The sequence below is a fragment of the Ixodes scapularis genome, unplaced genomic scaffold (assembly GCF_016920785.2).
Source record: "Ixodes scapularis isolate PalLabHiFi unplaced genomic scaffold, ASM1692078v2 PGA_scaffold7__128_contigs__length_106722199, whole genome shotgun sequence".
Classification (NCBI taxonomy): Eukaryota; Metazoa; Arthropoda; class Arachnida; order Ixodida; family Ixodidae; genus Ixodes; species Ixodes scapularis.
The window spans coordinates 38,249,486-38,379,521 of NW_024609882.1; the positions used below are offsets into that span (position 1 = coordinate 38,249,486).

The window sequence follows — 130,036 nt, forward strand, 5'->3', positions numbered from 1 at the left end:
AGGAGTGTGAGTGAGTGAAACATGTCTTTAATATGAAGAGGATGAGGCTCTGGCTCGAGGCTTAAAACCATGAGCTCGCAGCCTCGGGACACTTGCGGGCCGCGTCCCAGAGAGTCGCGGGCCGCATGCGGCCCGCGGTCCGTGTGTTTGAGACCCCTGATCTAGTGGCACAGAATAACCCATTGCACTGCGCAGCAACATCCCTGGTAACCTATATATTGACATAGATTAAATTGTTTTAATAATTTCACTTACTATTAGTCCTTCAGGACTCTTATTATAGGAGTGGGAAAACACTTCAGTTATAAATGCAGTGGTGCAAACAATTGAAGTACACACATCAAAATCTATGCAGATCATAGCAACATTCAATTGAAGAAAAAGAAAAAAAAAGTGCGCGCTCTTTGGTTTCGTCTGAGATAACACTTTCAACAGTCTCAAGCGACATGTTTCACTCACGTATGACACGTGAAAAAAAGTTTTCATTGAATGTGTATTCTTGTAGATGCCGATCTCATGTTATGCTTCTTTCTTGTAATTTTTGATTGGTGAGGTGTTGCATAAGATAATTTGTGAATACAGGGATGACGGGCTCTTATCTGGGCACATGACGAAAAGGTCAGCGAGAAATTCGGCGGCTATGATTGGCCAGCGCCAAGGTCAAGTGCGGCGTTGGCCAATCTCGGCCGGCGGACTGCTCGCCGACTTTTTCGCCAAGTGTCTATATTAGGGTCCCAGAAAGCACCACGTAAAGAAGTTTGAAACGCAGAGTTGTTTGCCCACTTATAGTCGACTGAACGTGTGATTGGGAACAAGGCTCTGTAGATGACTCATGCCATGCCATCGCGAAGTATTTGTACATTTGTGCTTGACTTTCTGATGCAGTTCTCACGTGACGCGGCCTTCACTTAATGTCATGGTATGATGCTAACGGTCATATCGTACTCGTTCTTTCCGAGAAATAACTTTTTTTCGGGTGGAAACGCTTTCTGCAGGAGGTGCACGCTCAACAGCAAGGCCTCCGCAATGCTGCTGATATGACGTCCATACAAGCCAAGTACACACAAGGGCAAAGGCCAAGTACTCGGAGTCGGACCACACGCGCGCAGGGCTTGCGTTCCATAGTTTTGCTTTGATCAGGGAGAAGCGCGAAGAAAAGATACGAAAACCTGCCAGCTTTGAACAACGGCGCAGTCAAGCGCTGATTCCAAACCTCTTGACAAAAGGTCCGCTGCTCGGGCATAAGAGCCAACCGATCGTCCGACCCGGAGTTTGCGCGCACAGCGAGCAGCGTGCAACAAGCGGCATCAGCCATGAAGACCAACATCGTGGTCTGCCTCGTCGCAGTGGCCTTCGGTAAGCAAAGCTGTAAAAAGTTACTCTTAAGAAAGTTATTAAAACAGTGTGACGTTTGCTCGAGATCAAAAAGTAAATGCATCATATGGTTACGCTGTTCTTAAAAATGTTTTGGCCAAATTTAGTCGCCAAAAAGTAACAGAGTCACGTGTAAATTGGTTTCGAGAATATCAATTGACATCAATGTATACGCTACGATTTCCGAAGGCCCTGTCTCGGAAATTAACAAGATAATGGCACAGTTTTGTTTTTATTTCACCCCCTGCTCACCCGTCGCAGGCCTTCAGGTAGTGAGAACACGTGGCGCTGATCTTCAGACTAAACGAATATAAAGTTGTATAATTGTTGACATCATTTAGGGAAGTCGCTGTTGTTAAAGTAAGGGACATATTTCCCCGAAACCTAAACTGGTTTCATAAAAACATAAAAACAGCTAAAGTGTCACTGCTAAGCAGGGAGCGTCTATAGTTACTTCGTTTGTACGTAACCATTACAACTCGAAATGTTTTATTGAGTTACTTTACAATACTGTTGGTAAATAATGATAATAATAATAATAATAAAAGTTCCCATGAGTAATAAAATTTGCGATGCGATGTCGAACATGATAAAGAAGCAGTGAAAAACATGAAGCATTTTTTCACATAGAAGATTTTAAGCAGTCCTCCATGAAAATGAATTTTACGATTGGTCCAGTTCCCAGCGTAATCTAAGGCCACCTTGTTGGCTCCGCTGTACAGTAACGGCCAAACGTTACATTGAAACTTTGAACATTCCTCTATCTAGTGGTCTGTTCCGGTCTTCTTTAAAAATTATAAGTTTTTTTTACAACTTTTAAGCAGCCTTGAGCAGTCCATGCAGTTTTATGCCGCGTTCGCACAGCTAATATATTACACAAAAGACAGTCTGCAAGCACTGCCTGAGGCAGGTGTTTTTCTTGTATGAGAATCTTGTCACATTTGTCATAAAAAAGCATGTCAGCCGACATGATTAAAGTGTACATATCTATGAAACAAAAATGGTTCAAAGACGCTTGAGGTGGGTGCGCAGATAAGTACTCTTATCGTGTGTGCAACAAGTGAAACCAACACCATGTTTTTTTTGTATGGTCAATGAGCGAAGTGACTGGGGTTTTAATGACATCAAAGACGTTCCCCCTCCCCTTATGCCACCCCAACTGGATTACAAATTGGGGCACGGCGCCGGTTACCCTATCCCCGCTAATTGATAGAGCGAGACGGACTTCTAGGGGAGTACAAAAGTGCCACCGCGAACGCAGGCCTGGCCTTTGTCCGGGGTCAAGAGGACGTCTGCCACCTTCCGGTCGTGAGAGGTCCCTGCCGCGCCGTGATTCTGCGATGGTTCTTCAACAGCACGACGGGAAACTGCGAGAGGTTCATGTACGGTGGATGCCGGGGCAACGCCAACAACTTCGAGAGCCAAGAAGAGTGCCGGCTCTCCTGCAAAAATGGTATAGTATATACGCTATGTGTGACTTGCCTCGTCCATCCATATGTCACCATACCCCGACAAAAAAAAGTAAACATTCTTGAGCAGATTCCCGATTGCTACAAGACAGTGGCCGTTCGGAACAATATCCCCACGTTTTTCTTCCCTTTCTTACTGTCGGGCTTTTCCTTTCAATACGCCAGAGGGATATCGCTCGATCCTTATGGCTTTTCCTGAATTGGAGAAGTTCCCCTCAGCCTCAGGTCATGTCGGCACCGTTAGCATCAAGTTTACAAGTGAAAAGAGCTGACGTCGGTACAAAGGAAGCAACGGGCCTGCTATGCAGGCCCGTTGCTCCCCTTGGCCGCGGCAAACGCGGCATTTTGGCTGCAAACAGTGACTGTATACGTAAGGTAATTAATCTACTGGGCAGGAGATCGAACTAAAGGGGGCGCTTTATTGAGCTTGTTGTCCCCACAGCCCGGTGTTTCCCAACACAGCATAATAAGAAATTAAACCTCGCCTATAACGGTCTGGGCACGAGCGCTTCGCTCTGACCAGTGCTTTGGTCGCACGAGGAGCGGCTGTCGAATCGTCGTCTTCGATATTTGTGATCAAAAACAAACAAGAGAATTCGGTTTTTTGTCCCCACAGCTGAAGCGTAGCGCTAGCTAGAGGCGTGACTGTTCGATCTCCTCCCCATCTTATGTTGAGACTGCAGCCAATGCCACAAGCACGACAGCTCGAGGTCGCTGCTTTGAAGTGTCCTTCCACAGAACGAGTACTCGCGCTAGAAATTGGCGCCTTAAGGCTAAGTGCGCGGGCTAGCTCGTGCCTGTTGCTTTGGCCACAGTTTTAGCTTAAAGGGGTACGGAAACAAAATGTTTGCACTTATTTATTTGCTTCGATGGGGTCTATATTGTGCCGGTAGCCCAGAAACACGAGCCCGTAGACTGGTGTTTCTGGTCTGCCGGCAGAAAAGTCAAAAGAGCTAATATTAAAACTAATTATTAGATTCCAAAATTTCGTCTGGTGGCGTTCTGTGAAGCCCTGTTGAAATGCCGCCACCATGAGTTCCTTAGAAGAAGCGCCAGTTCGCGGCAGTATGGCTCTCTCGTGGACTTACTTGGTCCTTAATGTGACTTACCAGAGAACCCTAACGCGTTTACTGCGGTGCAGGGATGGGCAAAATACATGCAAATATGTATCAAAATACAAGTACAAAATACTTCGTCAAAAATGTATTTAATTACAAATCTAATTACATTTCCCAAAAAGGCATTTAAATACAAGATACAAATACAACCAATTGTATTTGGTCTCCTCCAAATACTTTTCCGAATACATTCCTCAAAATTTGCGTCAGCGACTTTAGGGCTCCTGCAACGGGTTTCTAGGTATCTCATTTTAATTTTGCATCGCACACTCGGTATTTAGTGTGCGGGGCTCTAGTAAAGTAATAGAAATATAATCGCAAAAAAAAATGTAATCAGCTTGGACGTAATAGGTGAAAAAAGTACAGAGCTTCAAGCAGCTTTTTTGTCGATTACATTTTGGCATTAGATCAACAAAGAACCGAGACGACCAAGACGCGCAGCGCTAGCTAGAGAATTTTTTATTGTTGCAACTCGCGCCAGTTACGAAAATCTGGACGATCCGCACTTTTAGAATGTTCCAGGCAAAAATATGGATGGAAATCAGGCTTGAAAGCATCACAAGTTGTCACAGCCACTTATTTAGCCAGTCTGCCTGTGAACGTCGATTTCGTCACAATTCTTGCCCTGGACTAGCACCGTAATCACAAAGTCACTAAACGCCTGTGCTTGATTAAGAGACACTTCATTCGGTGCATTACGTAGTTTTCTTCCTGCTCTGAACAGTGACACTAAACTTGAGGGATGTATTTTCGCCCACAAAATTGTATTTAATTAAAATTGTATTTGAAATACACACATTTTAGTATTTAAATACACACGTCAAATACATTACCCAATTTGTAATTAAATACAAATGCAAAATACACAAAGTATTTGAAATACTGCCCATCCCTGGTGCGGTGTATATGTTAAAGCTTTCACATTGCTTCCGCAACGCGCGTTCCACATCATCAAGATCGCTGTTCTTTGCAGGCGTTAGGTGGGGGCTTGATCTGAGGATGCGAATACCTCTGCCAAACCAAAGCTATCGTTCTTTCAGCTCACAGCACGCAGCAGATGGTCGAAACCAGCTTTGACGAGAGCTGCAAGCCCGCGGCGGAGCCCGGTGTGTGCGATGCCTACATGCCACGCTGGTTCTTCAACGTGGACACGGGAGCCTGCGAGCGCTTTATCTATGGCGGCTGCGGAGGCAACCTCAACAACTACCTGAGCTCCGCGGAGTGCGAGAGAACCTGCCTGCGGCGCGCCGAAACGCGTACGTATAAAAGCACTACATTTGAGTTTTTGGGATTTAGTCTATTCAAAAATAGAGTGTTAAGAAAGAAAAAAAAAAAAAGCGAGGTTTTTCCCACCGTAAAAATAAACAACGCATCGTCGAACGCTTATTGCCCGCCCAAATGTGCCGCTAACTGTCCGAACCTTATGCTAAAGTTTCAGGACTAGACGTTAGCTTATTCAAACATTATGGGATTATCTGAACATGGGAATGGAAAAATCCGACCCGTTTTCGGTAACCAGCACCATTTAATTCCGTCGGCCACGATTTTCCCATTACATTTGAAAAAAAGAAAAAAGATTGATAATTCTTGAATAAAATAACGTCTTGTTCTGGCATCTGGTTGTAACCGCTATCGCTACATTTGGGCGGAATAGATAGAGCGCTCGGCAATGCGTAGTTCAATAGTGAAAAGAACGAACAGAAAAAATAATCGATGCAATACTTTCATTTATTTTTTTTTTGGGTTGGGGGGGGGGGGGGAGGGGGGCGCATAGGCATATTGCTAAGCGACTGCTCCTTTGTGACCTCCTGAATCCTCTCAATGCTCTTTCAAAAATAGAGGGTTTCTTTTCTTTTTTTGTGACGACAGTCTGATATGTCCCATATTACGCGAAAAGCGGTCGACGTTGTCCCCCAAAAGATGGCCGAAAAACTGCGCGCTAGAGCACGCGACGCTCAAGGTTCAAGCGGACGCGCCTCAGAAATAAAACACAAAGAAAAGCACAGCAACGCAGGTGCTTCGTCACGGAAGCTGTGAAACCGGCGGGAGCACCGCGCCTGCGCAGTGGGCGAGCGTAGTGTCACCACCGAACTGAAGTACTTTCGCATTCTTACACGTAATAACGCTTCCTCTAGCTTTGTTACCGAGCTTTGTGATGCCATACTCATCGTCATAACACGGTACCCATCATCCCCTGTATTCTTGCTGGGTGATTTCAATTATCCAGCAATTCAATGGTCAACGTCTTCACCTTCCCTAGTCTCTTCCTCATCTGTTTCTTAAGCATTTGTTGAGTTGTGCTCATATTTTAACTTTAAACAGATTGTTTCCGAACAAATCAGAATTACACCAACAAGTGCGAGCCTGTGGGATTTGGTATTAACTACCTGCCCTGAAGTATGCTCAGAAGTAAAGTACATGCCGAAAATAAGTGACCACTCTCTGCTAAAGTTTGCTGTGACTATTCCTGTGCTGAAGTTTTCTAATAAAACCAAAATGCTACGTAATTATCGCAAGGCTACTTTAAACAAATCAAGGATGAACTGTTTTTATTTTTAGAAACATTTCTAAGCGGAGTCGAAAAACGCTCAGTTGAATATAACTGGATGCTATGGAAAACGAAGATAACAGAGCTCGCTAACCGTTTTATTCTAGTTCGTGTAATCGGTTACGATCCACAAACACCTTAGTCTAACTCGTTTACTAGGCGCCTCTCCAATCGAAAACAACGCCTGTATCGAAGTGCAAAAACATCTCGAAACCAATACATCACACCGCGGCTGATGAATACGATTCTGTTGTCAAATCAGCGAAGGCAAATTTTCTGACCAATACGCTCCCGAATATGTTGCTTATTAATCCAAGAAAATTATTGAATGTAGTAAATGCAACTGATAGTTCGCGAATTGTACTAACGAATTTGGAAAGTGAACCAAATGATGACGGAGAGTGTCCCAGTATGCTTAACAATGTGTTTTCTAGTGCTTTCTTGGGTGTTTCTTTCGCTGTTTTGCCGTTATTTAGTAATTGTGAGTATTTACCCATGGACTTCGTGTTGATTAATGATAATGATATTGCTAAAGTTATTGACTCTCTCAAACCTTTCTCTTCCGCTGGTGTTGACTGTATTACTCATATGCTATTAAAAAATAACACCAAATGGTATTCCTCTGTCGCCCTCGCTAAATTTTTCAGCAATCGCTCGACCCCGGTGAGCTTGCGGGAGATTGGAAGATAGGAAGGGTGGTTCCCGTACATAAAAATGGCAAAAACATTCACCCTACAACTACAGACCCTTATCAATCACTAGCGTCCCATGCAAGATTCCTGAACACGTGCTTTTATTCCATGTCGCAAATCATATTTATGCGAGACGCAATTGGTTTTATTCACCCACACCGATAAGGTCTCTCACCAGCTCCTGCTACTAAAACAGCAACAACAACAAAAAAATGTATTTCACGCGGGCGACAAGAGATGGCGCAATGAACGCCGCCAACGAACCAGCATACGGCGCCGAGAGCCGGCGCCTTTAGCAGACGACTTTTTAGACTCAAAAGCGGCGCGCGTTCCGCAGGCGGCGACAGTCACAGAAACAAAAACAGGCGTGGTAGCAACAAGGAACTGCAGTTGCTTGTCTGCTAAAGACGCCGGCTCTCGGCGTCGTAGGCTCGTTCGTTGGCGGAAGTTGGCGTCGCGACCGCTTGCGCCATCTCTTGTCTCCCGTGCGGAACGGTGCCGTGTTGTTTGAAGACCGGTGGCTTCGCTGCGTTTCCATAGGAGCTAAGCCTTTGTCTTTGAAACTTTTTCCTCAGGCAAGTTCACTCTTTGCAAATTTTACAAAAAAATAAAAAAAATAAAACCATCTGTGGGCAACGCTGCACAAAGTCGTAGCGCGACAGGTTAAGAAACCGAATTTTGCGGTCGATTTAAAGAGCCTGGCCTCTCCTTGATTCACCCTGTAGAATATGCTTCATCAATTTGAAACCCTGGCGTCGGAATTCTTGTTAACCAGTTAAAAATGATTAAAAAAAACTCAGCCCGATTTATATACTCGAACTACCAACAGCTGCTAGTGTGTCCTCAATGAAATTAAAACCTAGGTCTTTCATCCCTAGCATCACGACGCAAAAATGCGACCTTGCTTATTTCCTAAGATTTTTCATCGTACCACTTTGCGTAATGAACTATTAACACCACCATCTTATAGATCGTCACGGGTGGGTCACCTTCAGATAGTAGGGGTAATTTTATGCAATATTAATCCCTTTTTTTATTCTTTCATCTCACGCACCTCTAATGATTGGAACCGCCTTCCCTCCCTAATAGCCACTATTAGTAATTTATATTTGTTTAAACTTACTTTGCAGAATCTACCTGAATGATTTCATGTAATAGTACTAGTATAAGTCAGATATCTTTTATCGAGTTTATTATATATATGTGTGTGTGTAGGCTGGATATTTTTGACGTGCTTGAATCGTCTGTATCCATTGTTTTTTTGTAAATTCCTTTTGAATTGCTTCCCCAATTTTCCTCCCATGCTTACTTCTTGTTATTGGCTCTACCACTCCCCTCTATACTGCTTATGCATTGAGGGTATATATAAATAAATAAAATAAAACCTTCTGGGTATTAAATTTTCTTCCTTCGAGTTACCTTTTGTGTTTTTACAGACTATGAGCGTTTGAAAAATTACTTACATTTGGCGTGATGTTTGTGTCTTGTGCCCACAGTTGATTCAGCGTACCGCTCTGGGTGCTCAACTTGTGGATGGACCCCTCATTGGTATCCTTTTCCAGGTTTGGTTTGAATTTTGCTGATTCTTATTGTAACCAGTCATGTCTTCTCTGTTTCGGTTCACGCATGACACGAGAAGATATCGGCGCACTAGTGTGTCTCGACATGATTATTGACACCTAGATACACCAGTGATCGCCGCCAGAATGCTTATTTAAATCAAAATAGGCAGGGACAGGGTTCAGTATGAAACACCCGAATTCCGCTGACATTCCCCCACATTTCCGACATTTCCTTGGGAAAGAGCGAGGGTTTATATGACAAGCCTTTGCGAACAGGGCCCAATAATGCTATCGCGTTATTCTCTCTCTCCACTTAAAAAAACAAAACAATTGTCACGCTGGTTCCACAAAAATATTTTCATTGGTTCACGCCACCACTGCGCTTCGGTTATCTTTATTATACACAAATGTAGACACAATACTCATACTACAAGCATCAGCTGAACATGCATTGAGCGCATACACATACATGGCACATACAACTATCAATACAACCGCACACTAACCCGATCACTACTTCCGAGCTCTGCGTTTCCGTCTTTTATACTGGTCGTTTTGAACGTACGGAATTTCTTGATGACCGCCTAAACAATAAAAAATATTCCCAGCATGTTGATTTTTTTCCAGCAATCTCATACCTCTGAGAGTATTTATCCCCTGAGCCGATGATTCGGCTCAGGGGATAAGTCTCTTCGTAAAAAGTAAACGCTCGATCACGCCGTAATTAGTTGAAAGCCAATAAATCAAAGTGAGAAAGCCAATAAATAAAGTGAGAAAGAGGGGTCAAACTGGTAACCAGTTGGACCAGTTAGGCCAATCATGCGACCAGTTTGGTAATCTGGTAACCAGTTGGACCAGTTCGGCCAGTCTGGTGACCAGTTCGGCGTCTGGTGACCAGTTCGGTTAATCTGCTGACCAGTTAGGCCAATATGGTGACCACACAGGCCAATCTGGTGACCAGTTAGAAGGTAACCTGATGACCAGTTAGATCAATTTGGTTACCAGTGAGACCAGTCTGGCTACCAGTTGCACCAGTTTGATTTCCTGTTAGACCAGCCTGACCAGTCCAAATACCAGTCTGACCAGTTAGATTTTCAAACTGATCTTTCCAATAAGGTGACACGGCAAAAAAAATATTTTTAATGCTAGGCGTTAAAATAATGAATCAGTAGGACATCACCAAACATTTTCTCACTTCAGAGTTGTGCAGCGTTTTTTTTTTTTTTTTTTTTTTATTAAAGATAGAAATACGAAGCCTAATTCCAAGTGCCCGCCAGTGCCCTGTGACGTAACAATGTACCGCAAGATGTCGGAGCGGTCAGAAGGGAAGCATCGCCGAAGGTCACGTGAGCTGTACCACTCCTCGCGCTTACCGCGACTGCGTGTAATATTTTTTTAAAAATATTTTTGTTATTCTCCGCACCTCCGCGAGCAATCCAAGCAGACAAGGTTTCTTTTATTTGCTTTTCATCGCCTAATGTTGCTATAGACCCGTTGCTCTCGGGCAGGGGGCGCGAGCGCGTCCGCAAGACGCGACCATGTTATGCTGGCAGCACTATACAGGCGGCGCTGTAGCGTTCGATTTTGCACGTGCCACGTTCGAATGCAAGCATTTGTCAGCATCTGCAGACGCGCGATAACAAAACGTCTAAAAAAAGAAAACCCAAAAATAAAAAAAAAAAGAATTATGCAGCTCGTGGCCTCAGCGTCCCATTCAGCTTTATTATTTTATTGCGTTCTTTCATAGCTTCCGTGAGCCCGTATATTTCACTTCACGTGATAGCGCAGCTGAAGCTACTCGCAAAAACATGTTCTTCCGAAAAATGTTCGCACTGCACGAGCGCGCGTGCTTCGAAGGGACGGAGCTCGGTCTTGTAGCCTCTGCTACGCTGGTACTTCAAATGGAACGGAGTATAAAGAACTATAGTGGGGAAGCGTGATGACGCACGTTCGAAACGCGAGCCAAATATTTTATTTTGCTCGTCTGGAGTGCTGCTCAAAACTTGAGAGCTACGGGCCTATAACGGTAGAAGAAGAGGAGTCAGTGAACCTAGTAAGCAAGTTCTACTCATGTTCTAGACAAACACGTACTTTATGCTCGGCGTCTACTTGTACTTGGTACACACACCAGTTCGTATAGGGAGTATTCACTGGACGCCATATTTGCGGGTGCTGTTTAGAGCGCATGCTCAGAACGAGCTCACATCAATAGGCTGCTAAGACCGACACTCTTGATGGTGCGGAATGCACGTTGCAAAAGAACTGTGGAAGCTCGCCATCAGCACGCGCTCAGCATTCGCGCACACAGCTATGGCCGCCAGTGAATACCCCCTATTCTCTAGACGGCAGGCATCTTGAGCCTGGAGAGTATCCGATGATTCGACGACCTCGGTGTCTGAACCTTCAGCAATGCGATCGGGCGTGTCGTATGCCAGTAACCCTAATTTCTGTGAGCGTTCTAAAAATGTTTTTTTTTTTCAAAACTCGATAGCTTGTTTTGCGCCCAGTATGGCTTTGTACCATCGGACTGATCGCATGCACTCGTACACTGGCTTGTATTCGCAACGTTTTCATCATTGACCTCCATCACGTCGATCCACTGACTCTTTGTCCTCAACTTTTACAGCACGCAAACTAACCAACGATGCAGCGATAAAAAAGCTAGTGGAACTGAAAATTCGTTTTCTACGATCGCTCGTAGAAAAAAAAAACAGAATAAAAAGAAGTCTTAGGCACGGTCGTGGGGAGAGTGAAACTCACGTGACTTCCGGCGAACCCACTTTTAGTGACGCAGGTCGGCGCCTCCCTTCTGACCGCCCCTACACCTTGCGGTACATTGTTACGTCACAGGGCACTGGCGGGCACTTTGAATTTTTTTGCGCGTCAGAGGCCTTTTAACCGTCGATCCTCCAAGTTTTTGACCCATAGATGCGTCCAATGACCCTGTTTCGTTTACTGTCCTAAAAAGAATTTCGAGCCGTATACGCGTAGTGGGCATCAGGGGCAGCGGCGGGCTAGCGAACCATGCATTCATTTTCGTTTAGCGTGTGAAGAAACGTTCAGCTTCCAGGTGTTAGTTGTTGTAATCGACAATTATACCTGTCCCCTTTGGAAGGACTGTTCCCTCCATATTGACCTCCCCCACCCCCCTCCCGCCCTTTTCTTCTTACGCCTCTCTGAAGTCTTCTAGTTTCGTCTGCGGCTCTCAACCCCATGTCACCTGGCCAAGCCTGGGTGTAGCGGCCCCAATGTAACTAGTATTAGCGTCAGTATTAGCGTGATGGACATCCCGCCTTTTTTGAGTATCCGCCATATTGTGTTTATCGAGACCATAGAGGCAGCCGGATGGGCATCCGGCTAGCACCCAAGTTTCCGAGTTTGTACCAATGTACGTTTTAATACGCTCCGGGCGCTGGTGTTTTGAAAAAACCCGTGGCGCCATCTGTCCGACGAAATAAAAACTATTGGTATGTTACCGCCCTTCCCGACTGCTTTCGCGTTAGGCTTGCCAGGCGTAAAGTGCAGGCGTACCCGGCTGCTTTCGTTATGTCGTCCGCAACAACGCAGTCGAAAAAGCGCACTTCTGTTTATTGCTGTGTTTACGATTGCCACAACAGCTACGGAAACACAGCTGGGAAGCTCCCAGTGGTAGAGCTTTACCGCTTTCCAGCAAAGCCGTACGAGGCAGAGCGTCGACGGAAATGGGTTGCAGCGGTGCGGCGCGCAACGTAAAGAAACCTTTTTTTTTTTTTTGTCGCTTCTCGGTTTTTGTTTGCTCTCCATGATACAGAATTGTTTCTCGCTGGCACAGTTAGACACTGCATTTTTGTGTACAGCGGAGACGGAGACCCCTGGGAACCCGCGAATGGGCAGGCCAGGATTTGCAGCTGCCACTTCCTAGGAAACAAAAAAAGCTCCATCGCTCAGCACCCCGCTTACATCCCCACGATCTTCCCTTCGTCGTACAAGGCGAGATGCAATGTGACGACAGAGACACAACTGCAAAGATATGCAATGTGACGACAGAGACACACTGCTCCATGTTTGCACCACCCACGCACGCCAGCCTTGCAGGTGCAGCTCGCGCCCACGATGAGTCTCGGGTGCGCTAAAAGCTGCCGTAGCAAAAAAAAAAAAAAAAAAATGTGTGTTATGCACGGTTGAACCGAGAAATCAGAACAACAACAAATGAGGAGTGGAGGGGGGGTACGCGAAACCGAACCGGGTGGCACGCTCACCTGAAGCCGGACGTTGTAAACAGCAGACTTCATCTGCGCGAGGCATTTCCCTACAACTTCGCTGGGAGCTGTAGTATGAAGGACTTCTTCTTTCACGCCAAACACGTGACGGCCCGCATAAAGTTGCTCCCCTAACTTCAGTGACTTTTCTTTGAAATATTCTGCGATCTCGTCAATCCTTCTGAAGCCGCAAAAGAGCACCGTCGGATCGCACGTGCGAGCCGCCATTTTCAGATGGGAACATACCAATCGTTCTTAGGTCGACCACGGGCGGCGCTGGGGAGCGCAAGCGACGGTGGCGCCGGAGTGGCCGCCCGGTGGCCATACCAAATAAACCATCCAGTTTTTCTATTACACTAGGTCAAGGTCATCCAAGTAGTGCTATTCTCCTTCGGGTGGGTTTTGCCTCCGGGAAAATGTCTCCCTTTAGGAGGGATAAAGTTACAGGAGCACGATCGAGCTTCGACTCAAAAAGTGGAACGCGAAAGCTGAACGTATATACTCCCGCTCATTTCCAATCCCTGCAAGCGTATCTGCGTGGCCTAGTCGATATGGTGTGTCCGGCTCGCAACCGGCGGGTCGTGAATTCAAATCCTGCCTCCGCTTGAAAGTCTTTAAATATATTTGGAAGGCAAATTAATTACTTTATAAAGTGAAACAATATGAAAGATGCGTCGACTTTTAATTCGTATTACGTACCACGTTTTAATCGCTTTCATTGCACGCGTGACGTCGCGTTTCACGCGAGTGTTACAGGTTGTTTGAAATTCCCGCGCGAGGTCATGTGGATGTGCCGTCTGACCCCATCGACCAATCAGGATTTTTCTGTCCCATCCGACGCCGACCGGACGCCAACCCGACTCTTTTTTTGCCTAATTTCACTACATCGCCTACAACAACATCTCTGCGTCAAGAGGTCCTAAGTGGTATCGTGTTAAAATCGTTTTACTTTTTTCTTAAGCAGTGACTATACACCATTTTAATGTTTACGAATCCTCAGTCCGGCACGCGCATGACTTTAACACGCGGCGTAGGGATGTAGGGACACTCTGGCGCGACGTCATCAGTGCAGCCAGGGCGCGCTTTAGCTACTACTTGCGGCTAGCTTCCTCGCGCCGCACGCGCCGAGCGAGCAAAGATGGCGCAGATAGCTTTCAGCGCACTAATGGCGCATTCACATTGGAAGCGGATCCGCGTTCGGGGAAGCGGTCGCGGATGCGGTTCGTGAGCGACCCCGTTCAGACACACCGAGAGGCGGTTGGCGGTTTCTCGGCGATCACGCGTGATCTTTTGAGACTTGCGTTTGGCAACCCTGTTTTACAATCCAAAATCCACTTTAATTCAAGATCCAAAGCCAAAGTTTTGCTATTTGGCACGCGGAATATTTTTCTCCGGGATGTTCGCACGCATCACGAGTTGAGGCAGCAAAAAAAAAAAAAAAAAAGAAGCATGGACCCGCCGAACTCGCCTGTGATTCCCTCGAACTCGCCCACAAGCAAAGCCCAGCTAGGCGCGCCTTGCTGACTCAGAACAGGATGCCCCCGACCTTTTCTTCGAAGTGGACCCTTCCCGCATGAAAAGCTGACCTTGTTTTCGGGATAGAGGGCCAGTTTTTCCCCCTCGTTGTTGTTCACTCTTATCATTTTCGAAGTTGTGGGCGGTGGGGTGGACCGTGGTGCGGGAATGTGTTCGACGCTAACCGGTCGTGGCTTCGTTGGTGGCGGACTCTCGTCACTCGCTCGTCGATCGCGTCTACTGTTTGTTTGACATTAAGCTCAAATAAACGCCGTATGGATTACCTCTGCATTGTCTGGTACGTACACTTTATTTCTTGAGTAGGTTCCCTTTATTTATTTTATTAGTAGTAAACGTTACAGGTCGAGCTAGCGCAGGTACCCTGCGCCTTCCGTGGTGGTGCGTGGGCTACGCTATCAAGCTCACGACGTCTCTATCGGGCTTCGTGGCGGTCATGCACGGTGTCGAAAGCTTTCAATAGTTCACGCGACTATCCTAGTGGGTAGAAAAGCTGACATTTCGGTCGATCAGGGGTAGGTTACGACGTTCTACAGGCAGATATTAACAAGGCAGCGAGCTTAGGCTGTGGCAATCGGAATAATAAACAAACTCTTACCCGAACCAAATCACCGGTGCGAGGCCCGTTAAAATTACGAGTCAATTATTTTCGCGGAGGATTCAAGTAACGGACGTGAACATCAACTTTCTCCGTTGATTTGTCGAAAGCTAAGATTACAGCGCTAGGACTACAGCGCCTTGGACGCCTCACCAGCGACAGGTGCCATCTTGTTTCGAAAGTCACTGACGTCACGTCAGCGTCGCGTTGTGATTGGTTGCCGCTTTGCGGTTCGTGAAAGCGGTTGGGAGAAATCGGTCCCGAAGCGGTTGGCAAAAACGCGCTCCAACCGCTCGATCCGAGCCGCTTTGCGGTTGAGAACGCGCGGATCCGCTTCGCGAACGCGGATCCGCTTCCAGTGTGAACGCGCCATAAGAGGCGCACTGCCGAAGCTTGGGGAGCGCCGAGCGAAGTCGTAAACGCGTCGGAGTAGGCCACGCACCCTCGCCCCTAGGCTCACTTCCAGGCGGCGAAGCCTGTGCCACGGGCTCCACTGCTCGCATCTCGTTTTCTCCCCGATAGTACCTTCGCCTGCATGCAGCACGTGCTTGAGTCTCGTAGGTGTTAGTTTTGTTCGTTTGTCGCTGTAGTAGAACTCAGGCACCTTAAAGACTAAAAGCTCCGCCTTCATCGCGAGCTCGCTGGCTTCCGCAGTGCTTTGGTTGCGCGTGCCTGCGCGTTCACACTTGTGTTAAGCGCGATCCAAACCAACGCTTCTTTTTGCGCCTGTAGGTCATGCGGCTGCGGATGTGACGCATTTCGTGGCGTTTTTGCTGTTTCCGGGCGCGCTTTCTGAGTCAGAACCGTGCGCTTTGGTTTGGACGGGCAAAACTTTGGCACGAGCGCACAAGCAAAGTGCAACTGCGATAGACTGGCCGGCCAGACGGCGAGAGAAAGAGAGAGAGAGAGAGATCGCGTTGTCATGTTGGAAGAAAATAAAAGGGGGGGAGGAGAGGGCAGCCAGACGGCGAGAAACGCGGAGCCGGAACTAGCTTGCCCTCCACCGATTGGACGGGACACAGGAGCGCCCTACTACGTCACCGCGCGTTTTTGTGCGCGTTGAGAAGAAGTTGAAATTATCCAACTTTCTTGTGCGCGCCCGGAAGGAGCGAAGAAGTGGCGCGACGTCACGAAAATACGTCACATCCGCAGCCGCACGACCTACAGGCGCAAAAAGAAGCGTTGGTTTGGATCGCGCTTTAGCAAGGGCAGAACGCTCGCGCTGAAGACGCAGCTTCTAGTGTCAGCTTAAAAGGGCTGTGCAACGGCATTGGGTAGGAATATTTCTTACTTTACACCAGCTTCCTGGCACTAGTGGGACCCAAGAATACTCAAACGCAACACCACTGACCAAGAAACGTCTTCGTCGCGGCGGAATTCAAAGGATGAAAGCGGAGCTTTTCTTTCAGCCTCTCCTTCCAAAGCCGCCTTTTGCTCCTTCGCGAAATTTGATGACGGAGCTGTGGGGACAATGGCAACAGTACGATCCCCGGGAATGCGTCATCGAGCTTTGCGGTGACGATATTCAAATGCTGCTCACACAGTGGACGCGAGGACTGCGTACGCATTCGATCTGGGCTCGTGACAATCGATGCCTCGACATGCTTTCGAGTACTGGCCCGTGTCCCATCGCTGCAACGACGACAATAGCCGAGCCATAACAATGTCTGGAACTCAGCGCGTGTCCTGTGCTTTGCCAACCCCAGCGCGTGGCTATGATCAACATTGGCGGCATATAATCGGCTCCACATCACGTGGTCGCTTGTTCTGGCTGCGAGGTAAAAGGGTAAACAATGCTCGTTTTTTTTTTTTAAACTTTTATTGGGAGTTTTATAGGGAGCTGAAAAAGAACTGTGGAAGCTCGCCGTCAGCACGCGCTCAACAGTCGCGCACACAGCTCTGGCCGCCAGTGAATACTCCCTATACGCTCCGGGCGCTGGTGTTTTGAAAAAACCCGTGGCGCCATCTGTCCGTCGAAATAAAAACTATTGGTATGTTACCGCGGTTACCGCCCTTCCCGACTGCTTTCGCGTTAGGCTTGCCAGGCGTAAAGTGCAGGCGTACCCGGCTGCTTTCGTTATGTCGTCCGCAACAACGCTGTCGAAAAAGCGCACTTCTGTTTATTGCTGTGTTTACGACTGCCACAACAGCTACGGAAACACAGCTGGGAAGCTCCCAGTGGTAGAGTTTTACCGCTTTCCAGCAAAGCCGTACGAGGCAGAGCGTCGACGGAAATGGGTTGCAGCGGTGCGGCGCGCAACGTAAGGAAACTGAATAACAGGCTGAAGTTGAGCTAGTTGGTACATAATTTAGGTAAATGGTCAGCTAGAACGAGAGGGACAAACACAGACAGGGAGAAACAGAGACATACACACCGCTGACTATCAACTAAGACTTTATATTTCTTCTTGTTCATTGTGACCCACAAATTCACACCTAAAGTAATGCCAATGAATGACCCTAAATCCTTACAGTACACTAATAAATGAAAATACTGATTAAATAATATTAAATTAAAATTGAAACTAATTAATTACATTAAATTATTAATTATTAATTTTGGTCCAACCCACAGACCACCGCCGAAACATGTCCCTCCTAGTCCCTTTCACGGCGCCGTGCCACACTGCAAAAACTGCCTTTCTTTCTTGCTGACTGTGATGGAGGGCATGCTCACGCAGTCGTCGCCGGTTTGCTCAATGGCCAGGGCCTCGAGGATCTCGCGCGCGAAAGCATTTTTGTGTCTGTTAATAATGGAGACGCTACTAAACTGTGGCCTGCACCCGCACGTGCGGCAATGGGCAGCAAGGTGCCCTGCTCCCGTGCCTTGCACCGACGCCGCGTGCTCCCTGACTCTGTCGTTGACGCAGCGTCCCGTCTGCCCAATGTAGCAGCTCCCACATGACATAGGAATCATGTATACCACACCGGTCTGGCACATGGTGTACTTATTCCTGTGTGCAGTATTGCAGGTTGGCTGGCGGTTCGTGGCCCGATTTACTTGGCGGCACATAGAGTTCCCTCTGTTCGGTGCCGAGCACACCACGCTGACGTTTTGTCGTGCAGCGATCTTTTTGAGCCGGTGGGTGACACCGTGGATGTAGGGGACTACTGCGAAGTTCGCTCGTGAAGTCTGTCTGTCTTGCTCGGTACTAGGTGATCCTCTTGAAAATTTCCTGCAAATTGCCTCACATACGGCTCCAAGGAGGACACCTGGGTACCCGGAGTCACGAAGCCGGGCCATCTGCTTCTGAAAGCTGCCGTCAGCTTGATGGTGGCATGACTTGCGCAGCGCAGACACGAGTGCCGTGTTGGCAACACTCCGCTTTACGGTTTTCGAATGGCAGGATGCAAACGGAAGAAAACCTTTACTGGAACGAGGTTCGTACCTCCAGCATACATGTCCATCCTTAAACTCAAGTGCGAGGTCCAGGAACTTAATAGACTTGCCCACGGGTAGTTCATGAGTGAAGAGCAGGTCGGGGCAACATTCGTGGAATGTTTTCATGATCGTGCTCCTGCATCCGTTTTCTTCACTTTCGATGTCTGTGCTGCACAGGATCAAGAAGTCGTCCACGTACCTGAAGATGGCTTTTACTCTAGCATCGTTCAGTGTGGATTGTATGTGCCTACCACACGCCGCCAAGAACAGATCGCATAGATGTGGTGCCACTCTAGACCCAAGTTCTGTTGCAGTCATGGGAGGTTTCGTGAGCGCTTCCAACATCAAGACATCGCCTGGAGGATGTTGCTCGTCGTCAGTTTCCGGCAATGGCAGTCTGCTTAAGGCATCGGCGTTTTGATTCTGTTTTCCTGCCCTGTAAGGAAACCTTTTTTTTTTGTCGCTTCTCAGTTTTTGTTTGCTCTCCATGATACAGAATTGTTTCTCGCTGGCACAGTTAGACACTGCATTTTTGTGTACAGCGGAGACGGAGACTCCTGGGAACCCGCGAATGGGCAGGCCAGGATTTGCAGCTGCCACTTCCTAGGAAACAAAAAAAGCTCTATCGCTCAGCACCCCGCTTACATCCCCACGATCCTCCCTTCGTCGTACAAGGCGAGATGCAATGTGACGACAGAGACACAACTGCAAAGATATGCAATGTGACGACAGAGACACACTGCTCCATGTTTGCACCACCCACGCACGCCAGCCTTGCAGGTGCAGCTCGCGCCCACGATGAGTCTCGGGTGCGCTAAAAACTGCCGTGGCAAAAAAAAAAAAAAAAAAAAAGTGTGTTATGCACGGTTGAACCGAGAAATCAGAACAACAACAAATGAGGAATGGAGGGGGGGTACGCGAAACCGAACCGGGTGGCACGCTCACCTGAAGCCGGACGTTGTAAACAGCAGACTTCATCTGCGCGAGGCATTTCCCTACAACTTCGCTGGGAGCTGTGGAATGAAGGACTTCTTCTTTCACGCCAAACACGTGACGGCCCGCATAAAGTTGCTCCCCTAACTTCAGTGACTTTTCTTTGAAATATTCTGCGATCTCGTCAATCCTTCTGAAGCCGCAAAAGAGCACCGTCGGATCGCACGTGCGAGCCGCCATTTTCAGATGGGAACATACCAATCGTTCTTAGGTCGACCACGGGCGGCGCTGGGGAGCGCAAGCGACGGTGGCGCCGGAGTGGCCGCCCGGAGGGTATTGCGTGGGGTGAAAAACGAACGCGTGTTTCATATAGGTCATTAACGTACCAGGGATCTGTTTTAAGCGGTATTTGCGCAAAGTAAAAGAATTGTTGCATCGCCCCTTTAAAGGGGCACTGAAATCATTTTTAAAAAAGGTTGTTTTTGATCCTATATTGTTTAAAATATGTTAGTTCCCACATATACCAAGTCTCTTTTTTCTCGCGGACTACATTGTGTGGACCAATGAGAGCCCTACAATACGCGCAGATTCCGCATGATTTTATTATAATTTGTTTCGAAGAGAGTCTGATAGGTACACATTCAGATAGGACTCCTCTTTTTCTCTGCGAGCAATGCCATTGCTTGCACCTCGCCGACAAGCGCCCTTCGTCAACCACTTCACTCGGAAGAAAATTATTCCCAAATAAAGCATGTCGCGATTTTTGACCACGCTTTTAACGAGGAAATAAACTATGCAAGGTTGCGGTTTCGGGTTTGTCGGGATGCTTAGGGCGTCTAGATTGAGTTGTCACCACAAAAGAACGATCTCAAAATCGACTTCAGTGCTCTTTTGGGGTGAACGGAGTATAGCAGGAAGCAATCGTCTTTTCAGCACGCAGCATGCAGCAGGTGGTCGAAGCCAGCTTCGAGGAGAGCTGCAAGCCCGCAGCGGAGCCCGGTGTGTGCGATGCCTACATGCCACGCTGGTTCTTCAACGTGCACACGGGAGCCTGCGAGCGCTTCATCTATGGGGGCTGTGGAGGCAACGCAAACAACTACCACAGCTTCGCGGAGTGCGAAAGAACCTGCCTGCGCCGTGTGGTAACGCGTACGTATACAATCACTTCATTTGAGCTTGTGTGATTTAGTCGAATAAAAAATAGAAAGTGTAAACAATGGGACCCGTTTTAGGTAACTGGCACCTTTGAGCTCCATGTGTTCGTAAGATGCGTCGCCCACAATTTTACCATTAAACCTAAAAGAATGAACAATGAAGTAATGGCCGGCCGCAAGTCGGCAAGCCAGGATGGAAAGGCTGGAGTGGTTGCCGCCATCTATGAACGACGGCGGCTACCAGACAACCGACTTGCCGATTATCTGGTGGCCACTCGCGCTCACAGATGGCGGAAGCTTTCCAGAGCTTGGTGTCATCATTTGTTTGCTGACGGACACCATACTGGAGAGACTAGCCCTTAACAGCTACGCTGTTAAGAAAAACATATATTTTGAATAAAATAGCGTTTAGTTCTAATACAATGCCATAGATTTGGAACGCTGCGCTACTTCATTGGGGAAATAGAGCGTTCGGCAATGCGTAGTTTTTCTTGTGAAGAAAACAACAACATAAAACCATATCTTTATTTTTTTTTTCACGGGGAAAGGGGGGGGGGGGGCTTTGAAGTTTGATGCAATAGCAACAACTATGACGAAAGTAATCCCTGGAGAAGGGGAACAAGAGGGACAAAGGACAAACATAAATCTCCAAACACAGCTAGGTGACTGGTGAGCGACCGAAAAAATCCGCCTGGTCCGGGTATTGAACCCGGGACCTCTCCATTACAAGTGGAGCGCTCTACCAACTGAGCTAACCAGGGGTTAGACGTCAGTAGAGCAAACGGGTTTTATCAGCTGCCACCAGTCGAACACCAACAAGGGTGAAGCAACAAAAAGCAACAACTATTTTGTGGCTTCCTGAAGACTCTCGGCTAAGCGCGTTAGGCTGAAGGGACACTGACAGGATATTTTGACTACCAAGGTTTTTATTTCTACATGTCACATGAGAGCCCAACAACCCAGAACACAATTGGCGGCTCGAAATTTGTTTTTTTTTCCGCCCGAAAACCGCCGATCGCGATCTGGCCGGTTTGAGTCGTGCTCACTTTCTTTTCAGTGGTCCCGTGCCATTTGCTATGGTCTAGACCACGGTGGAAGACATACATTTAGGTGATGACTTTGGCCCGTGCTCTGGTCGCTCTTCCCGCGGGGAGCGAGCAACCAGATCGTGTTCGGAGCTAGCCTCGAACCAGGAGTAGTCAGTTCCGCGCCGCTGCGGAGGGCGCTGAGGTATGAGCATTGTGGGTATGAGGTTCCTCCTCGGTGGCCACGGTGTCGGCGGCGTAACGTGCTCGTCTTTCTCGCGGTGTGGTGGTGGAGTGCGACCGGTGGCCGGCCTCGTGTTTTGCTTTGGTGCTGTGTCGATCACAGGTGCCACCATCGGGCACGAAGGTGAGCCTTAACCAGAAGAAGAAGAAGAAAAAGATGAAGAATAAGATGAAAAAGATGAAGAAGAAGACGACGAAGAAGAATAATTATGGACTCTGGTGACTTGGTGGCGGCGTGGCGGCGGTGAGGTACAACAAGAAGCGGTGAGCGAGAGAATGTGTGACCGCTGCTGGGAGAAACAACCGGAGTGGTCGGTTTGGGAGGGACCCGGCACTTGGGCGCCATCTATCCCCGTGCGAGTGAAGCGCGCTCGGTGCGCCGAACATAGTGTTGCCGCCGCGTCGGACATCACCTAAAAAGCACGAGCGGACATTCCTTCGTCCGCGAGAAGTGTGTTTCGGCACCTCGCCGCAGCGGGGCACCCGTTACATGACTCTTGTCTGCCGCTCAGCCTTTTCACTTTCGGCGGCCGCGTATCGTGGCCATCTGCCGGGCTTTGTCAGTATAGAGGAGGCTATGCTCCAACGCATTGTGAAGTGGTTTGATTATACGGGCATTAGAGCTTTGGCACAGAGTAAGTTTTTGCATACCGGACGAGCACGCTCGGTTGGACGAGCACAACGGACCGCCATGCGTTAGCCGGCAGTGGTTCTCGCTCGTGGAGATTTAAAACTCTTTATTATGTGCGGAGAAACTAAGGAAAAGGAGAAGACGAGTGTTAGCCGCCTTTGTCTCCGCTGCACTAGTCGAATGCGTTAAAACGCGAGAGCCAAATGCCGGTCGCCGGCGTTCTTATGTTCTTATCTGTCTTGATGAAAAAAATGTCACACTACCACCTCCATAACCGTAAAATATCACTTGAGAATGCGTAAGCTTTCTCCTCCTCCTGCATGCAGGTACTTGTAGTTACACAACATGCCGCTTGACTGCCTGTACATGATTTTGCCTCCGACGAACTATTTTTCGATCACTTATTGTAGCCAATATTTCCAGGGCTGGGTTCTAACAAAGAAATGTGAAAGGGTTACTTCAAAGCAGGGGCGGTCAGCATTTTAAATACAAGTATTTGAAATACGTATTTCAAATACTTTGTGTATTTTGCATTTGTATTTAATTACAAATCGAGTAATGTATTTGACGTGTGTATTTAAATACTGAAATGTGGGTATTTCAATTCCATTTGGAATTAAATACAATTTTGCGGGCGAAAATACATCCCTCAAATTTATTGTCACGACAATTCTTGTTTTTATGCATGTAGTTGTAAGATATAGTCTCCATCCTTTATTCGGCCATGGGGCTATTTCTTTTTCTCCTCCGGCTTTATCTTAAAGGCACTGTCCAGACCAGGAAGAAAACTACGTTCTGCACCGAATGCAGTGTCTCAATCAAGCACAAGCGTTTAGTGACTTTGTGATTATGGTGCTAGTCCAGGGCAAGAATAGTGACGAAATCGACGTTCACAGGCAGACTGGCTAAATAAGTGCCTGTGACAACTTGTGATGCTTTCCAGCCTGATTTCTATCCATATTTTTGCCTGGAACATTCTAAATGCGCGGATCGTCCAGATTTTCGTAAATGGTGCGAGTTGCATCAATAAAAAATTGTCTAGCTAGTGCTGCGTGTCTTGGTGGTCTCGGTTCTTTGTTGGTCTATACCAAAATGTAATCGACAAAAAAAGCTGCTTGAAGCTCTGTACTTTTTTCACCTATTACGTCCAAGCTGGTTACATTGTTTTGTGATTATATTTATATTACCTTACTAGAGCCTGGCACACTAACTCCCGAGTGTGCGATGCAAAATTGAAACGAGATACCCAGAAACCCGTTGCAGGTGCCCTGAAGTCGTTGATGCAAATTTTGAGGAATGTATTTGGAAAAATATTTGGAGGAGATTAGATACATTTGGTTGTATTTGTATCTTGTACTTAAATGCTTTTTTGGAAATGCAATTAGATTTGTAATCAAATGCACTTCTGACGAAGTATTTTGTATTTGTATTTTGATACATATTTGCATGTATTTTGCCCATCCCTCCTTCAAAGTAACTGGAAATTAAACGAGTGAGTATCTAAAAATATACAAGGAAAACTCTCAAGGGAAGCCAAGCAAAAGCTGAAAATGCGGAACCGAAATTAACGATGACCAAAACCGAAACTGAAGTACGCCTCTGTCGACCGCTAGGTGTCATCCGTGTCCTTTCAATAACTGGGCCACTGGGGCCTATGGTAGTCTCCACTCTTTACGTTTACTATATTACTCTGTATGGAAAGCAGAAATGCACAGAGCTACAGCGGTCGGTCAGTAGGCCTTCTTACAGGGCTAATTTACCTTTATTTCAAAAGAAAAGAAAATTATGAGCCATTCCACTCTCTGAAAGTAGATCACCAGCGAAGCTGTTTAGCACACGACAGAGGAAACTAGACACAGAGCCGTTTATGTAGAGAGTTTGACAGGCGCCATTGGCCGAAAGCGGGCTGGGCGTGGTCCAGGGCGTCTTTACAAGTTTGAATGTGGCCAACCAAAAGCCGGAATTAATACCCTGGCGGTGGTCGCGAGAAATAAACTTGATAAGTGCGTCGGAGTAACTCTCGGTGACTGAAAAAATGGTGCAAGTGATGTTCTAATCATGGTCATCCAAAATCATGGTGGAAGAGTGTATAACTAGCGAAACGATCTACATAATCACGCCAAGCGCCGAGGGCCGGGAACCTGCCGCCAAGGGAGCATGTCAAGCTCACTTTCTTCGTCTGGTGCACGCCCTGGCTCACCCCCGCCTCCCATTGACCAAACTATACACCAACTCATGTTTACAAACAAACCGGAGCGCCCCTAGCGGACGCCACCGGCGCCGCGCATGCGCGATGGGGGTGTGGGCAAAAAGCTCGCCGTCGCCCATAAACAAACCTCTGAAATGCGATGTTGTCGGCGTCGGTGTGAGTCCCCCTGGTCTTTTTCGCGTTCGAATTGTTGATTCTACGTCTTCCTGGCGATGTCTGACTACTTGAGAGGCATCAGCGAAATTACCGATGCTCGTTACACCACGAAACTTCGCGTGAATAATGTGACATGTGGCGATTCATTCCGCGTGGACGCCGCAGTATGTACGCTAAAACATAATTCGCATGATGAGATTTCGCTCGCAATTTTCAGTCGCGACGCCGCTCGGGCTGCAAAAGTGTGAACCGTAGCTGAGATTGTCGACGGCGATACTGAAAATCGCAAGCAGAATCGGACCAAGTCAATTAGGCATAGCAAGTCAGCGATGGTCACTCGTAACAATGATCAACATCTCCTTGTATTTACTGTTTACATTGAGCCTGCTTACCAACCTGGCCAACCTTCAAACCTATGTCTTTTGAGGCCTACACTTACTTCGTATAGCAAGTACCGGGCCAACATTTAATCTACTGGCCGGCGTCGTCTAAGAGAGCAGACGACAAGCAGAAACGTTTGAAAGAGCAGACGACAGTTCAAACGATCAGGCGGCCGTTTGAACTTGAAGACGCACTGAACGTAGTCCGCAGGGGGTCCGCACAACTTGATGGTTTTCTGGCGTTCATGTTGGACTAAAACAAATAAATCTGATGACCACAAGTATCCGTGAATTCAACTCAAAGTACTTCCCGCCCAAGCCATCGTTGTCCGACGGCGTCTGCTTTTCCCTTTTCACGGCACATATCCAGATTCTCGGACGAACCGAGCACGTGAAAACTGACCGTCAAACCTTTCTCGACTCTTTTCGTACGGCCCCAGTCCCGGCGTTTTGACGAGAAGGCGGGTTTTTGTCTGGTTCCCTTCAAAACAACGCAGGAATACACGTCTGGCATGGGGACTTCTGCCCACAGCCCCAGACCGGAAGTGCGACCGACGCGCCACCACCGCGCCGTGACGTCACAGAGATGAGTTGGTGTATAGGGTGGCTCAAGTCACCAGGCTCGATCTAAAATGGACCGTACAAATCGACGCCTGCACGTAGCAATCTAAAAATTTTCGTCAAAGGTGTATTTCACAGGTCGGTTTTTTCTTGTAAAATTACAAAGCGTAGTTCTCTTTCTGTAAAAAATAAGGCCAAGAAACTTGCCTGGGTCAACGGTGGGCGGCGACGCAGACGCCCAAGTCGAGGTGCGGGGTGTGTTTGACGCTCTTATTGATAGATGGCGCTACCTCCTTGTTTCAGTCAGAGCTCTGGTTTCGCTTTGCTTTTAAAGAAATATCGAAAGTGCCCGCGTCGACTATGGTTTATTGACAAGAACCTAATCTTTTTTGTAATTTACCTTTGGCTTGAAATAAATGCAGACAGAGATAGCAAAACTTCAAGTAACAAAAATAAAAGAAAACGCGGTTGCATAACGACAACGCTGACGGCGCTCTTGCTGCCGGCGGATTTCGTCTGCGTGTCGTCTGCTTTCTTTCGCTGGTCAGTTGCATCCTCGGACGCCGCTTCCGAGACCTTTTCTGTCGTGGTTCGAAAGCAAAAGCCCAGAACAAATGGCATCTTTTACGCGCGTTCGTCAACGCTTTATTTTGGTTACTTACTTCGAATCTTTTATACGGGGAAGCAGTGCGCGTGCGGCGCTTGCGGCTGCGCGAGCGTAGACTTTTTATATTCTGTTTCACCTTATGATGTATCGCAGGAAAGGCTACAGGCGCGAGCTCCTTGCTCTAGGGTACATCTCGGCGGCACAAGGTCTCGTGTATTAAGGGCAGCTGCCGACGCTATACTTCGTTTCAGCTTCGGTCCAGACGCAGCCGATGCTACAAGCGCGAGCATGTGGCCCGGAACAGTGCTTGCACTGCACGAACGCGCGTGCTTGGCAGGGATGCTGAAAGCCCGGAGCTCGCGCTTGTAGCTTTGGCTGCGTCTGGACCGAAGCTGAAACGAAGTATAGGAGCTCGCGCTTCTAGCCTTCGCTGCGGTACAACATAAGGTAAAACGGAGTATAGTCACTGTACACGAAAAACACACCGGACCCTAGCCATAAACAGCTTCGCTGTAAAAGAGATTAAAAAATGGACAAGCACTTGAATTGAGCGTATAAGACTGCACCTATCGTTTTCCAGCCCGCCGCTCGCCCCAGATGGCCGGAGTCGACTTTGAGGTAGGCTGCAAGCCCGAGGCGGACAGCGGCGTGTGCGACGCCCACATCAGGCGCTGGTTCTTCAACGTGAAGACAGGTCAATGTGAGACGTTCGTCTACGGCGGTTGCGGAGGCAACGAGAACAACTACAAAAGCCGGAAGAATTGCGAGATCGCCTGCCTACGCGGTACGGGTCTTTCGGATGGCGCGGTGGAAACCAGCTCCTTTAGTCGCCGGCAGGATCAGAGGGAGTGAGACGACCCACCGTTCTGATCCTGTCTGTGACTATACAGGGAACAAGGCCGTATTCTGCTCGATTTCCCCTACAGGGGGTCAGCATGCAGGGGCACAAATCGGAAACGAATGCTGCGTCGGGGTTTGGGCCGGGACTCGTTTCCAATCAGCGAGGAGACGAGTTCTAGTCGTACGCTCACGCGGCGATCGTTTCGTATCAGCGCCCCGCGTTAGCCTCCTGCACGTGACGTAGAACATAATGCGCTACTACGGCTCTGTTATCGAGGAGGTGTAGCCGCAGTGGTCAGTCAGCGTCAAAATAAAGTGATTCTAGAGCGCAGCTCTTAGCCGCCCGTTTCCGGCTTGACATCAGGGGCTCGTGTGACCTCCTGAGGTCACGTGACCCCCCCCCCCCCCCCCTGAGGTCCCATGACCCATTGAGGTTACGTGACCCCCCTCCCCCCCCCGTGAGGTCACGTAACCCCCGTGGTGAAGTAGCACGCCGAATAGCGAGGTGAGGAGGAGGGAGGAGGGGTATACCTTCCCCAGTACCCTTCCATCCTCTCCTCAAGAGCGGCGCTCTGATTCGACGTTACAGGGAGTCGTAAACGGCTTCCATTTATTTTCTTTAATTATTATTCTACTGCTGACGTTTGTAGCCACTCCGTGTTCAAACTCTGGCAGCAGCGTGGGCCCAAGCGCAATATTTCTTAAAGATTACCTGAAGGGGCCGTGAAATGATTTTTCAACTTCCTTTTTAAAAGTGCGGATTTCAATTTGGGACTCTTACTTTGGAACTCTTGATCCTCTGGTTCGTTTGTCAGCAAAAACAAAACAAATGCACTTGAAAAAATAAAAATAAACACGGAAATAATTGGTAGTTTAAATGTAGTTTCCCTTTATTTCCTTAGAAAATAAACCACAGAAGGGTATATGCGGCATCGAAATCGCGACTAAATCTCTCACAATACCATTTGCGGTATGGTATGCGTGCAGTGAATACGTTCGATTCTCGAAAACCGTCATGAAACAAATTTCGCGTGTTCCGATTTTTGACTGTTCTTTCCCACATGTGTTTCAGCTTTACTTTCCAATTACACACACACAAAAAAAAAAAAAGAGAAAAACATTAATGCGTACGTGTAACTTTTGCGGTCGCGGGTTAAGTTTTTGTGTGTCTCTCTTTTGCGGTTAAAGAAAACGGACGAACCAATCCTCATGAGATAATAATAATAAAATAGGCATTTAAAAATAATAAGGTGGCAGGTGTACCAGCGTTGTTTCGTAGATCGTAGAGAGGTCACGGGTTCGATTCTTCACAACTACTTTCGTACTCCATTTGTTCAGTGATATCTTTAAATACGTCGTCGCTTCCCTCTGTATCGAAGGTTTACAGAATTACTGCGGAGTATATGCAAAATATATAAGAGCAAGCAGTAGGCCAAAACTGATTGCACTCGTTTGAATGAGATTGAAAAGATTGTACAACTGTAAAATACAACACATACTTTGCCAATAAAAACAAATAATTTTTTTTAGTGCCGTGGGAGTAATAAACTGCGGGACGCAGTAACCTGAAATTTGCCTAGAATGGGACTCTAGTGATTGGAATAGCACGCGAGTGTTTGAGAACGTGACGTTACCTAGAGAGTGAATCGAAGGGATTGGCGGCTGTTCGAAAGGATGGCATCAATCGGGCTGTGAACATATCGAGATAAAATTTTACTAACAGACATGACTGAGAAACCTTCATTACGGGTATAAACATTTCACTCGACAAACTTACCCGACGCTTCTGAGCCAGAAGCGAAACGGTAATTTTTTTTTCTGCGCGAATTAAAAAAAAAAAAAAAAAGAAAAGTCGGAAGACATTTAAGGACTTCTTACGGGTGGTGAATGCGAAAGCATGAATGTCCAATGGAACGCCGCGGAGTGATCCGAGGAGTTTTGTGGCGCGAGTAATGTTTTCGAGTTGTGGGAGAACATCTCCCGACAATGTGGATGACGGAGGCGACGGCACGTTGGTCGGCGGCGAGACGAGCAGAAGCCTCCGAGCGCGCGCCAACGTGTCCGTTTTAACTGGCGCGGGACCCCGGTAGTGGCATGGGGTTGCGGCGGGTAGTTTTATCGGCGCGCTGGTGGCACGGACACGCAACGCCATCTGGCTGTGGTCGTTGAAACTGACGCGTGCAGCGGCCGATGGAAGCCTCGTCGCCGCGCGCCAGCCAATGGGACCTTTGGGATCAGGGAAACTGGGTGCCGTTTTCGCGCTTCAAACTGATGACGTCGGCTCGATCCATGGGACAGTTAATGTTTTCGCATTAAAAACGACAACGTAACCTATTGATGTAGTTGAGGGTTTCGGTGTCGTGGCTGGGGCACCAAATAACCCCCGTGGAAGCTTGTCTTTGTTGCAATATAGGAAATTATTTTTATTTATTTATTTATTCTGTACCGCCAGCCATTGACACGCCAAGGCAGGGGGGGTACAAATTGAAATAACGAAAAGTGATGTTACACACTCAGACATTAAAACAACAAAATCGAGGCAAGATATTTTAGAAATAAAGATGCGCTTGGACTATTGACTACCCTTTCAAGCAGACTATCCTCAAAGTAACGATAATTTAAACAGATCGAAAGAGTACGAGTAAAAATCAAAATGCCTGCTGCATTTTTTCTTCTAGTACCATGGGGGAAGGAAATTCATATATATATATTTTTCTTGCTTAACATTTGGACATCATTATTAATTATCTGCATTGTGGTTAACTGCCGTCTTGCTCTTCCTTCTAGGTTGAGGGACCCTTCCCGGCCTCCGACGACAACCCGCTGGAGTCATTATGTGCAAATAAACCTTGTCACACCAACAAAACCTTCGTGTTTTTGTGAAGCGCCAAGTGGCTTCCACGCTAAGTAGCTTTGACGTGGTTTCTGAGATGGCCGGTGCGCGAAGCTTCTGGTGGCCGTTCCATTCGTGGGGGGAGGCCGCAATGGAAGATGGTTCGTGATGTACTCCGTTTCAAGTTTCAAGGTACGATGGACCCCAGCGAATGCTACGAGCTATCCAGGCTAATCCAGAACTGCGAACATGTAACGTGACTACACACCCTATGTGTCACTGTCGGCGTCACGTGGTGCAGATGTCACGTGACACTTACAGAGCATAAGATTGGCTTTGAAGGCTCGTAGCGTCCGCGGCGGTTTATTAAAAGGTAAGATGGAGTACATGCGCAGGATGATAGTCCAGTCCTAGCCTCACGCGATATCAGCTGTTCGACGCCTCTGGAATAACAATTCCTGAAGCATCGCTGTATTAAAAAAGAAGGCGGCTATTGACTAGTGTCGCCACGTGGTGGTGCACGTTGTCTAAGAGGGAGAATAATGAGCTTATCTGATGCAGGAGAAGTCAGGTTAAAGGAAGACTCCGGCGATTTTTTTAACTACCCCAACTAACTACATTTTTGGAATCACCGGCCTACTCTTTTTGGTATGCTATTTAGTATCGGGAAATTAAGAATAGTTACTGTGACAGCGGCCAGCGAAAATGATGCCAAAAGCAACATTCAAATAGACCCGAGCTTTTCATTGGCCTGACGTCAGGGGAAGGGAGGCTTGCAGGTCCAGCGGGCAGTCTAGAAATGGACTATGCCGAGCATTTGTTTCATGCTGCAGAGGCTGCTGAGCGGGTGCTGGAGCGAGCTTCCGTAGCATTCGTTTGACACCTTGTAATCAGTCGGAAACAAAGTCTACAGTTCAAAGTGTGAACCCCTGACTTCCCCTGATGCTACTTTTTCATTGTTGCCAACAGAAATTTTCACTTTGAAAAAACATGGTGAGGATCAAAATTGTAAATGAAATAACTTTGGAAAAAAAATGTATATATTTAGGCCCAATAGTTGGATTTCTATTTCAACGATGTTTGTTTGTGTGGTTTGAAAATTTTCAGAAAATTTCCTTTCGTAACACGACCGCCAGCAAGCAAGCCGCGCCCGCGACCATTACGAGCATTCGAGGAACCGGAACTGTGGGAACACTGAGTGGCCGGCGCCAAGGGCTTTTTTGAAGGTCGAGCGGTGGAGCGAACCACGGGAGGAACGGGAGGAACGGGAGGAAGGGTAGAAGGTTGGTAAGAGTGTCAAGACAAGGCACAAGCGGGCGAGGAGGATAAGTCAATTGCCTCCAAGATGTGTTCCTCGGTGGGACTGATTAGGGTGCCTTCATGTGCGCTTTGTTTGGGTGGAGACATCTGGCCATTTTGTTCCGCACGTTTATTTTTCTTTTTTGTTCAGAAGCGCGTGATAGGGCGTGTCCCTGCACGCGTCTGTGGCGCTGACTGTCCTATGGCGACATTTTGTTTTCGTCGATTTCTTTGTATTTTCCCCGTGAGCGCGTGCTGTCGGCATCGGGTACCACAAAGGGCGGCATCACCCTAAACAGAAGGACATCGAGGCACCCTAGGACTGATTGCTGCGCTTCAATTAAAACGTCAAATAAGAACTCGTCCGTCGTCGATCATTTGCCGTCGCTTGTCGACGTTTGTCGCGGGTGTTGGTCGTTACAATGGGACAGCATCCGCGACACGGAACTTCGTCGTGTCGACGGACAAAAATCGGTGTTTGCCGCTCTAGTGGGACGAGGCTATAAGACGCACCGTGTAGAACACCGAAGACAGCGTCGCGCGCTTCTGAGGGACTTCCGCCAGGATGAACGAACCTTCCCTGTCCCGCCTCCTTCCTTCTCTCGTCATGTCTTTCCCTCACCAGACAAGCCCAAACACTCATCCTACCCAATGACGTCATTAAACACCTTGTCGAACAACGTCGTGGCTACCCATCCTTTCCGGTGTGCGGGGGTTAACCCAATTGCAATCCACACCTACTGGACATGCCCCCGTGCGCAGTCATATATCCATTCCACCAGACATGTACAAGTTACTAAAAAAAGTAATTAAGTTAAGTTACTGAGTATCGACGTCAAAAGTTATTTGAGCAGAGTAGAAATTACTCAAATGAAAAGTAATTTAGAAAATTATTAGTTACCGTAAAAAGTAGCGAATTACTTTTGAAGTTACTTTTATATATTTTATAGTAAAAAGAAAGTACAGAGGTTTTAATCTGTTAGCGAAATTGTGCTAGTCAAATATGAATCGGCTTGCTTGTTTTTTTCACAGAAATGCTTTAATAGCTGGTTCTGCTTCTGCGTGCCTAATTGTTTTGTACTTTCTTCTTTGTTTGGTCAATGATGTACTGCGAATGTGTCATTTCTACTTTGAGGTTTAGCACTGTCTGAGCCTCATTTTTCAGACAGCGTTTGCTTGTTTACAGTGTTGCGAAAAGTACATCTAAAAAGTACTTGAAGTAAAGTACAAAGTAAATGAAAGGCTACGTACTTCAAGTAAAGTAGTAAGCACACCGGGTGCAATGTACTTGAAGTAACGTATATAAATGCAATATATTTCAAGGTAAAGTACAAGCACTTTTAACACAATCTTTCATGATGCCCTTTCATTCCCTATACAGTGTTTTCTTTACTGGTATCAATGCTCCAGGGGTAATCGGAGGTGGATCAGTTTTTTTACGGAAACGGAAGCAAATATTGTATAAGGTCATATCACCGCAGAGTAGTTGTTTTACTTGCGCTGACGAGCTATTTGATACAATCCACTTATAAGGCACTTATTTCCATCGGTTTTAGAGCCGCCATTACTTCACTCAGAAACATGACCAGAGACGTCTCAAAAGAGCGCGTTTTCACACGACGATACTGCCATTTTTTGTTTTCAAATTTAAGGAATGTACATTGAAGTCGAGAGTTTTACTTTCCTCGGAAAATACAAGTACATGTTCAGAAAATTTACGTCAAGTAAAGTATAATTTTTCTAAAGAGTAGTATTTTAGGTACCATGTACATAAAGTACTTCCCAACACTGCTTGTTCATAATTTTTTTATATAAAAAAGTTGGGAGAATTACTACTGGTTTCTCGAACAATCTTTGAATCTTTGAAGATCTGCATATTTTGAGTTTTGGAAGGAAAGACAACGCAAAAAGGTAATCTTTGTGTTGCCCTTTAGCACGCTATTGTTCAAGTACAGCACAAACTACGGAAGCACCAGATGAGTTTCAGAGCGGGTGCTGCATTTTTTTTCCTCCCTTGAGTAAGGATGCAGCGTCTGCATTTCCTGTAATGGGAGAGAGTTTCTACGTTGGGGAGGAGCGGGGACCAGCCCTTTCTTCAAATGAGTCAAGTCTCCTTGAGCTTTGGTACAAAGAGAAACGCCAGTCTTCGGCGCTAATCCTCAGTTACTCGGCCTCTTTTGCGTTGTGTCCGTTCGCTCCCCGCTCATCGTAGCAGTGTTGTTCCAGGGGGGGGGGGGGGGGGGGGGGGGGGGGAGCTCTTCTAACATCGTATCTCCTTTGTGCAGGAATGTTTGTATAGGCAAAACAACCACTAAAATCCGAAAGTAATTTTTAATTTGAGTAGAAGTTACTCAAAAAAAGTAATTAAAGTAAACTAATAGTTACCGAAATAAAAATGTAATTGAAAGTTACTAAACCACTCAGAAAAGTAGTTAAACTACAGTAACTTGAGTAGAGTAGTTGAACTACGTACAAGTCTGGTTCCACCTAACCTCTTCTCCCCTAGCCCTTTCCACGCACGTTAACTGGGAAAGCTAAACTCCCCCCCCCCACCCCCCCCCCCCCCCCCCCCGGTCAAGCACAATTTACTCTTTGGCCCCATCTAGTTACCCACATCCTTTAAATCAATGCACCAAACCGCCGACCCCGTTACTGGCATTTTCCTGATACCGGCAACATACGACGATGACGCGGATCAAGTGTCATTTTAAGGCCCGACCCACAAAAGTTTTCCCGCAAGGTAGAAAAATACTCCTCGCTATCTTTTATCTTCCCCCCCCCCTCCTCCTAGATGGTGAGGGGACCCGTTCTGTTGCTGCATCTTGGGGCTGGATAAGGCGGGATAAGCACCTGGTTTATCCAACCCTATGATACCGCAACTAAGAGACCCCCTTCGTCCAGATAATTTGAGGAGGTAAAAAAACGGAAAGGATGGGGAGGAGGATGCGGTAAATTATTTCAAATTATTTGGTAGGTCGGTCTTTAAATAAAGTTATCGCGCTCCCTCTCTATATCACCTTCTTAAACCACATTTAGAACTTCAATAGCTTCGCGGAAAAAACAATTTCTTGTGACTCGCGATTTCGCTTGCTGGTTCAAATGAGGTTATTATAATGCTGATCCAATTTTGAAGCACAACCGTGACTATATCAACATTTCAGCGGAGCTTCCCTTTAAGAAAACGCTTGAAATTTGAAACTCGTATTTACCAAATCGCGGTATGGACAGTGCAAGGCGATAACCGACCACCGCTCACGAGGATTTCTGTTCTGAAAGAAGGTTATCAAAATAAATTGTGCCGTAAATTCTTTTCTTTACTACTAATGCAAGTGAATACGCAAAAGAAAAAGCTTCGTTTTTTATTATTATTTCTCTGCAGCGTTTTAGCAACTGCCTATTGAACGCAAGTAAAACAAGCGAAAGAGAAGGGGCGAGATAGAAAGATAAAGAGTGTGAGATAGAAAGAGAGGGTACAAAATGCAACGCTGTGGCGCAATTTCATCTCTCCACGAGAGTTCTGAACTTGTAGATTGTTTAGCGCAAGCCCCATGATGGTCTCGTTACTATGGTCAAGCACACATATACAGACACAATTTTCGTTAACGAATTGGGTGAATGCATGCATTTTTTTTCTTTGCTATGGAGAACTCAAATTATGAACGAATTTTGTGGGGGAACGGAGGGGCTTATATTGTTAATAGCGGCGAGATGTTTTGGTGGCGCCCTCCTGTGGTTTCCTCTCGTGACGTCATTACTTCACGAACAACAAGTTCGACTGTGTTTATAATTAGCATGGTGGAAGCTTGAGGTCATTTCGCTCTGAAACCAACGCTGCCAACAGCGCCAAGATTTAAGTTCTTACATTACTCTTATCTCTGTCGATGAAGAAACCTTTGCTGACGTCATAGTCAGCATTCGACCAATCGTGGAGCGTGAGAAGCGCAGTAGTGCGCTACAGTTATTAATAGTGCAACAGGAGCAAGGCTGCCGGCGCGATAAGGCGCCCGCGCGACCTTTCTGTTCCTTATTATAGCCCCAGCCTTGTGCCTGTTGCTCGAGTGGTTTTTACTACGCTACGCTTCCCACACGCTCCAAGTATTTCTAAGAATTATTGACTGAGTGGTTTTTGATGACGCTCATGAAGTTTCTAATTGAAACCATACATGTCTACTTTCACTAATTAAAAAGGTTAATTAACAACTTTTGCTTAATTAGCCAACTGATCGGTATACGACTGGCCCCGTATAATATGTCCCTCTGGCCGTATGTAACTCACCTGAACAAACCGCATAAGTGTAGCTCTCACGACATTTTTTTTAAACAAGGATGTTAAACACATAAAAGAAAAAAAAACTTGTACACACTCACACACACACCAATAAATATATATACAGGTGAAGTAGGGTAAATATAAAGCAATGGACAAGGAAAAGTTTATGAGTCAAAGATCCGTACTGTCGGAGTTACTAACACGAAGTTTATTGCAACGTTTGGAGCGGGGGCCGCTCGGAACGTCACAACGTCACAATAAACTTCTTATTAGTATTGTGTGTATGCTTTGTCAGAGAGATGTTAGTCAGCCCCGACGGACTTCTGGCGTTTCCGCTGTAGAAGAAAAATTTAGCCAGTGCAGTACCAGCTTTGGCACGAGGTCTTCAACGTGCATCATACGCGACCCTACGCCAGTACGATGCGCATCCAGATCAAAACGGGAGGGGAGGGATTGAACCGTTCACTGAACCCAGGATCCCCTCTTTTGCAGCTCAAGCTCTCGCTCCGCGCGCTGCTCCGAGCTGTGTGGAGTGTTGTTAATACACTCAGGACACAGCCACTAGAATGCTTCAGTGAGTTTTCTTTTTATACTTTAATGTTTCTACAAATGTTGAAAGTTGAGGATGTCAGCCCCAAAAGCTTTTTTTTTTTATATTAGAGCAAAAATACGTTTTGCGTTACCGAACGCTTATTATCCGGTCAAATGCCTTACCGCTGATTCACACTGGAAGCGGATCCGCGTTCGCAAAGCGGTTGCGAACGCGGTTGTATAAGGGTCCAGTACAATTGCACGCGCACTTGATGTCATCGAGTGCGCGTGCAATAGATGACTTGCAATTTTCCCAAGCGCCCCGGCCCGCGCGCTAGGAATTGCGGGAGAGACTGTCCCTCGCCTGGCCGCTCTGCCTTGAGATCGCATTGCCTTTTTGCTTGCCTCCTCTTAATCCTCTGCTTTTTGATTCCATTACCTATTTTGGTCTATTCCAGTGTATTTTTTATTGCTTCTCAGTGTTTTTTTCTCTTCTGCGCGCGATACTTCTTTTATATATAGTATTTCCGTCTTTATTTTGCCTTTTTCGACGGGAGTGCTGACAGACAACACGCCGCTTCGCGCGTCTTTTCCGGGGTGAGTACTACCATTGCTACGGATTCCTATCGCGCTGTTAGGTGTTCATTTTGGTTCATTTGACCCGCGTGCAGTCGAGAGGAGCCGTTTATGAACACCGGCGCAGATGTCATAGGGGTAGGCAGAGCTCTGAATCAACAATCGCGGCGCAAGAGCCCAGTGCGCAATGATTTGGCCGCCCGCTCTCGCTCCGTCGACTCGCACTGTAGCGCATGCCTTCGAGTGCCACTTACTTGACCAAGATACAGCACGCCGCTTTGCCGTCGCGAATCATTTGTGCGAATGCCTGCGAAACCGTAACACCATTCGGCATATGCAACGCTGCGGCGCCTGACAACTGCACGCAGCGGCTCGAGCCCTTAGCAAGCGCCGGCGGTTCAACGTCGCGGCTTGTATGCGCCTTTGGCATGCATTCATGATCAGTCTCCTCGGCGATTGTCAGTTGCTGACATCTATAACTCGAGCATCAGCTGACATCTTGACTCGAGAAATAAAACTATCGAAGGAACTACGAGTTTCAAGATGACTGCCTGGGCGACAGCACATCTCTGCACTTTAAAATGGCTGTTTGCAACTCACAACCGCTTAGCAGATAGATTAAGAAAGCTTACCATAAGCGCATACAAGCCGCGACATTGGCCACCGGCGCTTGCGAAGGGCTCGCGCCGCTGCGCGCAGTTTGTCACGCACACCGCACGTTGGATATGACGAACGGTGTTACGGCTTCGCAGGCATTCGGACAAATGATTGGCGGCAACACATCTCTGCACTTGAAAAAGAGCGTTGGCAACTGACAACCGCTTAGCAAATAGATTACGAAGGCGTGCCATAGGCGCATTCAAGCCACGACATTGAGCCGTCGGCGTTTGCGAAGGGATCGCGCCGCAGCGCGCAGTTGTCAGGCGCTGCAGCGTTGCATATGCCTCAGCCTCGCAAACATTCGGACAAATAATTCGCGGCGACAAAGTGGCGTGCTGTATCTTGGCCAAGTAAGCGGCACTCAAAGGCACACGCTACAGTGCGAGTCAACGGAGCGAGAGCGGGCGGCCAAATCACTCGCGGCTCTCGCATCGCGATTGTTGATTCAGAGCTCTGCCTACCCCTATGACATGTGGCGGGTGTTCATAAACGGCTCCTCTCGACTGCACGCGGGTCAAATGAACCAAAATGAACAGCTAACAGCGCGATAGGAATCGGTAGCAACGGTAGTACTCACCCGGGGAACGACGCGTGAAGCGGCGTGTTGTCCGTCGGCACTCCCGTCGAAAAAGGCAAAATAAAGACACAAACATACAAGCAATATCGCGCGCAGAAGAGAAAGGAAACACTTAGAAGCAATAAAAAATACACTGGAATAGATAAAGATAGGTAATGGAATCGAAAGACAGAGGATTAAGAGGAGGCAAGCAACAAGGCAATGCGATCTGAAGGCAGAGTGGCCAGGCGGGGACAGTCTCTCCCACAATTCCTCGCGCGCGGGCCGGGGCGCTTGGGGGATTTCTCAAAAGGTCTATTGTACTGGACCGATATACAACCGCGTTCGCAACCGCTTTGCGAACGCGGATCCGCCTTTAGTGTGAATGAACGGTTATAGCGGTCCGAACCAGAAGCCAAAGTTCCAGAACTAACCGTCATTTTATTTAAAAAGTTAAAACAATTTCCTGAAATTCTCGACGGTCAAATGGCGGCCGAAAGAGCACTCGAATACTTGGTGCTAAAATGGCGCCAGGTAAAGAAAACCGGCAAAAACGAGTCTCCTATTCCCATTGACATTTCCAGAAAATCATCTATAACGTTTGACTCACCAAGCGGTTAGCTCTGACGCCTTATCATCTGTTGTAAACCGCTAGAGTTTCCTTTTTTTTTTTGCGAATATTGAGCGTTTGCCGATGAGTAGTTAATTTTTAATGTAAAATAATACTGGTCATTTCTTGTTACACGCTGTAAACGTCACTTTTTTGAAGGGCGCTAAAGGAAAACTAACAGGACGTGAAATATTTACATTTCGCTCTCGACATAACAAACAACACTTTTGAAGCTCCTACCTTATCGCATACACGAGGAAAATCCAAAGCGGCACGCATCCACGAGTCGAAGCAAACAAGCGCGAACAGAGGGAAGCTCACAAACGGCCTTGGTTGGACTAGTGCCGTTGACTTTCCATTTCCAGTTTGTTCCGTCAAGACCGGTGCCAACGCTTCAAAACGACGCGATTGGTGCGGTTTTCGTTTGGTTACTTTTGGGTGAGGTTAGGTGTTTATTTCGCCAAGAAGCCAACGGCAGGGGCATAAACCTCGCCGTGTTAGTGCGCAGTGCAAAACCGGCTCAGAACTTGGTCGGCTTCGAAGATAGGTAGGTCGTTCTTTCTTCCCTCCGAGTTAAGCAGGGTTTGTTTTTGAAGCAGAGCTTTATTTCAATGACCAAGTTATACTGGCTGTAAAAACACTAATTTTTGTACAGCAACAAATTTTAAAAGAAAAAAATACTTTTTTTTTACCCGTTAGAAACTTTCGGCAATATATGTTGTGTTTAAAGTCCGCGACCACGTACGCTTACAGACGAAAGTTGTATACAGGGTGTGAGCAAGCGCTATTTCAGGCATAAAATAAAATTTAAAAAAAACAACAAAAAAAAAACATAAAGAAGCCAATGAACGGAGCGCAATAGAATTAGTAACAAATTGCTGTGTTTAGGTGATACATTTGTCATATATTCAAGTTTCGTTAATGTGGGCTTCACGTAAGAAATTTGAGACAACTGAAAGAAAAAGAAAGGAAACATAATATATATCTAATTTAGCATTCTACGGGAATATTTTATTTCAAACCTTATTATCAAAAATGATCGCTGATTCTGTTGAGCTTAGTTTGAATGCACTCTATGTCTTAGGGGTGTGTGTGTTGCTGCAATGTGTTATTGCTTTATAAAGCGCTGCTTCTTTTGTGATGATTTTTTCACTCATGTTATGAATTTGTAAAGTTTCATTGCATAATTCGTTTGGTGCTTGCTTTGCGACTGATTTTTGTGGGGTGTCTATGGGCCAGTCAATGTGTTTTTACAGCTTTTCAGCTTTACAGTTTTTACAGCTTTACAGTTGAAAGGTATAGTCAACTTTCAACTTTTTGTTGGAAAAATAAAGGAATTATTATTATGCGAAGAGCGACAGAGAAAGAGAGAGAGAGACGGAGAGAGAGATGGTCTGGCTCTTGTTGGTGTTCACAGATGGCACGACATGAAACAAAATCTTCAAAACTTCTTTGAGATGAACATCCGAATACAGATCCCGCACATCCTAAGTACAGGAGTTTAAGCAGACGAGAGTGTGCGTGAATAGCAATATAAACCAGACAATAAGCTTGTGTAAGAAAATAAAACAAATAAATTCACAATTTTTAAAAATAAATCGAGCAAATTATTTTTATTTAAATAAGATTAATTTGATTTAATGCAGATCAACTTGATTTAAATCGTGTTGATTTGATTTAAATCGGATTAAGTTGTTTGAAGTTAGGATAATTGGACCTATATCACTGTATCTATAAGATAATCATGGCTTTTTTTATCACTATAGATTGATCGTTGATTGATCAATCCGTCCGATCACCGAAAACAGGTGGGCAAGACACAATTACTGTGAATTTAATGTGCAGTTTAATAAGATAAGCTTTTTTTATTGAGTAAACCCTGGAATAGTGGAACATAAACAGCCTGATATTTCTCAGTAAATGAAAACCTCTAGTTTATTTTCCTCTTGCGTTCTTATTTTTTTTTTTTTTTTTACATAGGGATATTATTTTGCAGACGAACGGAGTGGATAGTGGAAAGAATGTTCAACGTTCTGATGTGCTCAGAAGACCCCTGCTTTATGCCTGTGTTCAGCCTGCTATAATTATTTCCTGCTTGATGATTCCTTGATTTAAACACAGAACAAAGTCACATAAAAAGTATCAACTGATAGACAAGCAGTAAATTAAAAAAAAAAAAACAATATTTTAGGGAACAGTTTTGCGAAGGAAGGTTTCATTTTTACCTCATAGTAAAACCGGTCAGATGTAAAGCACGATTTAAATCCTGTTAAATTGTATTGTCAACCCTCGTTTGATTCCATTTCTGTGTCTCTGCATAGGAATAAGTTTTTTTTTCTTCCTGTGTTTTTTCCCCTAAAAACCCATATCAGCGAAATATAATTATGACAAATGCAACACCTGAAGATACCTTTGTGAGAAGTTTTATTGCGCTCTATTTATTGGCCTATTGGAAACGTCTTTATTTATTTTTTACGCCAGAATAGCGTTTGAGAACAACACTGTATTTCGAGCGAAACTAACACCAATTTACTAATAGAGGAGACCTCACGATCGCGGGGGTCGTTGAACGTATAATAGCGAAACACCAGAAACTCGAGTCTATTTCTCACAGAAAGGCCCTCACACCTTGCTTCAGCAACAGCAGGCGACAGAATGTCGGAAGACTCCCATCCTAACACAGCAACGCGAGGTGATCCTGAAGAGGACATCCTTCCATCCGATCTTCGAGAACGCGCCCAGCGAAAGCTCCACGAAACCCCCGAACGTCGAACAGAGGCACTCCGTGAGCTCAAGGAACTACTTCGAGGTAAGCGCAAATCCCTGCGTGTCGTGTGGAATCGTATCGGAAATTCAGTCGCGATATTGAGCAACATTAGGGAGTTTTAGCGAGTCGTTTTTCGGTCCCACGGTTCCGAAATCACGAACGGTGCAGCCTGGTCCGTTCCGTGAAACGATACGTGAAATTTGACATGTTCTAGCGAATCGTGATGCTGGCGCAACCATGTAAACGATGATGATGATTTTGTTTGACCGGTGGTGCCATCTTCTAGTAAACATGTGAAATTTTCTGCAACGTGTACATTCGTGGCGGCTCGTGTTTCCGGCGTACGACTGATATAAACAAGACGGCCGACGTAACATAAAATTTAGCCTTAAGGCTCTGATCTGGACGCCGTTTCGCCACATGCCCGAGCGCAGTCGAATGCTAGAAGAGATACAAACGCGAACACACAGATACTTAAACGCAGGGTGACGCCGCGTTCACTGCACTCGTATAATTTAAACAATAGTTGCACAAAAAACAATAGAAATAAACAAGACGCACGCAGAGATGTTGCGTTTTGGGGATGCTGGATTGGTCCCATTGGCTCATAGTGTCGGCTGAACCCTGACTTAAAATGAAGCAGAGTAGAGGGTGTCCCTACCTCCCCCTACCTCCCCCCACCCTCCCCGTTCCCCCCCAAAAAAGAAAAAAAAACAGTTTTTTTTTAATCAGAAAAAATAAACTACGCATCACTGAACGCTCATTCTCCGCCAAAAATCGCCTTAGCTGTCTAAACCAGATGTCGCACATTCAGAAAACAAACCGTTATATTATTCAAAAGTTACAGTCGATTTTCTGAAATTTTCAATGGGAAAATGGTAACCGATGAATTAATACATGAAGCTCAATGGCGCCGGTTACCGAGAACATGCGAAAAGGGGCCCCATTTTTCTGTTAAAATTTTCAGAAGATCACGGATATCTTTTGACTGAGATAACGGTTAGTTCTGAAACTTTGTCATCTGGTTGAAACCGCTAGGGCTACATCTGGGCAAAGAAACAGCGTTTGGTAACGCGCAACATACCTCCGCGTTAAAAAAAAAAGGGGGAGGGGGAATGGGCCTCTCTCTATCTCTCTAACTAAACTTTCCGATGGTACGTATGGCACTACTGTGGCGCTGCTCTCAGCACTGCGCACGCAAAGACGCTTTATATCACGCGAGTCTGGTTTCTGCGCACGTGAAGTGAGGGAAAACGCGGGCTCGCTTGTGAGCAGCGTGTTGGCGCGTACGTGGTGTTAGTTGAGTGGGTAAACAGGGTTTTTCTGCACGCGAAGCGTTGGCCCTATGCACCTATCCACTGCTTACGAAAATCACAGTCTACGCGTGCTACATCACAGTCCAGCCAGCGCTCGCTCGCAATAGTGGCCAGCCAGAAAGTGCGCGTGTATAACACACAAACACAGCCATGAACGCGCCCTGGTACGCTTTTATGAAAAAGCATATACTCTGTTTCATACTTAGTGTACGACGCTGTTGAAGGGGTACTGCACCATACATTTCATTGTCTATAATAAGTGGCGCACGTTCTTTCCACGAGCCAGCAGCCGCCGGTGTGCAAGAGAACACGCAACGAAATTGACGTCATAGCCCTCCATTCGAGGTTAAGGTGAAAGTGAAGTGTATGGGCTTCGGGCGAAAGGAGAATAAAGACAGGCTTTTCATCTCCACGAGTGCGAGCTACGGGTGCTTGTTAGACCACTTAATCGCTTACTTTTATACCAGACCCCACTGTGTCAAGATAATACGCTTGTCTGTATGCTCCTTTTCTCTCCTTTTCCTTTATTCTCCTTTTCCCTTTCATCTTGGCGCGAATGGGGGACTAAAATGTCAAATTCATGGCGTGTGCTCAGGCACACCGGCGGCCGCCGGCTCGTGGAAAGATCGTGCGCCACTTATTATAGACACTGAAATGGTTGGTTCAGCATCCCGTTAAAGCTGCTAGCCCGAACAACTCGCAGATTATTTGCAGCGTTCTCGCGCAAACGAAACCACATAGATAAAGCCGGCGCGCTCGCGCCAGTAGCTTTGACGGCGTTGTTTACTTAGTAAGAAACAGAGTTGGCCAGAATTAAAGGGCCAGTGCAACGAGTTTTGTACGTTGAGCTAATACCGCTTAGAATCAATTCCTAGCGTTCATAGCCCATGAAACACGCATTAGTTTTTCTTCTACGCGGTAGTTGCAAACAAAATAATAATAATAAAAAAAACAAAAAGAACTAGCGGCGTTCATTTCCTCAACTTGCGGTCAGAACATAGGCCACGTGATCTGGAGCCGATTAAATGCCGCCAATGTTTATTATGGAGTCACGCGCTGGGGGTTTTGAAAGCACACTTTTGCCCGTTCACATCGGAATGAGCGTCGTACCTGCGTGCAGCCGTGCATCACCACTACGTGATGCTCGTTAAAGACTCCAGACGAGTAGTCGTACTGCACTGGCTAAAGTTCATCTCTACAGCTTAAACCAGTGCCGTCACACGACAAGGCAAACCGACCTTAATCATGGAACACATGAGCGGTGAAATGGGGCTCCGCGCAGGGCCCGCCGCTCGCCGCTAGGCGTGTATACCACAGGCGCATCGCGCGACCTTTTCCGAACCGGCCAGATCCGAGCTATACGCGGCGCCGCGAAAAAAATGACGTATACGGACGCCAGCACTGGTTGCATTGATATTACCATGCGGCATCCGTTTTCATCGCTCATGTGTCCCCCCTGCTTTATGCTGTCTAAACACGAACAACTAATGGGTGTACGAGACAACAGATTCTGTCAAACCGGTTATAAAGTGTGAGACTCGTCTGCAGACACGCATGTACACATCGCGACACTGTTAGCGCGAACGCGACATCGGCGCAATTTCGCATTTTACTTCTAAATAGTATTAGCGAGCGCGAAATTTTATCGCTTACATTATATAACTAATTGAGCTCTTTCCGTAAGAGTAATAACTTGGATGAGATCCCTTGGTTTTAAAGAGAAAAACTGAAAAAACCGGCAATCGCTTGTTCGCGCTAACAGTGTCGCGCTCTGTACGAGCAGTGTGACATTGGCTATTGTCGTCATTGCAGCGATTGAACACGAGCCACTACCCAAGTGCTTGTCAAGCTATTGATTATCTCGAGCCCAAATCGAATGCTCACAAATGCTCGGCCGCATTCAAATATCGTGACTCGGGTACTGTGCCAACACTGCTACCTCTGAGCTACTCCATTAAGTTTTGCAAAGGAGAGATACGAAGAAAACGCTCTCTCTTATCCTTGGCATTACACTGCAACAGAGAAGTTTCTTTGTCAGTGGCGTTGCGTGCGAGTGAACTTAGGTTCCAATGGGTGCCAGCAAGCTCGTGTAAAGTGAAACACATTCCAAGCGAATATCGCTGCACCACCCTATTAAGCAATTATTGGATAGTGCGTGCATTGCAGTAGGGCTAATCATACTACTGAAGTTTGTCCTCTTCGCCTTTTGAAGGTCAAGATGAGACGCTGACCACCAGGACGGACACACTGTTCCTGCTGCGCTTCCTGAGAGCCAGGAAATTCGACGTTCCCAGGGCGTTCCAGATGATCGAGCGTTACTACCGCGTCCGTCTCCAAGACCAGAGTCTGTATCGGGACCTGCACCCGTTGTCTCGAAGGCATCTTTTCGAGCTCCAGACGCACGGTTTCCTGCCAGACACCGATCCCAAGGGGAGGAAGATATTCGTGATGCGAATGGGTATGATCCGAATGGCGGTCATCTTGAACGGCTACCAAACACTAAAGTTGGCGGGTTATGATGAAGAAGTGGACGAGAGCTTTCCTGAAAAGCTCGTTACAATTAAGTGTGCCCGATATCGTTGGAGTGTCTGGCAACGCACAATATTCATAAAACATTTCGCGAAGGAGAGAAGGGGGCAGGACTGTACTCTAATGTTAGAAATTTCCTATTGAAAAAAACATTTTCTGGTTCCTTTCCTTCAACTGCTAGCCTCCCAGTGTCCCCCCAGAGACCTATATAGCGTTCAAACGCAATTTCGTTTTGTTTTACCGGACTATAGGAGACATCTAGAATATAGGGCATCAACAAATTGAGTTCCCGATTCTTGGACTTTCTATAGTCACCGACAAAATGGAGAACGGCGGGCGTCTCTTTCGGATGCCCGACCTCTGGCAAGCGGTCGCTGCTCTCCACCGTGCTTTGAATGCGTGTGTGCGCTCGAGGTTCGCGGGACGACAAACCGCTATCAAAAATATTTAGGGAGCTCGCGCTAGAGGCCGTACAACTGAAAGACCTTCTTGCCGTTCTCATTCTATCAGTGACTAGAGAAGTGCATAAAACGCTGCCTCCTTCTTCGCTTATTTTTCCCAGGCAACTGGAAGCCCAGCATCTGCAGTATAGACGAAATGTCGGCGCTCGCTGTTCTAGCCTGGGAACACGTCCTCGAAGACCCGAGAACGCAGGTGATGGGAATCGTGGTCCTTCTGGACCTGGGAGGTGGTTCGCTCAGGCACATGAAATCCGTGACGCCGAGTCACGTCTTCGCAGTCGCCTACAGCATTCAGGTGTGCGCTCAGTTTTTTTTCCCCCCTCTTACACGTACATAAAAACGCGACACTGATCTCACGGTTCCGCTACTGTCGCTCCGGCGCATGCGCGGATACATTGCTTTACGTGAATCTGGGTTTCTGCGCACGTGGAGTGCCCACATCTGATATGGGCAAAGGCCGACTTCTTTGTAGGCATGCAGTGTATCGCGGCCTCGTAGTAGCACACTTAGTCCTGGGAATGTCTTTTAGGATGTGTACAAACGTTCCAGGGCTGTCCGCATTTGGACGTTCATAGGACATTTGTGCTGCTCGGGGGGTCTATAGACGCTTTGCAGCAGCTGTGTATGGGCGCCGCCATAACCGACCTTCAGTTTTTGCTTCCTCTTATTTCGTTTTCTTCACACCATCGTTACCATATTGCAGGCAAAGTCATTGCATTTTAGATTCTACCGTGTCCTTGTCCGCAGCATTGGCCTTCGTGAAGTCTCGTCAACAACCGTTTCAGTTGCTCGGTATCTCGGTAAGACGATAGAAGGTCAGCAATGGCTGTCGTGATCTGGCGCGTGTGTAAAGCGTCTTTACACTACACTCACATCACTTATTTTACGGTCACTTAAAAGGCCTTCGGAACGAACTCTCGACGTGCTGAACCAATTCCGAGGGGCCTCAGAATTGGTTCAGCACATCGAGAGAAACTACTGAACTATATTCTGTTTCAGGTTAATAAATGCAAGGAAAGCTACTCCCACAAAGCGCTCTACTCTCCCTGCTTCGGAGCTAAAGCGCGAAAAGGCGAGAGCTTTTGTCCAGCGTTCGCTCTGCTAAAATAGAACTAATGGGGACTGTGTGACTTGTTATGTCTTTCTTAACCTACGGCGGGGTATAGTAACCTACATTATGGGTCAAAATAATATTTGTTCGCGAAGGTATTGATTTTTCGAATTCGGTCCTCGCCGTTCTTTTGTGAACTGAACGTGCTCTGCTGAGAATACTGAGAATGTAACGATAGATGCAATATGGACAGTAGAACCCTTTCCCGACAGGCCGCAAGAGGTTCGATGGTGTGAAAGGAATGCCAGTGAAGCTCGTTCTAGTAGAGGATGAAAAAGTGAAAGCCGTTTACAACTCCCTGTAACGGCGAATTGGAGCGGAGCTCTTGAGGAGGAGAAGGGAAGGGTAGTAAGGGTCTCGTGGGTCACGTGACCTGGGGGGGTCACGTGACCTTGGGGATCACGTGACCTTGGGGTGACCTTGGTTACGCCGACGGCGACGCCGCTCAAGCCGGAAATGGGCGCCTAAGAGCTGCGCTCTAAACGAAAATCGCGGCATTCTGCGATTTTTTAGACCTCCTGCTCGACCTGCAAGTGCAGTGTACTAGAATAGGAGTAGTGGAAAAATAGCCGGCCTCCAGGTGAGGCGCTTCGTGTAGAACCTACCAGGGGGGCTATGTTGCACGTTTTGGACTCCCAGGAGACTAGGGAGAAGGAAGTGACGTCAACAACGCAGCAAATGCAGATTGGATGTTGATTTTGTTTTCTTCTGTCAACATCCAATCTGCGTTTGCTCTAGTCGTTGACGTCACTTCCTTCTCCCAAGTCTCCTGGGAGTCTAAAACGTGCAACATAGCCCCCCAGGTAGCGCTGGTGTTCGATTCCGGAGCACTCCTGCCAGCGAAGTTCGCGCCAAGCGTAGTTGTTTTTGATCTTAGCGGTTCATTAGTGTGGCCAATGTATACTTTATGGGTGTTTCAACGTCTATGAATTAATGTTTAAAGCTTACTTGGGCAATGTAGTGAAAACTGGGGTAACCAGTCTCGCATGCTGGCGCGTAGAGGTGCGTATCTGTCTTCTTTCCCTTCGTTTTCATTGCTTAGCGGCAAGACTCGAACCTGTGTTATCACAATGCCAAGCACATGGCATTCACGAAAACAAATTGCGAAAACGACCATTGACGCCACAGAAACCAACTGAGAACGTACGCGACGCCATATACCATGTTACAGTAGCCATGTCCTCCGGATTTCGAAAACAGCGCCACTCGCGGCAGTCTACACTTCTGGCCTCACACGGCCGATGGGGCACCGCCGACGCTTTTTCCACTGCCCCTATATTCTAGTTCACTGTATTACAAGTGACATCACCCCTTAAAAAGCGCGGGAAAGTTTGAATGTTGCTTTTGGCCTCGCCTTCATTTGAAATTTTGTCAGTAAATATTTTAGCCTTTGAAATAATAAAAAAAAAATATTTTGAGAAGATTATAACCCGAGTATTTCAAAAATAAAAGTTTCGCAAATAACTAAAACAAGAAATTGTCGTAAATTTTTTTAAAGAATTGGCGAACCAGAGCACGCCATTGTGCACGCGACGAACTAAGATCTCTAGCTGATTCGCCGATTCTTTAAATGAATTAATTCTAAAAGCCTTATAAGTTCTCGTAAAACCAGGGTATAGGATGTATTCGCTGGACGCCGTGTTTAAGGCGATATTAAGGGCGCATGCTCAGAACGAGCTCACGTTGATCATGCTGCAAAGACCGGGTATCTTGGTGGTGTGGAATGCATGTCGCAAAAGAACTGTCAGAGCTCGGCGCCAGCACGCGCTCAGCGCTCCCGCAGACAGCTATGACTATAGTATCAATGAATACTCCCTATTGGGGAGAAGATCGAACAGTAACCCCCCATTCACACTGGAAGCGGATCCGCGTTCGCGAAGCGGTTGCGAACGCGGTTGTATAAAGATCCAGTACAAATGCACGCGCATTTGATGTCATCAAATGCGCGTGCAATTGTACTGAATCCTTATACAACCGCGTTCGCAACCGCTTTGCGAACGCGGATCCGCTTCCAGTGTGAATGAGCCCTAACGCCTCTACACTCCATTTCACGAGTTGCGTGCAGCAAAGGCAAAAGCACAGGCGCGAGCACTTGCTTTTCAGATTTGCCTTCCTTTCACGAGCACTCGCGGAAGGAAAGCAAATCTAAAAGCCAAGTGCCCGCGCCTATGCCTTTGCCTTTGCTGCACACAACTCCTGAGAGAGAGTATAGCGGCATCCTTCAGCTGTGGGGCAACAAAGCGAATTTTTTTTTTGTTGTTGTTGTTGATCACAGAAATCGAAGATGACGATTCGAAGGCCGCTCCTCGTGCGACCAAAGCACTGGTCAAAGTGAAACGCTCGTGTCCAGTCCGTGCTATAGGCGAGGTTCAATTTCTTTGTTTTTCAGTGTTAGTAAATTCACCGGGCTGCGTGGACAACAAGCTCTGTAAAGCGCTCCCTATAGTTCGACCTCCTGCTCGGGACGCCATGTTGTTGGGCATCGTTCGCAGCGCATGTTCAAAACTAGCTCTCATTTATCGTTTTCCAAAAAGAACGACTCTGACTGTGTGGAATAGGCGTTGAACGGGGGGATCGGTGGCCGAGTGGTCTAGCGCACACCAGCTCGGAGCACGTGGAGCGAAAGCTCGCGCTGCAGAACCCAGGGATCCTGGGTTCGAGCCCCACCCCTGCCCGTCTCGATCTGGATGAGCATCGTACCGGCGTGCGGTCGTGTATCACTACTGCGTGGTGCACGTTAAAGACCCCAGGCTAGCGGCTGTACCGCACTGGCTAAATTTCTCATCTACAGCTGGGAGACTCGTCGCCCCTGTGAGGCAGACCAAGTTCTAGGCTGTATAAACCCACACTCAACCCAATTTTATTTTAGGCGTTGAACGTGCGTTCCTGCGCATTCCTCCTTGTCCAAATGCTTGTTCCTGGTAGTGGATAAGTTCGCGCTATGCTTGGGGACATTTGCTGGCAGTGAGGCCAAAGCTATGAGTACCCGTGCGCTCGCGCGCCTTGAGCTTCGATCAAAGCTGTGCACGCGCGTTCTTCACTTACGGTGTTTTCCAGAGAAGGTCGTCACCGAGTGTAGGTCTGAGCATGTGCTCCGAACAATGTCCAGCAATGTGGAGTTCCCCTATAAGAGCGCTTCAGATAAGCAAGTTGGGCAAAGTCCTCTGATAAAGGATGCGTCTTCAAGCATTCTAACCGCGCAGATTTCTTAGTTTAGATGGTTTATTTTACCGCGGTGTCCTCAAAAATATTCTCCTGGATGAAAAAAAAAAAAAAAATATATACATATATATTTGAGCGAAAGGAAGGCTGTCACTTTGACGTTTTAGTTAGTTATATTGGAAAATTGATTACAACCTCCGTTAACTGCGTCTTCCCACTGCAAAAAAAAAAAAAAAAAAAAGGTTGTTAAAGTGTTTTTAGGGGTTCTTCGGCTTGTCCATATTTTGCACCCTAAAATGTTCTTTCAAGCATTCCCTAAAAGGGTTCATCGTGAAAAAAAAATCTATAAGGGGTTCTTCTAAGCTTCTTTTCTTGATGCGAATGACTTCATCCCCCAGTTGCCTTCCTAGTGCGCCAGGGGGCGATAACGCTTGAGGGGAAGGGGGATCGGTGGCCGAGTGGGCTAGCTCGGAGCACGTGGGGTAGTCCGGAGCACCAGCTCGGAGCAGGCGGAGCGAAAGCTCGCGCTGCAGAACCCAGGGATCCTGGGTTCAATCCCCAACCCTGGACGCTTCGATCTGGATGAGCATCGTGCCGGCGTGCGGTCGTGTATCACTACTTCGTGATGCACGTTAAAGACCCCAGGCTGGCGGTTGTACTGCACTGGCTAAATTGCTCATCTACAGCGAGTGACTCGCCGCAGCTTTGAAAAGGCTGATTAACTACACGCTGTATAAATATCCACACAACCCCAATTATTATTTCTTGAGGCGAAACCACTCTTCTTGAGCCGAAAGAGTCCGTGGGGCGTCAAAAAAACTTTCAAGAACGATTGTTTCTGTATTTTGTTTATTGTTTTTTTTTTGTCGATGAGAAATTGTATCGCTATTTTGTTTACTATACCATGTGGGCCAAGAGGATCGTACTTACTTTAAACAGACTGCCAATATCGGTTTCTCACTGTATCGCCACACGATCTTATCTGTGCGTACCCATAAGTAAGGAATCTGGCGTATCAAAACTTTAAACCATGAATTCACCCGACTATAAATGAAGAATAGAATAACGCTTTCTCCTCTTCCTTCGGCATCAGTAGTGGCGCTAAGCATCAGTATGCAATACATACAAGTCAGAGGTTCAGAAAGGAGCTGGTATAGCTAGAATACCGACCTACTATTCTTTCGCACTTTTCGTGTTTAGTCAAAATGTCTTTTACGTCAGAATGACGATATCCTTGTCCTCAAAATCTACAACGCCGTGCGTCGTTTCTGACTTCACAATATCGTACGTTTTCTGCAAGGCGCAGCATTTGCAGCGAGCCACGGTTGGGGGTAGGACCGCTGCTGCCATCTGTCAGCTGTTGCGCCACTCATGCTTTAATCGGCATGGCCTCCGAGATCCTTCGGGATATCGGAGGCCATGGTGTCGTTTGTAGACGATCGCCGTAGGTACAGTTGGTAGAGAAATAGGATTCTTGGGATCTCTACTTACGTAAGTTCGTTCTTCAAAATGTTGATACACAAAACCCTTCGGGCGCTGGGAAAAAGTCATCCGAACCATTGAAAGTGGGTTGGATGCATTGGGATCAGCGGCATATCATATTTGGTATGCACCAAGGTATGCAATAAATAAAAATCTTTTTGCCGAGCATGGGGAAATGCTATTATTGGTATCTCTGAATAAAGACTGAGCTGAAATTTTATATCGTTTAACCGAGTGTTAAGGCGTGTTTTGGATGCAATTTTGTTATGTTTCTATCTGTCTTCAACACTCTCGACTTAGAGGCGTTTCTGCCCACGTTCTCATTTTTTTTAGAAACTGTAATAAAATGTTACAAATGTAGCAAAAAAAGAAAAAAAGTTACCAGCGTTGAGCCGTATTGCACGAAAGACTTCAGGTGCTCTGCTACATCGGGCATTGCATCATTATTATAGTGAAACAAATACCACATCCGGGACACACAATTTTGAAGTGCACAAAAAAAGGAATTCAATGAAAAGCATGTTTCACAGTGTGGAAAGCGTAAGAAAAAGTTAGTAACGGTCCTTATATAATTAAAATTTGTTGTTTCGGTGGGGTCGCGACAATGTCAGTCCGCAGTAATGGTATAGACGCTTTGCAGCAGCTGTGCATGGGCGCCACCATAACTGACCTTCAGTTTTTGTTCCCTCTTATTCCGTTCGCTTCACTTCATCATTACCACAGCAGGACAGGTTATTGCCATTTTAGATGCTACTGTGTTCTTGTGCCCAGCATAGGCCCTTGTGAAGACCCGTCAACGCCCGCTTTAGTGGCTCGGCATCTCGGTAAGACAAGAGAAGGGCGGCTATGGCGGCTCAATCTGGCGCGTGTGTAAAGCGTCTATACTTTCAGTCGTAATCCTGTTAAATCCTGTTTATTGTGTCTACAGATGTCGGCCAGTGGATTTCCATTTCGTAAAGTTTTGACGGTCTCCACAGAATTATTATTTTCCTGGCTCATCCATTACGGTTACACGAATAGCTTCTTGCTTTAGGCCGGCTGTCGTTGACGTCAGTAAATGCATGTTTATATTGGTAGGCATTGTTGTGCTTTCGACTATTATATATGCAACTTTGTATTTCTTGCGCTCCAGGAATGCTTCCCAATGCGGCTAAAGGCATTCCACGTCATCAACCAGCCGGTGTTTTTTATGCCCTTGTTTCATCTAATCAAACCATTCCTCAAAGACAAGTTCGTCCGCAGGGTAAGCAACACGAGCTGTGGTGCAAGTTATTACCTTTTAATTCTGCATGCAGGCATGTGCACTAATATAAAATTTTCGGGCGCCGTTAGTTAGTTGATTACTACTCGACTAATTGGCATGATGTGGAAGCTATGATTGTTAAGTGTTGCGACGTTATAAATGTAACATTGTGCAGTCGTCGAACACGATTTCTGGAATTTTTATTGGCTTAGCAATGCAGCAGCGGTATCTTTCGTAATAAAACTCTTTAATTTAATTTCTTGGTATATTTGGCATATACCCAGAGGCCTTGTTAAATCAGTAGTACAGGAGACAAGAAATCATATGTGTTTATAGTGGCGTCAAGTTATCGAATGGTAAGCACTACCTAATAAGTGGGGTTGTGCGTCTTGTTCAATAAATAAATATCAGGCTTAAATATAAGACACCAGGCACTAAAAAAAAAAAAAGAAACACGTAATTTTGCGGTAAGTTTTGAAAACATTGCGTCAAAAAAAAAAAAAAAAAACAGAAGTCGTGACAGTGATTAAATTATTCACGCTGAATCGGAGAGCAAAGATTATGAATGATGCGTAATGACAACCGAATAAAATAGTTACATTTAGAACATTTAATAGGTTAAGCAATTAGTCGGCAAAGAATACATTATTTTATTAACCGGTCGATTAACATGAATTAAATACTAATTCAGTAACTAAGGAGCTTGCGTACAAGTACCTAGGTGTCGCATTGTCATCTGACTGTTCGTGGAATGCTCAGATACGAGATGTAATGCTAAACTCTGGCAGGGCAATGATTTTCATTCAACGTAACTTAAAATGCTCGCAACTTAACTTAAAGACAACGGCTCATTTGACATGTGTTAGACCCCTTCTAGAGTACGCGTGTGCAATCTGGGACCCAGTCCAGAGAACGTTAATAGATAAGCTGGAAGCAAATACGAAGCAGTGCGACTGAGTTCGTTTTTGGAAGATATTGGAGAAAAAAAAAAAGTTGCTCATAAATGAAAAAAAGTGTTAAACTCAGATAACCACTTTTAGCGCATCGGGAAAAATTTTGATGAAAATTTCTGTTCACAAAGAAAAAAATAGAACTGGAATAAATAGCGAGACTCACTTAAAACAGTTCTATTATGTATCTAGTTGGAATAACCATAGTCTTAAAAGCTCTAAGATGCAAGCATATTTGCAAATTCTTTTTTTGTTCGAACGATTGCACAATAGAACTGACTCACGGAAAAACAAGTGTGCTGTTTAAATAAATATGTGTTTTTTCTTTCACCTCTGTAAACCCCCTGCCCTCACGCCCCTGGGCACTGCGGGGTAAATATTAACTAAAGTAAAAAGATATCCACTTTACAACCCTACAGTTGAGAACACTGTTCAGTACGACAATATAAAATTGAGTAAAATGGGGTATAAATATTACATCCATAATAATTTGGCTAAAAGAAGTTGAGAAACAAAAGCCAATCTGCCTCAACCTAACATAAAAAATGCGCAATACAAAGAGAAAAGCCGAAGATTTGATAGAAAAGTATACTTGGTGCAAAACATTTAAATGTCGCGCGCGTTATAAAAAAAATAAGTCAAACCAGCATAGTATACAAAGTAACGACTAATTTAGTAGGTAAATGATTAAAGCTTTTTTGTTTCTGTTGATCCAAACAGAGCGATGCATTTTAACGCGATATTAACGCGTTAGCGTTAAAAGGGGTACTCCACGGGTTTCTTGAGCTACGTGAACTGACTATATTTTCTGACCCCTCGGCATTTTCCCTTTCCGGTATGCTATTTAATATCGCAAAATTAATAACAGTTATTGTGAAATCGGCAATTGAAAAGGATGCAAAAACCAACATTCAAATATGCCCGCCCTTTTCAGTGCCGTGACATCAGTGACACGCAGGCTTGCCAGTGGAGCAAGCAGTCTAAAAATATAATATGCCAATCATTTTTTTTTCCGTGCTGGAGCGCGGGGACTGGAGCGAGCTTCCAAAGCATTCATTTGACACCATGAAACTGCTTCGAATCAGTTGGGAACAAATTCTACAGTTCAAAGACTGAACGCCTGCCTTCCACTGAGGTCATTTTTTCGTTGTTGCCAGTAGAGACTTTGTTTGAAAAACACGGTGAGGACCAAAACTGTAAATTCAATAACTTCGCGAAAAAAACACACAATATTTTGACCTAATGTTTGGGATACTATTTTAGCGATGTTTGTTGGTGAGTTTAGCAAAAATTCAAGCAAATCAGAGACAATGAAAAAAACAGTGGAGTACCCCATTATCGTGTCGCAGAAAAGCCAGTGGCGGTGTTGGTTGAACGGGAAAATCCTGATTGGTCGATAGGGTCATGATGTCACAGTCACATGACCTTGCGTGGAAATTTCAAACAACCCACAACGCTCACGTGAAACGTGACGTCACGCGTGGCATGAAAGTAATGTGAACATGACATGGTAATACGAATTAGAGGGCGCCGCATGTCTCAAATGATTTCACTTTATAAAGTAATTCATTTGCCTTTTAAAGGAACAATTCGAAAAACTTTAGGCGGGATTCAAGCCTCCGACCCTTTGGTTGCGAGCCACACGCTACTCACAAGGACACGCAGACACTTTTTTTTTTATTGCCTTTATTGTTCTTTACAGGTTCACTTCTCCAATAAAAGGTTAAAAGCATAAGCCAACTTGGCTGATGAGGAAAGTGACACAGAGTCCAACTCTCCAGAAATCTTTGAAGGTCGCATGCTTTTCAATCAGTGGCAATCATTCAGGCAGCGGCTGCAGCAACTTATAAATTTATTTCGGGCAGCACGTGCTCTCAGCGAAATACTTATGCCCTGGACACACATTAACATCTGCGTGCCGTACCACCATACGACACTGCACAAGACCATGCAGAGCAACGAGCATAAGCATGTTTTAGGGAACTGTGTCCCCACATATCCCAAACAAGTATACCGTATGCCATAGGGTGTTAACGGTAGATTTCTTTTAAAGTGCTTTAGAAAAAGTCCCTCCCCATAAAAAAAAAAAAAAAAAAAAAAAAAAAAAAAAAACCACCGTGTTCCGGCAATCTAGGTATAGGCCACACAGACGCGCCTGTATGGCTTGGGAACAAGCGGGAGCTCATGTGTGTGTTTTTTTTTTTTAGTTATTTGTACCAAATTTTAAGCAACGCTCACGTCAGATAGTACACTAAAGGTAAGTAAACCAACAGTGCGGCTTGATGTCGAATTGTATAGTTGTTGCAAATATTATCTTCATTGTATCTTTATTTTAGTTTGTATAGTCCGTTGCAATTCATGAAGGTAGGGCGAGGGCGGCCGGGCAGGAGGAAGCAGACGGAACGCTAAAGAGAGGAGGAGGAGGTTTCCGCCTTTCTTCTCCAGCGTTCCATCTGCTTCATCCTCCCCGGCCTGTGTTACGCTCGCCTTACCTTCTTGAGTTGCAACGGACCATAGCATGAAATGTGCACACGACAGGGCCGTACCCAGAAAAACATTTCGGGGGGGGGGGGGGGGGGGGGGGGGTTCGGGGACAACGGCGGCCATTTTGAAAGTGTCTATTGTCTTATTTTCGCTTATGAATCATGTGCATCAGTGGCATATAATGGAGAGTTGCAGCAAACCGGAGAACCGGTCCCGGTTTGGTACCCGGTAGCCGACCGGCGTGCGCGTGCGCAGAGGTGGAGATTAAAATCGGCTGGCTGCAAGTGCACCGACCAGGGCGCCGTACCCAGAAAAAGATTTCGGGGGGGGGGGGGGGGGGGTCAGAACCCCCTAACCCCTCCCCTGGTTACGGCCCTGGCACACGATATGCATCATACGGGCTCGAAATAGGTCGGTGTGAAATATCCCTGGAATAGAATGTCTGGGGATAAAATGCCCTTGAGATATAAACTTTTGTCATGAATATCTGGTGTTTTTGTAACCTCCCCATTTCAGTAGAAAATGATATTCAAGTTATCCCAGTATTTCTTCTTTGTTTTCCGAAAAGAAATTAGCTCAGGTAAAAAATAAAATAAAAAGAGAGATAGAATCTTCAGGACACACTGATCAGTATATTGTCAATCTCAACCTATTGCTGTATAAAAAATATAATGTTTTATCGCACTCAGTACCCTAATATGCGGGTAACTTATTAAAAAAAAGTCTTTTTTTTTTTATTGACGCATTGACAAATGAATGGCGGGAATATTCTACAATTCCGACGAATACACGTAACTTTTATACCCCAAACGATTGAAAAAAAATTTCATTAAATTATATTTGTCATAATTCCATTACAAATTAAACACCCTTAACACTTACGCCCCCCCCCCCCTCTTTTCTACCATTTTTTTTTCTTGTTGTTGCTCAGATGCACGTACACGGAAAAAACCTTGAGTCACTCCACAAGTTCCTGCCGCCAGAGATCCTTCCGGCAGAGTACGGGGGACTCCGAGGAGCTTTTGACAACGGTCCCTTCTGTGCCGAACTCTACCAGAACGACGCAACGTTCAAAGTAAACAGCACCTACGGCTATCGGCCGAGCTGTTGTTCCCAGCAGAGGACAGAAGGCTACCGCAGCTCCCGTATCGATTACCTCTGCATGCTTTGGCGAAAGTTTACCAGGCTGTCTCACGTGCCCAACGACATTCCCAAGATTCCCGGCGTCAAGGCGGAAAAGTTGACCGAACACTACATCAAGAAGTTGGAAGACACCGACTAGAACCAGCTTCTTTCTGCAGGCCGGAAATAAACGCAAAAAAGAAAAATAATAAATCTATCGGCGGACAGTTATACTCCGCTTCGTACTGTACTCTGTTCCAGTTTGTGGGCAACCTGGCGATTTACCCCCTCCACCGCAGAACATGACTCTGGAACCATCATTTGCGTGGTCTGGAAACGCACGTGCACATAGAGTCGAGAGAGAACAAGACGATTCCAATCAGGCGACCGTCCCCCGAACCCCAGATTCTTGTGCATACGAATCACGAACCCTAGACCCTCGTGCATACGAATCACGGAGGTGCAGCGGTTACGAAGGCACGCAATCACAACGCTACAGCCCCTCCATTGGTCAAGATGAGTTCTTGTCCTCTGGACCGGTAACGCGGAGCTTGGGAGAGGCAGAAGAGAGCGGGACACCGCACGAAGCCGACGGGCGGGTCACGCCCCGTTGTTTTCGATGCGACCAGCCAGGACACATACACCGGGACTGCAGCGAACGGCAGCGGCCGCCTCAGACACAGGGAAACGGCTACGGCCGGCGGTGGTAAGAAATTTCTACTCTCCGCCGGCCGCGTCAAAAACACACTCCACGAGATCGAGTCGCCGCAGCCGCCTCCGGGCCTCCCGGAGGCTCACACGGGCTCCGGGGACTGACGCTTTTCTATCGACCCTCGGTGGCCCTCCATCACTTTTTCTTCCTCATAACACTCCTCGTTGTGAGACTCCCGGCGTGTCCGATTTTCCATGGACACCCGGGCGCCCAGCTCACACCGTTCGCGGTGTTGAGACTCCCGGCGTGTCTGCTCGTGCATCGACAACCGGGCGGCCAGCTCACAACACTTTCCGTCATGAGACTCCCGGCGTGTCCGCGTTTGCGTCGACAACTGGGCGCCCAGCTCACACCGTTCGCGGTCTTGAGACTCCCGGCGTGTCTGCTCTCGCATCGACAACCGGGCGGCCAGCTCATAACACTTTCACTCTTCGTCGTGAGACTCCCGGCGTGTCGGCTTTCACACCGACACCCGGGCGCCCAGCTCACACCGTTCGCGGTCTTGAGACTCCCGGCGTGCCTGCTGTTGCAGTGACACCCGGGCGGCCAGCTCAGAACACTCTCCGTCATGAGACTCCCGGCGTGTCGGCTTTCACACCGACACCCGGGCGCCCAGCTCACACCGTTCGCGGTCTTGAGACTCCCGGCGTGTCTACTTTTGCACAGACACCCGGGCGGCTAGCTCATAACACTCTTCGCCGTGAGACTCCCGGCGTGTCGGCTTTCACACCGACACCCGGGCGCCCAGCTCACACCGTTCGCGGTCTTGAGACTCCCGGCGTGCCTGCTGTTGCAGTGACACCCGGGCGGCCAGCTCACAACACTCTCCGTCATGAGACTCCCGGCGTGTCGGCTTTCACACCGACACCCGGGCGCCCAGCTCACACCGTTCGCGGTCTTGAGACTCCCGGCGTGTCTCCTTTTGCACAGACACCCGGGCGGCTAGCTCATAACACTCTTCGCCGTGAGACTCCCGGCGTGTCGGCTTTCACACCGAGACCCGGGCGCCCAGCTCACACCGTTCGCGGTCTTGAGACTCTCGGCGTGCCTGCTGTTGCAGTGACACCCGGGCGGCCAGCTCACAATACTCCCCGTCATGAGACTCCCGGCGTGTCGGCTTTCACACCGACACCCGAGCGCCCAGCTCACACCGTTCGCGGTCTTGAGACTCCCGGCGTGCCTGCTGTTGCAGTGACACCCGGGCGGTCAGCTAACAACATTCTCGGTCATGAGACTCCCGGCGTGTCTGCCTTTGCACTGACCCCCGGGCGAACAGCTTCCACTGTTCCCGGTCCTACGCTACCCGAAGCAACTGCATTTGAGTTGGACCCTAATGCGATTCCCTTTCAGCCAAAGGCCGGCCCGATCCCCAGCGTCAGAGCCGCTTTGAAGTTCTCAACACCAAGGATGGTCGCTCTGGATGGCCGGCCGCTAATGGACTCGCACCAGTCGACGGAGGTAGGAACAACCTCACTAAACGAGAAACCGACAGTGCTCATCCCAGCTGTGAGTAGAATCGAATCTACACCCAAGTCTCTTGAACCTCGTATGACTGTGAATGTACTAGGTATACCAGTAGCCGCTCTTTTAGATACTGGAGCAAACATATCGCTTATTGGGGATGCTGTATTTGCGGAATGTAACAAGAGAAAGATACATCTTCGGTCAGCAAACGTGAAATTGCAAGTAGCATCGGGGTCCGTACTGCCTGCTGCCGGCGCAGTCAGGTTACGAATTTCCTTTCATGGGAGAAAACGAAGACAACGGTTCGTATACCTCCCAGAACTGCCGGTGCCCATGATCCTCGGTAGAGATTTTATTGCAGCGGAGCGGGTTTTGCTCGACTTTGCCCAGGCTGGATATTGGTTGGGTGGCGAAATGAAATTAACGCCGTTTACCAGACGGCAAGATTGTATTCGCGGCCAAGCGTTCCCGTTAAACTTTGCCGGGCAGATGCCTTTACTTCCAGACAGCGTGCTCAAAGCCGTGCAAAAGTGTTCCGGTGAAGACAAACAGAAGCAGCTCCAGAAACTGCTGGAACCCTTCTCGCCGATGTTCACGGAAAGACCTGGGAAAACCGATCTCCTACAGCACCGCATTGAAACCAAGGATGCACCTCCCCGGAGGTGCAATCCGAGACCCATAAGTGCTCACAAGCGCGAACTTCTTGATGCGGCGCTATCGGAAATGATCGACACAGGCGCAGTACGTCAGTCAAAAAGCCCGTGGGCTTCCCCGGTAGTCCTTGCTCCAAAGAAGGACGGCACAGCAAGGCTTTGTGTTGATTACAGGCGCCTAAATGAAGTGTCAGTCAGAGACAGTTACCCGTTTCCTAGTATTTCCTCAGTAATGTATGCCCTTGGAAACGCGACTGTTTTCACAACCCTCGATTGCAGCCGCGGATTTCTTCAAATCGAAGTTCATCCGGCTGATGTAAAGAAGACCGCATTCATTTGCCATAGGGGGTTGTTCGAATTCACTCGCCTTCCCTTTGGTTTGTCCAACTCTCCCGCCAGCTTTCAACGCCTAATGGACGTTGTCCTCGGTGACGCGAAGTACGAGTTTGCGATGGCGTACATGGATGACGTAGTGGTCTTTTCACGAACATTCGAGGAGCATCTCGTGCACCTTCAGATCATACTCGAACGAATGCGTCAAGCCGGCCTTACGATTCATCCAGATAAAGTCCAGTTGGCATCGCCTGTAATCAACCTTCTCGGATTTGTTGTGGATAACGGAACGCTGCGGCCGAATGAAGATAAGCTGCGCGCAATAACGGAGTACCCACCCCCTTATGACGTCAAAAGCCTACAGAGATATCTCGGGATGATTGCGTTTTATAGAGATTTTATTCCGCAATGCGCTGAGATAACTGAACCTCTGAACCGATTGCTCCGCAAAAAAACGAAATGGTGCTGGGGGCAAGAGCAGCAAACCGCATTCGCGTGTCTTTCAAGGGCTGTGACTGAAAACGCGTGCTTAAACCTGCCCGACTTGAATCGTCCGTTCGTCTTGCAGACCGACGCAAGCGATTACGGATTAGGAGCAGTCCTTCTGCAGGAACATGACAGCGTTCTTCGTCCCGTAGCTTTCGCTAGTCATACGTTAACCGGAGCGGAGCGAAACTACTCAACAACCGAAAAAGAGTGCCTGGCAATTATTTTTGCGCTTAAGAAGTTTGACATGTACCTTGACGGCGCTTCGTTTAGCATTCAAACTGACCACATGGCTCTCTCGTGGCTCAAAGGGCTTCAAAACCCTGCAGGACGACTCGCTCGATGGGCCCTTTCGCTCCAGCGCTACAAATACACAATCGAGTACAAGCGTGGAGTGGCTAACCACGTTGCAGATGCGTTGTCCCGTGCTCCACTTCTCGGGCAGGAAATGCAGGTAGATCCCGACTTGGTGGCACTGGCCAATGCGGCGCCCATCACACCAGAGTCGCGGTGGGGAACCCTGGTGAGCAGAGAGGAGCTCCGAGCGGCCCAGCTGTCCGATGGACTTTGTCAGAAGGTGATGCACCAGCTGGCAGAAGAAAACTCAGCCGACGCTGGGAATCCCAGAGACTTGGACTCATACCTGCTCAGCAGCGACGGCATCCTGCTGCGATACATCCCCCAGGCGGACGATGGGTCCAGCGGCCCGCCATTCCGGTCTGTAATACCACGTAAACTGCGTAAGTCATTTATAAGATATATGCATGATCCCGCCTTGGCAGGCCACAGCAGTGGGAGCAAAACTTACGAAAAGTTGTCCCAAATTGCAACGTGGCCAGGTATGAGGCAGGATGTGATGAGGTACGCTCGTAGCTGCCCGGTTTGTCAGAAGGCAAAACCCCGAGGTGGCCAACCACCAGGTTTAATGCAGTCGGTCGAAAGCAAGTACCCCTGGGAGTGTGTTGCCTGCGACGTTGTCGGTCCCTTTCCCCGTAGTCCACGCGGCAATCAGTATTTGCTAGTAGTGACCGACCATTTCACAAAATGGGTCGAAATGTTTCCTTCGCGCAAACTAGACTCTAAGAAAATCTGGGACTGTCTTCTCGAGACGTTCGCGCGCTTTGGCTTTGCCGCAACGCTTATTACAGACAACGCTTCTTATTTTGTTAGCAAGGTGTTCGTGGATGCGTGTAAGGCGCTAGGCATACGGCACAGACGGACTTCGCCATACCATCCACAGGCGAATATCACGGAAAGAGTGAACCGTAACCTGAAGCAGATGCTTGTATCGCATACAGAACGACACAAAGACTGGGACGCGAAATTAGCAGAAATGGCATTCGCTACCCGCACAACAATCAACCGGTCCACGGGTTTTACTCCGGCCCAACTTAACTTTGGAAAAGAGCTCGTGTTTCCCCTGGGAAACGGCCTCCTTTGCACAGATCCTGCGAGCATGCAGCGCACAACCACGCAGTTCGCAGAAGATCTCCGGAAGCGTTTCACGGAGAACCTGCGTGAAGCTCGAGAGAGCCTCGGCGTCTCGAGACTGCAGCAGGCAAACCAGTACAACAAGGGGAGGCGAAATCTGCAGTTCAAGGTAGGAGATCTGGTACTGAGGCGAACTCATCCGCTGAGTGATGCTGCTAGAGGCTTCACGGCCTCTTTAGCAAAGAGGTGGGATGGCCCCTACCGTGTTAGTAGAAAGCTCTCTAACCTGTCTTATGAGCTGGTGCATTGTGAATCTGGTGAAGTGTGCGGGTCTATTCATGTCGCCGACCTAAAAGCTTTCTATGAACCCGAGGAGGTAGATGTGTCGCAGGTTCCAGATGACGACTATCCGGACTACCTCTCGGAAGATTCCACACCGTCTCTACCGCGGTACAACTTGAGACGGCGGTGAAGACGACCGGGAGTAGCACGAATTCTAAGTGTATTATCTTCATGCCCTCTTCGGTGTTTTGGGGGGGAGAAGAGAAATGGTCCGCGCTCCCGCATGCACAGTGGGACAGGCATCTTTCGTGTGCGCGGCTACTTTTTCCTACCGCGCCATGGCCTCATGTTGTTTTTAATTTCTAGTTTCTCGTGCCAGACAGCGGCGACGCAGCTCCCATCATCAGACCACCCCCCATGGCTGCATCGGTACTGTCCGGAAGTACTGACGTCGGACCCGTGCTCGCTCATCTGAGAAGACCCTTGCTGACCCAGAAGGAAGGCCCCCCCGAAGACCATCAAAGACCTCCTCTGTTTTTGTTTTTGGAAGGGGGGAGATGTGTGGGCAACCTGGCGATTCCAAGCGGTTGGCCCAGGCTGCCCCTCCGACAATCATAAGTGGTCATCTTGACCACGAGGGGGCCAAGGGCAACTGGCCACGCGAGCGGCGCTCCGCCGCTGATAAAAGGCCGTCGCAGCGGATGCGCGGGGGCGGTTGGGATCGCGGCGCAGGCGATAGCGCTCATTAAATGTTTACGTGTTGTTGAACTGGTGTGCTGTGTCATTCTCCGAGACGGGTAGCAGCAAGGGAAATCCCACAAGTTTAAATTTAACCCTATAGCCGACGCTATAAAAACCGGTGGAGCTAATCGAGCGACACCAAAAGTGCCTGGTCGCGGCGTTCGATCGTCTTTGGGGATTTGTTGTCACCGACCAAACCAATCACGCATACCCAACGCACCGCGATCCTCTGCTTCGTTTCGGCACGTGATTGTTTCAGCAGGTAATGAGAAAGCCACAAAACAACAGGCGCCGTGACAATGCACTTTTGGCAGTGCCTGATTGTTCTCATCGGATCGTGTATAGCGTCGGCATCGCTCGGACTTGGTATGCTGAGTTTACGGAGTGCAAGTTCGTCTGCTTTTTTCGCAGGGGGTTGTGGTGACATCAGAAAGCTGAGCTCTGATTGGCTCTGATTGAAGGGTAGTGGGTAGACCTCGAGGGTAGCTTGCTTTGAGGTTCGGCCAGTAGCCTTCAATCAGAACCTATCAGAACTCGGCGTTCTGAGTCGTGACGTCAACGCCACTCCTGCAAAGAAGCAGACGAACTTGCGCTCCGCATAAGGAAGTCGCGAATATGCAGAGTTTTGAGGTTTTCAGACTTTATAAGACTTACATTTCTAGAAAAGTTAGACTAAAATTGTGCTGTGCACATGCGCCGGAATGAAAAACGAGCTCACGTCAACCTGACGGAGAAGAGATGCAATGTCTGAAAAGGAGTATTGCTAAACATTAGTGAACTAACCTCAATTATTATAAATGTCCACATGTTTGCTTTTACATCGTGGAAAATGCAAAATAAAACTCCAACATATTTTCCATTCATAGATGCGAAATATTTGTGCCGAAGTCGGGCGACGCCTTGTTTTCAACGGTCGAATCCTGCCAAAACTCGACGAAGGTTCGCCAAGTCAGTCGGACCTCAAGTCCTAAAAGAAGTTTGTTACATTCCTAGTTGTAAAAGCGTCTATATATCTCACTAAATGCTTCTCGTGATCACAAGTCGCTTCTGAAGGAATTTGTTGAATGATGGTGCTAAGTTCGGTAGTCACTATCTGTGCAATGGTGACCTGCGAGGTCTTAGCACATGTGCAGAGCACTTGACAATCTATTTATGCATGCGTTGCAGTGATAACGTTTGTACAGCTTGTACGCTTTGATCCCACTTTGGACGGTCGCAAAAATCTGTTTCTCAACGTATCGCGCTGGGATTTACTGCAGAGGTGCCTGAAGGTGGCGGAAGCTTTCACAAAAATTGTGGAAAGGCTGGCTGGCAGATCGTCCAAAGTGGGATCGAAGCTTTAGTGTACATGCTGTAGACTTGAAGTTATTTATCCTAATGCGAAATGCAATACTATGTTTATCATAACTTGCTTTCCAAAATTGAACGAAACATCGATACATATCTACATTTTTCCTGATTTCCAGCCCTTGCAACTTTCTTGTTTTCTATTGTATAATTAACCGCGGTGTATACACGCTTCTGAAAGCTAAAATTTTACGCAGTACGAACCACCCACAGGTGCGGACAATACAAGGACTTATTTTTTTCTTGATCGTTAACTATGGCGAGATGTGACAAATTTTGTGAAGGACAGTATATGCTAGCGGTGGGGGATTTAGGTATGATAAAATACTTATTGTGTGCCAATAAAGCAGGTATTTGTCAAGGTGTGGTGTTTGAAAATATTTTATGTGCTAAGCATCAGGTGCCGACTATGCACAGAGTGCGCACTATGCCCAAAGTGCGAACTATCTAAGGGGAACAAAATATGAAACTTGCCTTGATCAATCTGATAATCCCGGGAGTACGAAAAGTGTCGTGTGTGCATTATGCGCGCGTTATGATTTGTTATCCTTGGTAATGGGAAGCTTTTGGGTGATTACGGATGCCCTGCACAAGCGGTCCACACTCTTGTTTTTTCCTGCCTTACCAGAATGATTAAAAAGAGTTTAAGTTTATTCCTGGAGTTTGTTAGGAGCACGCTTTCACATGAGCAGTTTTCCATGGGTTGTAGTTGTTGCGGAATAATTATGCGCGCCCTTGGATTGCGAGGACCCCTTTGTGTTAAATGAAGTAATCACGAAGGGTGGAGGTTCATCGCGCCCTTTACGCTATGTATTGGCTGGTGTTTGATATTGAGAGGTTTCACGCTTGCTGCGCTACCCCTTGATGCGTTATGATAAACTGCGTGATGTTTTGAAACCACGTAGAGAGCCGGGCTTGGTCATTCAGGATCCAGCTTCGTGCGCCGACGGTCGCTTCAGGGTTCAGTGGGCTGGACTAATTATGACTCGACGTCGACGGTCGCCTGCGAATTAATTATACTGGACTAAGTATGACTCACCGTCAACTGTTGCCTGTGTACTAAGCATGTAGGACTAAGTGCGATGCAAACAGTTATCTGCGAACTAAGCATGCAGGACTGAGCATAACTTGCCGCCGACCGTTGCCTGTGGACTAAGTATGCTGCACTATACACTCCGTGCGACGCGACTGGCGCGCCGCCGCGCGGCCGGTACCGAAGGTAGGCAGTGAGAACCCCAGAGAAAACGAAACCGAAACCGCGCCGCGTTCGTTGGTACGCATTGAAGTCGGAGCGGTGCGGTTGCGCTGGGTTCACAGCATGAGAAGTGCTGCCTGTGTTGCGTCATTAAGTGCTTCAATAGTTATGCGTCGTATCTCGTGGGGACAAAGTTTCGCAGTTTTTCACCTCGCCTATGTTTTGTGGGACAGCGACAACGATGGAGCCGTGCCGTACGACGTGGAAATTTGGTATCCCGATCATGTCTGCGACTGTGTCGGCACGGCTGACATATTCTACACTGCCGCTTTGCGCTCTGCGTTTATTTTCGTACCAGTAACGCCTACATGTGTCAGCGCCGATAGGACGAACTGAAATGCCATCCCACACTCGCGGGTATGCAGTGCCGATGTCGTTGGAGGAATGCCCTCCAAGGAAGTTTCGTCCCCATCGTACGTGTCGATGATATTTCTAAACAACTATGGCACGCAATCTGTACTTCACGAAGAAAGATTCGAACGGTAAAAAAAGTGACAAATATAAATCTAAAGAAAACAAAAATGAAACTCGGAATCACTGGAGAATCGACGTTTGAGTATGGAAGTTTATGTAATGTGCTTTCTTATGGATGTGGAAACGCTAACACCCCGAGTTCTGTAGACAACAATTTTTTTTTCTCGGCTTTAGAGCCACGTATCGCAGAGTGGTTCGAACTGGGAGTACCGTCCACTGGCACCTTCCTACCTGTAAAGTGTGCACCTCCCACGATGAGTGGTATTATCTGACAGCTTTTGACGGTCAAAGCCAATTCCACATTCAGTTACGCCGCCCAAACTAAATTTACACCTGTTTCGCTATGCCAACTATTTTTGTTATAATAAGTGTTGTGCCAAGTTACGGTCATGTCCAAGTACCTGTGCGCCGAAAATCAGCTATTACACAACAGCTGACCGCAAAAGCCCTTGGTGGCCAAACCGTGTGTTGGCCGACAACTTTGTTTTCTCGGCTCTGGAACCACCTTTCGTAAAGTTGTTTCAATTGGAAGTACAGTCCATTAGACCCTTCCTACCTCTAAAGTATCTGCCTCTCCCGACAAGTGGTATTCTCTTGACAGCCTTTTCATGGTCAAAACCGGTTTCCATTGAGTTACGCCGCCCAAACCAAATTTTCAACTGGTTTCCCTATGCCACCTTTTTTTGTATAATAAGTGCTGTTTCATGTTACTGTCAAGTCCAAGCACCTGGGTGCCCAAATCTGCACTTTGCACAGCCCGCTATAACAAAACATTTTGGGTCCAATATTAGATATCCCGTACATCTTTATTTCTTTATTCGTTGGAAACATAACCTTCACACCTCCTGTCTTAATGAAACTTGGCACACTTCGTGCACAAACTTAGTGAACATCTCACTCGCCTCCAATATCATCGTTCCAGCAGTCCTACGTTTACAGCGACGAGCGAAATAAATTTCCCACTCAGAGCAATTATGGTGGCGGCCGTCTTGCTTTTCGGAAAGTTTCTCCAATTCCTTTTTCGGCCGCAACTAGAGAAATTACCCCTAATAACGACTCAAACTCAATATAGAAGAAGTGGAGAACAACTAAATGCCCTTCTGCCCCAGCACTCATGCAACGTCACCCTCAACGTATCGGCTCAAAAAGCAAAAGTTCCGCCCGTGCGCGCTTCCGCAGCCACAGCTTGACATGCGAAAAGGCGCCGCAGGCTGCTGAACGCGCCTCACTGTCGAACGCCCGCTCCTCTGCTAGCGGCGCTACGCGCGTTTTTCAAAGCGCCCCCTATAGTTCCCGCACGGAGTGTATAAGGAGCCATGAGTGGATAACAGTTTGATAATCCACATCCGATCCGTATCCGCATCCGAACCGGATCCGCAAAATTCGGAACAGCATCGCACCCTCAATCCGCGCGTTCATTTTACATCATAACATCAAGCATTAATTAAAATTAAAAAAAAAAGTATGTGGATGGTACCCTATAAGCCTACAAAAGTAAGTACCAGCTTACAAAAGCAAGTTGGTACTTACTTTTGTACAAAGAACTCTTCGTGTCAAAATACGGTGAAAGTAATTTTATCGTATTTATAAGATAAGCGATTATTCTTCCAGGGGCCCTAAACTCGTGAAACGCAAAGTTAGAGCAGAAAGTTCGCGGAGCGTGCCGATTGGACGTCGGCAAAAAAAAAGTGCGAAGTCATCGTCGTGATAGGCCAATCGGCGCCCTCCGTCAACTTCGGCCCCAACTTTGTGTTTGACGAGTTTAGAGGCCCAGGGACACTTGGTATAGCTGGAAAGATGATCGCAGTTATGAGATCGTCTTGGGAATACGTGGCACTGACACTCTGTCCAGAAGATGCGCTCAAAGGAAATGGCATTTTAAGATTTGTTTTCCCTTTTGCGTTGTAAAACCCACTTCAAGCAAAAGCATATTTTATAAACATAAAAAAATTAACAAAAGGCATACTAATATCATTTTGTAATTTCTTTTTAGGCCAATCAATAAAAGAGTGGGAGAGGAAAGGCTCTCACCCACTGCAGCAAAGTATACTCGTGTATATATGGTAAGGCGCGAGGACACCCCTGGGGAAAGATCAAAATATTCAATAATATCAACAGCTCCGATCGGTTTCAATTTTAAACCCGAACCCTCAACTGCATGCTGTGATCCATGTTCGCGTCTCCAGCTCATTGCTCGCCCTCCCGTGGCGGAAACGGGAAGCACTTTAGCCGGGGTCTCCGGTTCTCCTGCTCAGCGGGCACGGCGGAACTGCACGCGATCATGGCTCGCGAACAGTCATTTCTGAATGCAAACATCACTCTTCACTGTTCCAACGTGGTGCTGCAGTCGGTATAGGATTGCACGCTGTTAGATAGTTTTAGTATTGTGTATAGAAGCAAACGCAAGCGCTCTGCGTTTGCCTACCAGTTGCGTGCTCCACGCTGTAAATGCGCGCCGTTTTCATGCGCCAATCCAAGGCCGCAATTTCGGGCTCCGCGCACGCGCAGTGTGGAACACGCAACGTTAAAGCAAACACACAGTGCTTGCGTCCGATCGTAGACGCAATACTAAAACTGACTACTGTTTCACCGGTTTCCAACACCAACGAAACATGCTGCAGTGAGCAGACGTGCAAGCGGGTTCCCTCAAATTAGAAAGGTTGAAATTGGCAAAACGACGGCGCGTAATAATGGAAGAAACCGAATTTTCTGGGGAGATTGGTAATTAAAAAACAATAAAAACGGAATTCGTTTTTTTTTTTCTTTTTCTATTTTGTTACGAAGGGTTGGCGGCGACTTTGGAAGTTTTGCCGATTGTCAAAAGTCGCGATTGATAGCACCATATGTTTCGCCCACAAATAAGGACTTTTTTTTATCATTTGTTAATTAAAAATGCTGAAATTGGTACCAGGGATAATAGTTCGCACATTTTTGATTGATATACTTGTTCGCCCGTTGAAAATTATATCATAACTTGGTAAGCAACAAATTATATTAGAGTCTGAAAACACATGTACGAAACAAAAATGGAGACAATTAACGGATGAAGAAGGGGACAAACGTTTGTCCCCTTCTTTGTCTCCTTCTTCGTCTCCTGTTTTTTTCAAATATGTGGAGCATCAACCAGCTCGCCTGATTACTTTCTTTTTCTTCAATCGGCTTAAGAGCAACGTATTAAAGTTTATAATTTGCATTATTATTATTCACGGATATTTCGCCAATGTAGGCCCTTAAGAACACCACTCGCGATCCCAAAAATACGCCATTCGACCATAAGTCTTTCCAGAAAGGTTTCCCTTTGTTTTCTTTTTGGCACCTGAAACGCTGTGGCATCGTAATCAAGATGGAAAAACAACTTGTTTTTTTTTTTGTCTATCAAGGTAGACAAACAACAAGTTCTATCCGTGACGCGTTGCTCTAAAAAACACACTTTGCGATCCTACTCGGATTCCGTCTTTGGGGTTTTGTTCTGAGAACCGCGTTTTATTAATTTATACGTTTTGTGAACATATTCTAAACAAGTTACCCGTAGGATATCTTGTAAAATTCGGATTGATTTTGATGTTGTGCCAACAAATTATAGACCAATTTCGTTGACCTGTGTTCCTTGTAAACTTTTAGAACATATAATATATTCATCTGTCATGAAACACCTAGTCTCAAATAACCTGCTATTTCCCAATCAGCACGGCATTCAACGTGGTCTTTCGTGCGAAACCCAATTGTTTGAACTGTTAATGGATTTGCATACCTGTATACACTCATCCTCACAAATCGACGCTATTTTTATAGACTTCTCGAAGGTCTTTGATCGTGTACCACACAGTTGTCTGATAAAAAAGCTTCAATATCTCAAAATTATTGATAAGTTAATTACATGAATTCGTGAGTTTTTGCACGATAAAAATCAATCAGTATTTGCAAATGACATCACCTCACCACCTATACATGTCAAATCTGGTGTCCCTCAGGGATCCGTTACTGGACCACCTTTGGTTTTAATTTATATAAATGACCCCCCCAACAACATTTCTTCAAAGATTTGCTTATTTGCAGACGACTGTGTAGTATACCGTCAAATAGCTAGTCAAAGCGACTGCCTAACTCTTCCAGGTAATTTGGATATCATACTTTCATGTTATGACACGTGGAAAATGCAGATAGATATAGATAAAACAAAAATAATGACATTTACCAATCGTCGCTCATCTTTTCAATACTACAAAGTTATAGATTCATTATTGGATAAAGTATCCACATATAAATATTTAGGAGTCCACTTAACTTCCAACCTCTCCTGGAACACTCATTTAGATTTGCCTTAGGAAGGCTAACCAGTCACTTGGTTTCTTAAGAAGGCATTTATATATGGCAACAGCAGACACCAAACTTCTTGCATACCCTACCCTCATTAGGCGAAAGTTAGAATATGCAGCTATAATTTGGAACCCGCATCAAAAATACTTAATTAATAATTTAGAATCACTGCAAAACAGGGTCGCCAGGTTTATACTAAAAACGTATTCACCTATAAGCGTCAGTCAACTTAAGAGTTCACTTGGTTTATTGACTCTCCACCAGCGAAGATACCTTGCAAGGTTATCCCCATTTTCAGAAACTCTATCATAGTTCCTCAGATTTCCGTCAAAACAACATTCTCCCAACGGCTCGCATTTCCCCTCGTCATGATCACTTTTACAATGTTCATATTCCATTTTCAAGACCTAATCTGTTCAAATATTCCCCGTTCGTACAGGCGGCGACCGAATGGAATGAGTTGGCAAGCGAAATTGCGACGGTCGCTGATCATGATACATTTATGTTGTTATTACGTGAATATTTAGGGTGAATGAATTATATATTGCCCTGTATGTTTTTTACTCGCTCGCTGGCAGTCTATTGCTGTGTTTTTTCTAGCATGTCGACTGCCTCCAATGATGTGAGTGCACGTGTGGCCGTTTTGTTATGTAATGTCTTCCCTTCGGTGTTCTGTTTAGCGTGACACGATGTCTTTTATTTTTTATTTTTTTTCCTGTGAAATCTTTTATGATTATCTAAAAGTTTATACGACACCCCCTCTATGTAATGCTCCTTTGGAGCATTTAAAGATATGTAAATAAATAAATAAATAAATCATCTAAATACCCAGTACCCTTTCAAAGGCCCGCAATTCATTATTTCACATGACAATTATCTGACTGAGAAAAGGCAGTAAGTGCACAGAAATATCAGCACTGATTTTTCAACAAATACAATATTTTATGTTATTTCTAATATGTATGAACGACCGTCTCAGTGAACTCTCCATTTTTTTTTCTTGTTCTGGCCGAATCGGACACGCATGTCAAAAAATAAAGTTTTCGCGAACAACGTTTTTACCTCAATTATTACACTCTGAGACACAACTTGAGTTATGGAAGGATCCAAAATTAACACCTATACCGAGAAACTAAATCCAAAATAGAGGTTAATTTCGGTTGCGCTTAAGAATTGAAACGTACCGCCTGGCGTAAATATTACTCTAAACAACGTTCTTGTTTTCAAAAAAAAGAAAAGGAAGAAAGAGCTGATCTGCGTTCTTAACTCGCTAGCTTCCTCGTATAAGCGAGAATAAATTGTGTTGCTCAGTGAAGCCAACACACCAGACAGTCTCAGCAACTGGAATGCCGCCAGGCATCTCCGACCCTCACCATAACCTACATTTTGGAAAACGAGTGGCGAAATCTAGAGTGAATTGGAGTCGCAAATACTTAAAAACAACTTAGTGCCAACTGACGAGAAAAAGAAAACGGACACACGCGACATTCCAATTGTCGAGGTTCGCTGCGTAGAGGAAACAGAATACAGTCAAATGGACGGATTCAGACAGGTTCGCCTCTCTTAAATTAAGGCCCGCTAATGAGAAGTCTCTCTCAGTTGGTGAACTTGATGCTGGGGTGGCATGCACGAACTGCGCTGTAGAACATCAAGATGGGGAAACCCATGCTGGTGCAAGTTCCACCCCTCCAGAAGATCGAATTCAGTCTTCTCGATCTACTTGTAGACGAAGAAGCCGCTTGCAGGCTTATTCTATTTTCTCATGGCTTGTCTGTTTTGACTTTTCTTTGCCTAAAGAACGTATTTTCTCTCTTTCGCTGCCAAACAAGAACACACTTTTCCGGGACGACTGATGCACCTGAATTCTTCAATTTTTCTAGGGACAGCATTTGTGGCGAGATAGAACGTTCCAAAGTGATATTTGATGATAATAAAATCCTTCTTGACGTAAAGATAATTTTTTTCCCGATTGGTACCTTTTATCTAAGAGAGTAGTTTTCTCCCGCAATCCTTTCGGTGATGCACCCCTTCATAATATCACTAACTTATTCACTCTACACTGTGCGGCCGGAAGCATTTATGTGCCGCATCGGCAAAAATGTCGATCCGACCTCGCGGATATCCGCATCTGATCCACATCCGCAGCCCCTGACATCCGCCAAATCTGATTAATTTTATCCGCATCCGCCAGTTTAGTGCCAATATCCGCGGGTATGCGGGGCTCTAACTATAAGTATGACTCGCTGCCGGTGGTCGCCTGCGTGCTAAGTATGCAGGACCAGGAATGACTCGGTAACAATGATTGCCTGCGGGTTAAGTATGCTTTATTAAGTCCCACTGCCGCGGTTAGTCGCATGCTACCGCAAGCGATCGTAAGTGGCAAGTCGTATTTAGTCCAATGTTGGCAGATCGGGATCTATATCGACAAGTTGAGCTACGTTTTTTTTTCCACTTGGCGGCTAAGTTTGGTGGTTGGCAATGTCACTATTTTTGGGCTATTTTTAGGGTTGCAGCGAACTTATGTTGAACCTCAGATTCGACTTCAAACTTTGAGGCTCGAATAGTTAAGTTTCGACCTTCTAGTCAGTTAAAAAAAAAAAATATATTTGTTTATTTTTTGGCTAGTTGAGAGGAGAGAGAGAAAAAAGAAGAGCTTCAAACTTGTACAAACTTCGGGGTTGTCAGGAGGCGCAGAGAAGCAATGCTTGCGGAGTTTAGATTTGGTCTCCCCACAGCTCAGTGGAACTAGCGGAACGAACAATACAAACTGATTGCACTGTTACCACAGGTCCGGTAGCCCGTCTTCTACGATGACGAAGACTAAACTCTCCAAATGCTGCTTTGGTGCCCATTGTGAAAATCGTTAGTCACCCAAGTTCGTAAAAATAAGAAGTCCGCCGCTTCACCGCTAAACAAATGACTACCTTCCTGTCGTACCCACCCCATGAAAGGACAACACAATCAGAAGTAGCGTGAACCGGAATGGGAGACACTCATATTCTACACAAGCAAAAAGAGGCGGATGAGATATTGGTAAGGACCCTGAGATATTGGGGGTTCTTTTTTGAAACGCCCAGTGTTCTCAGTGTTTTGTTTCTATATTCTGTTCTATTATTCTATGATGACATCTCCCGGGCTTCATAAAATCGTTAGTCACCCAAGTTCGTAAAAATAAGGAGTCCGCCGCTTCACAGCTAAACAAATGACTACCTTCCTGTCGTCGCCCACCCCATGAAAGGACAACACAATCAGAAGTAGCGTGAACCGGAATGGGAGAGACTCATATTCTACAGAAGCAAAAAGAGGCGGATGAGGTATTGGTAAGGACCTTAGATATTGGGGGTTCTGGTTTGAAACGCCCAGTGTTCTGTGTGTTTTGTTTCTATATTCTGTTCTATTATTCTATGATGACATCTCCCGGGCTTCATAATAAAGCTCTTTGTGTGTTTCGCACTTACTTTTGAAAACCTACAAAGATTCAATGTTGTACGGATAATGATTCTTCGCCTTTTTCGAAAAAAATTCACAAGTGACATAATGTACACAAAATGTGGCGCATCTGAGGGTTGAAATAGAGAATTTGACGTCTATTGCATGTGTGCGAAGTATTTTCAATAAAAAGCTTAGAGATTTTTGTTTCTAGTCTTGGCTATTTTGACTATACATTTTTTACGAGTTTGGCTATATTTAGGCTATACCTTGCAACCGTTTGGCGGTTTCTGGTGGGACCATCTGGCAACACTGATTTATTCCAGCTGCTTTCGCTCTTACCTCAAATGTAGTGCCGAACAAGGCCGTCGGCATGCGGATCGCATGGCCCGCAATTCAATTCCCCCTGAGTTCCTTCGTGAATCTCGTTGGTTGCGATTGACAGTGCTTAATTACATTTATGCATAAAGTATTACACATAAATTTATTCTGCATCGGTTTCGAATCCTTATGTACTGCCTGCTGTGGACTTAGCACTCGTGTAACGTTTTTTCGCCACACTCAAGTTTTACACTTTTTGCATGAAATCCAGCTCATAAATATTCTGTGGTAAAACAAAAACTTTCAACCGAAAAAACGGTACACTTCCCTCGGGGCCTACATGTGGTTCTCTTAAATAAACAGTTGTGCCTGTCTCTATCCCCGTATGTTTTTCTCTCCATAGTCTCTAGATGTAGAGATGCCTCGTTTAGTAGCCTAGGTACGTCACAACTCGTGCATATTTAAAGACATCCAAACAACTACGTCACATCCAATGCACGCATAGTTTCCCTCTCGGACTTGCGTCGGGTTTCCCGGCGATGTTACTTGGGCATTAGCCACGCGATGCTTCCCTGACCTTTCAATTGTAATCCACGGAACAAAAAAAAAAAAAAAAAGAAACAAGTTTGCTGTCTTCTCGTGGGAAACTAAGATACGTGAGTGCCATTTTGATCGTTAAACATTTCTTTTGTGTCTTTGTAAAGAAGGACTGGAACCTTCTTTCCCAATCTTCGTATGTTCGAGAGAGGAGAACGTGAAGGTAGGAGTACGATTGGTCACAAAACTTCAACCAATCGGTCAGATTTTTGACCTAATGTTGACGCACGGTCTCTCACCTATTACAGCATTTCACTAGGTCATATTCGTCTACGGTAAGGCTGAGCATAACGTGGTGGCGGCTTGCCAACTTTTTTTTTTCTCTGTCGTCTTCGATGAAAACAAAGCACTTCCTTTATCCGCCCGTAAGATTTCCTTGAACCTCTGAATTTTCATGAGGCTAAAATAATAAAAAAAGAAACTCAAACTCGAAACAAAAGAAAAATGCAAATATAAATTTCCAAATCGGCGATTTTCTTTTTTTATCGATTTTCTCAGGCGATACGCGCCAGCCCAGATAGTTTCTACACGCAGAGGCGCACACGTGCATATACAAGGAAAACATTGCTTGTCAGAGGTACCGTGAGAAACATTCGGAAGGGAAAAAGATCCGTCAGGCTTTCTTCGTCTTGAACCCTCCTAATCGCAGCACCATGTTACGCACTTCCATTTTTTTGTATTTGTTTTATTGTCACGTTGACGTGCGAACTCTCTGGGTATAGGCTCAGCAAAAGGAGCATCGGGGCGTATTTCTGACGAGCGTCGCGGAGGAGTCAGCAGAGCCTGGCAGCTGCGAGACTCCGGCTGTTTGGATTCCCCTGTCTGCAAAAGGTACTCATACTTGTTCTGAACACACCATGCTCAAACAAAATCTACTAGTAACGTGTTATGGCCTTTAGAAGTATAACGACTTGTAATAATACCCTTGTCACAAGGGCACATTTAGTTTCGCGTATTCCTATGGCTGACATTCGCCCTTAATGTCAATTGTCCAGAGTCATACGATAACTGTCAATGAAACCCGCTTTTAGATTGAATTTTTTTAATTCGATCCGACAGACTAAATGTTTTAAAAAAAATTGCTTCAAGAATGATTATTTGTCTGATTCATTTATTGAAAGAGTTTTTATATGGCTGCTTTTCTATACACTCATCAGAAAGCTGTATAAAATCCGTGTTACCTTTATACCAGTATATATGTATATAGTGCTACAAAATTAACGAAAACAAGCGATCGTATTTTTTTTGTGATTTTTTTTTTGAATTTTTAGGTTGTCATTTAATCTAGTAGTGTTACAAATTGTGCTCATTTGTTTCACTTACCTAAGAGGAAAACTGTGGTGTCTGCTAATATTCTTTAAACGTAAAGTGCGAGAAAGCCCCAATTTAGTGTTGGGGCCAACAGAGTCGCGCAGTGTAGATATGTTAGGGTAACAAGAATATTACAGATATTTAAAAAGCTGCAACTCTTTCTCAGGGATTGGGATTCAGAAGTGCTTTTGATTTGTCTATGCTCGTGGTGCTTGATCATTGTTGTTAAATTGTCGTAAAGATCGTTAAGCAAAAAAGCATTATTGCGTAAATTCCTGTTTATTATGCAAGACAAATATAAAATTCACCCACTTACAAATATCTTGCGCAACTATTGCTTTACTGATAATCATTGCCACAATTTTTGTTTTAGAACACTTCGTTTGAAATGTATGGAATCACGGCTTTGAGGTTAACATTCGATAAGCTGGAGTGAACCTCTCTGGGAACGACACTGAATCCGCCCGTGACTGGCAGAGGGGTTACGTGTTAACGAAGCAAAGTTTGTTGGCAGAAATTGTAGCGCTCCAGTTGATTCTCCTGTTGTATAGTTTCCCGCAAAATAAAGACCCGTTCGCCGAGGCAGGTTATGCGGCGATGCTAGGTATTCTATGACCGGAGGCACCTTGGGAGGAGACTACGCCGCCTGGCATGGTCTTTCTAAATACCGCACTCTCGGGCCAGTCAGCCCAGTAAAGAACGTTGTTATTTGTACCAAGCGTGCTCTTTAAGCAGTTTCTCACTATTAACAAAGTGTAATATTTGACCCTTTCCCCACGTCCGCTTGTTGCCTTCCATGGACAGAGACATGGGTCGCGGCTTCGTTGGAATGATTTCCAATAAACGAGCATAAAAAAACTTGAGCACGGTAAGGAAAATACGAAGCTGTTTGGTACTACAAGGAGCATAAACATCAGCAATGACATCCATTTTTTTCTGGCTTAAAAGGAGTTGTCTTTGTCAAAGACGTGGCCTATACTTTGTATCGAATGCAAGGAACTCATATTTCCCCAACGTCGCCTAAGAGTGGACATTTCTATGTCTGAACGATAGTCTTGAGGTACTTCCAGGTTTCCTCATCGTGAACATATGTGCGACAACAATGCCATCAAAGTACACAGCTAGGCATGACAGACCACGGAAAAGATTCCCAATTTCACTCAGTTTTTACTCAAACAAAGGGAATTCCGAATGAAGGTCTTGGATACCGGAAAATACCCATGTGGGTGTTGACTGCCTCCTAATTTCCGGCACTCTTCATTCAGAAAGAGTTGTCCCTGGTCCCCCGTAACTCTAACTTCGCGAACTTGACTCCTTCTAATAGAAAAGCTCACAGCCTATGGACAAGTAAAAGTTGATAAGTTTAAAAAAAAAAAAAAAGGCGCAGCATTAGTTTCTTGAAATTTTTCAAGAACCGCACTCGATCATCTTGCTTCTGAACAGGAGCGATAGGAGCTGTCCAACGTTTCGCCTTGGAAGCGGGAATCACATATTCGCGTTACAATTTCAGAAGAACCTGGTTGACTCCATCGCACGATGCAGATGGAATTTGACGTGGCTTGATTTTATCGATTCATCCGGGGCACAAGCATTTTTGCAGAAATTCTTTGAATATCCCAAATCCTTCAAAAACTCAAAACTAACATATTAGGTTCCTAATATCAGTAAGCTTGTTCGCTGAAGCTCCGAGGTTCAGACCCACGTGCATGAAACTAGTTTCAGAAGGCATGAAGAGAGGAGGAAACTCCTCACCACAACTGCACTCGACTTTTAGATTCGCCTTGCCTTTGACTTGCTCAAGGTCCATAGAACACCCTTTCAAAAAGACGCTCAAAGGTTCCAGATTCACATAGAGAACAGCCCCTTGAAACATCTCTACCGGAATTACCGGAACACTAGCTTCGACGTCTAGCTCCATGAAAATTGTTTTGACAAAAACTTCAACAGCGAACAGGAAAGGCGGTACTATTGCATTCGGGGGCCACACGTCGTATGCGCTTGTTTTGGCAAACTGATGTTGGCCTTGAGGGATGTCAAATTCGTGCTTGTCTGTGTCCATCTGAGCCGACGGCGTTGACTTTGACGACTCTTCAGGAAGCCCTCGACTTTGCATGTTCCCGCTTAGAGTGGGATACAGCTGACAGGTGACCTTGCCTCTGAATCGCGGTGTCGGCGTTGAGACGCCTGGTGACTCCTATGCACGGAGCAATAATACATTTCCCGGTGTGCCCTGCCATATGCGTGTGCGGCATGCATGCACCAGCATGACAGAGTTTTGCCGCCGTCCTTCTTTTGCACACTCCAGTGGGAGCGAAGTTGGAATGGCAACAACGAAGGTTGGGTAAAACATCTCGATCATGTTTGCGTGGAGCTTACAAAGTTTGTCTTTCGCAGGACAATTAAAATTTTGCATAATTAAATGGTATCCACAGGCAGCTGTGTTATCTCCGCTTATACGGAATCAAAATTATTTTAATTGTTTTACTTCAGGGGCAGTTGAAGCCGACAAAATGTCGCAAGAATCACAACTGAACTCGACAACGAAGGAATTATCCGAAGAGGATATTCTTCCAGCAGATCTTCGAGAATATGCTGAGCAGTATCTCAGTGAAACACCTGAACGGCGAACACAGGCGCTCAACGAGCTCAGAGAGCTGCTCGCAGGTAAGTAAAAGCTCAATGCGCCAAAAGCGAAAGCGTGTATAGTGTACAGTTCTCATCCGTTAATTGTTCCAAATTAAATACATTGGTCCACGTATTCGGCGGGCTGCCTTGTTGTATATTTATTTACCGCATTGGCAAATTCAATAAATTGACCAATTTATATCTACCTCGCATTTTCGAATATTGCGGATGTTTACATCGCCAAATAGGTGGGAAATATTATTTTCTTTTTTAACCTCCTATTGGATTACAGCCTCTTTCGCTGCTTTAGCCAGAACGTATGGGATAATTTCGCAATCTATTTCTCCAGCGCTCTGCAAAACTCAGTGGGCATTCATTACGTAGGAAAGAGCGAAATCTGAAGAAATCCATGTACCTTTTAATGCGATATCAGTTGGTGGGACAATTCGCGAGTTTTACGCCGTCGACCGCTCTCCAAATCGGCGAGGACCATTTTCGGCACTCCGCCAAAAGATTCCACATTCACGTCACGCCCCTGACGTCAAAACCGCTCGGCATGACTCTTGACGCCAGGCCGCGCATCACGTAACTTGCTACCTGGAGTCAGTTGACACCACGACATGACATTGTCATGTCAAGGCGCATTGCACAGTAACACCTCGCGACTTAGCGACGTCAGGTGACACCGCGAGTCACGTGATGTCATGACGTCACGCGACATGACATTGATTGAGACTGTTTTTAATTTCGGCCGGGCGATCGTAAAAGAGATCAAGAGAAAAAAAAAAGAAAACGTCGATCCGGTATCTCTTACTTCTTCTAGCTCTCTTCTTTTACACCGTCGTCGTCGTCTTCTCGTCGCGATCCTTGATCTCTTGCAAGATATTTTAGAATATATGGCAGCCTATACATGTATTTTGTTACGTTTGAGTTATGTTTTTATGTGTTCACTTTGGGTGTTTTTGTTGGTCAGCGTTTTGAACTTTTTAGGTTTACCAAAACTCAGGTATTGCGATATAACCGACTATATTATATATTTGTTTTTAATGCAGTGATTACGTTCTTCATGGTTAGAGACTTAGTTCTAACAGGTTTAGAATGCAATACTGTTTTCAATACATTCTTGTTCTATGCTGCATTACATACCCATTCAGTAAATTATTTCAAGAGCAATGAGGTTTTATTAAAGTTCTTGCCCACCCGTGGTAAAGAAAGTTCGCCATTCGTTAAAACGAAGTCTTATTGGAGAAAATGCTCAGTCAATAAAAGTCAAACAAATATTGGAAGCTAAATAAACCTGAAAATATTAAAAAAAATGTTTTGTCTAGGTTCAGTTATTTGTGTTATATATATATAAATTGTGTATTTCATATAAAATAAATATCACACAGCCAAAATGTGCGCTATATTACAAATTCAGTTATAATTTGTGTTAAATGTTTCAATATAAGCTTAAAATATATTCCTAAGATACGAGGGGTGATTGATAAGTTTTGCCTCCTATACTTAACTTTTTTATTCAGTTATGGAATTGAAAGATGTTGCACTCAAATCAAAGTTAGGAATCTCCTCTTTTCCAGGAGCACATAACTTTTCAATATAGTCCCCACCGGCGGTAGTCCACTTCCGTTGCCGGTGCGCTACTTTCCGCATCGGCCGTCGTAAATGAGTGAGGGCGGCTGTTGACGAGACCAACGCCGAGCTGGGAGCTGCAGTTACAAAACGTTTTGCCTCATTAACATAAAAGCCCGGACATCGCACCTTCAGATGTTTAGCTGTTTTGTTTTATGATAACGGAATATCTGAAGGGTAAACGGTTTGCGTCCGATGACGAGGTTACCGATGCAGTGAGCTGTTGGTGTCGTCAAGAGCTGCCCCTAATCGTCTATATGACGTAATGCTGAGAGTAGTACAAAGGTAGCTGAAGTTAATCGCCACCGGTGTGGACTATATTGAAAAGTTATGCGCTCCTGGGAAAGAGGAGATTCCAAACTTTCATTTGAATGTAGCTTCTTTTAATTCCATCGCATAATAGAAAAGTTACAGCCTAGGAGGCAAAACTTATTGATCACCCCACGCCGTGCTTGAAATATAGTGCCCCACGAATTTCGATCGGGCAACATATAAAGTCGAGTATATCTCCAATTATATTAATTTCTGTGTTCGAGATAATGGGCTATCGGAAAGTCTAATGGGCAATCGAAAATGTCGATGAACTATCAAGAATTACTGATGGTGTTTCCGATCGGGACCTCACAGTGCAAACCTTTTTGGTTCCCAGGTCACTCAGACTATCTCAGATCCAGAACGGACACACTGTTTCTTCTGCGTTTCCTCCGAGTCCGCAAGTTCGACGCGCCAAAAGCGTTCCAGATGATCCAAAACTACTACCGGGCTCGCTTCCTGAACCCGGAGCTCTACGAAGGCCTGCATCCGCTGGCTCGGAAGAACCTGTTCGACCTTCAGACTCACGACGTGCTCCCCGAAACTGACGCCGAGGGATCCAGAGTATGCCTGCTACGAATGGGTAAGGCAACCCGACAGCCTCCGAACCTAGGACTCACTTGGAGCGAACCATTTAATGTTTTTGTTTTAGACATATATCTTGCTTTTATTAAGAGTGCAATGACCCTCGGCCTTTTTTCTATAGACCCCTTTAGAAAGTCACGTGCCGATTGTTAGAAGGTCGGAACCACTGCATAATGGCGGAACAACTGACATCGTGGGACATGTCAGTTGTCATTCCATCAGATAGCTAACGTCGGAGCACAGCCAGCGCTACACACTCTAAGAAATGCCAGGGCGTCTACTTACCCGCAAAACACTCAAAGAGCCAATCTCTGCGATCTACGAAATCAGCTCAGCGAATGATGAGGCGGAACATCTGTTTAGATATCAAAATTGAGTCTACGCTGTGGCCTTACGCAACGCATGCATGTCGCTTTGCATTGCGTAATGCCACACCGCAGACTTCATTTTAGGTCTAAACGGATGTTCCGCCTCATCATTCGCTGAGCTGATTTCGTAGATCGCAGAGATTGGCTCTTTGAGTGTTTTGCGGGTAAGTAGACGCTCAGGCGTTTCTTAGAGCGTAGAAGCCGACGAGTCAATCAAACAGCGTCGAAAGTGCAACTTTATGGCGCTCATCACCATTTTAGTGTTTTTTTTTTTTATGTCTAATCAAAAAAAAAAAAAAAGAAACTCATAAAGCGTGCCATGATGTTGCGGTGTTAGTTTGCCATTGTGTAGAGATTCCCCAGCTTATACCACCTATGAACCCCACTGTAATTGACCCCACTGGTATTGTTAAACTAAAAGAAAATCGAAGACTGTCTTCTTCCGGCTGGTCCTGACAATATTAACTCTAAGATCTTGAAAAACTTAATTATGTATTCATCTATTTTATTTTCTAAACTATTTTCTCAGTCGCTTGAACTTGTCAGTTTACCTGACGACGGGAAGGTAGCCAGGGTGATTCCATTGCACAAAGAGGTGATAAGCATTCCCCCCTTAACTATCGTCCAATCTCGCCTACCAGTTTACCATGTAAATTACTAGAGCATATAATATACTCCGAACTGGTTAATTTCCCGGAATCAAATTCTTTTTTTTTTTAACAAAGGGTCAACATGGTTTCCGAAAATTTCGCTCCTGAGACACAGCTTTTGTCTGCTAACGATCTTCATTCTGTCCTTAATTGTGGACCCAAGTTGACTGTGTTTTTCTAGATTTTAGCAAGGCTTTAAGTTAGGCTATTAAAACTTAACAAATTATGTATTGATCCTAACGTAGTTGCCTGGATAGCCCGTTTCAGGCACGTAGCGAAGGGGGGGGGGGGGGGGGGGTAAGCATAAGGCTCCCCCCCCCCCCCCCCCCGAAATCTTCCATTTTGCTGGGACCTCCTCTCCCCCTCCCCCCCATACCGCATTTTGTCATGGGCGCCGCCGCCGCCCCCCCCCCCCCCCCCTCCGAAACAAAATCCTGGCTGCGCGCCCGGCCCGTTTTCTAACTAACCGATATCAGTTTGTTACTGCTAATCAGAACAAGTCTCCCTTCCCTTCCGTCACATCCAGTGTTCCTCAAGGATCCGTAGTAGGCCCTCTACTGTTTCTCATTTACATCAATGACCTATCTAAGTGCGTCTCATCATTAATTAATCTTTTCGGTGACGGCTGTGCAATATACACTAAATCTACTAACGACTCCAGATTATGTTTTAAATCTCCAGACAGATATCAACGCTGTTTACCACTGGTGTGAGCTTTGGAATATGGAGCTTAACATTACTCCACCATTACTTAACCTCTCCTTTCAAAGAAGAAAAAAAAAAGCTCGTCTTTGCTCATTTCACAATATTTATCACTCCAACTCAGCACTTTGGACCTCAAAATTTTCAAAACCATCATATATATCGCCGCGCACCGATCATCCACTGAAAACAGGTATCCCTACTGCATCACCTCCACCTTTTATGCCTCTTTCCTACCCCTGACCTCCGTCGACTGGAATCGCCTTCCCGCATCCATAGTCTCACTTACTGACGCTGCTGATTTTAAAACCGACATCACTGATGTTTTGAATAATGTTCCATTGCGATTCTGTACCTTGAGTTTTCGGCGTGGCGGAGTGGGCTAACGCGTCTCAGCTCGGAGCGTGGAGCGAAAGCTTGCGCTGGGTTCAATCCCCGCCACCCCGCCCGTTTCGATCTGGATGGGTTTCGTACCGGCACGCGTTTGTGTAATCACTACTGCGTGATGCACGTGAAAAACCCCAGGTTAGCGGTTGTACTGCACTGGCTAAATTTCTCATCTACAGCTAAGAGTCCGATTACCTGTTGAGGCGTGGTGTAAACATACAGAGCAAGCCAAATTTATTTTTCAAACTTTTTCCTGTTTAGTTTTTTTTTCTCACACAGTTGAAGAAGACGGAAAGGAGGGAGTCCCCCTTGCTCGGACCCTCGTTCGTGTACCCGGAGACCGCCACTCTCCCTAGCAGATTAGCCCGTCGCTCAAACGTCGGACAAAAGTTGCTTTCCGCACTTCGTACACCCCGAAGCTGACAGTGCTGTGGTAGCTACGTGCTCGTTGGGCCAGCCACACTTGTGCCACGTGATCACGCCTTCTCGCCAACCGCATTGTCAGCTTAGGGGTGAAGGGAATAAGTGCGGTCCGGTGTCGTGTGACGTGCGTTTGGGACGGGTGACGCGCTTTGGGTACCGCTGTGTTTTCAAATTTCGGTACTGAAAGTCAGGATTTTACTTTCTAGCTTCTTTCTTCTTGCTCACTAAGCCGATATGATATTAGTAAAATCCCAATCTAAATTCATTTATCCAAGCCCGAAATTTGTTTCATGGGCCCTTGAAGCCGCGTTCACGCACTTGCGTTTCACTATGACCGGCTTAGACACGACCGGTTTTTAAACCTCTTGTAACGGTTTACGACCGGCTGCATTCCTGCATAAAAACCGGTCTTGTCTCAGCCTGGCGTAGACAAACGCAAGTGTGTGAACGGGCCTTTTGCCAAAACGCTGGGAGACCCCTGCTTGAAACCATCGTAGTAAAATTGGTCTGATTTAAGTCACGACTTTAATCCTGATTCTACGCACAATTTCAATGATCTTGATTTTTATTCTCCCGGGCCCTGTCTTAGCTGGCAGCGCGCAGAAAGCGCTCATTCGCACGGTAGAGAGACCCTCGAGAGTTACTCTCACTCACTCTCTCTCTCTCACTCTCCACTCTCCCCTCTCCCCCCTCCCCCTCTTTATTTGACGATATCACGAAGATCATTCGTCTTTTCGCGTCACGTGGTGTTTCCTTGAGCAAGAGACTCGAGGAATGTGGCATTGTGTTGTCTACCGCTGAACGCTGGCGAGATTTACGGATCAAAAATTAAACATTTCGTATCTTAGATGCGGCGATAAAAAGGTAGCCCTAGCGCGATATTGTTTGACTCGGTTCCGGAGTGTTTCAGCAAGTAGGTTATGACCCCAAAGCCCTGGCTGCGTTTTCCGGTATGCGTGTTAACGAGGGTGGGTGACAATTTTGATAACAATACGGCTGATGTGGCGTTGTACATGGATTGCACGCGACGTGTTTGCATAATGCTGGTGGTCATTTCTTCCAGAGGAAAAGATGTATTAGTGCGAAATTCATATTGCAGAAGGAATGTGCTCAGCACCAAGGCCATTATAATGGCCGCTGGCGTGACGTCAGTACAGCCACGCCACATAAACACCGAAGCATCATTTAGTTAGTGGCTATAGTTACACCCCTTTTTCCTTCCTCGATTTCCTCGAAGACAGGGGATGTCGCGGAACTTCGAGTATGATGCGATGTTGGACATCAGGAGGAAATTCGGGCAACAAATCTTTCACGAAATAGAACGCATATACAAAGTAAAGCTGTCCTATCTATTTTCAATCGCTATCTTTCCACAGACGTGTCACCCTACTGAAGTCCTATACGAACCTTCTGGCCACGCGTACGAACGAGGAGGATGTTAACTCGAAGGAAATTATTTATTTAGATTGCTAGATGTTTATAACTTTAGTAATATTTAGAAATATGTTACATATGCGCACTTAGATAGCACAGAACAAAACATAACGAATATATTGTGCCTCACCGTTTTAACACGTAGTCTTTCAGGAACTTTTGTTGTTGTTGTTGTTCTTGAATGTATCGATGAATCGCACTGCCCAACAACAAATTCTGTAAATAGTGAAAATGTCCGGGGTTTTATTGAACACCTTTCTAATAATCAAGCGTGTTTGTACTTCTAAAATACCTACCAACGTGCTTGCACCTCACAGCTGTCAGTATGTTAAAATAAAAATAAATAAAGACGGCTCTTTGTCTGTCTTTTGCAGGCGATTGGCATCCAAACGTCTGCAGCCTGGACAAGCTGGCTGGGCTCAGCATCCTGGCGTGGGAACACCTTCTCGAGGACCCCAGGACGCAAGTGAAAGGAATCGTTATGCTTATTGACCTGGGCGGAGGATCTTTCAGTCACCTGAGGGCGGCGTCGCCGACTCAATTCTCCATGTTTGTCTACAACCTCCAGGTACGCGGTCCTGTCTGTTTACATATTCTTGTTTGTCCGCGTTTGTCCTCACAGGCACTGGAATGCGCAGAAACCCCCTTATAGGGAAACGAAGCACCTGCGCAAATTCGGCTCGAGCGCCGGTGCCACCATATCTTGCCATGGAGTCAGAAACATATAGTTGAAAAGAGCGGAAAAGTTTCAAATCAGCATCATTTCTGCCTGGCAGCGGGAATGGTGTAGGGTATCCTTAGCGCACTGCGCAGTGCACACCACACGGCTGCGTACGCACCAGATGTATGTGATCGCAGCGAATGCCATAGGTAATCCCAGCTAACCCAGAGTGCCGCACGTGCTACGTGACTTTACGCTTTTTGTGTCGCTGTGCCCAACCGGAAGCTCACGCACAACACACGCCCAGCAGTGGGATGGAGCGTGGCGTCCGCTCCGGCCCACGTTATTGAGGAACGAGTTGTGCAAGGACCCATTTCTCCGCCGTATCGCAGGAGTGCTGCCCACTACGTTTGAAGTCAGCCCACGTGGTAAACCAGCCGATGTTCTTCACGTCGGTGTTTGCACTGGTCAAACCATTCCTGAAAGAGAAACTCGTCCGCAGAGTGAGTACCAACAGATTCACTTTTTTTTTATTCGATTAACGCCTTAGAGGAATCCGTTTAATTTTTATAAAGACATTAAAAAAAACGCGTATTAGGCGAGTGTGAAGTCTGGTTGACACATGCGGCGCAGCGCTGATATGACAAGAAGTTAGCGGAACAAGCGATTGACTTGTCCGATGAGCATGTGGCTTACACCGCGAGCTATCAGCTTAGCAGCGAGCCAAGTTTAAGTAGCATATCTGTCTAGCTTTGTGATGTATAAATTTATCAACATGCCAGCGGATGCAGTGTTTAGATTAGTGCTCTTTTGTTTTGACTGAAGCGAAAGCAGGCACCCATATTGCGAAATAATGTCCCGCTCAAAGTTGGGAATACTATAGCAAAACCCCGCGCGCGGTACCACGTCGCAAATGTATACATTTCAAATCGTTTGAATTTGAAGCTGGTGTTACGAGACCCCACCTTGTATACACAGATGCGCGTGCACGGGAAGGACCTGGACTCGCTTCACCAGTTCCTGCCTCCGGATATCCTTCCCGAAGAGTTCGGTGGGCTCCGGGGACCCTTCGACAACGCCGCATTTTGTGCCCAACTCTATCGAGCCGACGCACTCTTCAAGGAACACAACACGTTCGGCTACCGGCCCGATACTCCCGACGAATACGTGCGCAGAAAAGACGGCTGCGGCGACGCCACCTTGGACTACATGTGCGCTCTTTGGCAAAAGATCACCAGCTTATCTTCCGCATTCAGTTACTCTTCGAAGATGCCCGAAGCCGACGAGATTAATTTTGAACAGGGACGCTTCAGGAAATTGGAGATCGATTAGAAAAGGAAGTACTTACGGGTCACGTGGATGTCCCCCGTCGGAATAAATATACTAACAGGTGTCTTTCACTTCGAGTTAATCGTCATGTACCGAACATACGTTGTCGGTAGTTATTCTGCGTGTTGCTTAGGGTTTATTTAATGCAAACGGAATGATTCCACCAGACAATAAACTCACGGAAAAGCTAAGAGGATGTGGCGCGAATGTTTATTTTTAACATTGATTGTGTTATATGTTTTCGGTTTACAGCAATATCTCGCCACGCACTTCCCGTAATAGAAGAGCGTTACGCGAGAATTCATTGGACAAAAGTGCTGCGTCAGTGCTTCTTTGGAACTCATGTCGTCACTGATTTAGTTCTAGCAGAACGCTGACGAAACACTCGTGTCTAACCTGTATCATTCGCTGGCCCCCGATTGGTGATGTAGAAAATATATCATTGCAGGCTTGCCGTCTAGAAAATGTTGTGCGAGCGCGCTCGTATATCTTGTGAGACTGTGAGGATGTGTGAGGCGAAAGGGAACAAGCACGTGCCTCTGAAGAAACAGGGAGACGCGAAACACCAGGGGGTGAAAGCTGGGGCGTGCGACAGCCAGAGGGACAAATTTTGCGTTCCGCTCCCGCTGGAGCGCTCGTTTTGGCAGGGGCTTTCTTTCAGAGACGTTATGCACGACAATGTTCGCGCAGCCGAGGCACAAAATGTGCACTAAGCTCATATCTGCGCAAGATCATTTTGAATCAACATACAATACATTCTGTGTTACAACCGCTTGCCTAGATAGTGCGAGAAAAGGTTTGAATTGTTTGTGATAGGTTATGTCAAATTAATAAGCGTTGTCCTCGCGTCTCTTTATATTTTATGGGGAAAACAATGGCTTCGGGTTGATTTCAAATATACGAGGTCTATGATGCCATTTTTATGCTTAGTTTGCATCAAGAGCTGAAATGTCTTAATTGTAGCTGAGCTTTTATTAAGGAACTTATATACCAGTTACTTTACCTTTCCCATGTTTTACGGATAATAAAAAAAAAAAATCAAATTGACGACGATGAGAGTTCCAGAGCAAGCGTTCGTGACAAGACCGTCACCACACAGAAGACCTCGGCAACGCTTGCTACGAGTGGAGTAACCACGAGTCAGTATAAGAAAAGACCACGATATTCCAAAACGACGGTGAATTTGGACATCGGTAGTACCGAGGCGCAGCCAGAGTTTTATGTATGTTTTGCGGGCATGAATTTCTAAAGGCATTTGTTTTAAAACTCTTGAGAGAGTGGCGAATAAATTCCGATTCTTCAAAAAGACCCTTTTAATTAAAGACTGTCGATCTTTCCGTGAGTCATTTGCCTTTTTTCTAGGCAAAAGGTGATTGTATATTATAGCAGCATATGTTTATTAGTCAACCCTTCGGTGTAGACCTAAAATGTTTCCTGTTTTTTAATGTCGTCATTTTAAAGTATGTTTTATTTCTTTGTTCCGTGGCCTTGAAAGTTTGGACACAGTAGCCCCAACTACTTTCACTTTTTAGGGTTCCGCTCATTGGAATTCATAGGTTACGTCGTATACTTCGCTTCAGCATAACTTGGTCAACGGATAACGCTAGGTGGGCCAATCGGAGCGACGGAGCGAGGTACAGGACACCTTTCTACGGCAGGAATGCACCCAGACCAGGGTGTAAGATAGACAGGTGGAGAAACGAGAGCCAAATGAGTGACCGCATTGTGTCCCCCTCGGTTTTCTCTTTTTCTGTGGCGCCATCTATGTGGAGCACCGCGAACTCTCACTCCGGGTGGGCGACCGATGGCGACCGGCTAAACTGATGGATATTGTTTTTTGTGAATTTTTAATGAAAGACTGTCGTGCTCTCGGTTTATTTTGCGCAGTCTCCCATAAAGTTCCACGCAAATCCGATTCCAATTTTTTTCCTCTCGCCGCAGCGCCATCTGTCGCAAGTCGGGGGTACCCGCAAGCAGACGAGTACACAATCCGGTCACGGCGCTGAGGTAGGCTTCTATGGGCCGTTTCCCCACCTGTCTATCTTACACCCTGACCCAGACTGTGTTTCCACGCGCCTCGATCCTGCGCTATAGTTGGCTTCCTGGGTACAAAGAGTTTTCCGCTTCTGTGATTATATTGAAACAGCGTATAAGTGATCACAACTAATAACTACCACTAAGAATAGTATTAGAAGCACTGTAAAGTGTCTCACACCTCATTTTCGTCTATCCCGTACACGTGTGCCATGTGATTACTTTACTGCGTAAACCGAACGCGACCGATTGAGGGATGTCTCGAATTTTCAACTGTTCCGGAACTGTCAAGCGAAGCACGGCCCCTATACTTTCTCGTCTAGATAATGTCTAATTCTATAGATGTAATTTTCTAAAGTTTTGTTTTAATTAAGAGAAAATGTCCTGTACGTTAGTGTATAGATTTTATAAAGCGAGAAGCGGTCTTTTAATATAATGCACGGCTATTTCCTACTTCGCACCGGAAGGTTTAAAACTCGATGACTTAAAAAAAAAGAAGAAAAAAAGGGTATGTTTACGTCCTTCTCTTTCAAAGAAGGCGGTGAAGCCAGCTGGACGCTCTTGTCCTTCGTTCACTGGCACGAAAATCGCACGCGCCAACGAGGATAAACTTTCCTCGGAAACTCCTATCCAATTATCTTTTGCCAAACGGGATGATCCCTAAAGTGAGCCCTTTCAGAACGCCCAAAGGTATTCTCCGCGCCGCTCCTAAACCGCCCGCTTCTAAGAACAGCTGTGTCCCGTCCTCAGCATGTCTGATCCCTAAGGTAAGAGTTGCCGGGAGCGAAGAAGTCAAGGCCGAACACTAGGGGTGACTAATCCGAAGCGTCAACAGTGCTTCAGGGCCCAGCAACCCAAGGGCTAGCTGACGACGATGACCACAATGCTAGCATGTCCGTCCTTGAATGTACCCCTGCCATCCCTAAGCTGACAAGGCGGTTAGTGTTACGCGCTCGACGGATAAATCAACTCTTTCATTACCTGACCCTGCTCTCTATGGCCGGAAACGTGATCACGTGGACAAAGACAGACGTGTGACTGGCCTAACGAGCTTGTAGGTTCCACCACCCTATCGGTGAACGGAGTTGAAGAAAGTCGCGGGTGCTGTTCGCTGCTAAGCGAGCCGTGGCACTCGGATTCTCGAAACAAGCAGCGTGTTACCTGCCCTACAGGTGAGATGTTTTCAGCTATTCGCTTGAACGTAGCATGTATGTGTGCTAAGCCGTTGGTGTTACGGACCAGATAGTTTAGCTTAATGAGCGTCCAATAACCGAAAAGAAAGATCGATACTTTTGAATCTTATATGTAACCTGAACAGGAGTCTTCGAATTACTCCAAAACAATGTCAATATCGGTGGTCATTGAATATCAAAATTAAAATAATTAGTTGAATTCTTCGCGACGTTTTGTATGCGTGTCTTGCAAGTGACGTGACTACTGCACAGCGCGCGGAAGCACTTACCAAGGCGTAGGATTCCGCCAACTGTCCGGACATGCCCTGACATGCATCATATTTTCAAAAAGGTACCTAGCTTTTTACATACGAACTTGGAAGAACATGCAGAGCTTACGATGATGACGTTCAGCCAGTACGTGCGGAAGTTTTCGGCGTTGGTGCGATCGCGCTACGGGCGAAAAGTTTCGACATGTTGTCCAGGAAGTTTTGACGCGAAGGACGGTCGTGTCGGCGAAAAAAGCTTCATTGAGTGTACCAATGTTTCACGAGAGGCTCTAGGAGCCATTTATAGTAAAATTGTTGCGTTTTTGTGAAATATTGTTAAACAACGCAATTTTACCACCAATATTTAAACGCCGAGACGCGAAGGGCTTAAATTATGATGTTTCCTAACCAGCTCGCCTGCATAGCTTCGCTCCTCGCAGAGGTTACCGTGTCGCGGACGGCACAAGCCGATGCCCTGGTCGGCAGCGGCGTCTCGACTAGCGTAGACACGGGGGCCGGCGCCGACCGATGAACATCACGAATGTAAACAACGGCTGCAAAGTGCCGTCTCTCGCCGCAATGGAATGCGTCTAGCTTCAGTAATGCGCGGCCGCATCCCTTCCCTGCCACTCGTACTTTGTCTAACTTGACGGCTTACTCTGTCGCGTGCCACACCGACAAAACGATCGTCGGGATACGTAGCAAGTATTACGGCCGAGCCCGACGCTTTATGGCTCTCGCTGCGAATGGCCGTCGGCTCAACCACCAGCATGGCGATTACCGGTGTTCGTCGCCATCATCTGACGTAGGCGCAAGGCATGCATATACTATAGTTACGCTAATACCGATTCGATTTCAATAGCGCAACATCATGCCCAACTTTAATTCATGACGTCGCGTTATTTGATTTAAACTACTATTTGTGTTGGAGAATCAGGGACTTATAGTCGGTGACAGGTCAAGAACGAAATGGAGGCTCCTCCCTTCCCTTTCCACTTCAGCGGAGCGAACCGTGGAGAGGAGGTCGCCTCCTCTCCAGCGTTCGCACTATTGAAGTAGAAAGAGGCGGGAGGGGCTTCCACTTCGTTCTTGACCCGTTCACTGACTAAAGTTAATAAAATATATGCACTGCTCTTTTATTTTTTTTATTGCTAAATACTTTACTGAAGAGGATACATTTTATTCCGCTCACCTGCATTACACGGCGCACCTACAGAGGCAGATCTTCTAGCGGTGAGGACAAATTTCGACGTGCGTAATATGTAAAAGAATGTAGAAAAAATTGTTCCCCTCTCCGCCCCCTCGAGAACGCTGGAGACCAACGATGAGGTCAGGGCGTGTCCGGGGGAACGCATGCGCGGCGTAGAGGAGGGGGCTGCAAGCCGCCTCGGTGGCTCCGAGGCGAGAGCGCTGGCCTACGGATCCCCATGTGGCGGGTTGGAATCCCGGCCGAGGTGCCCGCAATCTGATGGAGGCTTATTGCGGAGAAGGCACCGTGGTAACCGAGCTTGCGGTTGCACGTCAAAAGACCCCCAGGTGGTTCAAATGAATCCTCAGTCGTCCGCTGGGGCACGCCAGATGCCCGTCGCTGGTTTGGCACGTAAAACCCCCAAATTTGACTCGAGGAGGGGGCTGCAACGGGATGCAGCACGACAGCTCCCTCATTAGCTCATGCGTGCATTCTTTCTTGCGCACAAATAGAGCTGTCGGATACTATATGCACCGTCCTTTTAAATGTAAAAATCGCGTGTCCCCACCCCCGAAATTTCTGTTGGTGCGTTTTAGAAAATGGTGGAACTTATGCGTTTTTTCTTAAAGCATGGACCCTAACTGTGCAAATTTTCCGAGGGGGTCACTTTTCTCGTTCAATTCGTAGAGGAAAATATTAAATCTTTCTTTCGCTTGTGAATCTATTGAGATTATAAAACTCATATGCAGGCAAATGAATGCAGTTTCACCGCGCCGAGCGCACAAATATATAAGTGCGTCTCGTACAAAGGTGCGACTTATTTATGAACTTATTCTGTGAAAACAGTCGTTTGTAAGGGGATTTGACTTACACAACCGTGCAGTTTTTAGACAAACAAAGAAGACAAAATAACTGTCCGAGTAGTCATACTCCTTATTTCTGAAAAAAAAATTTTTGTTATTAGCGCGAAGAATAATAAAAAAAAAATGAAACATTAATGACGTTTTTTTTTTTTTTTATAAAAACCTCCCGCCAATGAAACATTAATCGCGTATTTTTTTTTATAAAAACCTCCCGCTTTTATAAAACCGGGAGGCTTTTATAAAATGGGAGGCGTAAGGAAATAGTATATAGATTTTTAAGTATCGTGTAGTATGCGTGAAATATGCGTATGCGAATGTTCCTCTGTGTTGTGTTTCACAATATGACGGACCGCAGACCGTACACAAACCATAAAAAACCAACCTTGTGCCCTGCGAGTGTCACGTGGCCTTCGGGATGGGAGCAGCCACTTGAGAGGCTCGCAGTCACGTGACATGACCGCAGTGCTGAATTGGCGGGGATCACTCGTAGTGTCCGCTGCGTCGGAATACTAAACGGTGTATAAATAGAGCAGAAGTGAGCACTGCGATGAAGACTTTACTGGCTCATAAAAATCCCGAGTGTCCGAAAGTTCAAGCGCGCCGCCGTTGCTCAAACAATATCAGAGAGGTTGTGAGTGTCACAGTTTAAAAAAAATGGTTTCGATATAAAGTATGCATCTATCGTTCACACAGCAGGAACTGTGGTGATGTCCGAAGAGGAGCCAGCGTCGACGGAGGCGACAGGCGCCGAGAGCCCGCCTTTTGACCTCCGAACTGTGGCTTACGAAGAGCTTGGAGAAACACCACAGTTGAAGAGGGACACAGTTATGGAGTTGCGGAAGCTCATCAATGGTAAAATGGCAGAACTTAACGCTGTAAAGTGAATCGTCTTTATATTCCACGTGCGAGAACTGGATAACATTGAGGCACCGTAAACTTCGGTTCCGACGTGAACATTTACGAGCCAAAGGTACAATGTCAATGTAGTGTTCGCACCGTAACAATAGCGTTGTGTGAGACCGTGTGCATCGGCCATGCTGGCGACGTAAATGTTTCACAGATGCGGGAAAAACTAAAATTTTCCTGGAGTCATGCTAAAAATTAGTGAAACTTCGACAGAAGTACGGTGCCTTGGCGCGCGTTTTCAATTGGCGTGCAAATTGGCTCTTACCGCCCACGCATCGCGTACCCGAAATGGGAAAAAAATATACGTCAAAGGAGCCTTCTCAGAATACTATACAGAATGGGAGGTATGGCCGCGATCCTGGCCGTTGAATGTAAAAGTGCCGGCGCCAACGAACGTATACGCATACGTCACTCTAGTCGTGGGCTCCTTACCCATAGCGGCAGGTGTTTCCGGCTCCCACTAGGAGGTTGCGGAGCGAGGTACGTCAGGTATAGCAGATATAGCGTATCTGCTTTAATATTGTCCGCTGCTGCGCTGCCACCATTATGGGGTGACGTAGAGATGAACTAATGCCTTAAGTACACCGGTCGGAGACTAACTTCAACTATACACTGTTGCAGGTTAAAAGCGAGACAAGCTCTTCGCACAAAGCACTATACGGAGCGCAAGATCGTCCGCTTCTTGCGCAGGGGTTACAAAAAATGGCGTCAGAACGACGAGGTCCGATTGGCTCTGATTGGAAGGATAACGGGTAGACATCGGTGCACAGCTGCCTCGAGGTCTACCACTATGCATACAGTCGGAGCCAAACAAAAGTCGGCGTTCTGACGTCAACGCAACGTTCGTCTGCTTTTTCCGCAGGGGGCGCAAGACGCAGACGAACTTGCACTCTGCATACACTTTCCACTTTAGGCGAGTGGCGAGAGGGAAACCGTCAATCATGGCTACCAAAGAGCTTTGCAGGATGAGTTCTATCCTAATACCGCTAAGGATCTTTGTTGCTTGGTTCTGGGAAGTACAGACGCCGCAGATTTGTATAATATATATATATATATTTTTTTTTTTTTGTCTGTCAGCTGAGCCGGACCTCAAGTGTCCATCCGATGATGCTTTCCTGGTGAAGTTTCTGCGTGCCCGGAAGTACCGCGTGGAGGAGGCCTTCTGCACGATCCGGAAGTACTTCCGCGTGAGACAGGTGCACCGGAACATCTTCGACGATCTGCGGCCGTCTCAGATCATGTTCAACGCGGTGTTTCACCAGAACAAGCTGGTTACGATACTCGACGAAAGGGACCACCTGGGAAGGCTAGTAGCTATTCTCAAGCTGGGTGAGTACCTCCGTACGCAATATAACTCCCAAAACGCGTTTTAATGGACCTCGAGCAACAAATTGCCGAATATTAAGGTAGCGATTGCCTGGAGCTGAGCTAGTTGGTTATTCATGCTTGTGAGATTTGCCAGTTGAACGATTATATTTCTTTTTTCGTTCAGCTGGCAAATCTCTCAAGCATTAATGTAGCACCAGGATTAGAAATGTTACCGTAGCCACCGAAAGCTTCAGAAACGTATTTGCTAGCGAGTCGGGCTCATCTTATCGCCTCGTACTCGACGAGATGGTAGAATTAGAAGATAACAAGGCAAACGAACAAATCATGAAGCAAAAACGTTAGGCCTGACGTCAGGCCAGTGCATACCTGCGCCCCCCCCCCCCCCCCCCCCCCCCCATTTTCCCGCTGCGTCGCCAGCAGTTCGGCTGGCTTTTTAGCAACGATGACGCCGTTGCTATTGAGCCACATAACGTGCTGCAGCCAATGGGAATTTAAGTGCCGTTTCGCTCAACCAATGGGAATTTAGGTGCCGTTTCTCGCTGCTACAGATAACGCCGGATTAGCTTCATGGCACCAGCTAATGTTTTCGCATTAAAAATAGCGTGAACGCAATAAGCCACACCCAGCGCTTCTTAAACTGTCAGTGCCCATATGCACATAAGCGTAATTGAATATGTGGGAAATCACTGCATATTTACAGAATTCTTAATGTCTAAAAAACGTTTGTGTCGTGGAAAAAAAAGAAAAGCATGAATTACGTAGGCTGGTTTAGAGAAGGATATGATTACAAAAATTCAAATCAGAGTTCTTCTTCTTGCCGGGCCAATTTTATTTCAGTTCTTTTTCTCGAGAGGATATTTTTAGATTACTAAACACAATAGTTAAAGTCTCGGCATGTTGTGTGTAGTGGGCTGCAGTGTCATCGATGGAAGCCCATCAAATCGCACACGAGGTTCGTGGAAATAACTAAGAGTGGAAAGGTGAGAAATTCCTAGGTGATACTATACTAATCGTCAATGCCCTTAAGATACGCTTGTCTTCTGCACAACCCTAATAAGGCTGGTTCACACAATTGCGTCTCACTCCGACCGACTGAGACACGATCGGTTTTTGAGCCTCTTGTGACTGCTTTCCGACTGGCTGTTTAGTACTGGAGCCGGTGGTAAGCGGGCTGGGAGAAAGCGTTTTTTTTATTGTTATTTAAGATAACTGAATGAAAGTTTCCCAGTTTTATAGTGCTTGATCTATTTATTATTTCTTAATATGGTATTAGTTTTGACATAGCTTGTTTTCTATGTTCTGGATCTTACGCCCAATCAGAAAAAAATGAAACGCGTTCGCGTTCATACGTGGGGCATGGCAACACATTTAAAAGAATATAGTTGAATGAACTCGTTGATTTTGTTTAAACCACTGAGTGCAAACAAGCAACAAAAATGTTGGGTACGAGGTATAGATATATTTTAAATAACTGAAAACCACGAAAAAGCCATTTTAAAAGGACAAAACAAAAGTCCCTTAAATTTATGATAAATACAGAAAAATTCTATCGAAACTTTCATAGTTGCATTTGAAATATTCTGAGTCATATCTTTGTAAAATTTGGTCGTGATTGAACAATATTAAGAACAAAAATACTTGTACACAATCTGTGAAAATGCCGCAAAATTACATAAATAGATAAACGCGTGCAGGTGACTGCGATGGAGAGGGGACGGTATGGCTTTCGAACATAAATCTGATGGCGAGTGAAGTCACAATTGGCAGAATCGCGCACACAAAAATGGATCAAATTTATGCCTTTCCGGGTTGCCGGGAGTTTCTAAATGAGCATTCCACAAATTTTGTTATCACAACCGGTTCTTTATTGTTTTTACATAGGAATATAAAGATTTGTGGATAATGAAGCACACACACACAAAATAAATCACAACTTTCGAAAAAAATTTATTTCTTTTCCGACCACTTCTCTTTTTAAAACCTGCTTTTAAGCCCCTCCAGTCGTAAGAAGTCGCAAATGTGTAAACCAGCATTAGAAAAAACAGGTTTGTTTGTAAAGAAAATTGATATCGCCCTATGCCTTGCAGGCGCTTGGAAGCCCCACATGTGCCCCCTGGACGAGCTCTTCAGGGCCGGCGTCTTGGTCGGCGAGTACATCCTGCTGAGCGAGACTACTCAGGTCGCAGGCGTCGTAGCCGTCGTAGACTTGGAAGGTCTCAACTTCGAGCTCTTCAGACATTACACTCCCTCCGTGGTCAGGAAGCTCATTGAGCTCGCTCAGGTATCTCACAATTCTAATCACAATCCTCCTGCCTACGAGAATCGAGTATGAAGGTAGCTACATCGATATTGAATTTATAAAAATAAAGTGAAGACAATCTTTAAATTCCTTTAGGGTAAGAAACTGCCGTAGAGGAGGAAGTGAGAGTCTCGCGGGGTCGTCAGTGCTCCTAACTCTGGTTGGAATTATTAGTGGGTAAGGGCCACTGATCTCTATGTCTATTTTCTGGATCGCGTTTGACCAGCTCCGCCTATGGACGGGAATGCGGCCACGGTCGGCCATCTTTTTGGTAGAGTTATATTATCTCTAGCCATCATAGGTAACATGGCGGACAGCGCTATGGGGGCAGACTGCCATAAAATAGCCGTAGATCTAGTACACTGTACCGTGGGTGAGATTTCGTGCTTCATTGAAGTTGTTCGACGAAGCAGATTCTTGAAACCCGGCGTGAACGGTAGACTCATCTTCGAGGACACGGCAAAAGTTCTACGAAAGCGCAGCACCGAGGGAAAGTAGCGCAGCTCGCATCGAAAGCAGACTCCGTACCGGCGTCTGCTTTCGATGCTTCTTTCGATGCGACTTTCGATGCGTGCTTTGCTGCGATTTAGTGAAACTTTCACCTGGTCCTCAAAAATCGGGCTACCGTACACGCCGGGTTTCAAACATATGTTTCGTCAAACAATTTCAATCAATCACGAAATATCACCCACGTTATTTTGATGGCAGCCTGCCACCACAACTACCACAACGCTGTCTGCCATGGATGAATGATAGTGGCTGCAGCAACTTACATTGGCTAGAGGTAACATAACTCTACCAAAAATATGGCCGCCAGTGGCCGCATTTGCGGACCGGGCAAACGCGATCTAGCAATTGTCATAGAGATCAGTGGTAAAGGCAAAGCTTCCTACTCACTAGGCCAAATGCCGCTGTCATTCGGCGTTCGAACGCGCTCGAAACAGTGAGTATAGAGGCTAAGGCAGCTAAATTTGTGGGTAGACGGAAAGCCTAGCGGCCTTGTCTCTGTATGCCCACCAATCATTCCAACCAGAGCTCGGTGTTCTGATATCCCCGCGCGTTGTTATCTCCTCCTCTCCCTCAGTTTCTACCCGTATGGTCACAGACAAAATGAGAACGTCAGGACGTCTCTTTCGAACGCTCGACTTCTAGCACGCGCTCGTTGCCTTCCGTTTTGCTTTGGCTGCACGTGCACGCTCGACGCTCACGAAACTCGAAGCGTTATCGAAGGCAGGATGCTGGGGCTGGTGGTGGGACAAGCGAAACTCCTCCGTGACGTTCTCACCCTGGAGGTGACCCAACAAGAACCAATAACCTGTCTTTAGGAAAGTGTCCTTAGCTGCAGAACTTTTGTTCGAGCTGTGATTTTTTTTTCTTTCCAGGAGTGCTACCCTATAAGAATCAAGGGAGTATACATTACCAACAACCCTCCCATATTCGAGCTCATCTACTCTGTTGCCAAGTTGTTCCTGAAACCGAAGCTCGTAGACCGGGTAAGAGGAGAAGCGCGAGTGTGCGCCCGTGAGATTAAAGGGACCATGAAATGATTTTAAAATCGAATTTCATCCACCGCACGTCGTAAAACGTGTGAAAAGAAACACAAAAACACAAAAATAGGGAGCCAAAAAAAATTATTTGCTATAGAACTTTTAAAAGAAAACTGGACTCTTTTGCGCCTTCTTTCCTTCGAAACTCGCTGCCTTTTCACTACGATGCATCCGCGGAAACGGAGCACGTCAGCCGAATCCACGTCGCCTATTGGGTAAGAGCCTCCCCCACCAGCACCGCGATCGTAAACAATAAATAGCCGGCGAATGTTTCCTAAAAGTTTTGTTAAATAATATTCAGATCCACATTTTGGAGCATAATTAGAGATGTGTGGCGAAAATTGCCAAATTTGATAATGCTGAGAGCCAAGCGCCATCTATCGTGTGGTAAACGAAGCAACTACTGCGCGTGCGCAGTAGGGCAGGGCCGACTTCACTTACTTGGGTCGCGACGTCCGACGACCGGTTATTTCCTTTGATTTCCTTCCTCTCAAAACTCTGACTGACTGAACGTTTATTTTTCTACGTGTTCTCGCGCGTGCCGACTTCAAGCAGCAAGAAAAAAAGTACTTAAAACAGACCACGACGAACAAGAACGCTGGATCCACAAACACCCGAGAAAAGCGACAACGGCGACAAATCCACCGACTCCGACGAAGCGAGCTGCTCAGAATATAGGCCTAGCAGGCACTCCGACTCGGCGCAGCGTTGCTTCGTCGCAAGACCGTCTGCCTACGACCGGCTGGCGTGCTGAATGGAATATGCCCGCGCTACCCTTGTGGACCCTTCCCGTGTTATAGTTTGATCGCTGACCTCAATTTTAGATTAAGAGGTGAGGCCAATCTCTTCCCCTTGTTTTCCGAGGCAGTGTTGACGAACACTCGTCGAAAAGGGACTCTCGTCGATTCTATCTTGTTTTGTGTGATATAGAGCTGAAATAAACGCCGTATGGATTACCTTCGTAACACGGTATGTACACTTTGTTATTGGTATGCCATTTTTATTCTGACAGACCGCACGTCACTGCCGAGCTATAAGTGTTCGTGGGAGATATACGTGCAATGCCGGTCCAACCTTTCTTTGCCGAGTGTCGCGTCAGTATCGAGTTGCAATCGTAAAAGATCGGTCCCGAAGCGCTTACCAACAGCGCGAATACAGCACTTCCATCAAACGCGCGCGTCCGCTCCGAGTGTGAACAGGTATTTACGTGGCTCTTGCTGACACTCGTAGTTCAAACGTATCTTTTTTAACGTCGGCTCGCTCCTGCATCTCCGAGGCCGCGAAAAACGCCGCAGAAATTTGTTTCCATCTACGTCTCTTTGCAAACGACTGACACGGGCCGCCTTTTACCAACAATGACAGTTGGGGTGACTTCTGGAGTCGTCACCGGAAGACTCGCTTCACTTCCCAACAGGCATACCGCGTATGGGACTAGTCCCATGCTGTCGCTCTAGCGCAACATATCTCATTGAATTTCGCTCAGCTGCGATGCGGCGATGAGAGGCGCCTATTCAGAAAATACGTCGGTGACATCAGCGCAGCAAAAAAAACTTCAGGCGCACCCCAACTCGTCGCCGCTAACGCTCCCATTCTCCTACTGCCGAGAAAACGTCCGGTTCCGGAAACAGCGTACGTCACGGCTTGTTTCGCGGTCAGTTGGAGAGAAAGAAAAAGTCGATATTTCATTAATTTTTTGTGTAGAAGTTAATAAACCGAGACGAAAACGGATGCCTGTTCGGCTTTCAGTGAACATTGACGGTTTAATGTAAAAGTTATCTGGAAAAAGTAAAAAGGTCATTTCATGGTCCCTTTAAAGCCACGGTTGCACTGCCAAGACAGGGTGGCAGTGTAACCGCGCCCCCATAAAAATTTACGTTTTTTTTCCGCAAAAATGAACTACGCATTACGGAACGTTCATTCTACATCCAAATGTAACCCCAGCGGTTCAAACCAGATGCTAAATTTTCAGAACTAAGCGTTATCTTACTAAAACGTTATGACCGATTTTTGAAAATTTTCAATGGGAAAATGGCGGCCGATGGAGAACCTGTCATAACATATGCAGCTGAATGGCGTCAGTTTCCGAAAACGCGCGAAAACGGGCCCCATTTTCTCAATGAAAGTTTACGAAAATTACCTGTAACTTTTGAGTGAGATAACAGTTATAGTTCTGAAACTTTTCCATCTGGTTCGAACCGCTAGAGCTACATTTGTGCGGAAAATGAACGATGGGTAGTTTATTTTTGCCGTAACGAAAATTGTGTAATTTATTCTACATTTTATTTTTTTTTTTTTGGGGGGGGGGGGGGGGGGTTGGGAGGGGGTTACTTTACATTATAGGTTTTTTCCACTAGGGCGCCGCCCCCTGGAATGTTGTCACTTCCAGCATGGGCGTCAACGTTGTTTTTGCCCTCGCCACGCCAATAAAATACATTTAGAGTATAAGTGGAACCGTAAACGATTCTCGCTTTGCCTCCCATCTATTTGTATTTTACAATTTGCAATTTAAAATGTTTAATTTTTTTCCTTTTTGTTGTTCTTGTTGTTGACGCCCATACGGGATGTGTTTACGAGGTGGCTCGGGATGAGGGTGAACGAAAAGCTCTATACAAAAGACAGTCCGCGGACATTGTCGAGTCGTGTTACTTTCTTGCAGACATATTCGAAGCATACATACGTAAAAAGAAAACGTGTTTCGAACATGGTTGAGGCGGGTGCGCAGATACAAATGTCATGATGTCTGTAGCAGACACCGTGTCCTTTAATTGACGTATGCAAACTCTGACAGCGGCTTTAGGAGGGTGGTCGAATGAAGTAACGAGACCCCTGTTATGAAAGCAAGTTCTTTGTTATTCGGTTGGAGTAGGGTAACTAATCTAAGATTCAAAAGGCTTGAAGTCTGTGTACTTAAACGTGACTGTAGGCGAGAGAAAAAGAGGAGGGGGAGCTTGAACGAAATTTGAATGTAGCCAATATCAAGGACCACTCATCACCTCAACTATAATCGAAGCATTAGCAGAATTAAAGTATCGGCATTCAATAAAAGTCATTAATCGCTCCAAGTAACGCCCGGTTAACACCTGGCGATCGCTCTCTATTTGCTTGCAGACTCACTTTATCGGGCGCGACTACCAGAAGCTCCACGCCCTGATCCCTCGCGAACGGCTCCCCGAAGAATACGACGGCACCCGGGGCAAGGTCGACTACCACAGTCTCGAGAAATCGCTGAGAAAGATCGAAGACTTCTACTTGCAGATAGCGCGCTACGGTTACCGACCAAAATGAGATACGGACTTCCCATGGAGACGGCCACGTGTTGAATGGTACTTTATCAGAAGACGCCAGTTAACAGAAAACAAACTGTAGGGCTGAAACACGAAGACAAACAAAGCATGTTTCTACTGGACAGGCTTGGTTGTAAGATCACAAAACTTGGCTCATCCAGCAAAGAAAAAAAAAATCTGTTACTCGTCGTTTTAGGCTCAATTCGGCTGCATGGCGCTATATTTACGCGAAGTCAATTAAACAATATTCACTCATCAGTGTACTACAACGGGTTATTACTTGCTGCGATTTTATTGTAACTGTATTGAAACGACGTAAGATTCACGGAGTGAAGATTTTTTCCGGAAGGGCCAAATCACGATTTTGTGCCTTGTACAAATGACACTGCTTTACCCGATACGTTTGTTGGAGATTTCCACTTTTTAGATCAGACCCCAGACGTACCGACGGCGAAACGCTCAGTATTACATTCTATGAACAATAGGAACCGGGTCTACAATGAACGCATCGGACGTTTTCAAACATTCCTAAGAAGAGTATGTGTATGAATCTGTAGCGTGGCAGATTTGAGCCCTGAAACACACCATTAAAAGTAATTACCACCGCTGCCATGATTTTCTCATTAATTCGAGTAGACGATAACCGAGTGACTAACTAAACAGTGATTTCCTTTGAGCGAAGGTGTCTACAAGTTTCCGCATTCAATGCTCGTTCCACCTCATTCTCAAGCGTGCACGCGCGTCACCTGACATATTTCAGGGTCTGACATGGAACGAAACCTGCACGATGTTGTGTCACGTTCATTCTGCCAATGCACACCGGCGCTAGCTCACCTATAGCGAGTGACTCGTCGCAACTTTCAAATGGCTGACCAACTACACGCTTGTATAAATATCCAAACAACCCCAATTATTATTATTAGCGCGTCGGCCTTGCGTCTTTTCTAGGCTTAAAGCTCTAAGAAACGCCGGACGTGGCAAGTCTTGAGCATCTTGTTATCGCTCTTCACTCGATGAAATTGCGGCATCGGACAATAAGACTAGAAGACCGAAGAGGGATACACGAGACAAGAAACGTGTTGAAAACAAGCCGTGACCTGAAGTGATTCCGGGCATATTTCTACTCTTCACCACAGCCCTGGATGCTGTCCGATCTTTCGCGTTAAAATATGGTTTGTAAAATTCTTCAACCTAAATACAGTAGCTTTACAAACTACAACTTTTACGCCAATTTCTAAGAAAATAACGATGTAAAAAGAAGTGTCGACTTACCGGCCCGTCAACGTTTCTTGTTTTGTTTTTTTCACATCCCCCAAGTATCTATCATGCCCCTTCACGGTCTTAGGCACCGAAGTTTCGCGATGGACTGAGTCGGCTGGGCAACTGATAACCGACGTGATTTCGCACCGCCTTCGTTCTACACAGGGCGCTTTTATATATAGCAAACTTCGGAGAAAACAGCAGGGAAACTCAAGGTCGCGTGGTGCTGGTTAAACGAACTTCCATCGCAAAACAAGTGCAAGGCTCTCCCAACAACAACTAGAACTTGTCAAGTTTTTTTTTTTTATTATTTTACATTAAAATTTGGATTTTTTTCTGACAGCAAGCGAACCTCGCCTGGTTCTGACCGTTAAATCTGCGGGGTCGAAAAAATAAAATAAAACAAAAACTGACAGTAGTGACCTCCTTCGAAAGTGATGCGACGATTCGTTACACTTCGCTTCATGATATGTCCGAGCGTAGACGAAGGAACGGTCACATAAAACCAGCCACTCACATACTAAACTGCTACGTGCTGCTACTCACATACTTTCGCTGCTACGTGGCGTGCGGACACGCAGCAGCGAAAGTGTAAAGCTGAGATTACGGGGCAGCAAATTTGACGGCCGCAGAAAATTTGTAGAAACCACAGGGGTAATTATCTATGAATGCGATAGCATTTATCGTTGCACACCACCAGATTTAGAGCGGAAACTGAATTGGTGCATAGGTTGTGACGTCAATTTTTTCTCTAAACTTTGCTGGATGAATAAACGACGTTAAAGAGGACGGCGTCAAAGGCGATGTCTAGGAAAACCTCTAGGTAATTTCAAAAACGACCTCTAAGACCATCCTAAGGACGACGTCCTAGGGCACGACGTCGAAGACGATTCAAAGACAGCCTCTGGGACGACGTCGAGGACGACGTCAAGGTCGTCAGGTGCTTCGAAAAGGGTGCGAATATGAAGGAATGCGTACTCCTGCTCCGCATACGCGTGGCGCAATGGGGTGCAGTCACAGTGAGCGGAAATGGTATACTGTGCCCTACTGCGACATTGGGATACCAGATAGACAAAAATCTGTGATGAGTAGCTTAATATTGCTATCGCATTAAAAAGTCGCCCTTTTGCCGTACTAGCGTTGAAACGGCAGTGGTAACAAAGATCCACGAATGTCTTGCATGTGGGTGCCATCTACTGTGCTTGCAGTGTAAATAAGACTTTCTCAGAGCCTGTTGGAGTGTGAGACGCAGTAGACTGGGCGTGCGGAAAATAGAACAAGTGGAACGTGGCAGCGCCGAACAGAGCCCTGCTGCCAGATCGCAGCGAAAGAGCATCAAAAAAGGCTCCGCTTTCTTATCTCTTCGTTTCCGCTGGTTCTTTCTTGCGCTCTCTCTCTCTCTGCAAGGGAAACCTAAAATCACGGGATCCTGCGAAAGTAGTGTCATTGCTATTCCTGCCTGCTACTAGAACACAAACAAATAGAAACATACAGACGACCAAACACCGCAAGGCGACTGGCTGATCCTCGTCTTTGCATGTGTATGCAATCAACTTATCAATCATGCTTATTTCCCCAAAGCCCTTTCAATATATTGTACTTAATGCGTATTTCAAGAAATAAAAAAAATAAAGACACCTAAGACTGCTGTACTTTGTCTTATCCTACGATGGACTAAAGGCCAAAGCCACGGGCCGCCAGGTCGAATTACGTTCCGCGCTATACTATGGCACGCTTAACATTGAATAGGGGTGGACGAATAATGCTCCGAATCCAAAAGCGCCGCATCATTTCTATAGCTTCGACGCTGCAAATAGCCTATACGTCGTGGCTTTCTTTTCGATGTAAAATTGTTGAGTCATTCAGTGCTCTTCGATTCGAACCACTGTCCACCCGTCCCCTCATCAGTGATCCAGGACGCGGGCACCGATACGTGCATCGAAGCGAAATACCGCACAGTTTCTAAGTGGCTCGTGATTGGATCTAACGGCCCGTAGCTTTTGCCTTTAGTCCATCGTAGGGTGAGACGAAGTATAACGTGTTGGAATGCGAAGGCATTCGTTTACGTAGCGTATTCTTACAAGCTGCGCGACTCGCTGAGCACGGCCGAGCGACCTCTGCGTAGGCTGCCCGGCCGAGCACTGCGGCCGGCCACCACGGACGCTCTGCAGAGTCCGGCCACCCCCTCCCTGTTACCGGCGGTCGGGCCGCTGCGCCATGGATAAGGGCTCTCTGTGGGGCGGCGTGCCTTAAAACTATGCCACGCGCCAGCCACTGGGAGTTTATTCATTAATTCGCTGCTATACGTGCTACAAACTTCGCTCCATGGCGCAGGGGAATTTAGGTGCCGTTTGGCAAGCTTTAAGAGCTGATAGCGCCGCTTCGTTCCATGAAACAGGTAATGCTTTCGCATTAAAACTATTTTGCAATGCCTCCAAGCACCGTGCCGCATGTGATGGCGCTATACAAGGATGTACGCTTGTTTTGCAGGTGTGTGGATAGCAAAATTTCGGTATACAAGAAACGGCTCTATAATGCTACCCGTCCCCAGCGAGTTTAGAACGTAATATAGTTTGTTGTTGGGCGAGTTGGTGAACGTGTTTGTTTCTCTCTCTTGTGTTCGTCTTTTTTGCGCAAAAACCATGTATTCAAGAGTTTAGAACGGCTCATCAAGAATGGAGAGGTCCAAGGAGAAATGTTTCATTCCATGAACTGAAATGGTGACCATTCGGGGGAGCATTGTACTCTTTTCCCGGGATCCAGTTACTTTAGAAAAGCCCAGAGCGCGCTCTTTTTATGAAACAGAACGCCACTCAATGTATGAACACGTGATCTTTTTCCATCGGCCTGTAGTAACACGGAGGCACCCGAGGTAGAGGTTCGGTTGGCGCTATAGTCGGTTACAAGTCAAGAAGGTAGCGGCAAATGCCTTTCAAAGGGAATCTTGTATTCCTCCGCCACCAATCGCGTCCCGTTGTTTTCGTGACGTCACGACCTGCCCGAACCAATCTTGTTCCGGCAAATGAATATTTTCAACATGGATGCCGGGCAGATTTTCTACGACTCGAGTATCTTGCAGCAATTATTCAGTTTTTAATGCGGTTTTTCACTTACCCGAGCATACGTCGCTAAGTCGTAACTGCGTCCACTTTTATTCGCAAAAGGTTCTGCGCGACAGCGTGAGAATCCAGCGATAGCATTGCCATCGAAAATTTCGATGCGGGAGTAAGGCCTAGCATCGTACATACGTCGAACGCCGTCTGCTTCTCTGCCTCAGGTTGCGCCTCAACATCGTGAAGGCCTCGGCTTTTCTTCGCAGTGGTTTCCGTGGAGCGACGTTAAAATGCAGCGGTCACCAAACTCTTCTTTATAAGTGTAGTGGGCTGTGAACCGCGAACACAGTAAGTGTCTTTACCCAATTTCGACCGCATCTTTGCTGGCGTTAATAAATAGTCTGTCTACTGAAATGACGCCTTCGAAGCGGTATGCATTCATCTGTGAAACGTGGAGTCCTTGTCAAGTTTCCGCGTCGCAATCAGCTGCACGGTAATCTATGACTGCGATAGTACCCGCGGGTGCACCCTCGTTCGCAATAATGAGCTGTTACATGCAGGTGGCACACAAATGGTAAAGCCGGTGCTGCGTATGTTACAAACATTTAATTGATATTGTTTTGGACGTTAAGAAGCTGATGTCTTCTTTTGGAAGAAATACCAGAGAATTTGAGGGAAGCAGATTTGGTTCTCTCAAATGCTTCCGAACATTCTGATTGCTCTCGAAGCGCTGTCAGTCGTATGTTTATGCTTCGAAACCCGGGTACGTGACGCGTGTACCTCCACTCGCGTCGCGTCGCGGCCTGAGGTATTACCGGTAAACACGCAGCAATTTTTCCAATTTACTTTAGAAGGAAAATGTGTCCACAATATTAGATCGCAGCATTGGTTTAATAATTTGTAAAATATGAAAAGTACGTCAATAAAAATTTATTGTAAGGGCAGGTTCCCGCTTCATGAATTGTGGTTTTCTTATATGCGAAATATTTGTTTAAATCAAGAATTGAAAACATACCGAATACTCATGATGTCCTGATCTTGGTCCGAATGCAAGTGGCAGAATGATTTGTCTTTATAACAATAAAATCAACAATGTTTGAATCAAGCAACAGCTCAAACCGCCTAATTACATTTCTGATGTATGTTTATCTCTGGATTATACCAGGCCGTAGCCGCGAACGAGCTCTTCAGAATCTGCCATCGTCTTTCTGGTCTACCTTGGCAAAGACAGACTCGTGTAAAAAACATTGAGCTTCTTGGAGGCAACATTGAAGTCCTCATTGTCAGAGCCTCCATGGAACCATTGGAAAGAAGGGTCCCCGTTGTTTCATCGACACGTTTCATCAACTTTTTACAACTCTCGTTTCATCGATACTGCCACACTGTGCTGTGAAGTTTCATCGACACACAAATTGCACGCTGTAGGAACATTTTGTTGTGCGTTTATCACTGAAGCAGATATTAAACTATCCGACCCACCCACTTCACGACGCTTTGCGGCGACAGTTTCCAGCAGTGGATTACAAAAATGTGGACCCACCCAGCCCACCCGTATACATGGCGCTTCGCAGCAGCGTGTAAGGGTGGTCCTGCCCCCGTGCATGTACCCGTACTCTTGCTCACCAACAAAGCAGCGCACCCCTAACCAAACAAAGATCTTGTCGACGAAACATAGCAAGATATGTCACTGAGCGAGTGTCGATGAAACAATATGTTGATAAAACGTCGCAGCGTTGAAACAAACTGTCGGGGAAATGTCATTTGATGAAATGAGTGGCACTGCACAAAAAGCCTGTTCCCGAGCCGCGTTACTTAAACACTACCGCAGGCATCATTTTTAGATACCCATTGCCAGAACAAATGCACTCTAAACAAAGAAGAAAATGAATTTCACGCCCCTCTGCTGTTAAAGTTCACGACTTGGAATTGGATAAGGGGCCATGAGGCAAATTTGAAATGGTTCTGGACTGGACAAGATGGACTCATTATCGGCGTTATTGGTGCAAAAGTATGACGAGTACAGAGGGCTCGGGCCTGAGAGCTGAGGGTTAACGTGGGGCTCCCCAAGCCGAGGGGTATGGCGAGTTCACACCGACAGTGGGAAGCGACCACCTACCTATCTGATCTCATTGCAAGCCTTAGATCTCAACCTTCAAAAGGCTTTGCATGATTCGTCGTATGGGATAACTTCTTAGCAGCCCATTAGACTAATCCTACAATTTCCCTCCAACAGTACATCCCCAGGCCTTCCAGGAGGCGACCTACTTCATCCGGGTGTTACAGGGGCACCAGCGGAAAGTGCGATTACGCCTGTTACAGCCTATAGCATCACAAAACCCAGAAATACCTCCATTCATTCTAAAGCAGCTTTAGAAGCCACCCAAGCACTCTAAAACAACCTTTGGGTACTTCACAACTCTGCCCTTGGCAACAAGTCTGGCTGCAATCTGTGCATTGGGGTTCTTATCGGCTTTGAAAACGTTAGATTTAATCCTGTACATTGCACTAGTCCGGGAGGCTCAAAACTGAGGTCTCTATGGAAGACCGCTTCACTTCATCACAGCGTTTCTGCAAGACGGACAATATGAAGCTTGAGCTAGGCCCAGTTACTGGCATTGGCATTCCCCAGATCTCCGTCCTCTCACCAATCCTTCATCAATGTTGTAGCCGACGTTTTCTCACGTCAATCAATTAGTGCTGTTTTTACGATATATTTCAAGCGAGTACAATGGCGCCTCTTAAATTCAGGAAATCTATGCCGCACTACTTCAGACCGCACTTCGGCGCACAGGGAAGCCTGTTCCTCATCCACCACGAAGTGTTGGCCAACTCGCCAAAGTGCGACCCAAGAGTCATAATGGCCGTCGACTTCAAGGGAACTTTCGACGCGTCTATTATGCTTCGAAACGGAGCACTAGCACTGGCATTTTGCTCTCCACTGTGCTAACACAAGGTATTGTTATTCCCAGGGTGGGCCTCAGTCGTGTGAATGGCCACTGACGTCCTATTTATGTTTCGAAACGAGATCATTAGCAGTTAGAGTTAGCTGCACACAGTGCTGACAGACGTTATTGTTATTCTCAGAGTGGCTTCGGTCGTGAGAATGGCCACCGACGTCCAGTTTATGCTTCGAAACAGGTCATTGGCAGTTAGAGTTAGCTGCCCGCAGCGCTGATGCACGTTATTGTTGTTCTCAGAGTGGCCTCGGTCGTGTGGGTGGCCATTGACGTCCAGTTTATGCTTCGAAACAGGTCAGTGGCAGTTAGAGTTAGCTGCCCGCGGCGCTGATGCACGTTATTGTTATTCTCAGAGTGGCCTCGGTCGTGTGGATGGCCACTGACGTCCAGTTTATGCTTCGAAACAGGTCACTGGCAGTTAGAGTTAGCTGCCCGCAGCGCTGATACACGTTATTGTTATCCTCAGAGTGGCCTCCGTCGTGTGGATGGCCACTGACGTCCAGTTCATGCTTCGAAACAGGTCATTGGCAGTTAGAGTTAGCTGCCCGCAGCGCTGATGCACGTTATTGTTATTCTCAGAGTGGCCTCGGTCATGTGAATGGCCACTGACGTCCAGTTTATGCTTCGAAACAGGTCATTGGCATTAAGAGTTAGCTGCCCACAGTGCTGACACACATTATTGTTGTTTTCAGAGGGGCCTCGGTCATGTGAATGACCATAGGCGTTCCCTTTAGACTTCGAAACAGAGTACTGGTACTGCGATTTCGATCTCCGCTGTGCTAACACACGGCTTTGTTATACCCAGAAGCCTCAGTCATGTAAATGGCCAAAGACGTCCCATTTATGCTTTAAAGCAGAGCACTGGCAGTGATATGTTGTGTCGTTCCATTTGCTGCGTAGCAAAGATGTTTAGACAGCGGGAAGGGTCAATAAGGCATCTGATGTCTTTGCCGTAGATGGGCTGCAAACTTTTGTTTTCGTGAAGTTGAAATCTATACTGGTGATTCATGGCACAGTGCAATGTATAGATCAGCTTAGACATTATCGCAACAAAAGTTTGTCTGGTGGCTGCATATCGAAATTCTATACGGCAACGAGCAGAGAAGCATGACAACATGAGACACGGGAGGTTAGCGGTGGTCAAGACCAACAATCCGATCTTAAAGCAAATGAGTGGTCCTTAAAAGGACCGTTTTGTGTTCCGAGATGTTCCACGCTTTCTCCATAATGGTGGCATTAAGCTTCGTCAAGGGGCTCGACACCAGACAGGTCACTCTCGGATGGGGTGTCCTCTCCATCCAGCTGGATGACGATGGGCTGGATGTGGGCACTTGGGGCACCACTTCGTCGGAACGTTGCTTCAATGTCAATGACGTGCCTGACAGCATTAATCCAGTTGTCAGCGGTGGCTTTGTCAACTTCTTCGTTGAGGAGTCTCCCCACGTCGACAATCTTGAACGTCGTGTTTCGGGCAGCAACGCCATTCTTGATCTGCGTCCACATCAGTTCAATGGGGTTGAACTCGCAGTGATACGGTGGGAGCTTGACCACAGTGCAGCCAGCTGTCTCGGCAGCAGTGTCCACACGATACTTTAGGTGCTGTGGCTTCACCAAGGCCACAATGTCGAGCAGCTGCTTCTTCACCATCTTGGGGTCCCATGAAAGTTTCTTAGACGTCAGCCACTGTCGGATGTCGTCCTTCCGGGAACTCGTCGTAGGCACTGCTTCCAACCGCCGTGAACGGTAAGAAGCATTGTCCATGACGATAACGCTTACTGTCGGCAGTTTGTCGAGGACACCGTCGAACCACTTCTCGAAGCGGGCGCCATCCATTTCGTCGTGGTAATCACCGGTCTTTTGTCCACGGAACACGTCCAGGCAGCCGTCGACGAAGCCTTCATCGCTGCCGATGTGGGTGACAATAAGACGCTGGCCCTTCCCCGATGGCTGCTTGAGGCCAGTCGAGAGACCACGCATGAAGGCGTCGTGAGACGAGGCCACTGTCGTGTCTACCCACACCCTTGAGACAGTGCGCCCTGCCGTCACCCACGTCTCGTCCAAGTAGAAGATTTTCCCACCATCTTGTCGGTGACGTGCGATCTCATGCAGGCGACTATGTCCTCTCGTTCAATCAACCGGGAGTTTCGTTCCCTCTTGTCATGCTCGAATCCGATGTCGTGGAGAAGGCGACGCACAGTTCAAGCCTTCAACGAGGGAAGTTCAGTGCTCGCGCAGAATTCGGCCGTTATCTTCTTGACCGTGGGGACCTCGTTCCGTCGAAAGAAACGGTGGACGCACGATCTCAGCGCGCACAACGTGAACTCGCCGTACCTGACTTTGCGCCGCCTCTTGCCTTCACTTGCTGGGCGCTTCCGAGAAGGTGTCACAACTTGTCCCTCGGTTTCTTTCGCCTGCTTCCTAATCTCGAGGACGGTGCGTACACCAACGCCAAGCAGTTTGCTGACTTTGATGCAGGACTCCTCCAGTGAGGCCGGGCTGGCCGGGCTTGGCGGGCGGTTCGTGTCGCACCTGAACGTACGCGTTCATTATCAGCTGCCGTGCAACCCGGTTGAGGACATCGCCACTTTTATGCTTCTTGTAGAGGCGCCTTGGCGTAGGCGGCGAAGCTGCACCACACTCTCTTGACGAAGAAGAGTCGGAGGAATCGCATTCCGCTGTCTCCACGTTGGGATTCATAACGGAAAAGGACGACTTCGGCATTGTCAAAACGCGAATCGCAGGAACTTTCAATACCCGAAACGCAGGTTTCTTTTTAACAAACGCAGCAAATACACGGAATGTACCTAATTCGAGTAGGAACATTATCAAGCTAAAACCAACAACCATATATGCATTACTTATAAAAGTTACAATTTTCGTTGCACTGAAGCCGTCTTTTTACGTCAACCTTCCGGAGCGAGTAATTGGCCTCGGCTAGGTGGCGCGAGCTGCCGCCCGCTACAAAGTCTGTCTGTAGTCAATATCCATCCATTGAAGCAGAAGGGGCGTTTTCAGCGAACTATTTTCTCGACTGCGGAGGCGTCTGAAGCGGGCGCATCACGCTTATGGGGAGGGTCTTCTACTACCTTCTTAACTTGTAACCGACTATAGTGCCCGATCAGTGAGCAGAGGAGCGCTGCGTCAGCCTGTCGACTTCCATTGCTGGCACCTAACCGGATATGGTTAGGTGCCAGCCTATAACACATCTTGTGTTATAAACGTGATGACGGGAGTTGCAAATAAACTGGGAACTCAGATCTCTGGTGCGCGGTCGAAGAATTTTGAGTCATTCGTCGACTGATATATAAAGGGACTTCCCCCTAAAGTATCTTTAACCGCTTTATTATATTATCTGCTCTTGGTGGGAAAAGGGCTGATATGTGAATCTTCCACCTACTCGAAGTCGTCATCCCGTCAATTTTGCGGACGTTCTACCGTCACAGCGTTCAGCCGATCGTTTCGTTCGCATTCATCCGGTTCTTCCAAAGGATCCCCCTTCCAGTAACCGTATCTGCCGAGCTCCACAAAAGAAAAAAAGTAAAAAAATCCTCCGCGTTTCTGAAGGACTCTTCGAAATCGCAGTAATCGTAGTATTCGCAGGGTTCCACCATAGTCTTGAGGTAACCGCTCACGGGGAATGCGTTTATGAAGCCTGTCGTAATCGCGTCAAATGAGGTGAACCAGAAAGGAAAGGATGGCGCGTACATATTAAACACGGGCAAGCACAAAACACTCGGGTTGCATAAAAAAAATCATAACATTTATAATTTGTTTTACACTAACTCTAACCAAAGGCGCTGCTATAGACCGACACGCGGAGCGGCTCTGTTTACCAACACGGCCGGGAGCCGGGCATGCACGGAAGCTGTGGGCAAAAGCGGTCCAGCTCTTCGTGTTTTCGCCATTGCGTTCTATGGCGTGCGCTCGTTGTTGAAGTTGTAAGGACGGTTCTAGCTTTATTTGTGCGTCGTATTTCCTGACAACGTATGTCGTATGCTATGCCCGACTATTTTAGCTCGCTACCCGAGCCTGAACGGCAGCGGTATCGAAACAAGCTGTGCGTGGACGGCGTTGCCTTCGATGATCCGTACGCCGCAAACAAGGCCTGCTGGACTTCCGACGTGAAGTTGCTGCCACCGAAATCGACGGCTCACGTCGTCGTTTATTTAGTTTTTTCGCCAAGCCAGTTCACGGCTGACACGATGCAGACGTACAAGTCTCTCGAGGCCTACAATTACAATAAAAAAAAAAACCCACAGTCTGCTGATCCCGCTGGCAGTGCGGTCTCCGCACTGCCGGCGGGATCAGCAGACTGTGGGTCTGCGGAAATGTATTTATTAATTGATTAAATACACACAGCGTCTTCAAGTCAAGGTATGATATTTTTCCTACCTTCATTACCACAACGCATGACAAGCAGTAACGCTTTGTCCGTTCTGCACTCTTGCCGGTAACACGTTACAAGTAATGGCGTTACCAGGAATGCGTTACTTTTTCCAGTAACGTACCAACCTACTCGTTCATTTTTCGACACAGTAACGGGTAACGTATTTACGTTACTAACGTAACGTAAGTAACGTAGCTACGCTACTCGTTGCTACTTCCCAAGTCTTAAAGAAATTACACTTCAATTTTTTCTGTGTTTTTAGGCGTCAAGCCATGTAAATTTCTGAGTTTTCTGCGTTTCTCTTTGCGTTTTTTTTTTCTTGTGAGTATTTAGGTGAAACTGTACAAATAGATAAAGTTATGTTTAGTTTCTACATGAACATAATGTGTCTTGATATATGAGCTTATGCATAGCTGTATCGTCAAAACAGTAAAACGTGTTAATTAAATCATAATTTAAAAAGTAACGCAGAAGTAACGTGCGTTACGTTTTATGGGTTGCGGTAGCGCGTTCCTTTTATTTTTAGGTAACGTATCTCGGTAACGAGTACCTTTTATTTTCAAGTAACGAGTAACGTATTTCGTTACTTTTTTTTTTGTAGCGCCTTCAACACTGCCGTTCTGTCGCCGATCCCCTTCTGCTTGGTAGCACGGACGTAGCGAGCCTCCGACGAGCGCTTGGCCGGTGCTTTGTGCGCGAACACTCTGAGAACAAAATCAGGGTGGTCTCGATCAGACGACGGTTTCCCTGAACATCAGCAAGCCTCGGAACGGAAATTGAAATGGAAGCCGCACTTGCCTTCAAGAAAGTGCTTGCAACACAAACGGTCGTTCGCTCGAGGCGATCATTCTTTTCCATCCACGAATATCATCCACCTTCCGTGCCTTTCAGAGTTCGCCGGGAACTTGTGGAAATTCACTCCGCTAATTTCTCTCTACCTTTCGGTGCAATTAACGGCTACACAGCTTCGCCGCATGCTGAAATGCTATGACGCCCATGCAAAACGCGCGCGCTTTTGCCCACACCCCCCGGCTCCGGCGCGATCGCAGCGCCGCCGCAGCTCCGTGACGTCAAACGCGCGTATCGCGACTCCAGCGACCTATAGGGGGCGCCACCACCAAACAAACATGGCGGCTGAGTCCAGGTCGCGTCAGCTCGGCCGCGCCGCCTGAATGGGTGGCGCATTCAATTTAACAAATTTTCTTTTGTTGAATGCCCACTTAAAGTGTAGCCGTTGCGCATAAACTTGCCGAGCATAGTTTTGTATTGCCGGTGTTTTTTGTTCTTTTCATGTCAAACTTTATTTTTTGAGACTTCGTTCAAAATCGAAACTATGGGCTCCAGAGGAACGGTATTAGACTCTAATTAATTTTCTTCGTCTAAGGAAAGCGGCGAGGACTACAAAATTGTTCCACCGAGAGTAATTTTTAGCTAACTCGCATGCCTCGACCATGCGACTTATCTATCCGCGAAATTGAGCTTTTGTGCCTGTCCGCGTTTCAAAAAACAGCTCCAGTCGTGTGCTCGGTCAAGAACACAGGCTGCAGGAAAATTACGAAAATTAAGCAAGCGCTTCTTGAGCCAAGGAGCATGTCAACTCGCTGGCGCTTCACTAAGCAGCTGATACTCGTATTTCAATTCAGGTTTTAGTAGCAACCGAGAAGTCATTTTGACGAATATGCGGATTATGTATTATATTACGTACTATGGTCCCACTAAAGCGATATTAGTATATTCTTCGGGTCTTCGGGTTGAAATATAAACTTAATTAACTAACTATTAGGTGAACTGCTGAATAAAAGTATATTTGACAGACAGAGGGATACTACTTAAACTTAGCCAAATGGTTCTAGCCGGTAGAACGGAGACGAATGCGGACAAACTGAGGAGAGTCTTCATCGGAGATTCACTCAGACCTCTCTGCATTGAACTTGACTTCGAATCCTGAACGGATAAAATGAGTATTTTTTGTGGCCGGTCAACCTGAGCAATGTAGACGTATATTGCTGCTGGCTTCGACAGGGGTTATAATATAAATATTGGAGGCGCGATAGATCATAATGCCGTGATAGCTTCTAACTTTGCGAGTACGCGTCCCCCCCCCCCCCCCCCCTTTTGAAATCGGATAATTTCCCTCGTTAATCATATGCAGCGAGCAAATTTTCTGAATCAAGTAATTGCGAAATTAGCCCAACTCCTTCAATGTGGTCTTTTTCGGCGAAAAGCCGCCAAGATGAATAGCCAACGCACCGGCTGGCGTTAGTGGCTCAAATTAACTTGAAGCTAATTGAGCACAACCAAACTCAAGGAAAGCAGCTATCGAACCTTCCCATTCACTTGACTGCAACATTGGTGTTCCCTCCAGTGAAACACTTCGTCTGTCGACCTCAGTCCACTGTTCTACATCATTATAAAGAAACCACTTATCAGTTACCAAGCAGTCGTCACTTTGAATGTGATTAGAGACAGACGAGAAATCAAAACGTTTTTCCGTGATTCCTCCTCATCCAAAAAATTGAAAGCACGCGACCGTGTGTAGTGGAGTAAACGGGCTTTCAAACACGTGATGGAAAGAAACAATCTGCTGAGGCTTCACCACACTAATGAACACTCAGGCAAACTTAAGAAATTTTCGGACCTTCGTCAAATTACATTGCTCGCCCCCGCGCCGACAGCACGTGTCCGCGAAAGCCATCAGAGACGCGGCGGGGCGCGGAGCGACCTGGACCGACTGGTTCCCGGTTTTCCCGTTTGGCGGTGTCCGTTTTGCTGGAATCGCGAATACATCAACACGCGGCCCTAACGTCACGCAGCTGCGGTGGCGCTGTCGACGGCACTGCGCATGCGCAGACGCTTCGCTTCACGCGAATTCGGTTTCTGCGCACGCACAGTACCTAAACCTGGTGTGGGTAAACGCGGGCTTGTTTCTAAACAGCGTGTCGGTCTATACGATCTAACGGACGCAGCCGACGCCACGAGCTAATGGGAGCCATCAAGCGGCATCCAAAGCACAAGACACCGGGCTTTGACTCTTTTGATGATAGAACAAATACGAAAACATGACGAACACCATGAAGATGCACTTTTCACGCTGTCTGATTGATCCCATCGGGTCGTGACGTCGACTGCGTCTGGAAGTGTAATCATGCAGCGGCAAAGTGCATCGTCCCGGCGCTCGTTGACTTTCTGGTGCGTTTGCTGGCACCGGCGAAGAAGTCACGTGCAGAAAAAAAAAATGTGCAGGAGTACGGCGCATCCCCTGTGGCGTGATTGATAGAACCGAGGACAGCAAACATGCAGAAACACGACGAGTTATCGTGACGACGCACTTTTGGCGCTGTTTGATCGAGACTCCATCGGATTGAGAGCGTCTGCTACGGGAGTGTGAAACAGCACACACGTAAGTACCGTGTCAGTGCGTCACTGCGAAAACAAGCTGGGGTGGGGGGTTTGAGGAGAACAGCACTGCCAATACCTTCTGGATAACAAAGTCGTAGAACTGAGTTTTATACGGTACACTCTCATCAATTGGGGATGCGGTATACTTACACCACTCGTCCCATATATAAGGCACCGACACTACATTTTGACGTTCAGTTCATTGCCGTTGAACTGACGTGACGATACCTACTTTTACGATCGGTTTGATAGCTCCTTGATATAACTTACAAAGTAGCTAATGTAAGCATCAAATACTACACAAAAAAAGCACCGATGTTTTGCAGCAGGGCCAACAAAAGCCTTGATTGTTTTCCTTTAGTTTTTAATGGGTACATTAGGTATTTTAATAAATTGTATCACTCAACCATGAAGCGCCTAGCTGAACTTGGTATAATCGGTCGACGTCAGTGGACCGAACGTCGAATTGTAGTTTTTGGGGTGTTATATATGGGACTGGGGTGTAAGTGCTACACCCCGTATTTCTGAGAGTGTACCTTAAAGACGCGAACGCATGTCACAGATTCTGCTTCTGCGTTCAGCGAACTACCAGTGAACTATATATACAGGGTGTTTTTTTTTTTTTTTTAGCTGCACCAAATTTTCCAAAAAAAAAGGGAACGTGAGATAGAGTAATTTGAGCCCTGGGGAAGTGTTAGTGGCCATGGCGGCCTCTAGAAAAAAGGTAAAATTAGGTAATTAGTTTGCTAATTAACTAAAATGTTTTAACTAACTTTTTAATTTTTCACTTGAGGGCACCTAATGCATTTACAGGATTGAAGATCGGCCACAGTATGGTCTTGCCGTGTCGTCCAATTTGGATAAAAAAATTCCTCATAGGCGCTACGGGGTCGAGAAATGTCACTTTGGTAAATGGCGTCCAACCGAAACTAAACAGGAAAGAGCACCGGTAGAGTTATCGCTCCGCCCTTTCGGGCATGCGATTTGTCATTATCACGGCCGGTTCCACTTGCTTAGGCGAGCCGGCCGTGATAATGACGAATGACGTGCCCGGAAGGCAAAGAGGCAATAGTATAAAAGCGGTAAAGGCAATAAAATAACATTAGTAAAAATAAACACATAAGCACAAACTACGCACTTTGTATAATCACTCAAACTTGTTATTCGCCTTCCAGTGAAGACTAGAATTTTACCTCGCATATTTACAAATGTCGACGCAACCGCGCACGGATAATGACGAACAAGTTGCCATTCTATCACGAAAAACAAAAACAACAAAAAACAACAACCCGACTGCAGCACTTCACTCGCGTCCCACATGACCAAGAAAGCCCGTAAATAAGTTGTTTCTCACCTGTCGATCGTATCCATACGTCCCACAATACCCGCGACGAGAACATTTGAACACGAACTTTAGGTCTCTTTCTCTCGAAAGAGGAGTCTATCGATAATCGACCAGTGTCATCGTTGGCTAGTTGCCACACACGTCACTCAAACCGTAGCAGGACTTGTTCCGCGAATCCAAGTAAATGCCGTAGTATCAAGCGAACACAAAAAAAAAGAAACTACCCAATACTGCGGTGACGACCAAGAAACGACGGGAAGGATGAAAGGAAGCGCGCGCGCAAACAGACACACACAGACACACACACACACACACACACACACACACACACACACACACACACACACACACGCGCGCGCGCACACACACGCGCACACACACCAGAGCAGCGGCAGCAGTGTGGGAGGCTTAACGTCGTTGACCCATCTCTTGCTCGCGTGCGCTCCCTGCGTCGATTACTGGATTTTTTTCGGTTCCCTTCCCTTCTGAAAGTCTCAGCGTTCCTTTTTAGACAGTCAGCAGCTCACGCACAACGTAAATTTACCAGAATCGGAGCCCGTACGAGTGAAGAAAACGTCCCAGCGGACCGGTTCATTCGAAAAGTGTGGGGAATCTGCGGGATTGCACGTTCAACCTGGGTAGCGCGTTGTATATTATGTGTATATATATATATATATATATATATATATATATATATATATATATATATATATATATAATAAATTGTAAAATAGTGCGCTTTTAAAACATATATTAATGTCGGATAAACGCTCACAAACACCCCGCGCCGCTCGACAAGAAACGTATTTTTCATGTCGATGGTCAGAAATTGTTGTCATAGTTGCGCTATGAACTTCCTTCTCTGACATTGTGACGTAACGACTCGGAGCGCTACGGCCTTCTCTTCTAGGAGGTGTTGGACGAGCGCACGGGAACGGGAGAGAGGGCATCTATCGCGTTGGCTATCTTGCGATGTGGTGGTAGTATTTTTTTTTTTTTTTCTTTTGCGAGGCTGCAGTTTTCTTGTTCGCTTCGTTTTTTTCCTTTTGTAGCGGATCTGTCGTCTGCTGCACCAACACTTGTTGAACCTCGAACCCAGCCACGGTTGCGGAGTAAAATAAGGGGATTCGGTGACCCTGCAAGACGTGAAGGTAAGTTACGACGAATAACGTATTCAAATAAGTGAATTGCTTCACGTGTCGCGATGCGTTTACGTTCGTCCCAGATACGGTACGCCGCCAACAACGTACTACGTTCCGGCGGATGGGCGGGGGGCCAGATGGCCGCGACGACTGCTGGCGGTAGCTGCCGCGACTCGCGCGCGATCGCAGAGGCACAACAAGGAAGCACGTGATCTGTACTGATAAGTCCCGGTCGAGTGCAGTTAGTCCTCATCATTTACGCACCGTGCGCGGCTTGAACCAGATGCTCTTCGGGGAGAAAATGGGAGTTCAGAGCACCAAATGCTGCCGTTATTCCTTTGAGACCATCTTTTTTCTTAGAGTGTAGTCCAGTATAGGGATACCGCGAACTTTTTTCGAACCGAAGTTTCGACTATCGAATCAAGTTGTTCGAAAGGTTCAAGAGATTATGAATTTTCGACCTTCTATATTGTAAAATTCGACGGAAGTCGAATTTTCGAACCGTCGAACTTAGGACGCTAAAAAATTCGATGCTTTTCGAATTTTCGAACTTACTATGCTGCAAAAGTCGATGCTTGTCGAACTTTCGACCTTGATAGACCAAAAAATTCGATGATTTCCGAACTTTTGACCTTCTTGCACTAGAAAATTCGAAGCTTTTAGAACTTTCAAATTTCCTACGCCAAGGAAGTCGATAATTTTCGAACGTTCGTCGTTATTTATCAACAGAATTCGAAAAGTGTCGAATTTTCGAATTCTGACATGTCAAAAGTCGACGAACTTCGAACTTTTAGGGTAGAAGTTCGACCTTCGTCGAACTTCGAAAGACCGGCGGACGGTTTCATTTGAATTCAAGTAGTGAGGTTCATTCGTAATTTTTTTTCTCGAATTATCACATACGGTGTTGCGGTCCTTGCGAAAGACAATGACGTTTATTTCAATGTTCTGGCGTGCTTAGTTTTAAAGAAATAAATTCCCGAAGGGGCGAGGAAGGAAGACAGTTTTGTGACGATTGTCATTCGTGCGATATTTGAAGCGCGCTATAGCCGAAGCTATTTATGGTAGAGACGTTAAACTCTTTAAGAATGATCTATGTATAGTCTAGGTAAGAATCGTCTTAAGATGTGATTATTGTTATTCAAAATAAGTCTCGAAGAAATGTCCAAACAGGTATCTACGGGTAATTATGCCCTAAACTTGGTATTTGTTTTCGTCTAAGTTGTTTAATGTATCGCATCTAAATTGGCACTAGAGACAGTACATATCATTGCCATCTGCAGAATACAAAATAATGTATTTATTGTTTTTTCACGTTCAGGAATAAATTAACTCATGGGAAAACATATCTAATATTGTTCAAGTTCAGCACGCCATTAAAAAATAAACATTTGGTTGTTCGCTTCAAGTTCTTGGGACGTGTTTCTTTTAGCCTGTACACATTTTGAAGTTCCGAGCCTCTGAATATGCAAGAATCGAACATTTCCGGCGGGTTCTTCGTAGTTTTTTTTTTTTCTCCAGCTTTTTATCCACACATTTATTGTTATGTTTATTTTTATTTATTTTTTTTTTATCAATGGCACAGTTATTTAGGTCGAAAAGACATAGCTGTGAACTTCCGAACCACTAAGCATGTGATAAGTAGTGCCTCCTAACAATTCGAGAATGACCATCTACGCGATCTTTTATGCAGTGAAGAGCGACAGTAGCTATACATATGCATAAATAATTTCAGATTAAAATAAGCTCCACCACGCCCTCTTTCCCCGTATTGTTTTCTTTAACAGTACGAAATATCTGGAAAAAAAAAGGCCCCCCCCCCCCCCCCCCCCCGCTTTTCTTCTTCCGACGCCACTTGCATGGTAGAACCTCCTCGACCTCGATTTGTGTCGGCTTCTGTGCTTTTTGCGAGGCGTTTCCACCGTCCCGAAAAATAAACCTCCAGGACAACTACAAACTTAATTTACTATATGCCAGCCTCACTCGGGCGGCGTTCGATCGGATTACTACCAGCGTGCAAGGGGTAGGGAGGTAGTTTGCCAGGTCGCTTCAAGGTTTTTCTGAGCTTCAACCTCCTGCCCGCCCCTGGCCGTTTCGAACTAGATGAGTATCGTAAAACAGTGCGTCACAATTACTGATCTATGGTTACACGTCACTCTGCACTGGCAAATATTCCAGCACATCCAGGACACTCGTCGTCTCATTTAATTGGCCGACCCAACTTCGCGGAGTCTAAATATCACACCCTAGCTTTTCTATACCTGATTTCGTGAAAACCAGTGAGTCGTGACAACATTATTTGAAGCTGGAACTGAGGAGGAACATGAAAACCGGACTTCAAACTTTGAAAACTTGTACCTAAAAAAAAAATCAAAATCTTCGAAGGTTTTTTTTTTTTTTTCGAATTTAGCGTTAAAAGAGAATCGAAACCTTCGAACTTTTCAAGCTTTATGCAGAAAGAAGTTCGAAATCTTCGAAATTTTCTAACTTTATGTTTATAAAAACTCGAAGCGTTCGATTTTTCGAATTTTATATCCAAAGAATTTCGAAATCTTCAAACTTTTCGATTTTCAGATCCCAGAGAAAAATCGAAATTTTCGAATATCTCGAATTTCAAGTTTGGAAAGGTCGAAATATTCGAATTTATCGAACCTCAAGTAAAAAAAAATATTCGAAATATTTGAACCCGAAAATTTAGAAATCGTGAAAGCATCGAACTTTTCGAATTCGAAACTCCACTGTGATTGAAAATTGCGAATTTTTCAAATTCGAACCTTGGTCGGTACGAAAATATCGAAAAATTTTCGAATTCGTACCTCAGTTTGTTTCGAAAATATTGAAACCTTTTGAAATCGAACCTAGGGTGGTTCGCGACATCCCTAGTCCAGTACGACTGGTAGCATGGGGATATTAACGGGCATGACGCAATAGTGATACAAGACCCCACGCCGGTATGATATTCTAGCACAGTGGTTCTCAAATGGGGGCCCGCGAAGGCATTCTAGGGGTCCGCGAAGCCCTGCCTCATCAGTCAAGCCCGGCGTAAAAGATGTTTCTTTTTCAGGTCCAGAAGAAATGTTTCAGTTTTCGGGCGAGTTTTCTCGTGTGTATGCCAACAAGAAAGGTCTACTTCATTCTAGTTCTTAGTTATAACTATTTATTAAATCATTACTATATTGAACCTGTACCTTTCCCCTCCCTTCACCACGAACGGGGCCCTCCATCATTTCCGCCGATCCACAAGGGGTCCTCGAAACATCAATGGTTGAGAACCACTGTTCTAGCGCATATCGAAAGGGGCCAGAACGGAGTTACAAAATGGGAAAATGATCTATTCTATGTCGGCACTTTGTGTTTTGTTGTCTTCCTACAGCTTTTCTTATTTCGAGTAGCGGGGTTCTGAATCACGTCGTTTGTAAACCGGTTTTCCTGCGTATCTTGGTTTTTGTCTGGATTGCCGTCGAGGTCTCGGCATACATTTTTCTACGTGAGGAATCTATAATTATAAACTGAAGAAGTGTACCTTCTATCGCACATTTTTGTGAATGCATTATTCCCGATATTAGTTATCGAAGTATTATTACAATCATAATCATCATGATAAAAACAATCACTTTATGGCTTTCGTGATCAGATCAGCATGTCTTTATACTTTGCCGGTTCTTGTGCTCCGGCTTTCACGTATGCGGAGCACGGGAAGACCCAATAACCGCAATATAGCAAGGAAGCTCGACGAATCACGAGATCTGAAATATATACATATATAAGTACAAACTCTGCAGAAAAAACTGAGCCAAACATTAAGCATATTGTCACGGGTAGTGACCAAAAATAACAAATAAACAGGAAGAAATAAACGTTTAATGTGGCGAACTTGTGCCAAAAATAAAAGAGTACAAAAGATAATAATAGAGCGTCGCGGGCGTCGAAGTCGGCGTGGCAGCAGAGTCGAACGCTGGGGCGAGACTGAATCCTGCTTGCCAGGCGGAGCCGCTTTTGTACACGCGTTGGCTTCTGGAGCGTTCGATGTAGAAGGTTCGCCGCGGAGAACATTCTAACCTTGAATCAGCTAGACGGTTCTCGAATTCACTAGAACATTACATCACAGTGTAAACAAAAATGCGTAGCCGCGGCCAGGAATCGAACCCTGGCCCTTCGCGTGGGAGGTAAGCGCGATAACCGTTGTGCTACGGCCGCGGTGCCTACTTGGCGCGCGGCAATATTTACGCGGTCGATGACGTGTTTTTAAACAAACCCTTTCTTTATTTAAAGTGTAATTTACACAAAATATTATTAGTGTTAGTGAAACATCCTGAGTGTAATAAGTACAACCGAAACGCCATCGGTTGTAGCTATGGTAACATCATAGCTTACGCCAGCGGGCCAGCCTAGAGGAGTGAGGTGCACTTGCTGCTATTATGACACTTTAAACTGTAATTTTGGTCATAACGCTTTTACGTCTCGCTTCTGCGTCTAACGTTTTCACCAAGTTGCCATCATTAGAGACGTATTCCACTTTAAAAACTAGACCGTTACTGGATGCAGCTTTACTACGTGCAGCGAACTATTTATTTATTTTCTTATTTAGAGTATCCTGGGGCACTCCAAGTGCCGCAGAGCAAAATATTGGAATATGGAAGAATCCATCCTTCATACAATAACTAAATAAAGAACATTTATAATGCTGCGTTGCTACAAAGTTGTTTCGCATCATCTAAGGACAAATCAAGAACTTGCGAGATAAAGCTCTAAAAATACGAACACCACGAAATGCCAAGTCCGCAGGCCAGTTTAATTTCGAACCTCGCGCTCCGCGCTTGTTCTTTCCGTCGTTTCTCAACTGGGCTCTAGATGGCACCAGGAACGCAGGCTTTGCAAGCTTTGCATTCCTTTTTGCCCCTTGCTTTCCTCGGATCAACCGAAGGACAGTGAGAAGAAAATCAGGATTCCATCACCCGGGAGAAAATGAGGACATGCATTTGGTTCAAGGCATTTTTCGAACGCACTCTCAGTCTGGGAGCTTGAACGTTACGCGCGCTGTGGCAAAAAGCAGAACCTACGTTTGAGTTGTGTCACCTTTAGGTAAGTGTTCCATAGAAAGTAACGGGCTCCAGGCTTTAGATTTTAGGTGATGTTTATGTTTTAATAATTTGGGATAGAGTCCCGTTACGGAAACAAACGGAAACCACCGATACCGACGCGCCTCAAACACGTGGAGAGTGTACACGATGGTACTTTTGGCATGCTTGCAGTCTCTCGGTGCACGTGAAGTGAACACGAGTGATTGCAAGCCTGCCAGAGATACATGCCCGTGCTTGCTGCACGCCTTTGAGGCCCGTCGGTGTGGGTTGTTTCTGTTTGTCGCGCTAGTGGTACTCGGACATCACCAGTGGAACCGGCAGTGCACATCTCTTATACCGGGTGTTTCAGCGAAAACATTCAAAAATATCGAAAAATAAGATAGACTAGAAAAAAAAAAAAAAAAACTTTCGGAAAACAGTTTGTCAGCCACGGCGAATGTGAGGAATTGCAGAAAACATGAAAATAAATTCAATATTGAAGTCAAATTTACTATTGAAAGTAGAGCCCACTTGTTCTTTATTAATACCAATTGAGCCTAATTATTGAAAAAAAAAGCTAGGCTTTACTTTGTTTTATATTACAATAATAACGGTTTTAAATAAAGTCAGCTTGCCTCAGTAAATAGACAGTTTTAGTGGACCGTACGCTATAGCTTTGCGTACGCAAGGAGATGGCGGGTCGTGAGTACGTATGCGCAGAACGCAATAGAAGGGCTAGCGTATTGCGTACGCACGCAACGCTGGGGATTTTGCGTTGCTGGCTAGCGGGCCTTGCGGGACGCTCTCGAGAGATCTCGGACCCAACGAGAGCGCCAGTTTCAAGATGGTGGTTGCCTCGACTGGCGCAGCAAGGGCGACGTGGTGTTTTCCAAGTTCTGTGTTACGTGAAACTGCGTGGTGTTCAGCTCGGCGATTCTTTCTGGGACCTACCGCGGTCGAATCAGATCGCCCTGCAGCTGAAGGAGTGCACAGTGGAAATGTTCGCCGCTCGCAGTGTGCGTCGACGCTGCGATCTGTCCAACGCTAAGCCTATTCCCACAGTTCATCGCCAACGGACGAACGACTCTAAAAGAAATCGCCGAAGTTCTCGCTATGCACTGGACATCAGGGTCATGAATTTCATTCCGCGATAGCATTGATAAAAGGTGCCGTTTCCACGGGACGACTGACGGAGGCTCCGTGATCGAATTTGGCTACGCACTCGTACTCGTAGCCTCTGTACCCTGCAGAAGAGCGCGCTTGACTAGGCTGCTGTGGCTTGGTTTAATCTGAAATAAAATGATTGGACACTTTTTCTTTTTCAATATTTCTTTCCAGGAGCATGGTTGCACTATAAGCACGCGGAATTCTACAGCTCTAGCAAATTTAACCAAGATCACGCGCGGTGTTTACTCGAAAACGTAACGCACAACTAAATTCGGACCGAGCAGGTCATTTTTAGCGTACGCTATACTGTTGCGGATTGCCTACGTAAGGTCCAGCAACGCTATACTAAAACTGTCTAATGAGAAAAGTATATATTTCTTTTCCGTGGTGCATATATAGCTCTGTAAATATTTGTTTCGAAAGTTTTATCATCGGGCACTGATGGCAAAACCGAAATTGCCTGCTCAAATTCTACGGCAACACTGGCACCCAGGCGTCATTATGACGGAGGTGGCTGAGTGACGTCACGTTCGTACCGCTATGGTGCCTGGAACGTGTCTCCGGCTGCTGTGTGTGTGTACCACGTCTAAAAAAAGGTGGTCCCTCTATCGACATCTGCCTCGTGACGTCATGCGAGTGTCGTCGCCGGCCCCGATCTTGGCGGTGTCACAGCGTCGGATGTGGATGTGGCAGACGCCTGTTCTGCTGCGGGTCGCTCTTCAGTGTGGCAGTCCACGAAAGCTTCGGGAGCCAGAAGTTGGGACACCGTGACGACAGCAGCGACACTCGCGTTCGCTCGTGCTTCCTACCGGAACTTGTACCACCAACCAACAGGATCTCGACATCCGACAACATGACACTCCGTCTTTTGCGACGTCATCTGACGCCCCTTCGGGACCGTTTTTATTGTATGGTCGGGAGAGGGAGAAATAGGACGCTAAAAACACCAGTCGCAGACGCGTTTTCAGGCACCACCACCGCGCCACATTCAGCATGCTCGGTCCCACAATCATTTTATATAACGAATTCGAGTAACTTTTTTTTTTTTCATTATTCATTTTGTAGATATACACTACGAGTAAGAATGACTAGTGTGTACTCCCACTAAAAATAAGCGTGTAAAAGAGTTCTACCTCGCTGAATAAAACAAAACAGTTAGGATGAAAAAAATCCCTGGAGAAGGGGAACAGGGGGGACTAAGGAAAAAAATACAAATCTGCAAACACAGCTATAGATGACTGGTGCACAGCAATCACCTAGCTTTGTTTGGGCATCTGTGTTTGTCCTTTGTCCCCCTTGTCCCTCTATCAAGGGATTACTTTCGAAATTCTTGTCCACCTCGATTGCACTTTTTCATTAATTGCATGAACATTAAAAAAAGTTAATTGTTGTAATAGTGTTGACAGCGAAGCTGTCGTGGCTGCACGAAACACGTCACAAATTATAGAGCCCAAGCGATAGATTTTCTACGTCTTCTACAGTCGGCAAACGCAGGTTATATGTGTAACACGACTGTGGCGTCAATGTCCAACAAAAACTCGTTTCTTTTTTTGCTTCTGGATAAGGAATGTGCAGCGTGTCCTACGAGAAAATTCACAATATTTTTTTCCGGCGCAAAAATTAACTACGCAGATCACTGAACGTCCACGAATGTAGCGCTTGCGCCACATCGCCCAAATGTACCGCTTGCGGTTCGAACAAGATGCCAAAGTTTCAGAAATAACCGTTATCTCAATCGTGAGTTATACTTGAGTTTTTAAAAAATTTCAATGGAGAAACGGGGCCCGTTTTTTGCTCGTCTGCGATACCTGGCGCAATTCAGCCCCGCGTATACGTGAGCTCTGGCGGCCGCCATGGTCCTATTGAAAATTCAAGAGAATCGGTTATAACTTTTGAATAAGAGAAAGTTTAGCTTTGAAACTTTGGCACCTTGTTCGGACCGCGTTAGCGCCACTGCTCATACATCGTACAAAAGACAGAAGTCAAACCCAAGTCACCGAGATAAGAGCGGTTCGAATGCCGCGTGCCAAGTTTCCTCTTTGAACACTTTGCCATGCCGCATACGAAGCACGGATCTCGGCAGACCCTCTTTTGTATGATGTATAAGCAGTCTAGTCCCGACATTAGGCGACGCATAGTTTATTTTTAAGATGAAACAAAAAGAACACTGTAAATTGTTTTAGGCACCCTGCGGAATTCAGAAGCTTAATGGTCAGTGATAATTTAATATGAACCTGAAACACCTCTTGAAAAAGAAAGAGTTAGAGGTAAACTTTGGCGTATTTTTATTCTATGAATCTGAATACCACATTCGTTTTCCCCGAAGATGTAACTAAATGCAAGAAAACACGAAAAACCTCCAACCAGTTCTGACGTCATACTAATATCTTCGGGCTACCAATCGCGTGTCTTTCGTGCGGGCAGCGCGCGCAATCGCTAGCGTGCCAGGTATATATTCCCCCGCACCGACGCGAGTCGTGACATCTCTTTCTGACTTTTCTTTAAAATCGGAAGAGTGAGCGTAAAAAGCTCTGATGGGCGCTGTGAACGCACGAGAGCGTAGATTCCGAAAACTCATATCACGTCACGACCCGGAAAGGATGGGCCTCAGCGGTGCTTTTAAGAATAATTTCTGCAGCGTCCGCGCACCAAATTAAAAAAATAATGTTGATATTTGTGATGATGGAGCCTCAATGAAGACGGTGAAAATGTTTTTCCTCGAATACAACACCGCTTCAGTTTTCCTTAAGGAAATTCAACGTGTGGCGAGTCCCTTGCATATCATTATCTCCCCACGGCCAATAGGATTGCTGCATTAGGCGATAAGGACACCAAGTAACCAATCACGAAGCAAGAAGCGTTAACATAGCAAGCAACGCTTTGTGTTTCCTACGTTTCCTGTGACTATATCCCCTAGTGGATTAAGAAATGAAAGCTAGAAGTTTGGGCTGGTTGGTATGCAGAGATAATTTGAAACAAAACAGCGCAAAGACGATAACTAAGTACAAGGTAACGGACAGGACACAGCGCTGGCAAGGACAAAGTAAAAGGACGCAGCAGTGTGTCCTGTCGGTTACCTTTTATTTTGTCCTCGTTTTTGCGTTGTTTTGTTCTGAAGCGCTGTTAAACTGTTGTCATCACGTCAGCTTCCCGCAAAGTGCAGCCGCTTGCGCGATGGTGTCCTGGACTTGTTGCGTATTATGCGTGGGATTTGTTTTTTTCCGTTTATTTATGGTTGATGTTTTTTGCCGGAAAACATATACACCTTTCCAAAAAACGCTCCTAATCCGCCACCATGTTGCTGATGCTGATGCGGCGGGTGCGAGTCTCGCGCCCTCTATTAGCTGGAAATTTTCTGCCATTCTCTGGGACTGTGAAGACCCGCTCAGCGCGGTTCTCTACATACGTTTTTGCGGTTTTGCATTCGACGTTTTCTCGCTCCTCTTGAAAGTTTCCACTAAATTTTTTTTATGCCTGCTGCGTACTCTTTTTGTGTCATCTTCCATTGTGAGAAATAAGGCTGGTAAGTGCCTGCCATTCAAGTTTTTCGGCTCGACATTCACGGGAAACGAAGGAGGTGAAGGACGTCGGACGACCCTCGACGCGATTTTGCGAACATTGTCCTCCCCCCTCCCAGAGATAATCCGCGTAGGATCCTCAGTCATCTCCAAAAATAGTGGACCGGGTTGGGGTGAGAAACGGGTCAGTCGCGTTTGTTTCTTTGCCTTGGTGCGGTTGTGAAAAAAGGAAGCTCTCCCCAAAACGTGCCCCAAAACGAAGTCATCTCAGATTCCGTCCGATCGTCAAGATGTGACTGTCGTCGACTGAGACTGTGTTATTTGAGATCTTTCTCAAATAAATTCTTTTCGGATAACGCTGCATTGTGTGGTACGTACGATAT

At 46.3% G+C, this 130,036-nt stretch overlaps 6 protein-coding genes across 6 annotated transcripts; 5 read left to right on the forward strand and 1 right to left on the reverse strand.

Moving 5' to 3' along the window:
- Positions 1–995: 995 nt before the first annotated feature.
- On the forward strand, positions 996–30,119 carry LOC8024111 (carboxypeptidase inhibitor SmCI). The gene is made up of 7 exons (XM_029966756.3): positions 996–1,356; positions 2,636–2,827; positions 5,002–5,217; positions 8,698–8,763; positions 20,381–20,596; positions 26,994–27,197; positions 30,041–30,119. The coding sequence occupies exons 1-7, from the start codon at positions 1,314–1,316 to the stop codon at positions 30,043–30,045; spliced, it is 942 nt and encodes a 313-aa protein (XP_029822616.2). The 5' UTR covers positions 996–1,313; the 3' UTR covers positions 30,046–30,119.
- On the reverse strand, positions 12,503–13,312 carry LOC120848802. The gene is made up of 2 exons (XM_040220827.2): positions 13,002–13,312; positions 12,503–12,878 (listed from the first exon to the last, which is right to left on the reverse strand). The coding sequence occupies exons 1-2, from the start codon at positions 13,227–13,229 to the stop codon at positions 12,699–12,701; spliced, it is 408 nt and encodes a 135-aa protein (XP_040076761.1). The 5' UTR covers positions 13,230–13,312; the 3' UTR covers positions 12,503–12,698.
- Positions 30,120–41,243: 11,124 nt separating the features above from the next.
- Positions 41,244–45,998, forward strand: LOC115308715 (alpha-tocopherol transfer protein-like). The gene is made up of 3 exons (XM_040220833.2): positions 41,244–41,397; positions 44,890–45,129; positions 45,763–45,998. Exons 1-3 carry the CDS (start codon positions 41,244–41,246, stop codon positions 45,996–45,998), a joined length of 630 nt encoding a protein of 209 aa, XP_040076767.2.
- Positions 45,999–52,554: 6,556 nt separating this feature from the next.
- On the forward strand, positions 52,555–57,446 carry LOC121833334 (alpha-tocopherol transfer protein-like). The gene is made up of 2 exons (XM_042286537.1): positions 52,555–52,659; positions 57,025–57,446. The coding sequence occupies exons 1-2, from the start codon at positions 52,561–52,563 to the stop codon at positions 57,373–57,375; spliced, it is 450 nt and encodes a 149-aa protein (XP_042142471.1). The 5' UTR covers positions 52,555–52,560; the 3' UTR covers positions 57,376–57,446.
- A 21,432-nt stretch (positions 57,447–78,878) lies between these two features.
- On the forward strand, positions 78,879–87,547 carry LOC120846383 (alpha-tocopherol transfer protein-like). Its single transcript, XM_040503778.2, has 5 exons — positions 78,879–79,032; positions 81,275–81,520; positions 85,861–86,054; positions 86,540–86,650; positions 87,126–87,547. The coding sequence occupies exons 1-5, from the start codon at positions 78,879–78,881 to the stop codon at positions 87,477–87,479; spliced, it is 1,059 nt and encodes a 352-aa protein (XP_040359712.2). The 3' UTR covers positions 87,480–87,547.
- A 6,163-nt stretch (positions 87,548–93,710) lies between these two features.
- Positions 93,711–102,369, forward strand: LOC120846367 (alpha-tocopherol transfer protein-like). The gene is made up of 5 exons (XM_040218108.3): positions 93,711–93,855; positions 94,987–95,238; positions 97,326–97,519; positions 98,920–99,030; positions 102,193–102,369. The coding sequence occupies exons 1-5, from the start codon at positions 93,711–93,713 to the stop codon at positions 102,367–102,369; spliced, it is 879 nt and encodes a 292-aa protein (XP_040074042.2).
- Positions 102,370–130,036: the final 27,667 nt, after the last annotated feature.

Excerpts from the sequence above, each read along its gene's own strand:
- LOC121833334 (XM_042286537.1), top strand. The coding sequence starts at position 52,561 with ATGCGGCTAAAGGCATTCCACGTCATCAACCAGCCGGTGTTTTTTATG. Across the intron at positions 52,660-57,024 it reads AAGACAAGTTCGTCCGCAGG|ATGCACGTACACGGAAAAAA; the intron begins GTAAGCAACACG and ends GTTGTTGCTCAG.
- LOC8024111 (XM_029966756.3), top strand. The coding sequence starts at position 1,314 with ATGAAGACCAACATCGTGGTCTGCCTCGTCGCAGTGGCCTTCG. Across the intron at positions 2,828-5,001 it reads CCGGCTCTCCTGCAAAAATG|CTCACAGCACGCAGCAGATG; the intron begins GTATAGTATATA and ends TCGTTCTTTCAG. Across the intron at positions 5,218-8,697 it reads CCTGCGGCGCGCCGAAACGC|TTGATTCAGCGTACCGCTCT; the intron begins GTACGTATAAAA and ends TTGTGCCCACAG.
- LOC120848802 (XM_040220827.2), bottom strand. The coding sequence starts at position 13,229 with ATGGCGGCTCGCACGTGCGATCCGACGGTGCTCTTTTGCGGCTTCAGA. Across the intron at positions 12,879-13,001 it reads TTTACAACGTCCGGCTTCAG|CTTTTAGCGCACCCGAGACT; the intron begins GTGAGCGTGCCA and ends TTGCTACGGCAG.
- LOC120846383 (XM_040503778.2), top strand. The coding sequence starts at position 78,879 with ATGTCGCAAGAATCACAACTGAACTCGACAACGAAGGAATTATCCGAA. Across the intron at positions 81,521-85,860 it reads AGTATGCCTGCTACGAATGG|GCGATTGGCATCCAAACGTC; the intron begins GTAAGGCAACCC and ends TGTCTTTTGCAG. Across the intron at positions 86,055-86,539 it reads TGTTTGTCTACAACCTCCAG|GAGTGCTGCCCACTACGTTT; the intron begins GTACGCGGTCCT and ends GCCGTATCGCAG.
- LOC120846367 (XM_040218108.3), top strand. The coding sequence starts at position 93,711 with ATGTCCGAAGAGGAGCCAGCGTCGACGGAGGCGACAGGCGCCGAGAGC. Across the intron at positions 95,239-97,325 it reads AGTAGCTATTCTCAAGCTGG|GCGCTTGGAAGCCCCACATG; the intron begins GTGAGTACCTCC and ends TATGCCTTGCAG. Across the intron at positions 97,520-98,919 it reads AGCTCATTGAGCTCGCTCAG|GAGTGCTACCCTATAAGAAT; the intron begins GTATCTCACAAT and ends TTTTCTTTCCAG.
- LOC115308715 (XM_040220833.2), top strand. The coding sequence starts at position 41,244 with ATGTCGGAAGACTCCCATCCTAACACAGCAACGCGAGGTGATCCTGAA. Across the intron at positions 41,398-44,889 it reads GCTCAAGGAACTACTTCGAG|ATGAGACGCTGACCACCAGG; the intron begins GTAAGCGCAAAT and ends TTGAAGGTCAAG. Across the intron at positions 45,130-45,762 it reads GATATTCGTGATGCGAATGG|GCAACTGGAAGCCCAGCATC; the intron begins GTATGATCCGAA and ends TATTTTTCCCAG.